The sequence below is a fragment of the Cavia porcellus genome, unplaced genomic scaffold, assembly GCF_034190915.1.
Source record: "Cavia porcellus strain 051 isolate PalLab524CR breed Dunkin Hartley unplaced genomic scaffold, mCavPor4.1 scaffold_3, whole genome shotgun sequence".
In the NCBI taxonomy this organism is placed as follows: Eukaryota; Metazoa; Chordata; class Mammalia; order Rodentia; family Caviidae; genus Cavia; species Cavia porcellus.
In genome coordinates, this window is record NW_026947486.1 from 32,358,704 (window position 1) to 32,502,882 (window position 144,179).

Genomic DNA, 144,179 nt, shown 5'->3' on the forward strand with positions numbered 1-144,179 from the left:
TACGAATAGCTATTTTGAAGAAAACAACACGTCATAAAAGCTAGTGCTGATTTAATATCATCTTGTTTTGAAGTTCCATCAAGTTGTTTTACATCAGTTTCCATTGGTTTTAACATGCTATATCTTACTATATTTTACTATATGCAATAGTATATACAAAAATTTTTATAGACAAAGAGATAATATAGAAACCATTGTTCATTTTCTGTTAACTGGTTCTAAATACCCTGTAATTCTTTAATTCTCTTGAATGGCTTCACGGTGTCTTGATATGCTGGATGCTATAGTATATGAAGTTATACTCAAATAACTCAAGAAAAGAGAAACTATGGTGACCATTATTATGTTAGATTATCTGGGAGTGAAACAAAATGATGCTTAAATTGTGCGGTTCTGAATGGTGTTGTTCTGTTACAATGTCCTCTTTTTCTCAATCTCCACCATTTTAAAAAAAATAATCTATTTTTTCTTATTCTTTTATTCAAATAAGGGAAAACTAAATTTAAAAATAGCAGGATATATTATAGTAACTTTTTTGTTTTCCTATAAACCTGATTTGAACCCCAGTATTCCTCTCCCCATTTTCTTCTGTCTGATTCTACTATATTCTACTTTGTCTCATAATATCAAGTTTGAGGATATAGGCAACCACTTTGAAGGCAATAAAATTTACTATGATGCCCATTATGGTTTGACTATTATCTTCATTTGAAGCCCTGTAAGGTCTCCAGTGTAGGTTTTATTGGTCTTGTATATACTGTTTTGATCAATTCTATTATACCTGATGATATAGGCAACTCTTTTTAAAAATAACAAGAGGCACAATGGTAACCATTTTTGATCACGTGGTATTCTACTTTTATATCATGTACTATGCCCTCCTTCTGTTCTAACCGACTCTGTTCTGCTTAGTCACGTTAGGTTTTATTCTCTTCAAAAAAAAGTAATAAGAACTGTGGGAGTAAAAAAAAAAAACCCAAAAGTGTAATTCTTATTGTAAAAAAGAGAGGAAAGGAGGGTGGTCTAAGGGATATAACTGCATGTATGTTTGAGTGTGTAGAATGGAAAACCATACTACTGAGCTTTTGTTGGATCATTGCATGGAACTGTCTGTAATCTCACTGTATGAATGTCCACTTTATATGTTTTAATTTTATAATCTGGACAACTGTTTCTAAGATGACAATGTGTAACCTATAAACTAGTGATTTCTTACTGTATATTTTTTCTTGAAATTCTGTATCATTTGTACCCTGTTACTGCTTTGGTTTTTTTATTTCCTTTCTTATTTCTCTTTAAATAAATAAAAAATAAATATAACTCACCATGTCAATAAAAACAAAAGTAAAAATCACGTGATCATTTCTATAGATGCAGAAAAAGTGTTTGATAAGTTCCAACATTTATTTATTATAAGAATCTTACAGAAAATTTTAATAAATGGTCTTTACCTCAATATAATAAAGGCCATCTATGACAAACCAACAGCCAGCATGATACTAAATGGCTAAAACTTGAAGACCTTTACTTTAAAATCAGGCACAAGGCAAGGATGTTCCTTATCACTGCTCCTTTTTAATAGTACTGGAAATACTAGCCAGAGCAAGTAGACAAGAGAGAGAAATAAAAGGGGTAAAGATAGGAAAGGAAGAAGTTAAATTATCATTATTTGCAGATGACATGATACTGTACATAGAAGACCCCCAAAACTCCATTGAAAGACTCCTAGATATAATAAATAAATTCAGCAGTGTAGCTGGATACAAAGTCAACATTCAAAAATCAATTGTATTCCTGTATACTAACAAGAAAATCACAGAGAGAGAGAAATAAGAGAAGCCACACCCTTCACACTAGCAACCAAAAAAATGAATTATTTAAGAATTATTCTCACAAAAGAAGTGAAAGACCTATATTGGGAAAATTACTATACAGTGAAAAATGAAATTGAAGATCTCAGAAAATGGAAAGACATCCCTTGCTCATGGATAGGAAGAATAAATATTGTGAAAAGGGCCATTCTCCCAAAACTGTTATTCAGATTTAATGCAATCCCCCCCCCAAAAAAATACCATCAACATACCTCATACGTACAAACCAATCCTAATATTCATTTGGAGTGAGAAGAGCCCTAGAATAGCAAAGACAGTTCTAAGCAGCAAAGGCAAGGCAGGAGGCATCACAATCCCTGACTTGAAGTTATAATATAAAGCAGCTATAGTAAAATCAACATGGTACTGGAATCAAAGCATAGTTGAAAATCAGTGGAATAGTTAGAAGATTCAACCACAAATACAAACACACTCAACCACCTTATCATTTCTAAAGGGGACAAGCATGTTCACTGGAGTAAGGACAGTCTCTTTAATAAATGGTATTGGAAAAACTGGCTCTCCACATGCCAAAAACTAAAATGAGACCCATGCTTATCATTATTTACTAAACAAATATCTAAATGGATCAAAGATCTGATTATTAAAACAGAACACTATGTCTTTTGGAATACAAATTGGGTAAAAACCTTGAAGACATACGAGTAGGTAGAGAATTCATGACCAGGTCTCATACCGCACAGAAAATACTTCACAGAATCAACAACTGGGATCACATCTTATTAAAAAGTTTATGCATGTCAAAAGAAATCTCCAGCATAGTGAAAAGAAAACCCACAAACAGGGAAAAAAAATCTTAGTGAACTGTCCCTCAGCCAAAGGACTTCTGTCTAAAACATATAAAGAATTTTTAAAAATCAGAGTCCCAAAATTCAAAGATCCAATCCAAAAATGGGCATCTGTGATGAATACACACTTCTCAGATGAAGAAATACAAATACAATTTTTCATGTAAATAGATACATGAAAAAATGTTCATCATCATTACTCATTAGAGAAATGCAAATTAAAACCATGCTGAGATTCCATCTCACTCCTGAAAGAACGGCCAGGATTAAGAAAACCACCACCAACAAATGCTGCAGAGGCTGTGGGGGAAAAGGAACTCTTCTGCACTGTTGGTGGGAGTGTAGACTGGTGCAACAATTGTGGAAGTCAGTCTGGAGATTTCTCAAAAAGCTGGGATTGGAAGTCCCATTTGTTCCAGCTATTCCACTTCTAGGCATATTCCCAGAAGAACTGAAAGCATTATACCACAGACATATATGTACACACATGTTTGTAGTAGCACAATTTGTAATAGCCAGATCTTGGAAACAACCTAAGTGTCCATCAACTGAGGAAAGGGTAAAATATTTGTGGTGTTTTTATACAATGGAGTACTACTCACCTATAAAGAATGATAACATTGAGATATTTATAAATAAATGGGCGCAGCTTGAGACCCTACTCATAAATGAAATAAATCAAACCCATATGTATAAATACTAAATAGTTTCCCTAGTGTAAATAATGATTCAAATATATAAAAGTATGTGGTAATCACGATTCCCCATTATATTGCTTTGAAACCTTAAAATGTTTTAATTCATTAATTGTAATGGTTTTATTCTGGGCTGTTTTATTTTATTGTCTGTGGTGGTGTGAACAGCTATTTTGGAGAATTGAAGAAATCATAATAGCTGATGCTGATTTAATATCATCTTGTTTTGAAGTCTCATCTAGTTTCTGTTCTTATGTCTCCATCATTCTTAATATGCTATATCTTAGTGAATTTTATTATATGTGATAATATAAACAAAAGCTTTAGACAAGGAGATAATATAGAAATCATTGTTCGTTTTCTGTTAGTTGGTTCTAAATATCCTGTAATACTGTCATTCCCTTGAATGGTTTTACATTGTCTTGATATGTTTGATTCTATAGGGTACGAAGTTATACTCAAATATTTCAAGAAAAGAGGCACTATGGTAACTACTTTTATGTCGGGATATCTTGTGGTAAAACACTATGTTGCTTAAATGATTATGTGCTGACCTGTGCTGTGTTGTTGTTATGTCCTCTTTTACCTTAATCTCCTTTTTTGTTATGTATTTTTTTATTTTTATCTTTTTAACTAAGGGAAAAATAAATAAAAAAATAGGATATATTATAGTAACCCAATTTAATTTCCTATTAACTTGATTTGAAACCCTGTATTGCTCTCACCATCTTGTTTTGACTGATTTTACTCTATTCTGTTTTGCTTTATAGTACCAAGTTTGAGAGTATAGGCAACAGCTTTGAAGACAGTAAGATTCACTATGATGCCCATTCTGGTTTGACTATTATCTTGTTTTGAAGTCCTGTGAAGTCTCCAATGTTTTGGTTTTATTGGTTTTGTTCTGTACTGTTGTGTTCAATTTTATTATAACTGATGATATAGACAAAATTATTTTTAAGATAGCAAGAGACATTATGGCGACCATTTTTGATCACTTTGTATTCTGTTTTTACATCATGTACTATGCCCATCGTTTTGATTTGACTGACTCTGTCTTGTTATGGCATGTTTGGTTTTATTCTCTTCAAAAAAAAAAAAAAGTAATAAGAACTGTGTGAGTAATAAAACCAAAAATGTGTAATCGTCATTGTAAAAAAGAGAGGAAAAGAAAGTCCTCTAAAGGATATAACTGCATGTATATTTAAGCGTATAAAATAGATAAGCATATTACTGAGTTTTTGTTGGATCATTGAACAGAACTGTTTGCAGTCTCACTGTTTGAATGTCCACTTTATATGCTTTAATTTTGTAACTGGAGCAACTATTTCTAAGACGACATTATATAATCTATTAACTAGTGATTTTCTACTGTTTTTTTTTTAATCTGTATTACTTGTATCCTTTTTGTTTTTTTTTCTCCGTAAATAAAATTTTTAAAAAATGAAAATACAGCTTCTCAGATCCTATAGGATTCAATGAAAGCAGTCTTCAGAGGGAAATGTATAACAGTGAATTATCATATTGGGAAAATAGATCAAGCACAAATGAACAACCCAAAGATTCACCTCAAACTTCTTGGAAAAGAAGAACAAGTTAATGCCAAAGCTCAAAGTAGAGAGTAAATCACAAAATTTACAGCAGAAATTAGTACAACTTCGATTAAGGAAACAATACAAAGAATTGTCTAATTCAAAAGTTGGTCTTTGAAAGAATAAATAAAATTGATAAACCTCTAGCCAACCTTATCAAATAAAGGAAAGAAAACACTAAAATTCATTCAAGTAATTAAAAGAATAAAATCACTACAGATTCTGTGGAAACACAGAAGATCATCAATACCTACTTTGAAACCTTACTCTCTTAGGATAAAAAACACAGAAGAAATGGACAGATTCCTAAAAACATATGAATTATCAAAGCTGAATCAAGATGATATAAAACTTCTGAATAACTTCATAATAGGTAAGGAAATTGAAAATGTATATTAAGTTTATCAACAACAACAAAAGAAAAGGTCCTGATGGAAGCACAGCTGAATTCTATAAGAAATTTAGAGATGTTTTAATACCAATGCTCCTCAAACTAAAAGGGAAGCAATTCTTAATTCATTCTGGGAGATAAATATTACCTTGTTACTGAAACCAGAGAAAGACCCAACCAAAAAAAAATTACAGACAAATTTTCCAATGAACATAGAAGTAAATATCCTCAATAAAACACTATCAAAACAGAATGCAGCAAATGATGAAGATTATACACCTCAACCAAGTGTGACTCATCGAGGAATTAAGGGATGGTTCAACATAGGCAAATCAATAAACATAATATACCATATTAACAGTGACATAATAAAATCACATGATTATCTCAATAGATGTAGAAAAAGCTTTTGATAATGTCCAATAGTCATTCATAGTAAAAAAGCTGGAGAATATTGGAATAGACGGTCTTTATCTCAATTTGCTAAAAGCCACCTATGACAAATCAATAGCAAACATCATATTATATGGTAAAAAACCTAAAATCAGGAACAAGACAAAGTTGCCCACTATCATTAATCCTATTCAACATATTTCTGGAAGCATTAGCCAGAGCAATTATAAAAGAGAGAGAAGTAAAAGGAATAAAAATAGAAAAGGAATGTTAAATTATCATTATTCACAGATGATATGATACTCTGTATAGAAGATCCTAACAACTCCATCAACAGGATTCTAGACCTAATAAGTAAATTCAGCAGCACAGCCATGTACTAAGTCAATATCAAACATTAATAGCATTCCTGTACCCAAACAAACTCACTGAGAGAGCAATTAGGAAAACCACACTCTTCACTACAATTTTTTTTATTTAAGGAGAAAAGAAAAAAAAACAGTGAAAGGGTACAAGTTATACAGATTTACAGAAGAAAAAAATGAACAGTAGGAATATGTAATCCATTAACTACAAATTTAAAAAATGAAATACTTAGGAATAAATCTCACAAAAAAGTAAAAGATTTATACATTGAAAATCACAGTACTCTGAAAAAAGAAAATGAGGATTTCAGAAAAATGCAAGATACTTTTGCTCATGGATAGGAAGAAACAATATTGTGAAAACGGCAACACTCCCAAAACTATTGTATAGGTTTTATGCAATCCCAATCAAAATGCATTAGTGAACCTCACAAATCTAGATTCCTAAAATTCATATGCAATCATAAGAAACTTAGAAATGCAAAGACTATCCTGGGCAATGAAAGCAAGGCAGGAGGCATCACAATCCCTGACTTGAAATTATACTGCGAAGATACTGTGGTAAAATTATCAGGGTACTGGCAAAATAAATAATAAAAAATTTGATTTGAGGATCACTGGAAAAGAACAGAAGATACAGATGCAACTACAAACACTGTCAGTCACCTATGTTTAACAACAGGGCATGTTCTCTGGAAGAAAGACAGACATCGTCTTTAATATGTGGTGTTGTAAAAACTGGCTTTCTACATATCCACTTCAGCTAGACCCATGCTTATCACCATGTGCTAACCTAAACTCAGAATGGACCAAAACGAGAACATAGGTATGAGCAGAAAACAAACTGCACAACAAATGGGATCTCATCTTACTAGAAAAACTTTGCACATTGATAGAAATCTCCAACAGAGTGAAGAGAAAACCTACAAATTTGGAAAAGGATTTTGCAAACTATCCCATAGACAATGGACTTTTATCTAGAATGTCCAAAGAACTGAAAAAAAAAAAAAATCAGGTCCTGGAAATTTAAAAAACCAACCCAAAAATGGGCATCTCAGAAGAAATACAAATGGAAAATAAATATATTAAAGAAGCTCAACATCATTCATTATTAAAACAAATTAAGATATCATCTCATTCCAGAAAAAAAAGGCTAACATCAAGAAAGTAACCAATAGGGCCAAGGATTTAGCTCGGCGGCATATGCACCCATCTGGTGTGTGCAAGGTTGTGAGTTTGATGCCCAGTACCAAAAAAACAAAACAACATAGCCATCTGTGTGCAGAGGAGGAGCTGGGTGGATCCGGAGTGCCTGCAGAAGCCGCTTCCTTTGTCTGAAGGACTGAATATTTCTGCAAGCAGGGAGGGATCGCAGGTTCCTGAGGCACCTCAGCCTGTGGTGAGGGCCCAGCACAGTCTGCCCAAATCTCAGACTGTTCCAGACCCCCCAGGCTTCTGGGTGTAGTGAAGTGGAGCAGTGGGTTAGAGGCCACTACAGCCGCCTCCCCAACCCTCCCGGCTACACTTGGAAGTCTGCTGAGCTCCTGACAGATGGGCGGGCCTACACTAACCCCCGAGCCCAGCCGCGCCTAGCCATCTGCCTGCAGAGGAGGAGCAGGGAAAATCTGGAGTGCCTGCAGAAGTCCCTTCCTTTGTCTGGAGGACTGTGGATATCTCTGCAAGCAGGGAGGGATCACAGGCTCCTGAGGCACTGCGGCCTGTGGTGAGCACCCTAACCCGGCTGCGATTGAAGAACTGTGGATCTTCCAAGGGGCAGGTGGGCGCACATTGTCCCTGAGGCCCAGCTTGTCTGGAACTGCGGAGTTCTGAGCAGGCAGAGGAGGGCCACTGGTTCTGTAGGCCCAATGGCTTGGGGTAGCGCGGTGTCAGAGTCTCAGTAGCTCCAAACATAGAAGGGATTTTCAACAGATCCGGAGGAAGCTCTCAAATAACACTTGAAACACAGAAATATAGAAAATGACAAAACGAAACACCAAATTACAACCTCAAACCTCCAGTCCATCTCAGGAAACCCTAGGGGCGATGTATATAGAAGAAAATATATCCCATCCACCTCATATATCGGACATAATAGCTACTGAAGGTGACAAGCAACTCCAGGAAGCTTTAAAGAAATTCAAACTCGAAATAATCTCCCAGATAAAAGAAGAAATGATAAAAGAAATGAAAGAGATTCTAAATATATCTAAAGAAAACAAAGATAAAAAATTGGAGGAACTAAACAAAAAGATAGAATCCCTAGACGAGCAATATAAGAAACAAACAGAATACATAATGCAGATGCACAGAGATATACAGGAAATAAAAAACTCCACTGAAAGTTGTAAAAACCGCCTTAATGAAAGTGAAGATAGAATTTCAGACCTTGAAGACATGATTGCAGCTAGTGAACAGGAAAGGAAAGATCTTTTGAAAATAACAAGGAATCAGGAAACAACAATTCAACAACTGCAAGACGATGCAAAGAAGAATAACATAAGAATGATAGGGATTAATGAAAGAGAGGGAGACAACATAAAGGATGTCAAGAGGATATTTAGAGAAGTAATAGCTGAAAATTTCCCAAGCATGAGATCAGAAACTGACATTAGGATCAGTGAAGCATATAGAACTCCAAACACTCATAACCAAAATAAAACTACACCCAGACGTATAATAATCACCATCCCAGAAATCCAACATAAGAATAGATTATTAAAAGCTGTCAGAGAGAAAAGACAGATCACTTATAAAGGGAAAACTATCAGAATCACAGCAGACTTCTCAGCACAAACGATAAAGTCAAGAAGAGCATGGAGTGAAATATTCCAGATCCTAGAGCAAAATGATTTCCAGCCAAGACTGATATATCCTGCAAAACTGTCATTCAAAATAGATGGTGCAATACGATACTTCCATGACAAAGAACGGCTGAAGAACTTCATGAACACCAAACCGACCCTGCAAAAAATATTGAAAGACAGTTTAGATACACAAAGGAAAAAACCACTAAGCAAAGCAAATAATTAAACAGAACAGAAAGATAAAGACACAACAGCAGAGAGATAACATTCCTACAATTAACCAGCATTTAACAGTAATAACCATTAATGTAAATGGTCTCAATGCACCAATCAAAAGAAACAGACTAGCAGAATGGATCAAGAAACAAAATCCAACCATATGCTGTTTACAGGAAACCCATCTAACCCAGAAGGATACTCACAGACTGAAAGTCAAAGGATGGAAAACAATTCTTCATGCAACAGGAATACAACAAAAGGCAGGAGTAGCCATTATGTTTGCAGACAACGTGAACTTTAAACCAACAATGACCATAAAGGACAAAGAAGGTCACTACATACTCGTAAGGGGAAAACTCCAAGAGGAAGAGATAACTATCTTAAATATATATGCACCAAACTCCAGAGCACCCGGTTATATAAAACATTTATTAACAGAAATGAAAACTCAAATTATCAGTAACACAATTGTAACAGGAGACCTTAATACACCACTGACACCAAGGGACAGATCAACCAGACAGAAAATGAGCAAAGAAATAACAGAACTGAATCACACCTGTGAACAAATGGGTTTGATAGACATATACAGAATGTTCCACCCAACAACATCAGAATACACATTCTTCTCAGCAGTACATGGATCATTTTCTAAAGTAGACCATATATTAGCTCACAGAACATATTTAAACAAGTGCAAAAGAGCTGAAATCATCCCTTGCATGTTATCGGATCATAGCGCTCTGAAATTAGAAATTAATGATAAAAGATACTGCAAAAATCCCACAAACACATGGAAACTGAATAACACACTCTTGAGTAATCAGTGGGTCACAGAAGAAATTAAAGAAGAAATCAAACAATACCTAAAAGAAAATGAAAATACAGATACAACTTACCGGAACCTGTGGGATGCAATGAAAGCCATCCTGAGAGGAAAATTTATTGCACTGAGTTCCCACATCAGGAAAACAGAACGAATACAAATAAATAACTTGTTGCTACACCTCAAACAGCTAGAAAAAGAGCAAGTCAAGCCCAAAGCCAAAAGAAGAGAGGAAATTATAAAAATCAGAGCAGAAATCAATGCAATAGAGACTAAGAAAACAATCCAAAGAATCAACGAATCAAAGAGTTGGTTCTTTGAAAGAATAAATAAAATCCATAAGCCCCTAGCCAACCTTATTTTAAAAAAAGGAAGAAAAAGCTCAAATTCATGCAATAAGAAATGAAAAAGGAGAAATCACTACAGACCCCATAGAAATACAGAAGATCATCAACACCTATTTCGAAAACCTCTACTCTCAAAAGTTTGATAACACAGAAGAAATAGACAGATTCTTAGAAGCATATGAAGTGCCAAAGCTAGATCAAGAGGATGTAAAACTGTTGAATAACCCAATCTCTGTTACTGAAATTGAAAATGTAATTAAGTCCTTACCCAGCAAGAAGAGCCCAGGCCCAGATGGATTCACTGCAGAATTCTACAAGAAATACAAAGAAGACCTAATGCCAACACTCCTCAAACTATTCAATGAAATTGAAAGGGAAGCAATCCTTCCTAAGTCATTCCTGGAAGCAAATATTACTCTAGTACCAAAACCTGAGAAAGACCCAACTAAAAAAGAGAACTATAGACCGATCTCCCTAATGAACACAGATGCAAAAATCCTCAATAAAATATTGGCAAATAGGATCCAGCAAATCATCAAGAAGATTATACACCATGACCAAGTGGGATTCATCCCAGGAATGCAAGGATGGTTCAACATACGCAAATCAATAAATGTAATCCACCATATCAATAAAGCCAAAAATAAGAATCACATGATCATTTCTATAGATGCAGAAAAAGCCTTCGATAAGGTCCAACATTTATTCATGATAAAAACTCTACAGAAAATTGGAATAGATGGTCTTTACCTCAATATAATAAAGGCCATTTATGACAAACCAACAGCCAGCATCATACTAAATGGCCAAAAATTGAAAGCCTTTACTTTAAAATCAGGCACAAGACAAGGATGTCCTTTATCACCACTCCTATTTAATATAGTACTGGAAGTACTAGCCAGAGCAATTAGGCAAGAAAGAGAAATAAAAGGGGTAAAGATAGGAAAAGAAGAAGTTAAATTATCATTGTTTGCAGATGACATGATACTCTACATAGAAGACCCCCTAAACTCCATTGAAAGACTCTTAGATACAATAAATAAATTCAGTAATGTGGCTGGATACAAAATCAATACTCAGAAATCAATAGCATTCCTATTCACGAACAACAAAATCACAGAGAGGGAAATAAGAGAAACTGGACTATTCCCATTAGCAAGCAAAAAAATGAAATATTTAGGAATTACTCTTACAAAAGAAGTGAAAGACTTATACAGTGAAAAATATAATACACTGAAAAAGGAAATTGAAGATGATCTCAGAAAATGGAAAGACATCCCTTGCTCATGGATAGGAAGAACAAACATTGTGAAGATGGCCATTCTCCCAAAACTCTTATACAAATTCAATGAAATCCCAAAAGAAATACAATCAACATACCTTATAGATCTAGAGAAATCACTCCTAAATTTCATCTGGAACCAGAAGAGACCTAGAATCGCAAAGGCAATTCTAAGCAGCAAAGGCAAAGCAGGAGGCATCACAATCTTTGACTTGAAATTATACTACAAAGCAACAGTAGTAAAATCAACATGGTATTGGAATCAAAACAGAGGCAAAGATCAATGGAATAGATTAGAAGATACAACCACAACTACAAACACACTCAACCACCTTATCTTTGATAAAGGAGCCAAGCAGGTTCACTGGAAGAACGACAGTCTCTTTAATAAATGGTGCTGGAAAAACTGGCTCTCCATTTGCCGAAAACTAAAGCTAGACCCATATCTATCACCATGTACTAAATTAAAATCTAAATGGGTCAAAGATCTGAATATTAAAACAGAAACACTAAATCTATTGGAAGACAAATTGGGTAGAAACCTTGGAGACATAGGAGTAGGTAGAGAATTCATGAACAAGACTCAAACCGCACGGGAAATACTTCCCAGAATCAATAACTGGGACCACTTCTTATTAAAAAGTTTCTGCATGTCAAAAGAAATCTCCAGCATAGTGAAAAGAAAACCCACAAACTGGGAAAAGATTTTAGTGAACTCTCTCTCAGACAAGGGACTCTTGTCTAAAACATATAAAGAATTAAAGAAACTCAGACCTCCAAAATTCAAAGATCCAATCCAAAAATGGGCATCTGAGATGAATACACAATTCTCAGATGAAGAAATGCAAATGGCAAATAAATACATGAAAAAATGCTCATCATCATTGGTCATTAGAGAAATGCAAATTAAAACCACACTGAGATACCATCTCACTCCTGAAAGAATGGCCAGGATCAAGAAAACCAACAACAACAAATGCTGGAGAGGCTGTGGGGAAAAAGGAACTCTCCTGCACTGTTGGTGGGAGTGTAGACTGGTACAGCCTTTGTGGAGGTCTGTCTGGAGGTTTCTCAAAAAGTTGGGATTGGAAATCCCATTTATTCCAGCTATTCCACTTCTAGGCATATTCCCAGAAGAACTGAAAGCATCATACCACAGTGATATATGGGCACCTATGTTTATAGCAGCTCAATTTGTAATCGCCAGATCTTGGAAACAACCCAAGTGTCCATCAACTGAGGAATGGATAAAAAAGTTGTGGTATTTCTATACAATGGAGTATTATTCAGCTATAAAGAAGGATCACATTGAGATATTTATCAATAAATGGGCGCAGCTTGAGACCATACTCATAAGTGAAATAAATCAATCTCGCATGTATGAATACCGAATAGTTTCCCTAATGTAAGTAATGATTCAAATATATGAAAATATGTGGCAATCATGATTCCCCATTATGTGGCCTTGAAGCCTTATAAAAATTTCACTTATTAATTAGAAAGGCTTTATTCTGGGCTTCTTGATATGGAAATATTTGAAGCTATAGTATATGAAGTTTTATCCAAATATTTCAAGGAAAAAGACAGACACTATGGTAACTATTATTCTTTAAAAAATTATTTAGTTATTTCTTATGTTTATTTTAATTAAGGGAAAAATTTAAAAAAATTAGGATATATAATAGTAACTCTTTTCAATTTCCTATTAACTGGTTTTGAAGTCCTGTAATACTCCCACGATCTTGTTTTGACTGATTAGACTCTGTTCCATTCTGTGGGATAGTATCAAGTCTGAGGGTATAGGCAACTACTTTGAAGGCAATAAGATTCACTAAGATGCCCATTCTGGTTTGACTATTGTCTCCTTTGGAAGTCCTGTAATGTTTACAATGTCTAAGTTTTATTGGTCTTGTTCTCTACTGTTTTGTCCAACTTTATAATATCTAATGAGATAGACAAATCTTTTTAAGGAAACAAGAGACAACATTGATAACCATTGTTAATAACCGTGTACTCTGTTCTACATCATGTGCTATGTCTATCCTTGGTTTTGACTGACAGCTTTGTTCTGCCATATTTGACTTTATTCTCCCCCCCCAAAAAAAGTAATAAGAACTAAGGAGTAATAAAATCCAAAATGTGTAAATTTTGTTGTAAAAAGAGAGGAAGGGAAAAAAAAGAGCTCTAATATAACAGCAAGTGTGTATAGGGGTATTGAATAGCTGACTATATTAATGTTTTTGGATCATTGAACACAGCTGTTTGCAGTCTCTCTGTTTGAATGTCTACTTTGTATTCTTTGATACTGTGATTTGAGCAACTATTTCCAAGATGATAATATGTAATCTATTAACAGGTGATTTCTTACTGTTATTTTTTTTTTGTAGTTCTGTATTATATGTAACCTTACACTGCTTTGTTTTGTTTTGTGTTTTTCTCTTTTTCCTCTTAAATAAAAAAAAAAGAAAGTTACCAATAATAACTCCTGACATGACTGTTGGGAAAAAGGAACCCTTCTCCATATTGGTGAGAGTAGTCTGGTACAGCCACTGTGGAAGACATTATGAAGTTTCCTCAAAAAACTAAGACTACTGGTTCCATTTCACCAAGATATTCCCTTTCTGTGTATTTTCCCCAGGAGAATTTTAAAAGTCATACCTCAGTGATATATATGCACAGTTTGTAATTGCTGAATCTTGGAAACAACTCAAAAGCCCATCAACTGAGAAATGGATAAAAAAGATGTGGTGTTTTTATATAACAGAGTAGCACTCAACCATAAAGGATGATAAACTCGAGGCTTTTATAGGTAAATGGATGCAACTAGAAACCACACTCAAGTGAAATGACTTCCACCTGTCAACACAATATTGTCTCACTAGAGTAAAAGCTGAAAGATTAAATGAGATTCAAAAGTTACAATAGATACAGTAAAGGGGATAGAAACTGCTCAAAAGGAAATTCTATTGTTTAATCAATCTTACACATCTGGATCTGGTAGCCTGAACAATTACTTTGAGAATAACAATATGCAATATAACAACCATTGTATAATTACTATCATCTTGTATTGAAATCCTACATTGCCATTGATTTGGTGTTGTTGTTGTTGCTGTCATTTTGGTTTTGTTGTTGTTTTTTAACTGCTTTTTTTTTGCTTATTGATTTTTCTGTCTTTTTTCTTTAAAATTAAAAAATAAAAGTACAGAGTTCCCATGTATTCTTTTCCTCAGGCACAAATAATCTCCTTTATTATCAGTATTCTACAGTTTGAGTCTTCATTTATACATTGTATTCCAAATCCATAATTTTGTTAAAGTTTATTCTTGATACTTTATAAATCATGGGTTTTGACAAATGTATCAAATTTACAGAATCGTATTCTTTCCTTTCAAATTTGTGTGTGTGTGTGTGTGTGTGTGTGTGTGTGTGTGTGTGTATGTGTGTGTTTTACTGGAGATTGTATCCAGGGTACTAAGACTGATTTATAATCCCGGTTGTTTTTTATCTTTTTTTAAATTTTGAGACAGAATCTCACTTAAGTTTTTAGCCTGGGATGGAACTTGCAGTCCTGCTGCCTATGACTTCCAGAGCTCAGGAATTAGAAAGTCTGCCTCCTACAGAATAGTTCTAATAACTTAAAATTACTTTGTGTTCTGCCCATTTATCTCTGCTTTTCCCAAAACACTGATAACCACTATCCCTTTCCTTGACCAATACTTTTGAGCTTCATAGAGCGTAATAGGATCAGGTAAGTAAGTAATCTTTCAAATTGACTTCACACAGTAATATGCATTTATGTTTCTTCCATGTCTTTTTATGACAGTTCCTTTCTTTAGCGCTAAATAACATTTCACTTTTCTGGATGTACCAGAGTTCACTTACCCATGTACCTACTGTACCAACTGAAGTAATTTTTGTTGCTTCCAAGTTTTACCAATTACAATTGAAGCTCCTGTAAATATCTTTTTGCAAGTTTTTGTTTGGAAATGTATTATCAACTCATGGGTAAATACCAAGCAACATAACTGCTGGATAACATTGTTTAAGTGCATTTTTAGTTTTGTAAGAAACTAAGTTTTCTCAAATGGTTGTACCACATTACATTCTCACCTGCTATGAATGAGAATTATTCTTACTCCACATTCTCATCAGATCTTGCTGTTGTTGTTTTGGGTGTTTACTCAAAAGGGTGTACAATGGTATCAAAGTGTTGTTTTAATTTACAATTTCCTTAAATAATATGAAATTGAGCATCTTTTTTCATACTTATTTATCTTCTGTTCATCTTCTTTTATTAGATGATTATGTCTTGCTTGTTTTTAATATTTCTTCTATTGTTGAGTTTTAAGAGCTCTTGCCACTTATCATTTAGATGATTTCTTCTAATCAATAGTTCAATTTCTTAATTTTGTCTTTTTAAATTGTGGAGAGCAAATATTTGTTCGAACACCAAATGCTACTCTTGAAAATATTAAAATCTCATTTTCTATTGCCAGAGAATTTGCAGTTTTGATTTTCTTATTAGTCACTCAATCCTCTTTCATAAAAGAAATTTTGTATGTGAATGGGGAGTAAGATATTCTATTTTATGAGGAAATATGTATCACTATCATTAACCTGGGCAAGTTGCTAAAACAACCCCTGAGAAGTTCCAGAGTTGGGCCAGGGATTTAGCTGAGTGGTGTAAGTGCCTGCCTGGCAGGTGCAAACTCATGAGTTTGATGCCTGGTACCAAAAGGAGAAAAAAAGGGAACTTTCAGGACTGAGAGACTGAAGATGTGTTCACGAGCAAAACCTCTGATGTTTGGATATCTGTAAATACAACATTTGCAAGGGTTGTTTTGTGATCCAGGGCATAGCTATCTTTTTACAATTGTAAAAGTAGGGAAATATTTTCCATTTATTTTGATTGAGGTTTCTCCTCCCCACCAGTAAATAACCTGCTCATTTCATTTCTTTTTTTTTTTAACTATCTTTTTTAGACAATATCTTGCTATATAATTTAGACTGGCCTTGAACTCACCATCTAGTCCAAGATGGCCTCAAACCCATGGCAATCTTCACACCTCAGCCTCCCAAATGCATCACATATCTGGAAAAAGCCTGTATATTTCAAGTTCAAGCTGTGTAATTCTGTCAGTACATAGTGGAGAAAAATTGTGAACATCAAAATATTTAATGTGGAAGGACCGGGGAAAAATTATTAAATAGGTCATAGACTAGGAGGGAGAACTTTACTTCCTCAGTCTCCTTGTAATAAGTCTGTGGCTAATGTTGTGCATTAGATATGAATCCTTTCACTCTAAAAGCCTTGTCCCTAATTTCAGAATTCCTTCCTTTTCTTTTTCTCTTCACTAAACGCTCCTCGAAGAATTTAAGACTACAGTTAGAATGCATTACATTTGCATTGCTGCTGCCTAGGATTTCCAGCATTCCTCTGCACAAATGATTTAAACCAGAAATGCCCTAGAAGTTTCCTAACCTCCTTGTCAGACAAAGCATGGGTACTCCTTGGCTGAAGGCTTACGAATTCTGGATGATCTCTGTTTTGCCAGGTCAAGGGTACTACTTATCATCACTCTCCCTTACTGGCAAACCTCAAGTTAATGTGGTCCTTTCACTTGTTTAAATGCATTCTAGAAATTCTTGAGAGACAGGTCTGATAGCAAGAAACTGCCTTAGAATTTCTATTCTATTGTTTATAGAACTTGAGATTCATTGTCCTTTTATTTCCACTGCTTCCTTCTGACCCCAGGGTTTCAGACACTGTGATTCAGTTAATGTTCCCATGTTGATAATGTATTGTTTCTCTTGCTGTCTTCAAGATTTTATTTCTAATTTCTACAATGTAAATATGCTGGTACTTGGTTCATTCAGATGAAAGTTTCTAAAATGTCAAGTTACCATTGTACTTTTTCAGTCATCGCATCCTTATCTAGGCTGCTTCCTTTCTTTTTAGTACTTCTGTTGTTGCATTCATCATTATTTCCAGGGTTTGTGTACCTTCAGAAATAGAAAAATCTTTGATATCTTTTTCAAACTAGAAGGTTAATTTATATCTGGATCATCACATTCTCATGCTTGAATTGTAAGGGGCTAGAAAGTATTTGAGAAAAACAAGCAGGAGGCTACTATAGTTTTCCATATAAACTGGGGTGGTAGCAATGGAGATAGAAACAATGATATTTCAGAGATAACACAGACAAGACTCACTGATGCACTGATGCCGGGAATTTCTGGCTTTAGTCATTCAATGAATGGCAGTGTCACTTAAATTTAGAAAACATCTCCTTGTATTCATACTTGGAATAAACTCAGCAAAAAAACACATCCCTGTCTGAAACACATGGGCTCTGAGCTTCCATTCCTTCATCTGAAGCAGGACTACACACTCAGAAAAAGTGTATTCCATTCTACCTACTGGTCCTAGACACTCAGATTCATAATTGCGGCAAGGCTAAGCCCCTCACAGTTGCATGTAAATTAAAGCTACTAATTGACTTGAGTCTTCAACGTACACTTGGTTTTCATTAACTTTCACATTAACAAGAGACCAAAAGGATTCTGCAGTTAATAGCTGCATTGATTACATAATGACCTTAAAAAGCTAGCAGTTGAAACCCTATTTTACTGCCACTATGTTTCTGAGGTTCCCGGTAAAACTGTCCAGAAACTCACCGACCATGATAACACAAGATGAATCTTAGTTTCTGGACAGTTTAATTCTGAGATCTCCAATATAGTGAAACTGAACATCAACTCTGTAGGTTTTTACAGTTAATCTTCAGTGGGGTGCTATACACACCAGAAGTTGCTGAACAGACAAGACTCAATACTGGTAAGAAGGAAAGAGATTTTTGGAGATTAACAGGCTAAATAAAGGTAAAGATATGTAATCTCCATGAACATTTGTTTTCTCACATGTAAAATGGGAGAACAATATAACAAATTGAGATAACGCAAATTTAATCAGCAGTTAAAATGCTCTATATTGTATAAAGTATTACATATTTCTGTTATCATCATTAGTCTCCCTCATGCTGTTTCTTCTGTTCTTGTACAGTACTATGCATACTGAGCTAGGAGGGCATCTTATCCCTTGCCTATTCTCTCATCTTTGTGCTCTCTGATCTAGGTTTCAAAGATGCTCAAACTTGCGGATGACAAAGAAATACTGCTAGAAGGTAACAGAATGAATGATTCTGTTCTACAAAGAGATACCATGGTAGCAAGTAAACTTCCCATATATTTCCAAAGAAAAAAAGGATCAGCAGGTATGTTCCCAACTCTCCTCCCCAGTGGACAGGTGTGAGTCTGTTCTAAAGCTTATATCTCTCTCTGATAATTTTTCTTGACAAGCTACTGCCTGGTAAGTGTGAGGTCATGAGTTCAATCCCTGACCCTGGTAAAAAAAATTAAAAATAAAAAAAAAAATTCTTCACATTGAGAAAATTTCTGCCACCTAAGAGATTGGTCCATTTTTAGGATATTATCTACCGCAATATTTATGCTTTCCTCTGTGATAACTTTCACAACACAAATTTGCAGGTTTCACAATGGAAAGATAGACCCATAATTCATGTCCTCTCTAGCTTTGAGAGGTTTGTTTGAAATGGAGTCTCCCAGAAGCCACAAGTATAGTCAAAATGACCAAATTCAGTCTCTGAGCATTTTAGCAAGTATTTTAATGGGCAGAATTTCCTGACTCAAGCATAGAGAGGCCATCTAACATCCCCTTCAGTAACACTGTGTAAGAATCCAAATCATTGATTTTCTGAAGTGTTTCTGACTCCAGAAATTGTGGGTACACACAGCAGAAACAACCCATCCACTCACTTTTCCAAAATAGTTCAAAATATAATTTGAAATCCCAATTCCCACCCTGCCTTCAATTTACCACTATGTTCAGATTCTTAGTCCTAGTTTAGTTATAGGCTATATTAATGGCTTACTAGGCCTCTTGAACATGCCTAGATCGTGGAAAATAACAGAAACCTAAATAATGAGCGTTTTTCTTGGATTCTACTTTGTGAGAATGACCCATTTCTGGAAATTTTCAAATCTTCTATGAGTTGAGTGTGAAATAATTCAGATGTTGACATTTGTGGTGTAAGTGGACAGCACTCTCAGTTCTAGATCTCAAAGTGTAGTAAACAAACTGCAGAAAGAATGAGAGCATATAATTTCCATATAAATAAATAAATGAAGAAAAATCCAGATAATTTTAATTCTGGTCTTTGCCTCTTCACTACCCATGACCCTTTGATAATAGCATTAGCTACTGAGTTTCACATTAGAGTTGATACACAGGGAGCATTTGAGTACATTCCATTTGTGCTTCTTGAGGATAATGCCAGGTTCCAATTATTACTTCTTGAGAGACAGAAGTTTGAAGCTATCATCCAGGATAGACCTTCTATTGCGCCGTAGCTTTCTTTGCCGACGCTGGTACCAGATCACACCACCAAGAGCCAGAACAACAAGTATGAGGATAATGCCCACGGCAATTAAAACAGAAGTTAGTATCTCAACATGTCTTATGGGGATCTGCATGCCCAGCATCTTCACATTACCCTCTGCAATGTCTCTTAGGATTGCTGCTGAAATGGAAGGGAGAGAAAAAATGGGGAGAGAAAAATAAGGAGTACTCTAAAGTGTCATTTTTTGTAGCTTTATCCTGGAGAAACAAGTCCATCCAAATAGAGTGAGTTCACATTCTATCACTTACTATTCTTATGACAATTCACTTTTCATTTCTTAGCTTCTCATACAGAAAATTACTAGACCAACAATTTTGAGGGTTGTTCTGCCATTGTAAAACCTTTTTAACACATGAAAGATTCTGAGTAATGTGTGTATGTACACTATATATATATGCACATAAAAATATACACATAGAAAGTGTATGTATACACAAGCATATGTAGACACAAACACACATCATATATAAAATAATGACCTATTACAAATTGTGCTACCATAAACTTGGGTGCACATATGTCACTGTGGTATATTATCAATTCTTCTGAGAATATACCCAGAAGCAGCATAGCTAGGTCAAATAGGAACTTTTGTTAAGTAACTATCACCTTGTTTTGAAAGCCTATATCATTACTGTTTTGGTTTTTTTTCTGTTATTGTTCTTTATTTGTCTTTTTTGTTTCTTATTTTTCTCGTATTTTCATTATTATTTTGTTTTTCCCTCTTTAAAATAAAAAATAAAATAATGAGATTCTAAGGTTGAAGGAAATGAAGTCTGAATCCTATCATTACAAGTTTATTTTATCTCTTGCTAACTTCTTTAGGTTATGCCCTAGGATCTGGTTAATAGTTCATAAGATATATAGGCAAATCATTAAGACTTCTGCAAACACTCAAAACCTCCCATAGTAAACAGATGTTCTGTAATTGCTTGTTCACTAGCATACATTTTTTTTTAATCTCCTACTCAAGTTACAAATGAGATAGACACTGCAATTTGGACCTATGTTACAAAGAACAAACATCTCTGTTTTCTCAAACGGCTAAAATGTTAGTTCCAAAGATTTAAGTGTTTGGCATTCCATGGAAGAAGGGGAAAGATGCCATAATAAAAGTAACCGTTGAAAGCCATCTGGTCTTTGTTAACATTATCTCGGTGGGAATCCATGTCTGTGCCACAGATTTTTCATGCCTAACCGAGAAGTTCTTAGTTTTTGTTTCCTCTCACACATTAGGTAAGAGGCTAAGATACCATCCTCCAACTGGGTATGAGGCTGTTCTCCCTGACTCCAGAGTCTGGGAGTGGAAACCAGAGAGAATAAATGTGCTGAGCAAAGCCAAATCTGGTCCCCTGACATCTGAAGTTTTAGAAAAATCTCAGGACACTAGTATCATTGTGCCCAGCTTTTATTCATATGAGTCCCGCTTGCTAGGAGCACCATACACAAGCATATATAAATACATACTCCACATGCAACTTCTCAGTTGGTACCTACCTTTTCCAGTCTCTTTGGTGGTGGTAGTGACAGTGGTTAAGTATTCTGGTGAAAAAAAACAAGATGTTATTTCCTTTAATTTTTCTGTCATCCTATAGGATTCCCATGGGAGGTTGGTATTGGTTGTGGAAATCTTTTGGCATATAGAAAGCAAAAATGAAAATGAAATTACCTACTTTACACTCAAAGTCCACACCAATATGTTGACCTAATTTTGATTAGGGACACAGAATATGAGCAAAAGTTCAGCATCAGGAGGCTAAAATGTAACTGACTTCTCTGCCACTATTTACATGTTTCTTGGTACCTTCTCTATCACCATTATTGCTTTTTTTCCTACTGCCTCCAATCTTCCTTCAAGAAGCCTCTGGTCCTATTCAAATTCATTCTACACAAACTCTTAGAACACTATTTTTCTCCCTTGTTTGATGAGACTGACCCCTGTCTCAGGTCTGCATCTCAATTACCCTCTCACAATACCTTGTTCCATTCTTTTTAGTACAGTTCTATCTCTTTTACATCTCATATTGTTTGACTAACAAAGCCAAAACAATTTTTACTACTATTATGTACTTGTTCCCCTCACTTTTTTTCTTTATTCTCTTTAATGCCTAGCTTGGTCTTGCTCAGTGTCCACCAGGTATACTGAACCATCCAACACTCAAGCCTCATAGTATCTGGACCTTTTAACTCTAGTGCTTTCAAATTCACTCCAATTCTACCACTCACTTCCAAGATTATACTATACCTGTTATCCAGTATTGCTCCATCTCACAAATAAGATATCTAACAATAACTTCCTATTTTTGTGTTATCACTCTATTAGCATTTGTTCACTCCTCATTGTTAATGAGGTTTTTTTTTTTTTTTTTTCAGATGGGCCCTCAAGCTTCATGCAGTAATGGAGCAACTGAATGTAGAGTTTGTGACTGTAGCTTGTTGTCTAGCACTGGAATTGGCAGTGTGAGTGCTGCACCCTCCCTGGAGTAGGTAACTGGCATACATTTTAAGGGAGGCAATGAGGTGTGTTTTTTCCCTCTTCTGCCCTTTTTGTTCTTGCTTTCTGTGGCTGCCTTGAATGGCTTCCCCTTAGCCAAGCCACCCTGCTGAGTATGGACTGAAACCTCCAAAACCTTAAGATAAATAAACTTTTCCTTGCCTCACTTTGAGCATCCGGTATTTTGTCTCAACAATGAGAGAAATGTAATCAAGACATAATTGGATACCAGTGGGGTGAGGTCAAAGCTAACTGTACCTGATCATGTGGTTCAAGAGCCTTTGGGAATACCTTGGGGGAAGAGTTTGGAAGTTTGGAGACCTGAAAGAGTGGTGCTGGAACAGCTTTGGCTGTTTTGCATGTCTATTCTGGTCATAACTCAGGAGACCAAAAGACTGATGGAAAGCCTGCTGATAACGACCAGACTCTGGTGGTTTCTGCTGGAAAGTAGGACTGTATTGGTTATTAGAGTCCAGATGATGTGTTATGGCTTAGTAGAAAGTGTGTCTGCATTTTGCTCATGTCCAGAGACTTTGCCTGAGACCAAGATTAGGGACAGTAAACTAACTAATCTGTCAGAAGAAATTTCAAGGCAGTGGAATGCTGAGGTTGTGGCATGGCTACGGTGGGGGTGTTTATGCAGATTTATGTTGTGAATGAAGAACAAAGAGCCCAGCAGGGTGATTCAAAATGCTGTAAGTTTGACCAGAAAGCTGTGGACTACAAAGATAGAGCTGAGACCTTTCTTGATAGTTGAGAAAGAACAGAGGAATAAAAAAATATGGCCTGAGGGCATCCTGGAAATCAGTGGGTCTCCACCCTTTGCAGCCTCAAAACTGCAAAAGTAAAAGCATTTTCTCAGAAGACAAAGCTGCAGAATATTAAAATAAATAAGACAGATGCAAGCTTCAGCGCAGCAGTAGAAAATGAGAAATATTGTTAGGGGGAATTCCTGGAGCAAGGAATGGTCTATACTAATACCTACTTGGTCAAGCATGGTCTATACTAATACCTACTTCTTCTTAGATCAGAAGTGGTGTAAGTAGCTTCTTGGTAGTACCTGATTTGTATAGGCTAGATAAAGATGACCCATCTCAGGGAGCTAGATCTTACCTTTTCTCGATAAGACAGTAAAGAGGGTCTCCATTCCAGCATGAACGTGGTCAGTTACATGGCAGTGTATTAGCCATGTCCCAGAGTTGCTGGTCACCATCTCCACAATCTCAAAAGTCCCTGGAAACAGATCCACCACATCTGCACGGTAGCTTTGTCCACTCTGTGTGATCGATTGGAAGTAGGGTAGAGGAAGTGAAGCACATAGCAAACACCTTACAGCTTTATAGGAACTGAAAGTCTATCATGTTCACACCAGGGACATGAGATTCCTAGACCAGAGAGTAGGTTTAAACATCTACTTTTTCATTTCTCCTAAAACTTATTAACATTAATTAAATTAATGAATGACATTTTCCTAATTTTTCTTAGTTTTCTGAAGTAAAAGACACTCTACATTTCCTTTAGGGGACTCAAGATTAATATCTCTTTATCTTTTCTTCTTTTTTTGCTGAAATTTGGAGAATTTGGCTTAAGCTTCTACCTGTATTAAAGGGCACATATTTCCTTTAAAAATAAACTCAATTTAATTTTTTTATCTTTGTCAATATTTTTATTACCACTTCTATATCTTTAAGTCTCTATCAATACCTTCAACTCTGTGCTCTTTTCCTAAGGTGAAACGTTCTTTAAAACCTACCTATCATTCCATTGACGTTCTTCTTATAATTGATTATATTTTCAGAGATTCTGGTATATAAAATTTCTTGCTTTTATGATAATCTGTCAATGAGTCTCAAGTCCTTGACTGACACCCAAAGATGTTTATTGCTTCAATCCCATTACCTGGTAAATGAGCCTTTCTCAACCATGTTAGGAGAGAAAGCTAAACAGAGAAATGATGGACCTTGGTATATATAGCCAGGCAAGAATTTCCAGGTCAATTCTCTGTCTACTAGAAAACTTATCTTATTATTTGCTTTTCCTTCCTTACTCAATGATTACAGGCACTCCTTTAACCAATCCTAAGGAGTTTAAAACTATTTCCAGCTTACCTGATAGAGGAAGCTTTCTGCATGGAAATGGACGGTGTGTAGATCAACAGTTTGGCCCATGGCCAGCATGTACCAAGCAACTCTTTCTCCTTGGTACATGGTAAGACCCTTGAGGTTGGCATAGAGCTTCCCATTGATGGCTGTGAAAGAAAAAAAAATGGTCTTGTGTCTCTCCCTTTGACTTTGCCACATCTCTAGGTCTAGCTCCCAATACCTCTGATGACAGCAAAAGGCTCCTAATTTGGTTCATGCCTATTTCATTTATCTTCCTCCAATTTTTCATTATTGTTAGTAAGAGGTATCTCTTTACATAACTAATTTGACCTTGTCATTCTGTTGCTTAAAATATTTCAATAACTCCCTTCTTTCCTAAGGAGCAAGTCCACGATTTCATAGCTCAGCCAATAAAGTCCTTCAAACCACCTGCCCAGACCTATCTTCCACTACCCAACACATTTATTCCAATTAGAATGATTTCACCACTGTATTCCAAATAATTCATACATATTATTTGTGTCCTTTTATATTTAAACTTCTTCCCAGAAATCCTGCTTCTTTTTGTCCATTTTTGCAAAACTCAATCAAAACCTCCCCTTCTGCAAGAAAACTTTCCTGGTCTCCTGCTTCTTCTCCATATCTGTAATTCCTTACACCTACTTGCACCTCTAAAGTCCTCCAGTACTAGTGGAACACAAATTACTAGAACATACCAAAAACTGCCTTCTAAATTTCATTATCTTTAAGATGTGGAAATTCATATACCCAACCAAGCAGAAAATAAATGTTTGTACTACAGTAGTATAGCTTCCTTGTGTGTTTTCAGAGTAATGAACAGATATCTTACCCTTCAATAAATGTTTTGCAAAACTATAACAGTCATTTAATTAATATTATTAATGCATGAGCTTCCTCATTTTTCTTTTCCAAAAATGCATCCTGTGTTTCAAAGACACCAAAGTAATTATTAATGTTTTAGTTCACACTGGCACTGGACTTGAGCCAGAACAATTTTCTCCCACTGTTTATCTTCTTACTAAGGAAAGGTAATGTCTACTTTATTTCTCAAGAACAGAAATAAGATAAGGTAAAATTATAGTCTTCTCTTTGATTATCGTCACTTAATTGTGAATTTGGCAGAAGAACCAACATGCTCAACTCAGACTCTTCTGGATCTTTTCCCTTTCTTATAAGTCTATTCAAAGAATGAAGTGCAAATTGACTCTCTACTTCACTGAGTAAGACTGCTTCTGGCAAGGATCAAGATATTGTCCATCTAAGTCAGTGATAAAGTAGAAAATCTATCTATTACAAAGGAGTATGAGCAAGCACACTTAGTTGTAAAATTAATTCAGTTTTTCAGTTAGCCTTCCCAGTGATAAAACATACATTTGATCATAAGCATCTCTCAGTTTAATAATCAGGAAGAAAAGAGGAGAAGGTTATTTATTTGCCTCCTTATACTCCTTAATTATTTATTTTTATATATCAAGAGCCAGCACTCAGAAAGTAGTCAAAATTATCTTTTGTGTAGATATAGTAGGCAGATTAAAATCTGTAAAGTTAGGATGAATGGATTCATAAACAAAAAGATGAATGTGAACATTACTCTAACTCCTGCATTAGGACCTCACTGTGCCCTCATTCCGTTTTTTCCATTTATTTCTCTCATTTGACAGAAACTACAAAGCGCAATTTGTGAGCTGTCTGTTCAAATGTTAACCACTCATTTCTCCATCAAGTTGAAATAGATTTTACTATGAGACAATGAGATACTACTTCTGGGTTCCATCAGAGTCCTCGTTAAATCTGCACCTCATTCTCAGATCAAAGAAATGTTGAACTAGAAGGGGTTATGAGAGATCACTTCATAAATTCCACGGCATTTAAGCTTTCCCTATTATTTGATACTTTCTCTTCTTTTTGAAAAGCTACCCAGACAGGTAGAGCAAAGAGAAGATTCAATGCACAATTTCCCTCTAAACCTACTTAAGAATCAAGATATTCTTCCTTTTATGTGGCATAAAGCCAGTACGTTGCTTCATGAATCTCTCTTCTCCAATAATTCATTTATATGTTTTTTTTCTTGGTGCTAGGGATTTAACACAAGACCTTGCATATGCTCATCAATTGCTTGAACACTGTGCTATGGTTCAGCCATAATTATTCCACCTGTAAATTGAAATTTTATTTTAAAAACAGACAACCTGTTGAAAAACCAGATCCCATACTCAGGATGGTAATGAAATAACGTAAGAGACTAAATTTAAATTTTGAAACAAAGATATAAATAACAACATAAATGTCCATTTGTCTTCTCCAATATATTAAAAATTTGTTTGTGTCACCATCACAACACTACAGAATTAGTATACTGTTGAATACCAAATCTAATCTGGAGCAGCTATATGCTCTGAATTTATAAATAAATATAAATATAAATAACAAGGATATTTCCAATTCATCCTCATTCTACTTCCAACCATTCCATAGTTTCCAGAATTATGTTCCCTTAGGTAGTAATGGATTTATCAGATATCCACATGCAACCAAGCAGAGAAGACATTTTTGAAAAATGGCTAGTTTATTTTTTTTACGTACCATGCATTTTATTGCTCTCCAAGAAAGTCTCATTCTGTAGCTTAGCATGGCCTGGCTCTTGGAGCCCATAGGTTGCCAAATTCTCCTCTAGATACCAAGACTGGTTTTCATCAAAGATCAAAAACAACAAAGCAAATTCCCGATCCATGTCACTTCGTGCTCCATGGGGCCCCAAGATGCCTTTTCGGCAGATAGTCAAGGGCCCTACTAAGCCACTATACAGGTCCTGAAAAAAGAAGGAAGAGGGAAAGAAAGATGGGATTGTTCCTGAGTGGCACTGCTCTGCAAGGAACCACTATGCCCCTCAGCATCTCATCAAAATGTCTTACAGCACCTCATCATTATGTCTTACATTTATGATCATGCTACTATCATATGTTATTTGAAAAAATTCTTGTAATTGTTTGTAACATAGATAAGATGTCCTATATAACTATACTTTAACTATTCACTGCTAACTTCAATGTTAACTATTCATTGATCTTTAAATTAACCATGAACTTCCACAACTCAATGTTTTTCCAAGCTGTTCCCTCTGCCTACAAAGCCCTCTTTTCCTCTACATCACATATCTAATGACTTTTAAGGTTCAAAGATATGTAGCTTCCATTGTGATAACGTCTTAACTTTTCTCTTACTCAACTAGTTTATCTTTTTTGAAAGTGGAAATGTATCTCAACATGTGTATCCTTCAAAGCACCAAGTAAAATGTCCAAAATGTATTAGACAATAAATGATTGCTGAGGGAATTGGGGTAAAAAGACGAATCAACATATACTGTGTATTGGAAAGAATTCTTTATAATGAATGTGATCATTATCTATATCAAAATTGAATCAAAATTAATTAAAATAAAATAAATATTATTAATTAATCTCCTCTTGGAAAAAAATTGATTATAGGCTAGACAGATTTTCCAGAAGAAGCAGCAGAGGCACATTGAATTTTTAAAAGTCATTCTAAAAGGAAGTTAGAGGCAAATCAGAACTAGAGCTCTAATTCTTATAGCAATCATTTCCAACTTTTTGAATGATAGTATATTATCCTGTGGAACACAAAAAGAAGAGACGAGGAAGAAAATATACAGAAGAAAATTACTCTTTCTTTTATTCCTCTTCCCAACTACTGAAATGAGCTTAGCATTTCATATAGTATCCCCAAATTGTAGGCTATAGTATCTTGCCCCTGGACTTCATGCTACACATTTTTGCTAGGTTATCTTTTGCCAGGCAGACCCCCCTCCAGACAACCAATCTTGTATTTACCTTGATGGGATCCACTGCAGAATAATAGATCCAGGAAACACATGCAGAGTCATTTGGTCCAGGGCCAGAGCTCTCTGGGATGTTCCACTGGTAAGTGAGCACTTCACCTAGGAATGGCAATAAGGAATATCAAGTTGAACCAGATAAGAAATTTAGGTCAGAACCCAGTTATCCTTAAAATTCTGTGGTAGGGAAATGCCAACAACTTTACAACTTTTAACTTCCATCATTTCCACATCAGGCTCCGTTTTATTTTTATGAAATTTTGAAAAGAAAATTCCTCTAGGGACATTCTCAACAATTCTGTCCTCACATTTAAAGGTTCAGGTTCAAACCTTTAGTAATGTAGCTCTGCTACTAATGTCCTCCCTTTTTTAACTGTTCTGATCTATTTTCCTCCTCTTGTAAAAACAAGATAAGATTTTTCTGACTCTCTATGGAATCTTTCAGGTACTTTCCTGATGTAACTTGTGATCTAAACATTGACATATCTAAAACAGGTAATTCTAGCCAAACCTCCATTTTTTACTAAACTCTAATCCTAATTTTTCAATTTGATCGTAGACATCATTTGAAAGTTTTATTGATGGCATCATAAAACTGAAATTTTTGAGTTAGAGATGTAGCTCAGTGGCTTAACATTTGATTAGCAGGTATGAAGCCCTGGGTTTAATCTCTAGCAACAACAAAAACAAAACAATTTAAATTGTTAGGAACTCATCTCCATCAGAAAACATTTTTCCTAAAACTACACATCTATTATATATCGATAACATCATCACTGTCCTAGTTACTCAGATTCAAAACTTCAGTCTTCTTTGCCTCCTTAACTTCATCCATTCAACATGGAACAAAATAGCGGGTCTTATTGATTCTACCTCTATAATGTGTTTTATAACCATCCTCAACTTATTCGAATTGCCACTATTATTGTCTTAATTTAGACTATTTTCTCACCTAAACTATTGCAAAATCTCCTAAGAAGTCTGTTTCCCACCAGTCTTGGTCGCTCTAATCAAGTTTCCAATTGCTGGCATATTAATCTTTTAGTAAATTTTGTTGATATATGTATCAAATTGTCACATCGTAACATATATATGTAAATAAAATAATACACAAGTAAAAATATTACCTATAAATAAATGATGTTTATAATTCAGTGCTTTTTACTTCATTTGCTGAATTTTATAGCCACCAACATGATCCATTTTTTCATCCCAACACCACCAAAACAAACCTCTATAACTCTGTCACGCTATAATCTATCCATCATCTTAAAGAAATAATTCAAATGTTTTCTGTCTCATCCTGAACATTTCATGTCAATGGAATTATACAGTGGATTAGTTTCTATTAATAGAATATTTCATTTTGACTAATGTGTTCATGGTCCACTCATGTTGTACCATATATCAGTAATCAATTGTATTTTATTGCCAAATATCCCATTTTGTGAGACTACTGTATTTTTATTCATCCATTCACCATTGGATGAACATCTAGGTCATTTCTACTATTTGTTTATTATGAGTAACACTGTTACAAGGGCTACAAATGTACCTCAGTGGTATGTACAGTGCTTCTCCACTATATGCAGTGCCCTATGTATAATCCTCAGCACAGAAAAAATGACTAGTGTCAATATTTGTGTGCAAGTATTGGTGCTAATGTTACAACTTTATTTTTTTAAGTGTATACATTGAGGTGGAATTTACTGGCTTATATAGTAACTCAGTTTAACCATTTGAGGAATACCCAAAATACTTTCCAAATTAGCTGCAGAAGGACTGAGCACTATGAGGGTTTCAATGCCGCAATTCTTTTATCAAAACTATTTTTCCAGTTCATAGGTGTGTCGCAGCTAACCTAACAGGTTCTGGAAGTTCTGAACTCTACCCAGTCAGGAGCAAGGACTCCAGTGTCATACTCTGGAGGTGCATACCAGCTACCTTCATGGTCTAGAGGCTCTGAAATCCTTCTATCCAGGTGTAAGGCCCTGGCACCATATGCAGGAGTGCATCCTTGCTAGTTGCATGGAGGATCCAAGCTCTGTGCAGCCCAGAATTTCATCACAATCCATTGGGGGAATACCTGGCCAGCCTCAAAGGTCACAGAGGTACCAAGCCCTGCTTCACACAGAGCCCCAGAGCAATCCATCAGGGAGAAACCAGCCTAACCAACAGGTCCTGGAGATTTTGAGCTCCACATATAACAGCACAAGGTCACAATGCCATACTTCAGGGATGCACTCCAGCTAGCACACATGTCCTGGAAGATCTAAATTCCACACAGCCAGAAGCAAGGCCCCAGCACCACATTCAGAGGGCTCATGTTGGCTAGCCACTTGGGCCCAAGAGATGCTGAACTCTACTTAGCTAGGTTCAAGGCCTCTGCACCACACTCTAGGGCCACATGGGTCCTGGAGGTTCTGAACTCCACCCAGCCTGGAACAAGGCCATAGTGCCACAATCTGTGGATGGATCCTTGCAAGCTGCATGGAGGATCCAAGCTCTGTGTCAACGATAGGTGTCAATGAAAAACCAGGGGTCAGGGCTGGGGATTTAGCTCAGCAGCATAAGTGCTTGCCTTGCAAGCAGGTGGTCATGAGTTCGATTCCCAGTACTGATAAAAAGGAAATAGGCAAAAAAAAAAAAAAAAAAAGAAAGAAAGAAAAGAAAAGAAAAGAAAAAGAAAAACCAGGGGTCAATATAAATGACATAAGATGACTACAGAAATGAGAGCAGAAATTTTTCCAAAGATAGGAAATGAATCTGACATACAGATAAGTGAAGCATATTAAAATCCCAATAAGTCAAAAGGAAAATAAATCTTCACTCATACATATAACAATTAGGTTCTCCAAAATTCAGCACAAGAACAGAATAGCAAAATCCATCAGTGAAAAGAAATAGATCATCTATGAAGGAAAGCCTATCAGAATCACAGCAGACTTCTCAACACGAACATTCAAGTCAACAAGAGCTTGGAGTAAAATATTTCAAGTCCTGAAAGAAAACAACTTCCAACTCAGACTGATGTACTTTCAAAAAAGTATTTTTCAAAATCGAGGGAGAAATAAGATACTTCCATGACAAAGAGCAATAGAAGAAATTCAGGACCACCACACCAACACAAAAAGAGTACTAAAAGATATTCAAGAAAGAGATAAAGGTACCTACAATTTCAAGAACAGTAGAAGGAAACCACTAATCAGGGAAAACAAACAGAAAAAGTAGAAAGCCAACAATAGAAAGATAACATGACAAGGATAAGTCAGTACATATCAGTTATAACCACGAATGTAAATGGCCTCAACTCACCAATAAAAGGAAATAGATTGGCAGAGTGGATAAAGAAACAAAATCCAACAATATGCTATGTATAAGAAACACAGTTAACTCAAAAGAAAATTCATAGACTAAAAGTCAAAAGATGTAAAACAATACTCCTTGTGACAGGAACCCAGAAAAAAGCAAGAGTAGCTATTCTGAATGTAGACAATGTGAACTTCAAACCAACAACAATCAAAAGAGATAAAGAAGGTCACTACACACTTATTATGGGAAAACTTGAAGAGGAAGAGATTAAACTCATAACTATATATGTACCAAATATAGGAGAACCCAACTATATAAGACAGATCTTCATAGACATAAAAAATCAAATAAGTAAAAATACAGTTATAATGGGGACTTTAACACCCCATTGACAAGAAGAGACAGATCAATAAAACAAAAATAAGCGAGAAATAATAGAACTGAATCAGACTTGTGAATAAATGCACCTAGTAGATGTGTATCAAGTGTTCCAACCTAGAACATCAGAATATGCATTCTGTACAGCTGCAAACGAATTATTCTCTAAAATAGACTGTACATTAACACACAGAACATGCTAAAGAAGAACTGCAATAATCCCATTCATATTACCTGACCATAGCATAATAAAATTGGAAATTAAAGACAAAAAATCCACAAGAACCCCATAAACACATGGAAATTAAGAAACACCCTCCTAAGTAACCAACGGGTCACAGAAGAAACTGAAGAAGAAATTAAGCAATATCTACAAGCAAACAAAAATGCAAATAAAATTTACCAGAATCTGTGGGACAAAATGAAAGCAGTCTTGAGGGAAACTTATAGCAGTAAATTCCCACATTAAGAAATGGGATGAGCAAAAATAAATTACCTAGTGCAGCACTTCAAACTTCTAGAAAAAGAAGACCAAGTCAAGCCAAAGTCCAAAGAAGAGAGGAAATTATAAAGATCAGAACAGAAATCAATGCAATTGAAACTAAGAAAGAATTAATGAATTGAGGAATTGTTTCATTGATAGAATAAATAAAATTGATAAACCACTTGCTAACTTCATCAAAAAGAGGAAAGAAAAACTCAAAAAACACACGACTAAGAAATAAAAAGGATAAAATCACTGCAGACCATGTAAAAACACAAGATCATTAATACTCACTTCAAAAACCTTTATATATTTATAAGATACTCATGGTGACTATACTACTAATTCTATTAGTTCTTAGAAATGAACAGTTAATTCTCATATGACTATCTCAATTTTACATGTCTATGTCTGGTAATCTAATCAACCCTTTTGAAGGTAATAATACTTAGTAGAACAACCATTGTTAAATTCCTATCATCTTGTTTTGAAAACCTATAGTGTTACTGTTTTGCATTTGTTGTTGTCTCTTTGCTTTTTGTTTTTCTTCTTTGTGTCTTTTTTCTTAAATAAATTTTTAAAAAACTATTTTTCCTTAGTTTTACCTTTACCATCTTAGCAAATAAGGAGTATCATCTCATTGCAATTTTTATTTTCTTTTTTTTAATGGCTTATAGGTCACCTTCTCTTGCATTTACAGACCATTTAAAATACTTTCTCTGGGAAAATATCTGTTCAAATTCTTGGTTAGTTTGATTTTGTTTAATACAATACTTATTTTAAATTGACCTTTGATAACCAACAGAAAAGTATAACCAAAATTTATATAAAAACAATACCATGATAGTAAAAGTAGATTTAGAAATGGGGATCCAATCACTAATTCCTGCCTGCAGTTTCTAGCTACACCTGTGGGTGATCTTTGTTATGGTTTAGTGAGGCTAGAAAGCTAGAGTGAAAGCTATAAAAACTCAGCAAGAGTCTTAAAATTCATTACCTAAAATGTCCTTCAAAACTACCAAACTCTGAATCTTATAGCTAAAGCTAGAGGGAATTGTGACCAAAAATCAGACTTATAGATAACCTCTATCAGTAAAGGAGTCTAACAGCTAGCTGGTTGCAAACACCATTCCAGTCCTTTGAAAGGATTGTCTAGACACAGCTTTTTCCCCCAAGCTACCTTTCCATTCTAGTGCTCATGATTTGATTATACGTGCTTTAATTTCTTGGAATTTTTTTTTATTCTCACCTGGAGGCTGCCAAACTCCAAATGATCATGCAAATGGAACTAATGACAAATCTGCCAAACTTCTCTTTCTAGTATCCCCTGGACAGATGTTGTAAAGGTAGTTAACAACTGGTAAAGTACAATGTGACTTCTATCCAAGGCCCATTAGATTGGTCCTCTGAAGAAAGACTCTGACTACAGTTTCCCCTACACCCACTCTTCTCAGCTCAAAGCAGCTGCATTGAAACTTCACCACAGTTATGGACAGCTCTTCAGTGGGTGCACATTATAGGCAGTTAAGTTAGATAGGAATTAATATACAGTCAAGAGGGACTGAACTGTCAAGGAAGTCAACATAAAAAGACATCAGAATTGTGTTTGGTGGTGCATATGAAGAGCACTAGCCCTCAAGATAAAGATGCAATAGCCACATCTACATACCTCCCTAAGGGGTAAACTGTAACTTGAAACTGTACTATAATTAGTACCACCTGGTCCAGGAAGTCTAGACAGATATCAATCAACAAGGTTCAGAACTAGATTATCTGGACCCATACCTTTCCCCAAAAAATGCCTTTTTTCTTTCTGTGTACCTTTGCTGACCTGCTTCCCTATTGTATCAATTTTAGTTGAGCGTTTCTATTTGTTATCTATTTTATGTATATATAAGTCCAATGAAGTCTCATTGGTTCATTATAGCTTGACCCACACTGTGCTCATCTCATTATTTTACTCTATAAAACATTCTTAGAGAAATTACCTTGGTAGTAACCTACTTTTAGAACCCCCTCAATCTCTCCACAGCTACCTCTCAATACATCTTTCCTATAGTTACCTCCATTGTTCCTTAGAATTCATTCTGTGATTTTTGGGGAACACAAATTAAGCACATCTTACATCTAGTAGGCTGGGAGTTATATTTCTCCTATATTATTAATACCACTACAAGAAACCAGAATTTATAAAACACAATGAAGGCTGTTTCCAAAAGTCATTTGAAGAAGAAAATTATAAAGATCAGAGCAGAAATTAAAGGATTCAGTACAACAGTTATCAAGAATTAATAAGTCTAAGACCTGCTTATTTGAAAGGGAAAACAAAATTGACAAACCCCTAGCCAAATTTCCCAAAAAAGGAAGTAAAAGACACCTATCAATGTAACTACATATGAAAACAATAAAATCACAATGAACACCATGAAAATCCAGAAGATTGTAATTAACAATTTTGAAAACATGTACTCAAATAAAATGGAGAATCTGGAAGGAAACAACAAATTTAAGAACACATATGATTGACAGAAACTACACAAAGAAAATATAAAAAACTTTAGTCCAATAGCAAATAATAAAATTGAGGCGTAATAAGCAACTTATCAAAAAAGGAGTCTCAGAACCCAATGAATTCACACTTGAATGCTGTAAGAGCTACAGGAGGAACTTATGCATGTACTTCTCAAACTCTTGATAAAATTGTAAAAGAAGGAGTACTGCCAAATTCATTCATGGAAGCTAGCATTGTCCTGATGCTAAAACTAGACAATGACTTAAACAAAACAAAACTTCAGGCCAGTATTTGTAATAAACATAGAGGTAATACTTAAATAGACATTTATAACAGCACAACGCAGAATAGCTAAATCTTGAAAGTGGCATATATATATATCCATCAGCAGATAAATGATAAAGAAAATGTGGCATGCACACACAATACAGAATTAGTTCTCTAAAAACCAGGATAAATTTGAGTCATTTACAGGAAATTTGATTTATCTTGGGAGTAAAAAGCTAAGTGAAATCATCAGACACATAGGTTAAATACTGAATGGTTTCTCTTAATGAAACCCAAAATATAAATAATGTAAAGAACAAAATAAGGTTAGATAACAGGAAAGTAAGAGGTAGTCCTTTTGCATATGGGAAGATGATCTAGAGACAGAGGGAGTGCTGAGATAGGAGAGGAGAAAGAAGATAAGAGGAAAAAGTATGATTTGTGAATGTGCTAACTCCCCACAATGAATGAATTAATGATGTATTTCAAACATGTACTAATAAAAAGAAGTCACTAGAGGTCCAGTGTGATGGTGCATGCTTGTAATCACATCTACTCAGGAACTGATGAAGGCAGATTGTAAATTTGAGGCCAAGTTGTAAGTCTATCTGCAAATAAAATGTTAGAAAAGGCTGGTGATATAGCTTACTAGTAGAACTTGCAAGGCATCTGTGATTGCAAGGCATCTGGGTTCAATAATACTCAGTATGAAAAGGATAACAGGCCAAGGGATAATTATGTGTCTATCCTGCCTTCAAGCCTCATTCCTCAGAGCTTAAGCCAAACTAGTATGCTACCATACAACCAGCCCAAAACATGCAAATGTTTGATATCCTTATGTTATCACCATAAACTTCTTTTAATTCATGATACACTTTGATCCTTAACCTGGCCTCTTTCTCCATTTTATTTCTGCCTCTTTTATCTTTCTCCCACTTCAGGGTGGCCCTTGAACCTTGGAATCTAGCTTTGACAAATGAATGAACAGAAATAACAATGTTTGGCCCCGTCTTCACCGAAAGTCCCACACCACCTCATTCCTATTTTTGTACGTTATTTTTTAATTTCTGGTGCTATGAGCTAAGAAATTAACAGTATAAGGTTTATGAGCCAACTGTTGTAATGTCAAGCACCCATCCCTTCATCAAGCAAAAGTAGCTAAGTCTTGTGAACCAATGAGACCCTAGGTGGCTAACTCTACGAAAGTAATTTACAGTTGTGGTTAGATTACAGATAGAGATCATGTTGTCAGTATTTTGAGAGTTTAGAACATTAAAACACATGAGTTCCAACACAGTACCCTTCTGGAACTTCCACACTGAATACCTTCCAGTCTACAAGACCTTCTAATTTTCTTATCTCAAAACAACTTCTGAAACCAACCTGTCCAACTGGCCAATAGGACTAGATTACCTGGCTTCACAAAGGTAAGAGATAAGGGATGTGGATGGGATTCAAACATTATTTTTTATTTTTTGCTATGTCTCACAACTTAGACCAGCTCTTTCTTAAAACTGCTTTCGATATTTACATGCCATTCCCTTCTGGTTCATCCATTAATCTGAGGTACTCCTTTGGTCACTTTAGTTTATTCTTCACTCCAACTTTTCCAAAAAGAATAACTAATAATCGTTGTTTATAGTAATATATGTACATAAAATATGAGTAAATACAGAAGATGTACTCTAGAAGAAAACGCACCAAACTAGTAATGTAAGTTACCCTGGGATGACAGCTAGGGTTGAGAGAACCAAAGCAAATTCTGCTTATCTGTATCATCTAAATATTTTATAGTGAGAATATATTCATGTATTGCTTCTATGTTTTAAAATAAATTTTAAAAATATATACAAATAAAACGTGCCTAATGCTGATTACTTCAGAATCTATGGAAAATACAAAAATCAATATGAAAGACACTATAATCCTTCAAAGTAGAAATCAGAACTCTCAGATTTAACTGTATTTACTTTCACTGTATTAAATATATAGAGACATGTATCATATATATTTTTTCTTAATTTTATAACATTAAAATCATATTTTAATGTAGTTTTGAAATCTGACTTTTATTTCATTTCATCATTAGCACTTTGCAATATTACTAAAATATTTCAAAAACATGATTTAATAGCTATAAAACTATCTTAAGCATTTACTGTAATTAAGTTTTTTCTTTGTTGGGCATTTGTGATACATCCACATTTTCTGTTACTTATAATGCTATAACACACAGCCTTACATATATTTCAGTAAATATCTTGATTTACAATTAGTGAGTCAAAGAGAACAGAAAACTCTAGTAATCTTGATAAACATTCCCATTTCTCTTCTGAAAGTTTTCACCTATTTAAAATCCCATAACTAACACGTCACACTCCTACAGGACACTGAGTGTTATAATTTTTAAAAATTCTTTCAAATTTAACAAAAAAAATACAAAAATACAAAAAACTAACAAGATGATTGGTTTTCCTTGGAATTCACTGTATGAAAACTCAAATGGATCCTGTACACTATTTGGCATCCTTAATCTGTTTCATAGCAAAAAGAAAAGGAAGGAAGGAAGGAAGGAAGGAAGGAAGGAAGGAAGGAAGGAAGGAAGGAAGAAAGGGAAGGAGGAAGGGAGGAAGAGGGAGAGGGAGGAAAGAAGAAAGGAAGGAAGGAGAAAAAGAAAGAAAGAAAGAAAGAAAGAAAGAAAGAAAGAAAGAAAGAAAGGAAGAAAGAAAGAAAGAAAGAAAAAGAAAGAAAGAAAGAAGAGATATGAGGAGGAAGGTGGGGAAAAGGTGGTGTACAAAGGAATTAAAATATGTTAGCACATGTACCAACTTTCCACAAAGAATGTAAACATTATGCACTACATAATATATTAATGAAATAAAATGAAAAATGAAAAGGAAGAAAATTGAAAGAACACTCAAAAGAGATTATTTTAATTATTGTTACTCTACTGTGTAATAGAATATCAGAATTTATTTCTAACAATAACTTTGTATAGTAATATACTATATATTTCCAAATAGCTACAGGAGACAATTTTGAATGATTTCAAAAAATTATAAATACTAAAAGTGATAGATTAACTAATTACTCTGACTTGACAATTTCATAACATATACACATATCAAAGTAGCTCACTGTACGTATATAAATATGTATAAATTGAATATCAAAATACTTTGCTTTTCTATACTCCAAATCAGTACTTTCATACATATTTTTTTGCTTCAGAATTCCTACCCTACCACAAATATCTCCACAACAATGATGATCCTGCCTCAAAGATTAATCATAAAACTGAAGCCACCTGAAAAAAACCTTCACCATTCTACTATAAAATGTGCAGACTTCTCTCACTGTACTAGACAATGGCCTTATGTTAATGGCATGGATATAGCAGAGAAACAGAAATTGACTACTGGGGCAGGGGAGAGAAGCCAAGGCAGAGAGACAGAGACAATGGATAATCAAAGGGTTAAGGTAACTAAAAATGGAAAAATGATACAATCCGGAGCATGAATATAGGAAACTAATACTTGATTTTCCATTTGTAATCAAAGAAAACAAATAGAAGATCAGTGCCTAATTTAGAGGTATATAGGCCTACAGAGTACTACTTCTGTGGTTAGCACACTTAAGGGCCTAAAATATTAATTTAGCTTAATTTAACTAATTTAAATTTAAATAGTCACATATGACTAATGGCTATGATATTAAAAAACTCAAGCCTAGAATATTCCATTGTAAAATATTCATTGCAGTGAAGCACAATACTTTGTAAGATTAATAAACATTAATAATAAAAAGCAAAAAGAAAATTAAAAACCCAAAAGAAATGAAAATAAAACTCACATTCAAGAAACACATTTAATTCAAAAGGAAATTCATAGAAGACCAAAAGTCAAAGGAGGGAAAACGATGCTTTATGAGACAGGGAATCAGAAAAAAAGTAGGGACAAGAAAGACTGAAGACTGGACAAGAAAGATATGGCATTTCTATACAATGGAAAGCTAGTCAGTTGTAAAGAAAATAACCTTGAGGCTCTTGTATGTAAATGGATACAACTTGATATCATATTCATGGATGAAATGCTTCAGTCATGTGGGTGAACATTGTGTTGTCTCCATAGTATAAAAAAATAAAGGAGTCAGTGGGCTCCAAAATGCACAATAGACATTGTGAAGGTGAAAGTGGAAGAGATGTCTAGAGGGGCAAGGAAGCGGCCATTGTTAATCTATATCCTATTTTAAAACCCTGCATTGTTTTTATTGTTCTGTTTAGTTTGGTTTTATTCTGTCTTGTTTGGTTTGACTTTATCATATGTGATGGTATGGACTGCTATTTCAAAAATAACAAAATATATTACAGTAGCCATTACTGATTTTTTATTATCTTATTTTAAAGTCCTATATTGATTTACTTGTTTTCTTTTGATAGATTTTATTCTATTTTATTTTGTTTTATATTATGTCTAATGGCATAAGCAACTACTTTGAAGATAACAAGATGCATTATGGTAGCAACTGCTATATTCCTATTGTCTTGTTTTGAAGTCTTGTATTACTTTCATTGTTTTGTTTTGATTGATTTTATTTTGTTCTATTTTGTTTGATTTTAGTATGCCTGATGGTACAGGCAGTTATCTTGAAGATAACAAGAGGCATTATGGTAGCCATTTTGAAGACATGTATCATGTTCATTGGTTTGCTTTGATTGACTATTTCTATTTTATTTTGTTTGATTTTATTGTTTGATGTTATAAACCACTAATTTGAAGATAACAATATGCATTTTGCACTGTTGTATTCCTATTGTCTTGTTTTGAAGTCCTGTATTGCTTTCATTGTTTTGTATTGATTGGTTTTATTCTATTCTGTTTTATTTGATTTTATTCACCTGATGGTATAGGAAGTTATTTTGAAAGATAGCAAGAGGTATCATGGTAGCCACTGTTGGTTTCCTTTTATCTTGTTTTGAAGTCTTGTGTCATGTTCAATGTTTTGTTTTGATTGTCTCTATTCTGTTTCATTTCTTTTGGTTTTATTCTCTTCAAAATAAAAAGAAAAAATAATCATAAAAATACATAAAAATTAAAATCTACACTAGATCCCAGATTCCTCTCCAGTTATAAACTCCTATATTTTTCTTGGCCTTCACAGACAGACAAGCTTTCAAAGAATATGTCCTTTGCACTCTTAGAGCCATCCAATCTTTCTCTTATTCTCATAACTCTACCAAAATAAGTGGTTTATCAAAACTGTTCATGCATACTCAAATAGTTCAAAGAAAACATGGACAAACGCTAAAGAAAATATTTTAAATAAACTATATATGAACAAAATTAAAAGATCACTACCAGGAATTAAAAAGAACCAAGTCAAAGTTCTGGGATTGAAAAATACACCTAAAATTAAAAGTTCAGCATAGAAGTTCAGGGGAACACTTGGAGTAACAGGAAAAAAATATCTGTGAATTTGATAGTAGAAGAGTGGAAAATGTTCAGTCTGAGAATCAGAAAGAAAATGAAAAGTAAATGGAGAAAAATTTGTTATAGTACCACAGCAAATTTAACACACACACATTATATAGTCAAAGAGAGAAGGGAGACAAACAATATCTGAAGAAATAATGGATAAAAATTTCTTAAGTGTGGTAAAAAATATAAATCTATACCCCTGAGAGGCTCAGCTAACCCCAAGTCAGATAAAACTCAATAATATCCACATCAATGTACACTGTTATGAAACTGTAGTTAACAAGAACAAAGAGAAAACTTAAAAACTACATGAAGCTTGTCACATAAGAAATCCTCAATAAAATTAATGATAGTGTTTGTTTGTTTGTTTGTTTTGTTGTAATGGGAATTGAACCCATGGATTCACATGCTAGATAAATGCAACCACCAATTTTTCAACCAAGACCATAATAGAACTTAGAGGGAGTGAAAATAAATACATTATAATTAAACAAAAGTTGAGGGAGTTCTACACCACTAGATCTGTCCTGTAAATGTCAAAGAAAGACCTTCAAGATGAAATGAAACAATATTGGATAACAAACTGAAGTGATACGGAGAAACACACTTTTGTTAAAAGTATATTTAGGTATAAATATAAAAATTGGTATACTACACATTTGGCTTATAGCCCTGCATTTTATTTCCTATTTTATATAAGGAGAAAATGCCTATTTTATATAAGGAGAAATAAGGAGAAAAGTAACTATAGCTTTGCATTATTGGATAATATATACAAGTATAAATTTATAAAAATGTAACATTTATGTGAGGGAAAATATATGTAAAGCAAAGTTTGAATATGCTATAGGAATTAAATTGGCATCAGTTTGCCATAGACTGATATAAATTCGGGATCTTAAATATAGTCTTAATGGAACACCAAAAAGATTTTGAGAACTATGCACAAAAATGAATGAGAAGGGAATCAAAATAGTGTACTACAAAATATCAACTATACACAAAAAGTTAGTAGTAAAAGAATTATGGGGCAAAAATGGCCTAAGACAAACAGAAAACAAATAACAGAACAACAGAAATAAATCTTTCAATACCAATGGTCATGTTAAGTGTAAATGGATTAAACACACTAAACAAAAAATTTGGCTAAACATATATCTTAAAAAATTGACATAAATGACAGCAACCATATATTTTCTATAAACACTCACTTTAAATACAAAGACACAATTATGTTAAAAGTGAATACATAAAAATGGATGCACCAGGAAAAGAAAAAAAAAAAAAAAAAAAACAGTTGTACACTCTGTGACCCTGAAGCAGGAGGAACATGCATTTTGGATCATCCTGGAAAAAATAGCAACTCAATGAAACCTTGCCTCAAAATAAGATTAAACAAAGGAATGCATATGTAGCTCAGCGCAGATAAACACTCCTGAGTTCTATCCCTGATATAGGAGAGAGTAATGGGGATAGAAAGAGAGAATAAATAGATTTTTAAGTCAAAAAATGTTACAGGAGACAATTTATGGTATGCACATATACAAGAATTAACAAGCAGATGTAATAATTAAATATATATGATCTAAAAAATAGAAATCCAAAATACATGAGGTAAAACTGATGACTATGAAGGAGAAATAATTCTACAATAATAGTTGGAAACTGTGCCATGCCAGGACCTGGAACATCGAGAAACCAAGCAACCCCTCATGCCCTGGTGAGTGGCTGTGAACGTGGCAGGTTCTGGCGGCCCAGGATGGGAGCCTCCGGCATTTAGTGGGACCTGTGCCATGCTGGGATCTGGAACATTGAGAAACCAAGCAACCCTGCCCCTTGGCTAGTGGCTGTGAGCCTGGCAAGCTACAGAGCCCCAGGATGGGAGCCACCAGCATTTACTGGAACCCACGCCATGCTGGGACCTGGATCATCAGGAAACCAAGCAATCTCTCCGCCCCCCCCCCTGTTATGTTTTGTTGAACTTCAGTATATATGAAAGTATGGACAGCTATTTTGAAGACAACGAGAGATTCTACAACAGCCATTGGTGACTTCCCTATTGTCTGGTTTTGAAGACCTAAATCACCTTCCTCATTCTGTTTGGATCAGTTTTATACTATGTTGTTTTGTATGAATTCTCTTTATGTGAAGACATAGACAACTATTTGGAAGAAAACAAGAGACATTGTGATAGAGTGGAGATCTCAGGTCGTCTAGCTTTGAAATTTATATCTCTTACATTGCTTTCTTATGTCCCATTTTGGTCTGCTTTGTTGTGTTTAATTTTACCCCTTTAAAATAAAAAGTTTTTAAAAATAATAGTTGGAAACTTCAACACATCATGTGGACTTATTCTAATGAACAGAACACCTAAACAGAGTATCTATAAGAAAATAGAAGATATGAACAGTACTCTAAACTAACTAGACTTAATAAATACATTTAGAACACTCTACCCAACAATACAGTGCATATTAAACATTGTCTAGAACAGTTTGTGAATGATAGGCTATCAAATATTTCTTTATACAAAACTAAAACTGTACAAAATATTTTCTCTGAACAGAACACAGAAATAAATAACAAAATCTGAAAAACATACAAGTGTTTTGAATTGAAACAAGTGCTTCCAAAAATCACAAAGAATGTTATAAAATGCTTAGAGATTAATGAAAATGAACATAACACAGTCAAGCATGGTGACACACGCCTGTAATCCTAACACACTAGGAGGCTAAAGCAGGAGATGGCAAATTCAGGCCCAGCTTGGGATGCTTAGCAACTTAGCAAGAACTTGTTTCAAAATTAAAGAAAGAAACTTAAGAGAGTTTGGATGTATATCAGTGTGAAAGTATTGGTTTCAATCCCCAGTGAGGTGGCAGAGACACACCAAAACTGATGGTCTGCAGTACAGTAAATGTAGTGGTTAGAGACTAATTGTATCTGTAAATACCTACAGTAAGATAAAAGAAATGTATTAAATGTGATTGAATATATTTTAAGCACCCCAATACTTCATGTGTTGAAATTTAATCTCCATTGTGAAGTAGTAAGAGGGTGGAAAGTGAATCTACAATGGTGTTTAAAAGTGCCATCCTTGGAAAGTAATTTGGATTAGATAAAGTCATTACGCATGGAGACTTTGAAAGTGAATCTTGGTGGTTTCATAAGAAGAAGGAAAACAGAAAAGACACATATATACACATGTCTTGCTGCCTTTTGTCATGTAATGCTTTGTGCTGCTTCAAGACTCTGCCAGCACAGTCATCACTGGATGAGGATCCTAGATTTTGCACCTTTGGCACTGTAAACCAACATAAATGTCTTTTCTTTATAAAGTGGTGTGAAACAGATATTTCCTAATTGCAATCAAAAGTGAACTAATCCATACATCAATAACCTTACTTTAAATTTAAATAATTATAAAAAGAACAAAATAAACACAAAGCTAGCAGAAGGAAAGAATACTGAAAAATAAGATAGAGATAAGTAAAATAGAGAAGAGAATAAGAATAAAATAAATGAAACCAAAACTGATTCTTTGTAAAAATGAAAAATTAAAACTCATAACTAGTATGACAGAGAGAAAAAGAAGACATGGTAATTAAATTTCAAATGAAAAATGGGGAAATTACTCTTCATTTTGCAGCAATACAGATAATTAAAAGAAAACAATAACAACAATTGCATGTCAATGAATCATGTAACATACATAAAATGGACATATTCATAGAAATATACAGATTATCTTTAGTTCTATAAATTTTTGCTTCTGATATGCTGGAGATGTTGTTCAGTGAATATATATTATGATCATGTAGGGATATTTTATTGTCTCTGAGAAATGTTCTGCTTATTGCAGTGGTGTAACTTTTTACGTGGCAATTTCCTTAATCTGAAGGCTGCTTGTCTGATAGCAGTATAGCCAAGTTAGTGATTGCATGGCTTATCTTTACCCATTCTTTTACTTTTATTCTATTTATTCCACTATGTTTAAGATGGATTTCTTTTGGGCAGCATATAATTGGGTCTTTTCTTCCAATCAAACATCATGATGCATGTCTTTTCAGTGGTATATTTAGGCTATTTAAATTTAGTACAATGACTTGTGTATTAGAATAAAATCTATTATGCTCTAGTTTTTAATCTATTTCTTCATTTGTTCTTTTTTTGATACATGTTGTACTACATTATGATTACATTAATTGTGGGGAATTGGTATAGGTACATGACATTGCTCAATTATTTTTTAACCCCTTTCTCCTACCCTCGCTCTCTGTTCCTGCATTTCTTGAACTATATGAAATTTCCTCATAGGGACTTGGCGCATGTCCACAACTTCACTTGACAGCTTCAAAATTCCCCCACTTCAAATCTCAATTCCCTATTCTCCCTTGCCCTCCACCATCTCTAAGTTTCCTTCCTATATGCCAAAGTTCCATCTCATTATTTACTATTATCTATCTTTTACTTTTACCAGCGTTTTCTACCTCATTTTCAACTGAGTATTTTAGATTATTCAGTTTTAGTTCTACTGTGAATTTATGCTTTATACATCTTTCTTAAAAATTATTTATGGGTTCTCCTGAAGTTTACAACCACACACTTTATTAGCAGGACTGTATCTTCAATCCATTCTCCTGTTTAGTGCCCAGTGTAAGGATCTTGCAATTGTAATTTTTTCATCTGTTGTGAATTTTTTGTCATACATTTTACTTTTATATTCATAGAAACCTCAGTGTATTGTTAGTCCTTTTCTGTCAGTTTTCTTTTAGAAGAACCAAAGGAGGAAATTAATTTCTTAAAATAGAAACCCAACTTCATTTACTCTATTACAGATCTCATATTAAGTCTGGTGACATGTCAATTCCTCCTGAAATACTTTAACATCCTTGAAATATAAGGCTGGGGATAACAAATTCTTACAATTTCTTCCTGAAATTTTTTATTATAATCCCTCTATATAGAATTCTATGTACAGAATTGAATAATTTTATTTCAACAATTTAACAATGAATTGTTGTCTTCTAGCTTCTATGTCTTCTGACAAGAAATCTGCATCTAAGTTTCCCTATTCACACACTGGGAATTCAATGCAGTACCTTGTGCATACTACCAAAGGGTCTACCACTGAGCAACACCCATATCACTTTATTAAATTTTAGTTTGAGACACAATTTTACTGAGTTGCCTGAGATAGCATGGAACTTGCAATCCTCATCCCTAATCTTCTTTATCTTCTTATCTCCTTAACAGCTCTTCTCATCTCTTCTCTCCCAATGAAGTCAATGCAAAAAAAAAAAGATGTTAAAGTATATCAATTCATTTTTCTGCTCAAAATCTTTCAAGAGTTTCCCAATGCACTTGAAGTTCCTAGAACTGCCTATAAAACCCAAGTACTCTCTCCATATTCTTCTCATATTTAACTTCTGAGCTTTTCCTTTACACTTCACTCTGCTCAGCCATACCAATTGCCTCCAGGGCATTCGCCCTTGTTTTTCTCTTTCCTTGAAATGGTTACTCCTTCTTTGGATACTCCTATCAGATATACTATACTAGTTCCTTCTGATCCCTCAAGTCATAAAATACCACTGCCATCAGATCTATTACTTTACTTTTTTTCTCTTCTCCTTTCATTTGAAAAATCTTTATTTTAAAAACAAAAAAAGAACAAAAATGATACAGAATTTCAAAACAAAACAATAAGAGATTAAGAATGGTTAATAAGGTCCCTGCCATCCTGCCACCCACCATGGGACACAAGACCATCAGCAGTGCACAACGTTGGGCCCGTGGGTGCATCCCTTCCATGCCCCTGCCATCCTGGTGCCCACCACTGGAGACAGGGTCATCAGCGGTGTACAAGGCCAGGCCCTTGAGCCCAGCCCTTCTATGCCCCCACCATTCCACTGCTCACCACTGGACACAGACTCCAGTTGGCAAAGGGGCAAACCAAGCCAGCCTCTTCAGTGCCCCTGCTGTCACACTACTGCCTTCTGGGACCCCACCACCATCTGGACCTCGTATTGCTATTGATCTTCGGCTCCCACTCCTCGCCCCCTGAAACTTGGACTACAATGGATTAACCATGCTCAGTAACCCGTCATCTAAATAGAATACCTCAGCATGCTTGCATCAATGTGCTGAGTTTGCCCCTAAAATAGGAATACAGTTTGTCACCCTCAGTGGGTAAACAGGAGCAATAGCCAAGCACCCTGCAGAAGAAGAACACTGACAAGTTTGGCAAGCTTGCAGGTGAGTCCTTCCTCCACACAGAGAACATCAGCTAGGTTGAAGAGTGTGCCAATAATGCCTCCCCCAACCGGGAGAAAATTAAATGGGCTTATGAGACACCCAGTGACTCAGTGGGGTCCCAGATGAGACAAACAGTATGAACAGGGATATCTGGTAACTCAGAACAACCTGAAGACATAATAACATCAGGAATTAAGGGTTGAATTACATCAATACTCTTAGGCTTGCCAGCATAGGAAGAATAGAGGACTCACCCAACAGGCCCTCAGGAAGAATTCAGCTGACTGGCCCAGCTTTTCACTGTGGCACTCAGCAGTTGGACAAATATCAATCACACAGTAGGAACCTAAGATACACTACTGATAGGTGAGACAAGTGGGATTGAAAGACCAAATGTTAGCCTGACAGGGGAAAAATGACAAAATGAAAAAGCAAATCCAATCTCAAACATTTGTCCATCAAGAGCAAATAAAGGAGACATTGAAAAAGAGAACTTTAAAAGTCACACACCATAAATCTCTGAAAATATAGCAAATGAAATAAAAAGACAAATCCATGAGGCTATAGAGGAAATCAAATTAGAAGTAATGTCTCATGTAAATACAGAAATAATAACCTTAGTAAATGAGTTGCTCAGTGCAGCTAGAGAAGAAATAGATAAAAAGATTAGGAGCATGAGAAACAGATTGAAACTTGGATGAACAATATAGAAAACAAGCAGAATCCATGAAATAAACAAAAAGATGTCTAAGAAACAAAAAATGCTATTGAAAGCTGGCAAAACCATTTAGGATAGAATATTGGACCTTGAGGACAGGAACACAATTAGTGATCATGAAAGGCTAGAACTTTAAAAAAAATAGCATGAAATGACAATCAAGGAGCTTCAAGATGATTCCAAGAGAAACAATATAAGACTAATAGGCATCAGTGAAGATGCAGGAGTCAAGGCAAAAGACATAGGTAAACTATTCATAGAAGTAATAGCAGAAAATTTCCCAAACATGGGGAAAAATCTGATACACAGACAAGTGGGGCATATAGAATGCCAAACAGTCACAACCAACTTAAATCTACACCCAAATATGTAACAAATAAGATCCCAGACATGCAACATTAAAACAGAATACTATAAGATGTTAGAGAAAAGAATAAACTCAGCTACCAAGGAAAGCCCATTAGAATCATGGCAGACTTTTCAGCACAAACCCTCAAGTCAAGACAAGCTTAGAGTGAGGTGTTTCAAGCTCTAAAACAAAACAACTTTTAACCCAGATTGATGTACCCAGAAAAACTTGCTTTCAAATTTAATGGAAAAACAAGATACTTGCATGACAAAGGACAACTGAGGAAATTCATGTCCACCAAAGCAACCCTAGAAAGATAACTGAAAGACATACTAGACAGAGACAAAAATGACCACAATCTCCAGAACAACAACAGAAAGAAACCACCATGCAGGCCAAGCAATTAAATAAGGAAGGAAAAGCAGAAAAAAAACCAACTGGAACATAACATGGCAAAGATGAGCCAGTACATATCAGTTATATCCGTAAATGTAAATGGCCTCAATTCACCTATCAAAAGTAATAGGTTGACAAAATGCATCAAGAAACAGGATCCCACAATATGCTGTATACAAGAAAACATCTGACTGAAAGTAAATATAGATTAAAATTCAAAAGGTGGAAAACAGTATTCCATGCAACACAAACCCAGAAAAGAACACAGGTAACTATCTGTTTGCAGACAATGTGAACTTCGACCCTAAAATGATTAAAAGAGATAAGAAAGGTCACCACATACTTGTTAGTGGAAAAATTCAAGAGAAAGAACTAAGAATTTTAAATATACGTGCACCACATACAGGAGCACCCAACTATTTAAGATGAATACTAATAGACATAAAAAACCAAATACACAAGAGCACAATTATAACAGGGGACATTAATACACCATTGACACAAAGAGATTAATCAACTAGACAAAATGCCAGGCAAGAAATATAGAACTTAATCATACCTGTGAGCAAGTGGACTTAGTAGATGTTTACAAATTATTCCACTCAACCACATCAGAATACACATTCGTCTCAGCTGCACATAGAACATTCTCCAAAATAAACCATATTATACCCTATAAAATATGCTTAAGGAAAACGCAAAGGGATTGAAATTATCCCATGCATATTATCTGACCATAGTGCCCTGAAATTGGAACATGATGACAAAAGAAATTGCAAAACATGCATAGATACATGGAAATTAATAACAACTTTGTGAATAACCAGTGGGTTATGGATGAAATTAAACAAGAAATAAAACAGTACTTGTGATTCTTTGAAAATACAGAAACAACATACCATAATCTGTGGGATGCAATGGAAGTGGTCTTAAGATGGAAATATATACCAATAAATTTTCATATGAAGAAAACAGAACGAGCACAAATAAACAACCTAATGCTACATCTAAAGCTTCTAGAAAAAGAAGAGCAAGTTAAACCCAAAGCTCATAGAATAGAGGAAATTGTAAAGGTCAGAGCAGAAATTGATGCAATTGCAACTAAAAAATAATACAAAAAATTAATGAATCAAAAAGTTGTTTTTTGTGAGAGAAAAAAAAATACAAATTGATATACCTCTGGTTCATCTAATCTAGAAAAATAAAGAAAAAACCCACATTCATGCAATAAGGACTGAAAAGGGGGAAATTATGACAGATTCTATGGAAATTCAAACTATCATAAATACCTACTTAGAAAACCTCTACTCACATAGGGTGGAAAACACAGAGGAAATAAACAGACTTCTAGAAACATAAGAACTACCAAAGCTCAATCCAGAAGAGGCAATTTTGAACAACCCAATATCAGCTATTGAAATTGAAAATGTGATTAAACACTTATCACTAAAGAAAAGTCCAGATCCTGTTGGATTCTTGGCTGAATTCTACAAGAAATTTAGAGAAGATTTGATACCAACATTCCTTAAAATCTTCAATGAAATTGAAAGGGAAGCCATCCTCCCTAAATCATTCCTGGAGGCAAGTGTTACTCTGATACCAAAACTAGAGAAAGACCCAATCAAAAAGGAGATCTATAGGCTAATCTTATGAATGAACATTGATGCAAAGATTCTCAATAAAATACTGACAAATAGAATGCAACAAATCATCAAGAAGGTATATATCACGACCAAGTGGGATTCATTCCAGGCATGCAGGGATGGTTTAACATATACAAATCAATAAATGTAATACGACACACCAACAGAGCGAAAAACAAAAACCCCATGGTCATCTCAATAGATGCAGTAAAACTTTTGGTAAAGTCCAACACTTGTTCATGATAAAAACACTACATAAACTTGGAATACATGGTATCTACCTCAATCTCATGATAGCCATCTATGACAAATCAACAGCCAACATTATACTAAATGGACAAAAACTGAAAGCTTTTCACTCTAAAATCAAGAACAAAAAAAGGAGGTTCACTATCACCACTCTTATTCAATATACTTCTGGAAATATTAGCCAGAGCAATCAGACAAGAGAGAAATAAGAGAAATAAAGATATGAAAGGAAGAAGTTAAATTATCACTATTTTTAATTTTTGCCATTTTTCCTTACATCCTTAATCTGAAAATTAGTGTTAATCTGTTCTTAATTTATTTTATTTAGTATGTGGTAATTGACAGAAACCTAGTTTTATTTTTACCCAAAGGATAATGGCTTCTAAAATGATATGTTTATCAACTTTTCCTTTCTTCCATTTTTAGAGGCAAGAGTAAAGATGTTAATGCCTTTATGATAGCATTAATCCAGGAACATAGAAAAATCTAGCTCTCATTACTTGCTTCTTCCCTTAGGGTTGCTGACTAAGGAAATTGTAAAGAGTGACTCACTGAGAATCAAAGTACCACTTATTTAACAATTGAGCCCGATGTCTACTAACCACTGTTGCAAAATTCTGTTAACAGATGAACTGAACAGCAAAGAAAAAAAAAATTAAAAAATAAAGAAACAAGGGGCTGGGGATTTAGCTCAGTGGCATAAGTGCCTGCCTTGCAAGTGTGTGGTTGTGAGTTCGATCCCCGGTACCGATAAAAAAGAAAAAAGACAAAAAAACTAATAAAAAAAAGGCCTAAGAAAGGTTTCTTCTTTCCAGCCCCATGAATTAGGTAATGCAGGACCTGTCCTAATGCACATATCCTGCCCATCCAGTTACAGACACAAATCAACTCACAACATAGGAGTAAGCAAAGTAATAGGGAGTACTAAGATAAAAGAAATAATAACCCTGTCCACCGCTGGTATGACATTGTCCAGCAAATGTACTGGATTCTGACTAATGAAATTAATAACATTTCCCAGTTAGAGTCTAGTAAGAGATAAAAAGCAAAAGTATATAGCTAATAATGAATTATTCCCACTGCTAATGACAAAAGCAGAAGCTTGCTTTTCTTTCAGAGGTTTTTATTTTGTCCTACTTATTTTGTACAGTATCATGTTTCTTTAATTACTGTACCTTTACAATAATGTTGCACTATTAGGTTGTACTAGCCTTTTCTCATTAATCTTCTCTTTTTAAATCTTAGTTCCTCTTGGTTCTTTTTTTTTTTTTTTTACTAAATTGGTGGTTTATATAATCATTCAAAGCAGCCCAAAAATATGCAAATGTGATTTTGATTAAATAATTTTACCTTATAAACTAGAGTATATTACATTCTCTTAAATAATGATATAATTCAAAAGTTCATTTTCAGTTTAGTGTTACATAACTCTGCACCCTACTCACTGGTTGACCACACATGCAACTGTGATTTAAACTATGGTTTTTGTGGTTTCTGATGACTGTTAAATCTTTGTACCTATCCTAGGTATCTCTTCCAAGCACAAAGCATATTATCCCCAACTGAGTATAATCTGTTCTTATGGCTGTCTTATTATCATTAGCTTATATTACAGGTACCTCATACTCAAAACATTTAAAAATGTAATTAGTATCTCTCCTCATTAAAAGTCAAACAAACAAAAACCATTTTCTCCCTTCTACAATTTTTGTCTTTGTGAGTGGTACCAATATCCAGACACTTAAACCAAAATTTTGCCCATTATTCTTGGCTTCTCCATCACCATTATTCCCCAAATATGGCTCAATCAGCACATCCTACTGATTATACTTTAACGTTTTTCAATTCCATCGAATTCTTTATCCTCAAGTCTCATCTTTTCTTTAGACAGGGTTTCACTGTGTAGTTCACATTGCCTTTGAACTCACTCTATAATTCAGGCTGGCTCAAACTCTCAGCAGTTTACCTCAGCTTCTCTAGTGCTGGGGTTACAGGCATGTACCACCACTCTTGGTCTTCTCCTTTGTTAAAGACATTATCATCACTTGTTTAGATTACTATAACAACCCTCTGTTTTCCTTGCTTGTAATGCATCCCTTCTTTTCTTTCAGTCATTCACTGATGATTTTTGTAAGTTGTTCTCTATTTCCCACATGAATTCCTACCATTCTTCTGAGTGATTTTTACGTTACTGTGGATGATTCTTCCAGTACTCAACCTACCACTCACTTGACTTCCTCAACTCTAATGTCCTTCACTTCCACTTTATCATTTAACCATACCCCTGAAAGTACTTTAACTACATCTTAAAATTAAACCATTTTCACTATTCTCCCTCCCAAATCTCCCAATTACTCTTTGAAATTATCAAAATCACCCGTTTCTCCATTCAGTGGGAAAATCTCTATTCTTGCCATATTTACTAAAACAACTAAAATTGCTGATTGCTTCATAATTAAGATCTTTGAAACATCTTGTAAGTATCTGTGATACCATCATTTCTTGGTGTTTCTCCTATTGTCTTTCTCACTGTTTTCTCAGGCACCTGTTTCAATAAGTAACACATTCCTTAATATTGATGCTCCCACATCTATTCTTACAAAGCATAGAAACATATCATGGTCCTGATCTCTGGATCTTTATGTCTACCAGATACATGTATTTGGTCATATTACAGATAATTCACGTTCAACAAATTCGGAACTAAACCCATCATCAACAAATCCACTCGCCTATCTCAAGGCAGCTCTCTCTCATTTCCCCTATCTTAATGAAGAACATCAGTATTTATCCAGTTGTCCAAGTCAAAAATATGGGTATTATACAAGAATTTCCTATAATGTACAGGTGTTATTCAAGGATTCTTATTTTCTTTTACTTTCAATAAGTATTTCATCACAAATCTTATTTAGTTTACCTCACTAATCTTTCTAGAATCTGTCCTTTCCCCGCTAGTCTAATTTTTATCTCTACCTACTAGAGTTTAAAACTTTACATATTCTATACCTAGAACTATCTTTCCCTTATTTTTTCTTTCATCCTATCCTACCTTTGGTCATAGGTTTATCTCATACTTTAGCTCAGTGGTTTTTCAAAGTGTAGTACCTATTTCCCTTTTGGTATCACCCTGAAAGAATCAAAGGCATCATATTGCAGCAATAGATGCATACCCATGTTTATAGCAGTACAATATGCAAAAGCTAAATCTTGGAAACAGCTCAAATCCCCATCAAAGGATGAACATATAATGAAGTTGTGGGGTTTTCTTTAATACAATGGAGTACTACTCTGATATAACTCAGGAAAAACTTGAGATATTTCTAGGATAATGGATGCTGTTGATACTATACTCTTAAGTGCAATAAATAAGACAGAAATTTTAAAATATCTCACTTGTCTCTTTGGTGTGAGAAATCCAAAGGCAAAGAAGAACCAAAATGCATAATTCGACCTGGGATATAGCTCACTGGCACAGTGCTGGCTGGGCAAGCATGAGGTCCTAAGTTCAATTTCTGGCACAAAATGTCTTTTTAAAAAAAGAATACAGTTAAAATGTAAATAGCTGGGTGTGGTAGCACACACCTGAAATCTCAGCATTCCGGAGGCTAAAGCAGGAGAGTAGTTGGGAGTCTGAGACCATCCTGGACTATAAAATGAATTCAAGGCCAGCCTGAACAGCACAGCGAGAACCTAACTCAAAAAGACCAAAAAAAATGTATAATAGATATTGGGAAGTAGGAAGAAAATGTTCAAAGGGGGAAGGAAACAAGGGAGGAAAGAGAGGAGAAGGGGAAAAAAGAGACGCTAGAAAGAAAAAGATGGAAGCAAAGATTTTTTTTTAAATAAGGAGGGGAAGGGGGGTTGAGTGGAGGGTAGGGAGTTGGGAGAAAAAGAAGAATCAAGATGTATCAAGCACAGGTATAAATTTCTTATGATAAATGTTATGGTTTGTGTCTGGATGTCTTCCCAAAGCCTCATGCAGTTATGGAAGTGAACTTTCAGAGGAGGCTGAATCGAGGGTCAGTGACTGGTCCCATTATATTGGTATTGAGGGTGTGAATGTTACACCCACCAGAGGATAGGTAACCTGCATATCATCCAAGAAAAATAAAGAGGCTTACTACGTTTGCCCTTTTGCTCTTAGTGCTTTTACTGTCTTCTGCCGCTATAAACTGTTGCCCCTCTTCCATGCTAACTTGCCTTGAGGCCAGCAGATTATGGACCAAAACAACCACAAACTTTGAGCTAAATAAACCTTTCTTTAATTTGAGCATCAGATATTTTGTCTCAGCAACAAGAAAAGTAACCAAGACAATGAATGCAAATATTATGTACATCTAAAGTGTACCAATAAATTTAAATTTTTAAAAAAGTGTAGCACCTGAACTAGAATTATGAGTATCACTTGGAAATCTGCTTAACGTAGCAAACTCCTAAGTCCTATCACAGCCACACTGAATCAAAGATTTTTTTTTGAGATTGAGCCTGGAAATCTATGTTTTAACAAGCATATGATTTTTGAAGCATGACAATATTTGAAAATTGCTGATTTAAGTCTCAACTAAGTCATCACACACTCTGGAAAACTATTCTTAACCACACAAACATTAGACTAGGTACCCAATGTTCAATCTATCACTTTGTAAAACTTCTCTTTAACCTTCATTATACTGCATTATACTTATCATCTCACTTGCATGTATCATAACAGTCCAAGTTTTCTAATGGTAGAAACAAATACTACTAGCTACTGTATTCACACTTAGTTGTTCTTATCACCCACTGATCTCACTTCACTCAAAGAATGCATTAATGGAAAATAATGTGGTGAAAATTGTGGTCATTCTACAATCAATATTAGGATTTTAGTGTTTGACTGGGGTTGCAATTTAATCTGTAGTAAGATGACAAGAAACTTAGTTATAACTAGTGTTAAATACTAATCTGTAGTCTGGGCCAGGACACACTCTGTCCAAGATCAATTCAGACTGAGCAAAGCATATACTTTTAGGGATTTAAAATAGGGATATTAGCCAATACTAAGTCATGGCCTATTTGGGGATTAGCTTTCATACAAATTTAGCATGTGGCTTTGTCTTGACTAATATTACTGTTTCAGATATTTAAGAGCTTTTTTTAAATTGTGTTTTGTTTTTTGTACTGCTGAAATTTTAACTAAGGGCTCTAAACACTCAAAGTACATATTTTACCACTATGTAATACCAGTCTTTTTTTCTTTATTGTTTTTCTTTGGTTTGGTTTGTTTTGTTTTGCCTTCGTTGGAAGTTGAACCCAGGGCCTTGTACATGCTAAATGAATATTACCTCTGACCTTTATCTGCAACACCCAAAAGTGTAATTTTTTAAAACAGCAAGACAAAAGATTCGAGTAAGGGCACTGTGTATCCTTTACCTCTTCACTAAGTGTACCCACTCACCAGGTTCAGCAGCCCGTGGCCAGCCAGTGCTAGATTCTAGAACTCCATGGGCATGCACAGAGAAGGGATGGCTTGCATTATTCTTGAACACCACAGTGAGGATATCACCAACTTCCCCTCTGATAAGGGGACCTGATATATGTAAAACAAAAGGGTCATTAGTTGAGGAATGAAACTAGGGACATTAAAGAAAGGAACATACCTTGGAGATTCACTGAATTAAAATTTTCCTGAGAAAGTATCCTTTTGAGATAAAATTAAAGCTTATTCCACATTGAGATTGAAAAATCCTTAAACTGATACTGTTACAGCATAAGAATCTTTCTTTCCTTTTCTTTCTTTCTTCCCTTCCTACTTTCCTTGTTTCAAGACAAGGCCATGCCATCTAGTTCAGGCTGAACTCATGATGTAGCACAGGCTGGCCTTGAATTTGCAACAGTTCTCCTGCTTCAGCCTCCCAAATGCTGATATTACAAGCATATGACACCATACTCAATGGTAATATTTCAACAACAGACTTATGCCTCTAATTGCCCCTACATTCAACTCTCTCTGTAACAGCTATAGGATCTAGAACACCAGAGCTCTGTGGAATCATTGAAGATAATGAGTGAGATTTTGCCACAGAATAAAGAATAGCTGTGGTCTCTTCAGACAGAGGTCAGTAGACCCCTTCTGTGACAAGTTGACATGAAGAAATCCACTGGACACACAAAAAAGGTTAAAAAAAGAGATACAGGAGTAATATTGATTTCTTATATTATCATTTCCACTTTTTGATGTTTCTAAATTCTCCTGCCTATAGAACATTTTTAAAATCTACTACCCTGGCCTGCCTATGGGTTGTCCCTGAGGAGATGATGGAAGAAGGAGAAGGAGATTGGAGTGGGTACACAGATTTCTTCACTAGGCCAGGCCTGCCTAAGAGAACTCTATACCTCAAAAAAGTAGATACTTTGGAAAACCTTCATAGAGAGAAAATAATTCATATTTTTTCTTTTCCTTTCAGTAATTATTTTCATTATTCTTTTAGGAAATATAACCATACTTCTAACATATCATAAGAAAAATTGAGAATAGATTGTAGAGAATTTACAATCCCTGATATGATATAGCTGTCCAAGAAGCACACATCATTCTTGTAGACACTAGGTTTAAAGTTGAATTTCCTTACCTAAGATTCCCAAATGTTCTTCTGCTCCAGACCTTGGGAGAGGAATCTTGAAAGTACCATCAGTGTATTCCCTGAATACAGCTTTCTTGTATCTAGAACCTAGGAGTCCATCCTTGTTGCTCAGGAAAATGTGACCATAACTAGAGAAACCCAAAGATTGTTATCAGCACTTGGCTTTCAGTCCTTCATTTTAAGATATAAAGCATCTTAGTCATGATTATTTTCACATCACAGAAGAAAGAAGACATGGATCTCTATTTCCTAATGTTAGATTGCTTCCTCCAACCAAAATGATTCTACAACAGTAATGAATATTCTACTTTAGAATAGAATAGATCTCAAAATCTGTTCATGTTTCTTGTTTTCCCCTGTCCAGATAGAAATTTATAATTCAATTAATATGACAAAAGCACTGGCTAAGAAGGCTTGGGCTCTGTCTTCACACTTAAGGAGGCCTTAGGTGGAATTAGTTTGGCAAAAGGACAAGGTAGGTGCAAAGTGGCAAGAGAATGTTAGTTGCTACTGCTGTTGCTACTACTGGATGTAATAGGCAGGAAGAGACAGGAAAGAAATGATATTTTGCCTGTTTCTTTGTGGGATGTTTACTAGTTTACAAAAAGCTTTCATATTTATTTTAACATTTGGCATTCTCAACAGGCATGAGAGTTAGGTGAATTCAGAGGTGCAGTCACTTGACAAGAGGTGACAGTGTTTACTTACAGAGACACATTCAGTCAGAAAGCAAACAGAGGGACTGAAATTAGATTCAAGTCTACTGCACTTTCCTCCTCCATCTACAGTCATGTTGCTTCAGTATATCATAGATGAGTAAACCAAGGCTCATACAAGGGAATTTGCTTTTTCTGACTCCCAGAAAAGTTAGCAAGTTGACTTTAATGAGAACCCGTATATGAACTGGTTCTCCAAAAGTGTGATTTTTCATCTCCTGAAGCCTTACCTTTCCTCTTCAGATTGGTTATGCCATTCCAGTTCCCAGCTCCTATCAGGGCAATAATCCCACTCGATCTCTTCTGCCATAAGGTAATAGACTCTTGAAGCTTGGTAGCGTTGGTGAGAGTTACCTTGCTGGCGAGAACACTGAGAGACATTATAGATTGCCCTCATTCCTGCTTCTCGGTGGCTCCCTGCTTGGCAGTAAATTTCAAATATCCCTAAACAAAGATTAGAGAACAAAATTTGATTCAGAATAACCTTGGAAGTAGTATGGAGAATTTTTTGTCTCTCTCTAGCCTTTCTGTAAATAAAAGACAATCTAGGGTATGACTCTTCAGTGTACCAACAAAAAGTACGTTACAAGTTAATTGAGGGTAATGAACTAAAAGGTTAAGAGCTGTAGCTCCAAAGCTACACCATCTGGGTAAAAAACTAGTAAGACATTAAAATCAAGTGCTTCCTGTTTTTCATGAGCTTTCCTAATTTTAATACTGAAAGTCCCATATCCCTGGATATCTCTTAGTTTGGGGCAAACTGGAATGGTTGTTAATTCTCACTTATTAACTACACAATTTTCTAAATCTCTAAATATTTCAGTTGCCTCACCATTAAAAAATGAGGACTGTTTTGCTTATGTCACGTGGTTGCTTACCATTAAATACAATCATATATGTATAAACTTTAGCATATATAGTATAGATTAAATGTTCAATAAGAGAAGCTATAAGTAAACACAAATTAAGATTTATTATTCCAAGTAAAGCATTTGCCAGTTATTCCCTTTCTCTAACAAGTACCAAGGAAATAAAAGTGGGTTTAAACTGTCATATTTTTAAAAAGAAACTTCTTGATTTAAGAAATGCCTACATAAGACAGCTTTGGAAACACTTTTCATAGGTTTTTTTTTTTTGATAGAAATATCAGCTATCAATCTTGAATGTCTGTACTGTGATTTCACCTGGACTTGATCTCAGCTTCCAGATTTCTATATTAGAGACACTCAGGCCCAGTAATATTGATCAAAAGCAGATAACTTTCTTAGAACATTATTCTCACTATTCCCTTACCTTGCTGCCCAATGTCTACCCCATTATTACAAACTCTTCTTTCTGGATTTTAAAATCTAGGAGCTGGTCCCTGACTTTTCATTTGGTCCTAGCTCTTCCTTCAAAGTTAACCTCCTTAGCCTGTCATCAGCATCTGTTATCTAGAAACTTGTAACAGCCTCCCAACTGTCCTCTCTGCTTTTTCACCTGCCCTCTTCAATCATTATCCACAACAGTGTCCAGAGTGCTCTTTAATAAACATAAATCACAGCACATTGCATGTTTGTCTTAAACAGCCCACTCTGACTCAGAATAAAACCCAAACTGCCATGAGGCAGTTCTTGTAAGACCATAAATAATATGAATCTTATCAACTGTTATGATGTATCTTCTAAGTATTCCTCTAGCTCACCACATTACAACCATTTTGGCTTGCTTTCTGGTGCCTCACTGTCCTAGTCTTAACAGACTAAATTGTGTAATAACGATGTGTTAATTAAATTAATGTGGGTGCAAAGAAGATTGCTAAGCTACTTCTCTTTTTTGTACTTTTATATCCTTATGCTCTGAGTTTCTTCACACCTTGTTGACCAATATTCTTCTTTTTCTTGCGGCTTTATAATTTTCTCCTATATCTTAAATGATGTTTTCTGAACTAAATGTTTTTCCTAATACTCTCTATATATTTGGAATTGAATTATGAGAATATCTAGATTCACAGTGCAGGATTCTCTTTTAGGATTTAAATTTCTACCAATAGTCACCTAATGTGAAATTCTCACCAACTGGATTTCACCAGGAACTGAAAGTTAATATGCTTCAAAAGAAATGTTTTACCTAAAACTTACCATTTTTAAACCCAACTTTACTTCTCCATTTATTCATCTAACTAATGATGCAATAATCCACACAAGCTAGACTAATTTCTTCTTATTTAAACCCTCAGCAAAGTCTTGTCATTTCTCCCTCTAATACCCTTTAAATCTGACCTTCTCTCTATCTCCAGTATCCTTACATATTAGCAAGTTCTGATCAACTCTTTCAAGAGCCTTCTGCTGTGCCTCACTGTCTCTGGTTCCTTCTGATTCAGAGCCATTGTCCATAGTATTCTATAGTAAAGTTATATAAATAAAATCACATGCTACCACTCATCATTTGATAAATGAAACAAAACTTGAGATATTTTTCCATAACCTATAAGATAAAGTCATAGCTCCTTAGCAAAAAAATCTCTCTATCTCTTTCTAACTAGGTCCTTATCATTTCCTATATCCCTGAAGCCCTGCATTTTATTGTTCTTCAATAAGGGAGCTGTTAACATTTTGAGTGAGATTACTTATTATATGGAGACTGTCCATTACAATGCATAAAGCTTTTCCCCAACACAGTTAAATATTTTTATTAGCATGTATAAATAATGCCTATTAATAAGGTTCTATGTTAAATTTTATTTTTTATTATTTAAAAAGAAAGAAAAAATGGAGAAAAAAGGATAGAAATAATACAGAATTACAGAAAACTAAACAAATTTTTATGATTTAAAGAGAAACAAAAAATGGAGAAAAAAAGTTAGAAATAATACAGAATTACAGAAAACTAAACAATAAAAAATCACTAGTTGAAAAGTTACATATTGTCATCCTAGAAATAGTTGTTCAGGTTACAAAATTAAAACATATAAAGTGACATTCAAATAGTGACACTGCAACAGTTCTGCACAATGATCCAACAAAAACTTAGTAATATGGTTAACAGTCCTACACACTTGCTTTTTATCTTAAAGAGGGTAAGATTAAACATGTTATCATGGTTTATGTGTGTGTCCTCCAGGCCTCATGAGTTTGCATTGTTCATTTGTGATGGTTCATTGTATAGTGCTTGGATTGATGGTGTCAGTGCTCCACCCACACAGGGGTGGAGCCAGGTTGTGATGTAATGGCAGGAAGAAGGTGTGTCTTGCTCTTTGCTAGTTCCTGTTTGCTGTTTGTAGCCTCCATGAAAGGCAGTCCAGCCATGCCTGCCTGCCTGGGAACCAACTGAATGTGGATTGAAACCTCCAAAAACTGTAAGAAATAAACCTTTCTTTTCCCAAATTGGGCATCAGGTATTTTGTCTCAGCGACGAGCATAAAGTAACTAAGACACATATCAAAACAGAACAAAACAGTTCATAAAGAAACAATTTAAAGAAATACAGATTTCAAAGCAAGTACCCTGGAGATTTTCACTATTTTGTGTCTTTAGTTTTCTTCCAAATAGTTGTTCCCATCTTCACACATACTGAATACATACTGCATATTATAGAATAAATCAAATCATTACAGGATGATGAAGGCTTTCTAGGTCTTCAAGATCTGACACTGGGGAAGTCAATAATGACTACCATATTGTCTCTCATTCTCTTCATAGTAGCTATCCTTATCTTTACGTATGCTGAAATTGAATTTAAGAGACTAGACTAATATCACTCTGAATAGTGAACAATAGTATTGCTAGATTTTATATCATAATGTTACAGAATTAGTATTGGGTATCTTAGTGAATCTTCTTCAGAGTATCTGTTCATTACATCTTGCATTATATAATCTGTTCCTGTAAATAGTTTAAAAATTCTTCCCATGTGTGAATTTCTACATATATATCTATTCTCTATGTGTTATAGGGAAAAACAGATCATAACAAGATAACAAAACAAATTCCTAGAAAAACATGCAATGAAAAAGACACATAAGACCACAATATTATGTGATCTACTGTAGTTACTATGCTTTTGCTTGTTATTTTCAATAGACTTGTCCACATCATCAGGCTTAATATAGTTAAGCATAGTATTACATAGCTATTTTTATAAAAGTGTAACTTTGAAAACATTGTAGGACTTGAGAGCGGTTAATAACCAAAACCAGTAGGGATATCTTTTACATCTTGTCATCTTCAGAGTAGTTGCCTCTATTTTAAGACTTGATATTATCAAGCATACCAAATTCAAATAAAATTAGCCAAGGCAAAACCACAGTCTAACAAACCAGATTCAAATAAGATCCATCATACTAAGACAATGTAAGTAATACAGGGTTTCAGTTTAAGTTAATAGGAAATTAAGGTTAGTTACCATGGTATAACCTGCTATTTTTGGGATAGATGTCTGTGCCCTCAAATCTGATATGGGTGGACAGACCAGAACAAAATAAAATCAAACTAAACGGAGTGATAAGACTATTGTGACTTTTAAATGCTGATACACTATTAACAGTGACCTCTGCCTTACTTTTTTAGGCTATTTTTCACCTTTCCCCTTCTCAGGATGTTTTGTATGTTTCACTAGCTCCTTTAGTTTTTAGATCTCACTAGCCCCTTTAGTTTTTAGATTAGGGGGCCACCTGTTTTCTATCTGAGTGTTTCTGAACCTTTCTACCCCTGAGCTTGATCTTGAGCAGTACTCCTTTACTCACTAAAGTCATAGGGTTTTCCTCCCTTCCAGCTGTGTAGTTATACACTGCCCAAAAGTGTCATAGCTTTCCAATCTATCTGCAGCTGCTGGATGAGTTGTCCCTATTTCTCTCTGGTTTCTTGTCACATACAGCTTTGCTTTCTCATCTTTGACTTTCAGTTTATTAACCCTCCTTCAGGTTGAGTGTATTTCCCATTTAGAGTATCTCAATGGAGCCTGCCTCCTAATCTACTCTGCATGTTTTTTTTTTATTTTAGTGTATCAAGGCTATCTATATTAAAGATTATAGCTTACTGTCTCTGCCTCATGTCTGCGACTCCACTTTACTGCTATAATTTGTCCACCTTACTCCCTCATTCCACTGTCTGCCCTGTTCATTGAGGCCTCTCTGCCACTGTTGCTGGAATCCTGGTATCCCTTCTTCTCTCTCTCCGGAAAGTCCTTCAGCATTCTGTGTAGGGTTGGGTTGGTGGCCATGAACTCCCACAGTTCCTCCTTGTCTTGGAAACATCATATTTCTCCATTAATTTTGAGAGAAAGTTTTTCTGGGTACATAAGTCTTGGTTGCAAATTATTTTCTTTCATGGCTTGGAATATTTCCCCCTAGGCTCTTCTCGATTTGAGAGTTTGTGTTGATAAGTCTGTTGCTGTTTTGATAACTTTTCCATTGTAGGTAATCTGCTTCTTTTCACTGGATGCTTTTAGTATTCTGTTCTTTTGGTGGATTTCTGGAATCTTGATTATTATATGTCTTGGTGTAGATCTGTTTAGGTTGTAGATGGCTGGAGTTCTGTATGCCTCATTTATCTGGATATCATGTCTTTTTCCTATGCTTGGGAAGTTTTCCTTTAATATATCTGTGAATATTCTTTGTAGTTCATTTTTGGTTACTCCTGCTTCCTTACTCAGGTGCTTTATTCTTAAGTTATGTATCCTTTTGTCATCTTCTAGCCTTTGAATTGTTTCTTTCTTGTACTTCATTATTTTTAAGAGGTCTTTTCTTTCACAATCATATATCATAAATCTCTCTTCAAGTTTCAAAAGTCTAACTTTAGTTTCTGTCAAAGCATTTTGCCCATTTTCAATGGAGTTTTTAGTTTCCTGGTAATCTCTTTGGATCTGTTTCATGGATTCCTGGTTATTTTTAAATTCTTCATTAGAGGTTTCTGTTTGTTTTCTGATTTCCTCCATTCTTCCATCTTTGTTCTCTTGGGAGGGGCTTATCATTTCTTTAATTAATCTTTTTATATCTTGCCTCACTTGTATCAGAAGTACAGTTTTAAATTTGTCTATGAGGTCAGGAAGGTATTTCTTTATTTCCACTGATGCTGTGTCTAGTATTGGATGGTTACTGCACTTGTTCTCTTCTGTATTTACTTCTCCTAGGCTTATTTTCCCAGGTTCAGCAGCTGGAGATTTTTTTAATTTCTCTTTCTTGTCATGTTTCTAGTTTCTTTCAGCCTAGTGTGTCCTGGGGAATCTCTGACCATCTCTGTGTTTCTTAGGGTCTTTCTGAAGCATGATGACTGGAGTTTTTGCTACCCTCCTCAATTTGCTGTTTTCTGAGGTACATTCAGGGTTGTAGGGATGGTGCAGGCTAGCCTCGACCCTCTGTGCCAGTCAATCTGCGAGTTATGCTGTACCTTGTGGATGTTACAGAGTTGCGCCAATTTTGTATCTGCTTATTACATCCCAACCAGAGTCATAGCTCAGTCCCAGCAGATCCCACCAGTTTTCTCTGCACCAGGGGCAGGTGATTGATGTCTCTGAAGTGCCAGGCTCTGCCTAACTCCAAGATGTCCTCCACCAGTCCTCTCTGTGTCACTGATGCCACCATGGTGACACGCTCTGCCCAATTCCAAGATGTCCTCCACCAGACCTCTCTGCACCAGGGGCGATTATCTGACATCACTGCGGTGCCAGGCTCTGCCCAGCTCAAAGATGTCCTCCACCAGTCCTCTCTGTGTCACTGACACCTCCGTGGCATCAGGCTCTGCCCAGTTCCAATATGTCCTCTAGCCAGTGACAGCAGCCATGGGACCTAGTCCTTAGCACTGACCGGGAATTAATGCAGATCTGCTTCTTGGGTCCACTGCATACTGCACCACGTGTCTTCATTGAGTTCCCAGCACAGCACACATCAGTCAGAAAACTGCATGGTGTCTGGCTTTGGAGCCCAGAAGCTTCTTGCAGTCTCCTTTGGCGCAGCCAGGTTGCTCTGGCTGCTTTGCGGTGCCCCCAGTCAATTTCCAGCAGTCACTGAGAGCCAATATAGCTCTTCCCCTTGGATCCACTGCTCACTGCACCATATCCTCCTGTTAAGGGCCCAGAATTCACTGACTCCCATTATTGACATCTGCGGTCTCAGTGCAACTTTGGATCCTCTGGGTAACACCTAATACAGCACTGAATGGGTCTTAGTGAGCACATTGAACTTCAGCTCTCTACCCACACTTTTCCTTCCTCTTCCTAGTTTTATTTTCCCTTTGGTTACCACTTTGATTTATAAGAATTGCTATCCATTCATCTGGCCCTTTCCATGTTGTCATATTCTAGCATCTGATCTGATTTCTCCACAGAGATTCTGCATCCAGCCTCCTAGCAAGCCACCATTTTTTTCTCTCTCTGTTCTATGTTATATTTTAATACTGAGTGCACTTATCAAATCCTGGCTCCTTTACCCACCCTTTCCCAAACCTGTGCCAATCACTATTCTACATTCTGGTCAACTTTTTAACTATATCTTCAAATGTTAATATCACTTCCTACATACCCTTAATCACTTTAACAACTAAAAGCACCTCCACATTTACAAACACATTTTAACATAATACCTTACATTTAGATAAACTGAATCTTCCTTAATCAGCTGTTGCTTCTAAACCAATGCCTTTATGGCTGCTAGTGCCAATATAATGCCTTCCTTACCACTCTCCCCTTTCTCTGGTATGCTTATTCATTCTTCAAAGCTCAGTGTGATGCTGGGGTATACCTTAGTAGCAGAGTACCTACCTAGCATTACCAAGACACTGAGTTTCTTACCCAGGACAAGAAAAAGAAAAAAAGAAGATAAAGGCTCAATCTGGATGTCTGTTTTTCTAGCAAAGCCTCATTTGCAAGTCAAAAATAATTTGTCACAGTTCACAATATGCTGCCTTAGCTCTTGGGACATCATTACCACCTGGTGAATAGTTTTTGTAGACCTATCTACTTTTTAAATTATTTGTAAGCTGCCTAATCCACCCTCTCATTCCCAGCACATAAACCAACAAACAGAAGGAAACAGAAGTTTACTGTTTTGTTGCGAAAATGTATTAAAAAACAGATAATAAAAGGGAGAAAAAAAGAGATAAAGTAGATGACAACAAAGAGAGAATTAAGAAGAAACATAGAATGAATGAAAAGGAAACAAAATAAGAGAAAGCACATGAGAAATAATTAAAAAAAGAAAAGAAAGAACAGAAGATAAAGAAACAGGAGAAAATGAAGAGAAGGAATGAAAAAAGATGGAAAGAAAATCAAAGAAGAAAATAAAAGAAAAAAGAGTATGGTAAAGAAAGAAGTGGAAGATGAAATGAAAAAGAAGGAAAGATAAAAGATAAGTTAGATAAATGGAAGAAAAAGGATGAAAAAGTCATAAAAAACAAAAATCAACAAAGAATGAAACAAGGCAACTATTAACAGAGGGAAAAGTAAGAGGATAAGAACGGTGAAAAGAAGAGAATAAGGGTAAAGAGCTCTACTTGTAAAAGAGAGGAAAGAAACCCATAAGGACTCTGAGAAGTAGTAAATATTATCTTTCACACTGAGAAATCTAACATACATTTTGTAGCAAATAATGTGTTAAAACCTTTACCATTGTATATCCCACTTTCCATGGCTATTAAAGCTTTATTATCAGTATTTTTATAGGAAGAGCTTTCGCACATTATGCAGAATATTTTTAAGCACACTATGTCATTCACTATTATCCTTAAATGTAAAATTTAGAAAAAAAAAAGTATTAAAGTCACCAACAGACCCTCAAAATTTTGTGAAATATTTTTTTCTGGATATTTGTTTTTCTAGTCTTTCAAACTTAATTATAATACCCACTAAGAAATAAATTGAATTTAAACAATGTTTCCTTTTTCTTAGACATGGTCTTGCTATTCTACCTAAGCTTAAAATCATGGGCTCAAGTGATTCTGCACTTCAGCCCCTAAATAGCTAGCACTGCAAGCAAATGCCAACATACCCAGTTACAGTGATGTTTTCAAAACATCTGCATAGCTGCCTACGTATATATGTATATTCACCATTATCCATCAAGTTCTTTTTCTTTAGAATCTCAAAGCAAACTTCTGGTCTTGGCTGATCCATTAAATTTGGTACCCTGGGCTTATATTTGGAGAGTATGTCACAATGATATCTCTCCATTTTAGTCATACATGAAGCCCTCAGGAACAGAATGAAGTTAGATTCAAGAGATCACCTATCAAACAGGATTTGATACAGGAGGAGCAAAAAAAATAGAGCCAACATTTCTAACTGGAGCAAGTCATTTTCCTCTTCTAAGCCTCTGTCTTGTGCCCCCATTAGTGACATAAGTGAGTTGAAACCATCTAAAGTGTTTTCTACCAGTTCCAATGCTCTATGAATTGAGATTTTTAGAAGAAAGAATTTCTAAGATCTAGAAAAGCAAATATAAAATTTTTAAAAAGAACTTGTACTAGTTACAAAATTCAGGAATCTTAGTTAATAATAACTTCTGTTGAAGCCTTTCCTCTTGTAATCTTGTCAAAACCTTTTCCCTTCAGACTATCCACCATAATTTTTTGTACATTTATTTTTTGTTTTTGTTTTTACTTTAAAAACAAATGAAAAAGGATAAAAATGATACAGAATTTTTTAAAAATAGAAAAGTAACACTAGTCCATATATTGCATATTGTTATCTTGAAAGTAGTTGTTGAAAGTAAAAATGAGGTCTTGTTGTATCGCCAAGGTTCCAAACTTGTTGGCTCAAGGAATCTTACTACTTCAGCCTCCCATGTAGCTGGGACTTCAGCCTCCCATGTAGCTGGGACTACAGGCGCATGTGACTACATTTCTGAGGCAGGGACAAAATGATATCATTCATGTAAAGTTAGAGTGGTTCCTAATAAGATACAAAGGTCTGGCTGTGGCACCTGGCTGATGCTGCAGAAAGGACATTAAATCAGAAATTTGACTTAATAAATAAGACAATAGAGTCTTTCTTATTTAGAAGTTCCCTGTCTCTACCTTAATGAAAGCACTTCTCTTTTCTTTAAGCACTATTAACTGATTTTTCTAATTTGCTAACAACCCACCCTGAACAAGAAATATAACACAAGTAAATGGGAATCATTGTGTACCCAAGAAGACTGTATAGACCAGTTTTATGCTAAGTGTTCATATTAAGGATCAGACTGAAATTATTAAATTGTTCAAAAGAATTATTTTCCTTAGGAACTGTTATTCCAAATAGGAGTGGCATTTATAGGACTAAAAATTTAGTGGGAACTACTGCATTTAACTCTTAACAGATTTCTATTTTGGACATTTTCAGCCATCTACTGGTTAGCAAAAGAATACACTCAAGAAATTGAAGAAAAATATTTCCATATTTGAAATGCCAGAAATAAATAGAATCTGAAGAAACATTTTTGCCAAGTTTATTCATGAAGAAAAGAGGGAAGGAGATATGTATGGAGATCAAGGAAAGGAGGGAGGAAGAAAACAAGGAAGGAAGGAAAGAAACAATCAATCAAGCTAGTTAGTCAGCAACAGACATGGGAAATAGCTAGACAAAACCTACATGGCATGTTAATGAAAGATCATGGACTAGAGTCCCTGAGTTCTGCTTTTTCAGTTCACAGTATTCTAGAACCTCATACAGAGAGATAAGAAGTAACACAGTTTGCAGAAATCTTCACAGAATATCAGATTTGAAAACACTTGCAGGTATATGTAATTAACATTTTTTCCAATGCAGGGATTGTATCTATAAATTTTCTGTGGTCAAAAGAATTTATGATCAAGTCCACACTCTGCCATGAAAGAACATTCTAAGAAGCATCCCAATTTCAATCCTATTGTTCCAGAAAGTCTCCTCAGCCCTCTACCACTCATTCTATTCTGCTTACACCTGAGGAAACAGTCCAGGTAATCAGGACAAGAAGGACACATCAAAAAGAGAGAAATGTCTTGAAAACTTCCCCTGCATGTTCAACATGCTGCTTTTATTCTCTTTACTAGACCTTCCTCCTTGAAGCTCAACTACCAGTGCCCTCCTTAACAAAGTCTTTGAGCCTAAGTCCAGCTGCTAAAGCACTTACCAGGGTTGTTGGGCTGCATGGTGGCCGTGACAGAGGTGTGAGGAAAGAGCATGGCTGCACCTTTCCTCATGCCCTGAAGCTGCACAGTGTTGCCCTGGAACATGACCCCATGCACATCAGTCTCTGTGCCCAGGCCAAGCAGATGCCAAGCCACTGTATCACCCTTGCACATGTCCAGCCTGGGCAGGTTAGAGAATAGAAACCCATTAATGGCTGGAAAACAAAAGCACAAGACAAGATGGAAAGATGAGACGAGACTCCTCAAACTCTAATGGTAACATGATATCAGTTCTATACCATAGTTTTCTACAATCTGAAACTGAGAGATCATTCTCCACTGCTTTCCTTTCCTTCCCATCTCCTTCCTCTTTTCCATTAGTTCCAATTTCATTCTCTCCTCTCTTTATCATTGTGATTTCCAAGAGATTGTTTAACTTGCATAATTATGAAATATAATATCACAGAATCCAATGATCTATTTATGTATCTATCTTCTGCATTAGATTGAACTGGTGGGAATCATATCATTTTTTCTAAATCTTGGATATGTATGACTGCTAAAGCACTTGACATGTTGCTTTTACTAATTAAGCACTCATTAAATTTAACCTGCAATGAACTGAGCTCAAGAGACTGCCTTATTTTTTCTGATAGTAGAACTAACCATGGATAGGAGATGGAATTAAAAGACAGCACACTCATTTTGTTCTCCTCCCACCTTTTACACGCTACCTTGACTGCACCTTACAAAATACAGGGAGACCTGCTTGAAGTTCAGCCTTTTTCAATGGCCTCATCTCCACTAGAATCAGCCTTAATGAGCCATCCTACTTGACAATCCCCTGTGATGGTGATGGGAACTTTGATAACACCTAGATTTTTCTTTTCCTGCCCACAATGTTCTGATTATAAACAGAGTACAGCACTTAATCCCCAGTTTAAGTACAGTACTCATTTCTTCCAGGAATCCTTTAATTTCACTGTTTCTCATCAATGTTCTCCTACTTTGAAATTAAAAACTACTTTATCCAATTTAGCTCTTAATTGTATTGTCTTGGTTTGTTCTATAATTGTTTCATAGGTTCTATTATTCTCATCTCATGACAAATTACTGGGAGCTGCTTGTAAACTGGATCCACATTCCATCCACTATCTATTTGGTAGTTCTCCAATTCAAATAATGTATACTATATAATGAAAAGGATACAGAGATAAGCAACATACATATATTCTAGCAAAAGTCGAAGACTATGTAACAAATAACTGAGTATTGAGAAGTATATGGAACTTGCTACTAAATTATCCAATTCAATGTGATGACAGTTCAGAATAAGGACTCATCACTATGGACTTCCTTGATAAGAAATGGTTACATGTTTGAGGGAATGTTTGAGTAGGGCCTTAGAGAATGAAAGGAATTTCCATAGACTGAAGGCAAAAATGTAGGGAGGGACATTTCAACTGGATGGCACAGCACTGCAAAAGCAAGAAATCAGTGAAGTACAAGGTATGATCACAGTGGTAAAAGTAGCCCTACATTGCTGGAGTATGGGAGCAAGTGTAGTAGGATATAAGAGAGAGGAATAGAAAACTAAAATGAAATTAGTGTGCAATTCAATAGTAGAACTCTTGTCTAGTATGTGCAAGGTCCTAGGTTCAATCTCCAGGACCAAGAGAAAAAAAAAAGACCAAAACAACATCACCCCAGCTCATTCTCCACACTCTCTAGAAGATTCCTTGTACAAAATCCTCATTTCATTACTTTCTTCTGGTGAAAACCTCCCTATTCTGTGAAACACAGGACACAGCACACGATGTCAACTATAAAATCTGTGCCTTTTGGTTAAATCCTTCAATACAGTTTGTCTCTTACAGAGATACAGATGAAAAATGTTCATAGGGATTGTTCATAATAATGATTAGATTAAATTTTACTTAAGACCTCTCAATTATAGCCCAGGACAAAAAAATACTTCCCATACCATGCATCTGATTGGAGTCCTGGAAGTTCTTGACATCCTCTGAGAGCAATCGAGAATCCAACATAGCAGCTGCTTTATTAGCATTGATGTACCAGCTTTCATTCTCATCCAACACAGTGAAGAGGAGAAAAAATTCTTTATCTACTCCTTTCTGGAAACCCAGTTTGAAGAAGCAAAGAGAGAAATGACAATAGTTACAGCAACCGTGAATTGTGTAGCTGAAGATCCAAAACTCCTTGATTCTTTCCCCTCTTTTCTGGATTCAGAGCCAAGTCCACATCATCTGACCAGAACTGCAGTTGTTGCTAGGCAGTTTTTCTTCAGGTAACTTCATATTAAGGATGGAAGAAAGAGATCAAAGTAGAGTAACAAGACTGGAGAAGAAAAATATATGAGAAGTGGAAGGAAAGAAGCATAGGATGAGGATTTCGGAAAGGAGATACAAAGAACAATAGGAAGAGCAGAAAATGAGCAGGAATGATGGAGAGGAGATGACTGGAAAATAAGAGAAAAGTAATAATAATGATTATTATTACAGTTACCATTCACTAATTTCTCACTATGTGCCAAATACTGTGCTAAGCATTTTATATGGAATTTTTTCATTAATCTACACAGAAACACAAAATACCTTCTTCCATTGTTAAATTTTATTTTTACATATGAAGAAAATGAATCAAAGAGAGTTTAAGGAACTTGTATGAAGTTACACAGCTTAAAATGATGGCCTAGATACAAAAGCAGTCAAGTAAATTTAAAGATGTGGATCAATTTTGAGCAGTCATTGAGCTGGGACAGAGAGACACAGTAAAGGAGAAGAAGAGGGAAAGAAAACCGTAAAGGTGGAGGATAAGAAAGAAAAATAGGGAGATGATGATAGGTGAAACTAAAACAGGAAAAAAAAACAGAAGCTAAAGAAGTATGTTTGTTAGGAAGTAACTTTTCGAGATAGCATGGGGAAACAACTTGTTAATTTCTGATGTAATGGTCAGATTATCTTTGTTTCATTCCCTTACCTCTAGAATCTAGTTCCATTCTTAACTACTATATAGCAAACCAGTTTCACCTTCCAATTACCAGACTTCTTAGTCACACTCCTCTGACATTACCTGCTTGCCATTTGTACCCAAGGCACCAGGTTTGCACACCAGCAGGGGGCCCATCAAGCCAGAATTTGTATCCCTTATGGGGTCTACAGCAGAGAAATACATCCAGGTAAGGCAGACAGGATCCTGAGCAGTAGGACCAGCATGCGGAGGGACTGTCCAGTAGTATGTTACTTTCTCAAAGGGCTTGGCCACTAAGCCAGGGTGGAATAAACCTAAAAGAAAAACATGAGGTCATTATTCATATTAGGGAGAGTGAGAATCATCAGCTTTAAACAGCAGGATAAAGAAATAAAACTACACATTTTGGACCAGCAGCAACAACATACATGTAATATTGGACACTGAAAAGAACTGTGGTCTAGAAATCAAGAGATTAGAGTTTAATTTATATTTATACCACTGTTTGTTATATGAACTGGGATAATTTAAGCTTTTTTAGATTTCAATTTTCCAAAAGCATATGACCTCAGGATTAAAAGGGATTCTAAGACTCTTTAATAGAAAACATACATTAATCTGCTCTTATATCCTTTTCATTGCTTGAAACTCTCCAGTGATGGGGGACTCACTGTTGTAACTGTAGCTCATTTCATCTGTGAGTGATTCTGATTATTGACTATTTTTCTTTTTAATATAATTATGTATGTATGTATGGGTGTGTAAATGTTATATAAGTATATGTGTGCATATGTGTAAAACAAGCCTTCAATTTCTTAGATGGTATATAATGCTAAGGATTGAATCCAGAGCATTCCATTTCCTAAGCATATGTTTTACCACTGAGTCTCACCTTCATCCTCAGAATTTTTAAATTTTTGACTTAGAATTCACATATATTAATATTCTCAGAGAAAACAAGAAATAAGTTACACAGTAATGCTACTTCTAGGATTCTCTCCTGCGATAACTCAAGATGAAGCTAGGGCATATATAATTACACTTTGTTACTTAAACTTGTATCTCTAAACAATAGAAGATAAGGTAAACAAATGCAGATTCAAGTGACAGTGTTACATAATCTTTAAAATGTTTATAATATCATAACAGAATGGGAAACACAATACAATGTACTGACAAGAACAGTAGGATGAAAAACTATGTACAATATCATATATATATACAAATATATATATATATATATTTAAGATCACTGTTTAATATAAAGTGTTAAAACTATAGCAATATGTACATGGCAATTTATCTATGAATGTTTATTTTATAATGTTTGTGTTTTTCAAAATTCCATAATGTATCTTTAAAACAACAAAATATTTAAAGATATTTTAAAAGCTCTCTTATTGATTCTAGCTCTGTTTCAGTCTTACATAATCTAGTCAATAGCATTCATACATGAAAACCAATTCTGCCTTGTCTCCTTCCCCATCCTCCATTTATTTGTCCTCTAAAGCCAGCGGCTACCAACTGAAACCCTACAAGCTCACCATCATTGTACACAGTGCCCTCGTAGTCTTTCTCATAAAAGACTCCATGGGGCTGAATACTAAACGACTGAGATGCACGATTATAGAAGACCACCTGAATGGTATCACCCACCTCAGCCCGGATCACTGGCCCTGAAAAATGAAAAGAGAGAATGAGAGTGGAAACAAAGATGAAAAGGAAAGAAGAAAACAGGAGGAAGGGGGAGGAGTAAGTGACAGTAGAAAAGAGAAGTAATGTTTTATAAATATAATGCACTTCACAAGTCAAACATTACTATAAAATTTGTGATTTCATTTTGAACCACAACAATCATTCTAAGGCATACAGGGAAGGGATTATTATTTTCCTTTTACAGATAGAAAAACTTCAACTTGGACAGATAGCACTGACCTACACAAATTCCAATGTCAGATTAGTCAAAATCTGTGGCCTGGACTGTTTTACACTTCACTATCTGGTTGATTCCTACTTCCTCTAACTTTATTATGTAAGCTTTCATAACTACATTTTCTAGTAGATTCCATCTAAGATCCTCTTTCTTGAGTGCCTTTCTTCTCCTGATATCTCCCTGTACAGCTGATATAGGACTCATTTTTCATTTTCAGCTGTAGAAACAATCGCCTTATACCTTGCAACAGAACATGGCTCATTACATTATTTTCATTTCCAAAGTTTTCACCCATCTGATCTGTTTTATTTCCTACTTCCATTGGGTTAATAAACCACAGTTAATGTTACTGTCCTCTTTTAATAATCTCTTTTACAATTTTTGGATATCATCTTAAAGATCAAACTCAAAACATCATTCTACATCCTTCAATTAAGCAAGTATGACTATATATCACACTGATCAGCTCTGGGCCCAGACTGCCAAGAATCTCAACATTTGTACTACCTTATACAGTCCTTCAGGAATGTCCCTAGAGAAGCAATTCTAAAAGTGTGATGTGTATAATAATGGTAGAAGAGGATGCTACCAAAAATGTAGTTCAGTAGAAAAGTAAATATTATCAACTCCATTTCCATCTTGGAGATTCATGATAAACAAAAATAAATCCAAAGCTTTTAGAAGTCCTGCAGCAAATAACACTATTTGCAATTTTACACATTCAAACTTATAACCTTTATTGCAAAACACTGTAAAACCTTGAATTGTGAGTAACTTGTTATATGGGTGTTCCACAAGATGAGTAAATATTTATAATACATTTTAATTGAATAAACAAGTGATGTCTTGTAATATGAGCAGTGTGTGTCATCAACAATCACATGATCACAACTGAGCCAACAAAACAGTACTCTGTCTCTCTGTCTCTGTCTCTGTCTCTGTCTCTGTCTCTGTCTCTCTCTAGAATTGTGGATGATTTTTCTCCCAACAGCAAGAAGTTGCAAAAGAGGTCATGTCTGAAGAGGAGGTACAGATAATATCAAAGAAATCCCTCATCTCACATGAGATTAGGAAGAAATTGTGGGAAACAGTGTGAAATTTTATAGAAAAGCTACCCAAATAAGGCAGTAGAAGTTCTAGTGAACAATGATGAATCTGTTTACAGTACAAAATCACGTTTCCATAAAATCCTCAAAAAGAGGCAAAACAAGTGTCATTGGATAGATTTCTTGTTAAAGCTGCATGAGAGGAAAAAGATTCCACTGAACTATTAGATAGCAAGGATTCCATTAGTGATAGTGAAAGTTGTCCTTAACGATACCCCTTCTCTCTTTTGTCTCCGTCCTATAAGTCACCAAAGTTTTTAAAGATAACTGCAGGTTAATGTTTAGTTTTCTTTATATTTTGTGTTATATTACAGTGTTATAATCATTTTCTGAATGAATATTTTTGGGTTGTATGATGAAACTTCTGAGTTTCCACTGTTTCTTATGGGGAAATTCAGTTTGATATATGAATGCTTTGAGTTACAAGCATGTTTCCAGAACACAGTATGTTTGCAAAATAAACCTTTATTCTACTGAGTTATTGTGATTCCCATTGGGAGATTCTGATCTACAATATGCCCCGCAGCTAATTCCAGATTCCAGTTCCTAAATCTGCTTCTCTGACTAGTCTAATTAGGAAAGTTAAAAGATTAAATTTCAAATTATGAATCTTCTTCAGAAGAAAAATAAAAGATTCATAAGTTAAAAATTTCCTCACCCAGTATTCCAAGATGCTTTTCTTCTTCCAGCTGCACTTTCTCCTGGAATGTCTCATCTTTAAAGGCTTCAAAACGAACTTTCCAGTAAGTACCTCCAATTCGGCTAGAGCTCATCTGGAAGAACTTATCTGAACCACTAGTGTATAAGGAGGTAAATATCATACAATTTCATTGCATGTCAAACAGACCCTCATCTTACCTTTAATCTCATCAAGTTATGGCTCTTTATGATTAGGAAAGGCCTTCCAGATCACACAAGCTCACTCCTATCAGTAAAGATATGCATCACTTATGATAACACCACTAATCAGTAACACAATTTCTATTTGTCTTTTTATTTTTTTTTTTTTTTTTTTTTTTTTTTTTTTTTTTAAGCTTGTGCATATTTTTTTTTTTTTTTTTTTTTTTTTTTTTATTTAAGAGGAAAAAGAGAAAAACACAAAACAAGACAAAGCAGTGTAAGGTTACACATAATACAGAACTACAAAAAAAAAAAAAATAAACATAACAGTAAGAAATCACCTGTTAATAGATTACATAATATCATCTTGGAAATAGTTGCTCAAATCACAGTATCAAAGAATACAAAGTAGACATTCAAACGGAGAGACTGCAAACAGCTGTGTTCAATGATCCAAAAACATTAATATAGTCAGCTATTTAACATCCCTAAACACACTTGTTGTTATATCCGTTAGAGCTCTTTTTTTTTTTTCCCTCCCTCTCTTTTTTATAACAAAATTTACACATTTTGGATTTTATTACTCCTCAGTTCTCATTACTCTCTTGGGGGGGAGATAATAAAGATAATAAAGATAATAAAGATAATAAAGATAATAAAGTCAAATATGGCAAAACAAAAGAACTGAAAGCATCATACCACAGGGATATATGTGCACCTATGTTTATAGCAGCACAATTTGTAATCGCCAGATCTTGGAAACAACCCAAGTGTCCATCAACTGAGGAATGGATAAAAAAGTTGTGGTATTTCTATACAATGGAGTATTATTCAGCTATAAAGAAGGATTGCATTGAGATATTTATCAATAAATGGGCGCAGCTTGAGACCATACTCATAAGTGAAATAAATCAATCTCGCATGTATGAATACCGAATAGTTTCCCTAATGTAAGTAATGATTCAAATATATAAAAATATGTGATAATCATGATTCCCCATTATGTGGCCTTGAAGCCTTATAAAATTTTCACTTATTAATTAGAAAGGCTTTACTCTGGGCTTTTTGATATGGAAATATTTGAAGCTATAGTATATGAAGTTTTATCCAAATATTTTAAGGAAAAAGACAGACACTATGGTAACTACTATTCTTTAAAAAAAATTATTTAGCTATTTCTTATGTTTATTTTAATTAAGGGAAAAACTTAAAAAATTAGGATATATAGTAGTAACTCTTTTTGATCTCCTATTAACTTGTTTTGAAGTCCTGTAATACTCCCAAGATCTTGTTTTGACTGATTAGACTCTGTTCCATTCTGTGCGACAGTAGCAAGTTTGAAGGTATAGGCAACTAATTTGAAGGCAATAAGATTCACAAAGATGCCCATTCTGGTTTGACTATTGTCTCCTTTGGAAGTCCTGCAATGTTCACAATGCCTAAGTTTTATTGGTCTTGTTCTCCACTGTTTTGTCCAACTTTATAATATCTAATGAGATAGACAATTCCTTTTAAGGAAACAAGAGACAATGTTGATAACCATTGTTGATGACCTTGTACTCTGTTCTACATCATGTGCTATGTCTATCCTTGGTTTGGACTTATTTGTCTTTTTAAATAGAGAACTCAAAAGAATAATCCAACTTACTGTTAGATTCTTTTAATAATTGGAGTCATTCTTTATACTAGGCTCGAGTATTCTTGCAAGTACCAGATACTTGGATTTCTGCCTTCTAGAAATACTCAGCCTACCTCTGTACTTAATCATCCTCAGGTACTCCAAACCTTTCTCTCTTCAATCAAAGATATCCTTATCTGTTTGTGGGGGTGCACAGCTGTACTCACACTTACTCAGGAGGCTAGCAGGTTGATCACCTAAACCCATGAGTTTAAGACCTGCCTAGACAACATAGAAGACCCAGTCATAAAAAAAAGGCTTCACTCCTAAATGAGAACTCACTAAGAGTTGGAGATTCTAATACCATTCTGAAACTCAAGCACCACCTCCCTACATTTTCTTCAGATTCACTTAGTTATTTCCTGATGAAATAATAAGCATAATATGCACCCTTGTATCTTCCCAGTGCCCTCTCCTACTTATCTACTAAGATCTACGAAAAAAAACTGGCACCATTAGTTGCCAAGAGAGTTGGTATAATTTAAGGTCTAGAAATTAATAGGGCACTAATCTCCAGCTATGCTTTGTCTGCATTTATGTCACGAAAGAGACAAAAGGTGAAGAAATTCCTCCAAAAGGATGGATATGGAATAGCCACAAAGCAACTTGCTTCTTTTTTGTCACATTTCTCAGAGTGCTTTTAATACTCCTGCTCAAATGGCTCCTTCATATTGTAGAAAAGAAAAGAAGGATCAAAAAGATAATTAATGAGTGAGAAAAAAGGTAGAAATGAGCCATGTCTAACAATGTGGGCACTGGTCCCATTTGGACTTTGTTTTCTCAACATGGTCAGGGATTAGAGGTCCAAGCTCTTACTCATTTTAGTCCCTTGCTTGGATCATAACATTACAAAAAGCTTTGCTTTTTGTAGCTCTCCTAAGAGCATGTTTTCTCAACGGCCACAAGAACTTAGCTAACAGTAACCCCAACAAAGCATTGATTGTTACCTATAAGTAAAGTAAGAGGTTTCTGAAAGGAAGATATGCTTTTAGAGAAGAGTACAAGGAGAGAACCCTCTACTTCTTACCTTCCTGGTTCTGTCAAACTCTTCCCAGTACTCCCATCATATCCCATCGGACCATAGTTCCACTGAATCTCATGTGCCTCGATGAAGTACTGCCGAACTTTGCCTGTGAGCTGTTCCGCAGGAGGGGCCGTAGAGCAAGCCTTGATCTTGTAAAGTGCCTGCATTCCATCTGGAGAAAGAACATCATGATGTTTCCCATTCTACCAGAATTGCTCACACAGAATATTCACCTTACTCTATCTTCCAGTGTTTTCTCCTTTGATTCTTCACTAGTCTCTTTATTGTCATACCTATTGAGCTATTTTTCCTTATTCCTGAAGATCCTGGCTAAGAAAGAGAACCCAGGTAGGAATTCAAATACTATCAAAGATTCTCACCTTTGCTTCTGCAAGAGATTCACATAGAGCCAACATAGCAAAGACTGATCTCAGGAGTACTGATTTCAAACATAATCTTTACTACTATCTGAAAGACAAGTCACTCCCTCAGTCTGAGCTTCTCTTTTTGTTAGAGAAATCCACCTGACAGGGCTAGTGAGAGCATCAAATTAAGAAGAGAGACTAAGTTATTTATAAATAGGGAAATCCCAAAAATAATGGAACAACTTCAATGATGGATAATAAGCTTTAAACTTGGATCTCTCATGAAAATGTAGATTTTAAGCAATGTCTCCAAATGTGAGAGATACTACAAGGAGGAATAATGGTCATAACTATCACAGCCATTTTCCCTTTTCTTTTTTAAAAAATTTTGTTTAAAGAGAATAAAAGCAAAACAGAAAAAAGGGTAACAACAATACAGAATTCAAAAAAAAAAAACACTAAGAAATCACTAGTTGATAATTACATACTGTCATTTTAGAAATAGTTGTTCAAGTTACAAAATTAAAGCATACAAAGTGGACATTCAAACAGAATCTCACAACATTTTAAGAGTAAAATTATGTGTGTTCGAGAAGACAGAAAATAGTGAAGTAGCAATCATCAGCAAAATACAGCTTCATTGAGAACAGGAAACACCTGGAAAGTAAGACTTTGGTGAAGAGGAAAAAAAAGAAGCAGATCTATGATAATTTGGAAAGAACATACAGAAAAATGAGCAACTGTGTAGAAGCTGGAGAAACAGAGAAAGAACAAAGCAGTCTAGAAAGTTCACCCTGTTTCCCTGACAAAAAACCTGTCTAGCAAACAAAAGATAATACCCTCAGGCTAAGGAATTATAGGGAAAAACAATTGATCTTTAAGCACTAGTCCCAAGAAAAGGTAGCTATTATAAACTGTAAAACAGTGACTCCTTCCCTACAACAGACTTGAGTTGGAGAAGAAATCCACTGCAATATCCACAATATGGCCAGATAGTATATCATCAAGAACTATTCTGGGGAAAGGCCCACTGTTTAATACCAAGCCTCAGAAGAACTACAAAAACAGTTTCATTTTAGGGTTTCCAGTGACTTTCCAACAATGACTAGGTGAAAAGCAGTCCCAATAAACATTCATGGATAGGGTATGAGCTAGGCATAGATCCCTAAGAATTTTAAATTCAGGCTGAATAGAGTTTAGGGCCCTGACCTCCTTGGTGAGAAGCCAGAACCAGTGTGTGGCACTCTCAGAGGTAACCAGGTCTAAAAGTGCTAACATTAAGTCCAGAAGTCAGCTGCAACAACTATTGTGCTGCCTAGATCTACTGCAAATCAGTGGTCTGATTGTTTTTAATGTCTACCAGTATGAACAAGGGCAAGCCTCAGCCTGAATGGTTCCCACAGCCTGGGTTGCATCAAGAGTAAGGCATTTGTAGCAGGGGAGCCATCTTACAAAGACTTTAGATCCTAGAAGTAAATCATTCATTAAAAATATTTTTTAAAACTAATGTTTTTACTTTTCTTCATTGATTTTTTTAGAATCTAGATTTTTTCCTATTTTCTTTTAATTTTTATTTTTCTTCATATTTTTCTTTTTCATTTTTTTTCTTTTGTGCTCCCTTTTGTTTTAATATGAACTTTCATCTCATTTTCTCTTCTCATTATAATTTTTTGCTGCTAAATTTTTCCTAATTGTCTACTTTCATTCTTTTGTTCTTCACCTTCTCTGTCTTTGCTAGTTCTATCCATCAAACATTAGTAATCTTCAGGTACTCAGTTAACTCTATTCTATCACTTTTGAACTCTTCCTTATTTTTACTAAAAATATAATCTTTGAATTTAGTTATGTCAATACTTGTTTGATTTTTGCATTTGTACTCTTATTATATTAGGTTTTATGATATATCAATATCCACTTTATCTATGATGCTATTATTGTTGCTGATTTAGTTGTTATTGCTGGGATGGCATAGTTATTGCTATGAATTAGTTTTCTCTGTTTATCAATAACTATATTGCCATTGTTTCATTAATAATCCTGCACACTATTACCCAGAAAACTGGGAACTAAACTAATTACACTGCCTTATCCCTCCAAATTAATAGACGTGATCGTATCTTGGGACAGAGGCAAAGGCTTAGAGTTAGTCGTGCCCAGGGTGCATCACTGAAAAGCATAAAAATGACTAAAGAAATCTCTATACTCTCAAGATAATTTTTCCACTGTAAGTGCGAACAAACCTCAAAAGATACCTACACAAAAGAAAGGGAAATAGAAACATAAAAAGACAGGGTAACAAAATGCCAGAAAATATTCTCAAATCCCTCAAAGCTGATCTTTGGGGAATTAATGGGGAGTAATTTAAAAGCTACATAGCTGAATTATATGGAAAGATAAATGGTGAGATTAAATGTCAGATAAATAATGTATTCGAGTTCAAAAAGAATATAACTAAACAGCTAACGGACTTAAACAAAATGATTAGCAAGTTTATAGAAAATACTAATAAAAACTAGCTGAGCTAAACAAAATGATACAAAACATGAGTGACTAATTTAGCAAAGAATTATAGTTCATGCAAAGGTACCAAACAAAAATCCAGAAGATTAAAAGTTTTATTGTAAGAATGGGAAGCAGAAGTGACCAACATGAGGGCAAAGCATTAGAACTACAATATAAATCTGATGTTGTTTGACCAAGTATTCAAATCCATCTTGAAAACAAAAACAGAGCTTAACAGCTCACCAAATTTATAACTGCAAAAACCAACACCAGAAAAATAGAGTGAACCCAAATAAAAATGTAATGATGCAACACAAGGTCCTAGAAAAAAAAATAATCTAAATCCAAGGAAATACATTATAAAGATTAGAGCACAACTTAATGATATCAAGACTACAAATATTACAAAGAAGTAATGAATTGAAGAACTGGTTTTACTATATAATAAACAAAATAGACACACTGTTTGCAAATTTTACCACAAAAAAAAAAAAAACAAGAAAAGACCTTATTTAAGGCAATTTGAAAAACACAAACTCACAAAACCAAAAAGACAGAAGCATAAAAAACATACACTTCTGAGATCCAGATTATTAGTAACGACTTTGGAAACCTGTACTCTAATAAAGTAGAGAATTCAAAATAAATAGATAGATTCTAAATATGTATGAATTACCAAAATTAAGCCAAGAAGACATTTTAAAAAGAGGCAAATAAACTCACAATTGGCAACGTTATGGAAACAATAATAAAAAACTATCAACATAGAAAAGCTCAGGACCAGATGGTTTTACTGCTGAATTTCAGAAGATCCCCCAGAAAAATGTAATGTCAATTTTCCTCAAACTCTTTAATAAAATTGAAAGGGAAGGAATATTCCCAAAGTCATTCTTGGAAGCTAGATAGTTGACTCCAAAATCTAGTAAGGCTCTAGACAAAAAAGACAACTACAGGCCAATCACTTTAGAAACAAAGATACAAAAATCCTTAACAAGTTTCAGTAAAGGGAATGCATGATCCTCACAATGATCACACTTTATGACCAACTTGGCTTCAGTGCAGAGATTCAAATATAGTTTAACACATGTATATCAGTAAATGTAATACATCAAATAAACAGAAGCAGGGACCAAAGACACACAGTCATGTCAATAAATGTAGACAACACTTTTGACAAAATCCAAAATCCATTCATGATAAAATTCCTGAGGAAAATATAGTTAGAAAGGCATTATCTAAATTGAAAAAGAGCCATTTATGACAAACCTACTGCTAGCATAATATGAAATAGAGAAAAAAAAGTTCCTCTAAAATCTGGAACAAGATATCCACTATCACCATTCCTGTTTGTCTTAGTTACCTTTTACTCATCGCTGAGACAAAATACCTGAAGCCCAAGTTGGGAAAGGAAAGATTTATTTCTTAGAGTTTTTGGAGGTTTCAGTCCACACTCAGTTGGCTCCAAGGCAGGCGGGCATGGCTGCACTGCAGTTCATGGGGGCTGCAAACAGCAAGCAGGAACCAGCAAAGAGCCAGACATACCTTCTTTCTGATACTACATTATATCCTGGCTCCACCTCTAGGCCAGTGTAGCACTCACACCCCCAATCCAAGCACTAGACAATGAACCAATCACAAATGCACAATGCAAATGCATGAGACCTGGGGGCCACAGACATAAACCATGACATTCCACCCCTGGCCCCCAGGGGTGGAATTTTATAAATGTCTTTATAAAAAAGACATTTAGTCCACCTCCAAGAGTTGCCAAAGTCCTAACAGTTTCAGCATTGCTGAAAAGTCCAAGTCTCAAGTCCCCTCCAAGATCTGTGGTAAACTCTTAACTGTAACCCCCTGTACAAATAAAACAAGGTTAAACATTACTGAAATGCAAAGGTACAAGATAAACATTATCATTCCAAAAGTTACACACAGGGGAATAGAAAGCATTGGAAACAAAGCAAGTCCAACATCCAGCAGGACAAACATTAAGTCTTAGAGTTCCATTTTCAGCATCTGAAACAATCTGGTTACAAGCTCTAAAACACTTGGGTGATTTTAACCCCATGGCACTTCCAGGGATTTTACCTCCCACAGCTTTTCTCTTAAATCCTCTCTGCTTGTTTTTTGCAGCTTTCCTTGAATCATCCACATTTTTGGCTTTTTTAAACTTTTGGGGTCTCTAGTGCACCTTTGGTTTTACCTTTATATCTTTATAAATTGCCCTCTCAGGGGCATACTGCTTGACCTTCCAGGCCCTTTGCAATCAAGGTGGAAGCCGTCTTACCCTCAGAATTTGTGCATTTTCGTTGCACCTAAAATCAGCACCTTGTGGATGCCACCAAGGTCTGCTGCCAGCTGAAGTGGTAGCCAGGCTTTTCTCTCTCTTGGCTGTAGGGGTCAGTTGCCTGGATAACAGGGTTTTGTTTACCTGATTATGAGGAAAAGCTTCTCTGTGTTGCTACCATTTTAGAACCTCACGTGGCCTCTGTTGCCATTCTGGAGCAAGGCACTCTGCAGCTTTTCCCTCTGAGCAAATTCATTTACCTTTACAGTGAAGCTGCAATCTACAGCCATCCTGGAATTTTCCTTTTGGTCAAACTCACAGCATTGTAAATTATCCTGCTGGGCTCTCTGCTCTTGATTTGCAAGGTAAAGCTGGCTAAAAGCCCCCAACAATAGCCATGCCACAGCCTGTACATTTGATTGCTCTTTAATTTCCTTTTAAAGATTAATCAGTCTATTGCCCTTTGTCTCAGTCTCAGGCAAAGTCTCTGGGCAGGAGCAAACTGCAGACAAACTTTCTGCCAAGCCAAAACACACATCATGGGGAGTCTAACAACCATTGCAGTCCATCCTCCCAGCAGAAACCTCCCAAGCCTGGTCTTTATCATCAGGCTTTCTATCAGCCTTTTGGTCTCCTGAGCTCTGACCAGAATCTCCTCTACAGAACAGCCTAAGCTGCTCCAGCTCTATGCATCCAGGCGACATGTTTGAACCTTTCCAAACTCTGCCCACAAGCCATTTCCAAAGCCTCTCCAAAAACATGATCAGGTATAGTCACAGCAAATGACCCCACTCTTGGTACCAAATTCTGTCTTAGTTACTTTTTACTCGTTGCTGAGACAAAATACCTGAAGCCCAAGTTGGGAAAGGAAAGATTTCTTTCTTACAGTTTTTCGAGGTTTCAGTCCACACTCTGTTGGCTCCAACGCAGGTGGGCATGGCTGGGCTGCAGTTCATGGTGACTGCAAACAGCAAGCAGGAACCAGCAAAGAGCCAGACATACCTTCTTTCTGCCATTACATTACATCCTGGCTCCACCTCTAGGCCAGTGCAGCTCTCACACCCCAAATCCAAGCACTAGACAATGAACCAATCACAAATGCACAATGCAAATGCATGAGACCTGGGGGCCACAGACATAAACCATGACACTGTTCAATACAGTACTTAAAATATTATCCAGACCAATCAGACAAGAGAAAGAAATGAACAGGGTATGTATAGGAAAGGAGGAAGAAGTCAAACTGTCATTATTTGTAGATGACATGTTCCATTAGGGAGAAGACCCAAAAGATTCTACCAACAGACTTTTAGAAGTAATAAGCAAAATCAGCAATATTAAAGGATAAATCCAACATGAGAAATCAATAACATTCATCTTCACTAAAAATAAACTCATCAAAGAAGAAAATAGGAAGCAATACTATTCACAATAGCATCAAGGAAAACAGTATAGTACTCCAGAATTAACCTAACCAAAGAAGTGAGATCACTACAACAAAACCGAGTGTTTTGAAGATCAAAGCAGACTCAGAAAATGAAAAGATATCCCCTCTTTCTGCACAGGGAAAACAGATATTGACAAAATGGCTATATTACCAAAGCTGATAGAATAATGGAATTTCAAATAAAATACCAATAAGATGCCTCAAAGAACGAGAGAAAACAATTCTAATATTCTTATGAATTTGAAGAGCCCACAGTAGCAGAAATAATCTAGGGCAAAAAGAGCAAGCAGGAAGCACCATAATCCCAAAGTTTCCATTATACTATGATACTATAGCAATTAAAAAATCAGCATGGTATTGGCAGAAAACCAGACATGTGGCTCACTGGAACAGAATAGAACATGCAGAAACAATCCAAGGCACATTCAAGTATCTGATTAGAGATGCCAAAAACATAACCTGGAGGAAATATGGCCTTATTAACAAATAGTATTGGGAAAGCTGACTATATACACACAGATTCAATCTAGTTTAATACATCTTACAATGTATAATGCAGACTAAAATCAAAATACATCAATGATCTAAATATTACAACTGAAACAAACTACTGCAAGGCAAAATAGGTAAAACACTTAAAGTTATAGGCATAAGCAAAATCTTTCTGAATGAAACATCAATTACAAGAGAAATGACCAAGAATCAACAAATCACAAATCAAATTAAAAAATCAAATCAACAAATCAAATTTAAAATTTTTACACAGCAAAATAAACAACCAATAGAGTAAAGAGGCAACCTACAGAATGCAAAAAGTTTTTTAACTACCCTCCTTAGACACAGGACACATATCTGAAATACATAAATATCTCACAAGAGTAGACCCCCCAAAATGAAAGACTCAATTAAAAATTGGCAACTGAAATTAATACACACTTCTCAGAAGTACAATGGGCAATAACCACATTCAAATATTCAATATCTCTGGCAATTAGAGAAATGCAAAATAAAAATGCTGAGACACCACCTCACTCCAAAAAGTATTAAATAATACCAAAAAATTAAATAAAAAACAACTGGTTGTGAGGTTGAAATGAAAAAATAACTTCTACATTGTTGATGAAAATATAAACTAGTATAAACACAAAGGAAATCAGTATAGAGATTACCCAAAAAACTAAAAATAACCATTCCACTGGACCCAGCTCTCTCCCGTCTAGTTATCTTTCTAAAAGAGTAAAACAAACACCATATTACAGTAATATATTCATACTCAGATTTATAGCAGCCCAATTCATAACAACTAAATCTTGGGAACCACCCACACATCTATCAACAGATGAATGGGTAAAGAAAATGTAGTATATATACATGATGGAGAACCACAGTGCCATAAAGAAGGATACATTTGAGCAATTTGTAGGAAAATGGATGCAACTTACAACCATAATATTTAGTGACATAAGTCAGAAACACAAGCTTCAATATTGCATGGTTTCTTCTATTTAAGAAACTCAAAATATAAACAAATAGAAAAGTAAAAATCAATAGGAAAAAAGGAGCTACATCTTTGTCAGAGGGAAAGAGGTCCAAGAAATGGAGGGAGAAGAAGTAGTAAATGAATTAAGATGTGTTATATGCATGTACCACTCTCCATATGCAATGCAATCATTTCATACTGCAAACGTACCAATAAAAGTAAAAAGGTCTTCTGTGAATCTAAGACATGTATGAAGAAGGAATATTACTTTTTGGTAAAAGTGTATTATATGTCAGGGCCTGGGTTAGGTGCTTTGAAATTTATTGCCATTCAATCTTCCTAACTACAGTGTGAAATACACTTTTAATATAGCAAACTAGGTATCAGAAAGGAATAAATAACGTGTTCAAGATTGTACAGCTAGGCAGTGGTAGGGTTGAGACTTAAGCTCCCACCTTTTAACAATAGATCCTGAGTATGTATTTTCCATTCTTATATCCTCTATCTTGGGTCACATGCTTTCTCTATTCTCCAGAATTTAAAATTACATTATGTCTCTGAAATCTCACTACTATTTTATAATGTAATCATCATTGTTTTCATTCTCTGGACTTACCAAAGGTGGGCAAACAATTGTGGAACCAGTATTTGAATCCAGGCTTGTCAGTTTCAAGGTCCTTATATATGTTCCACTACCATGCTGAATCCCTAATCCTATTCCATTTTGTACTTTCTTACCCAGGCATCCTTGGATCCAAAGATAGACTTTTGATGATGCAAAACACAGAAATGGTCTCTGTTAACTGAAACTTGCCATCCTAAACTCATTTTCTAACCTGCCTGTAACACTTCACCTACTCAAACTCATTGTCACATATTCACATAACACTTTCTGACAACCCTCCTAATTCAACACACATCAACTTACTAGAAAGTAAGAGCCAAAGAGGATTTTACAGACCAATTTATACCAGCTCTTCCATTTTGAATATGGGGAAGTAAAGTCTAGAAATGGGAATAGACTCTTACCAAATGATACAATGAAATTTTCAGAATTTAAACTACAATTAAAACCCTCTAGTCTTTTATGTACTACTCTTTCTATTGCCTTTTGAGTTCTGTCACCCTTCTTTCTGATGCTTCATAATGCATTCTCTCATTATCTCAAGCATTTTTCCACCCTACCTAAAACCACCTCCCTCTAATGCTGTTGGGTCCCAAGTAGAGAGTCACTATATACCTGTAGTACTCCATGATTAGCTATATAAAACTTAGTTATCTTTAACTAATCTCTTCTTCACTCCCCATTTAATCAAGATAAAATACTTCTATGTTGTAAATCCTTAGACTTTTTAACAAATAAAAAAAAGATCTTAGAAGTCTACCTATCCATCCCTAGGACACCTTATGTTTGAGATGAAAAAGAGAACATCCAAGGAGATATGTTCAACATTACTTAAAAAGTTAATGACAGAACCAAATAAGAATGTGAGGGTCTTGACTTCTAGTTTAGTGTTTAACCATGCACTAAATGTTTAGTGTTTAACCATGCACTTATTGTCTCACCTAGAAAACCTATCTTATGGCTCCAAGCCAAAACTTCAGGTTTATATTGACTATTATTGAAATCCCCCTCCAACACCCTAAAAGTCAGAAATTTTGCATCTTACTTCGCAAGTGACTGTTCACTTGACAGCTAATTAACCAGATGCCAGGCTTCTGAGGTATCATCTCAGCTGTAACAAAAGTGGCAGGAAAGATGTTAGCCACATCAGTGCGGTGTCCACGGGTGGTCAACATCTGCCCATGAAAGAAAGCTGTGTGGACATCCACTTCATTGCCCATGCCAAATAAGTGCCAGGCCACATGCTTATGTGCACACATGCTCAGCTCTGGTAAGTTTCCAAAGACAAAGCCATTGATTGCTACAAAAGAAAATATCAAAGTTAGAAAAGCACAGACCAATGGGATGCCTTATCATCTGATAATAATAATAGATAATACCTCAATGAAATTTTAAAGAACACACTCTGCTGACCATATGTATTATTTCATTTCAATACTGTAAACAGCTGTCAGAAACAGGCCAACAACAGTAAATCTTACTCAAAAATGTGAAAAACAGTTGGCTCAGAGAAGTAAAATTCTGCTTTCTGAACTCCACAGAGCTGGTTTGTGGTAAAGTCAATATTTTGCATAAGCAATACAAAGAAGATTTCTGAGGCATAGCGTTTTTTTGCTGGCTATTTATTCCTTTCAGACTGGTTTCCTTCTGATATTTCCACAGAATAACAGCTACAATAGCAATTATTATTGCTATTACAATCAACTTTTATAAAACCCAAGAGAAATTTGAACTGTCTGAACTATCCTTTATATATTCCGTCTAAATTCTCAACTCATTTTAGGGGTGTTTGGTTTTGAGCCAATCACTGTTACCAAAAATTAATAAAACCACTTCTTTGATTAACAAAAAAATTAACTTGCCTCTCTTCTTCTGTTTTTTTTTTTTTTTTTTTTTTTCGTCTTTTTCCTTTTCATCAGTACCAGAGATCGAACTCACGACTAACTGCTTGCAAGGCAGGCGCTTATACCGCTGAGCTAAACCCCCAGCCCCAATTTGCTTCTCTTCTTAAATCAGTTTTGTGCTCTCATTTTGTTTTATATTTAATGAATATGACTAGTTCCCTTACAAATATTAACCCAGAGTAAGGTAGAAGATATAAGCAAAGTGCCTTGAAACCAAATATTTTTCCTCCACAAAGTAGGTAATTTTTCCAGCTTGCATGCTTTTGTAAGAACTCATATTCATTAATTACACCAGTGGGCAATCAACTCATAGTATGTAACTTACGAATCAATAGCCTTAGCTATTCCTCATTATGAGGCAGGGTAGCATAGCCTACAGTCATATACAAAAGGAATATATGTCTAGTTGTGCCATTTAATTGGTCTCTAATTCTGGAAGCCTCAGGGTACTTACAGTCAAAATGGAAAAACCACTATTACTGGTTCTTATGAGAATTAAAAAGAACCAGATATGTGTAAGCACCCATCAAATTTTAGGTCCTGTAGCAACTCTTCATCAATGTCCACTGACAAAATGTTTTCCCTTTCTCCCAGCTCACCGTGCATCCTATTGCTCTCTTGAAAGTCCTCATCTTCCTTGTCCACTGAGGCAGGGTCTAAACAGTAAGTGGCAATGTTCTCATCAAGGTGCCAGCTAAGGTTCTCATCCACCACACTGAAGAGCAGAAAGAAATTATGGTTCACGTCCTGCCTCTGAGGAGGAGAATTCCCATCCAGGGTTCCTAGAGCAAGTATAAAAGATGCACTTGAGAACCTCCTTTCTTAGCAACAGTAAGCTGCAGAAGGTACTCATAAGAAAGGGAAAAATGAGAAGGAACCTTAAGGATCTGTTGGAAACAGAAAAGGAAGTATAGCCTTCTGATACTAGCTTTCATTTCTAAACTTTCCAGATAAAACCACTAATACAGTTGAACTTGAATATGGGTCATATAGGATCTAGAATAATTCCTTCCCATCATCTTTAACTGTGTCTTCAACCCAGGGCCTAAATCTGAACACATTTCCGCCAGACCCTTGCCTTCAGGTTTGACTATTCCTTTAATGTGTATTATTCCAACCAACTTGTCAATCTGAATTTGAAAAATACAATAAGAAATAAACAAAAAGTAATATATATATATATATATATATATATATATATATATATATAGAGAGAGAGAGAGAGAGAGATTTTAGGGTTATTTTTTAAAGAAAAAAGGCAATGATATAGAAAAAATAGTGGACAGGAAGTTTGGCAGGAATGCTCCTGTTAATAAACAAAGGTGCCTGATTAACATTCTTTAGGCTACTGCCCAGGATGAAGGTTCTTCAAAAATATTGTTGGTTTCCCCAAATATTCCAAACTACAGCCTTTAGATCATTCTTCAGGGGGCTGTACCTCTTTTACAGGTGATGAGGGGTCCAATGAGGCCGGTAGCAATGTCTCTCGGTGCATCTACATGAGAATGGTAGATCCAAGTGAGACATGCTGGGTCAGCATTGGTGGGAGCATGGCTTTCTGGAATGGTCCAGTTGTATATATGACTGCCCCCCGGAGGAACAGAGTCATCAGCTTTCAGTGGCCCAGAAGAGCCATCTGGGTATAAGGAGCCTAGAAAATAAAATTGTACATGTCTTGTACCAGGGTGAGTGAGAGGAAAAATGGCAGATACAGAAGCCAAGAGAGGACAAGTATACAGGACATATGGGTCTAGTCTTGAAAAACATGAGATCCTAAGGTCCTATACAGTGTTCCTCATCTGAGTCTTCACATAAACAATGGGTGAAGAGATTCCTGCCATTTGGGAAGGAGCTAACCAGACAAAGTGCTGCAAACCTAGCTAGTACTGCCATAGTACAAAGCTGGGAGCATGGAAGCAAAGGAAAAGACAAAATTTCCTTCTTTGAATGACTCACGTTGGAAAACTAAGAGCAGAAAAATCATACAACTTCAGCATAAAGGCAATTTAAGGATAAGTTGGTTCAATTCCCTGTTAAACGAAAAATAAACAGGGGAAGTAACTTGTTAAAGGTCATGTAGGAAGTTAAAAGCCAAATTAAAAATCTCTTTACTTTGTTCTATATTCATCGCCATAACCTTTTCTCATGTCTTTTTTATTTTTCATTTTTAATCAATTTACCACCATAAGTTGTTTGTTTTTGTGTTACTGGGGATTGAACTCAAGATGCTTACCCTGAGCTAAAGCCCTAACCCTTTTCTTATTCTTGTATATTTAGACAATTTCTCTTAAGTCACTAAATTGTTCAGGTCGAGTTCTCTTTATAATCTTCCTGCCTTAACATTTTAGGGTCCTAGGATTACAAGCATTTGTCACCACATCCAGCTCATCCCTGCAATATTTAACAGAGATTTGTTTAAAATTGTAAAAAAAAAAAATAAATGAAAATGTGGTGGCAGAACTTTATCAGTGAAATGGTTAAACAAATTGAAAAAATCCACAAACATAACAATATTAAAGCATGTATTTTTGTAATCCTGATTATAACAGAAGAAATAAATCTATTCTCAAAAGAATACACACAACTCATTCTTATCACATGTAACTATATATATTGAGCAAGTTACTTTTTTCACTTATTCACAACTTGCTCAAACCTGAATAAAGCAACATTTACAAATATGAAAATTCATTTGTGAGGGAAACCAATATTTAAATTTCACCAATAGAAAAGAATTTCAAAAGCTAACCATATACTCTAGAAACCAAATTTAACTGAGTACTCCAGGGACGAGGATTATCTGGTATATCAATATTTCAATATATAAACAGTAAGACAAAACAAAACTGCTACTTATAGTATCAGGTTTTGGATTTAGTTCATCCAAATAGTTCTTAGTGCAAAATTGGAAATAATTTCTTCACAACATCTATAATTATCAATATATTTCCTAATTTTCAATACACTGTCATATAAAGATACACATTTTATATACATTTATATATAAATGCTTTCATAAAAAAAGGATTCTACAGACCTGGGTATAGTAGTATATACCTGTAGTACTAGCACTCTGGGAGGCTGAGGCGGGAAGATCACAAGTTTAAGACCAACCTGGGAAACTTAATAACAGTGCTGAGGATGAAGCTCTGTGCAAAGGCCCTGGATTCATTCCTCAGTGCTGCAAAAATTTTTATGTGCAACAGTGTGCATTCTTCAATTTGCTCTGGGGTAAAATGAAGGTTACCTAAGTTTGCTGTGAAAAATTAATGGTACATAAATAACATCTAAAACCTGCATAGAAAATGAGTTTAAGATGATGCATTACTTAATTGGTGGAATATAGGGGATGTTATAATAATTTTCACTAAATATTTTAATTCAGAAAAGAAAATGGGAGAGTGATTTTAATTTCTATCACCTCTAGCTTTTTTTATTCCATTCAGACCAAAGCAGAGATCTCTGATCAACCAGGTATGGTCTGAAATATAGCCAATGGCAGCATTACTTGGGCTGGTGGCCAATGTGGAAGCCAGGTATTCTATCTGTGAAGGGTTGGAAACTAGGGAAGAAGACACAAATGAGGTATGAAGACAATTTTTGCAAATTTTGATCACATGTGCTAATAAAAATTTAACTCTTACCATGCCCACTTTTTAAAAATGAACAAGGAAGAGAAAAGAAAAAAGAGAAACAAAGGAATAAATGGAAGCAAAACTTTTATAAATAGGGAGAATAGGAATTGAAAAGAGTGGAGGAAACTGTACAAAAAAGACGAATCAAGATATATCATGTACAGGTATAAATTCTCTATCATGAATGTGATCATTACATATATCTAAATTTATCAATAAAATTAATTTTAAATAAAAACAGAAGAATGACATTTGACTGCTCGAAGGCTCTATATTTTGCCCTCAATGGTTGTCTGATTTCATTCCCACAAGTAAAGTTGAAGGAATTCTAAAAAAAAAAGGAGCCACATTTCTCTACTTTATCTTTCTAAAGAAATGTTCTTTAAAAATCTCTTACATGGTTAGAGTTTTAATGTTATGAATTCACTCAAAATTGTTCCATTTTGAGAGATACATAGTGCATTACTGTTAGAGAGATTCACTTTGCTGTACTACAGCACAGTAGATGTTTGTCCTGCTAACTGTAACATTATCTGTAGGCCAGCCTCTCCTTAAGGTCCTTCACCCCTACTATCCAGTCTCAGGTAACCATTGTTCTATTCTCAACTTTTGTAAGTTCAATTTTTTTTTCAGCACATGGAGTAGAAGCTAAATATACTCTACCACTGAGCTATACCCTTGGTGATTTTTATTTTTTATTTTGAAACAGGTGAAGTTGCTCAGGCTGACTGACAAACTTGTGATCTTTGTGCCTTACCCTCCCCAGTGCTCCGATTATAATGGTAAATTTGGATAAGATCAACACGTTTTAGACTTCACATGAGTAAAATGAAGTGATGCATGTCTTTCTGTATCTGCATTATTTCACTTAACATAATGTCCTTTAGGTACATCTAAGTTCTCATAAGACAAGATTTCCTCCTTTTTAAGGGAGAAGAGTATCCCATTATGTACATATCACGGTTTATTTCAGTGCTGAGAATGGATCCACGCTTCATACATGCTAAGCAAGTGCTCCCCCAGTGATTTACATCCCAGCCCCACATCACATTTTCTTTTTTCATCGTTGATATTCATTTAGGTTGGTTTCAAATCCTAGCTATTATGAATAGTATTGCAATAAATATGGAATGCAGGTTTCTCCTCAACATGCTGATTTAATTTCCTTCCTTTTCCAGAAGTGTGATTACTGAATAATACAGTAGTTTGATTTTTATTTTTTATGCATTTCTATACTTTCACATAATAGCTATCTTAATTTACATGCCCATCAACTGTATATAAGAGTTCTGCTTTCTTTGCATCCTGTTCTACGAGCTAGCATCTTCCGAATTTGATCTGTATTCCTCTCACTCACTGTAAGTATTACAGGTCACTGGGAAAACCAAAAACGTAAGTTGAATTCCCTCTTATGAAAAAAATTGGACATTTTGGACAACATTGCAGTAATATATTTACAGCACAGTTCGCTTTTCAGCACATTTTAAAGAAGTGTCATTCAAATAACTCCTTTTGATAAAGTGGAAAAGGTTGTATCTTTGAATTCTTCATAAGAATTCTGAAGCCCCCCAAAAAAGAAGGGACATGACCAAGTCACTCAATGTCTGAATAACAAAACTGATTCCTGCTGGGGGTTTACTTCAGCCTGCACAAGCGCCTGCTTGGCAAGATTGAGGTTGTGTGAGTTCGATCCTCGGCACCAAAAAACAAAGCAAACAACAAAAAAAAGATTCCCATGTTTTCTCTGGGCAAAATCTTTGCCACTTCAGATAGATAAATAAGAAAAGACTTGTCCTTGTTCCCAGCTCTTCTTTCTCAGTAAAGGAAACATGATACTTGTTGAGACTGAAAGAAGTAAACTGGTTTACCTTCTGAGTCCTTCTCATAGAAGACACCGTGAGGGTGGATGGTATAGGGACGAGAGGCAAAATTCTTCAGGTGGATAAGGATTACATCCCCCACCTCAGCTTGTAACACTGGCCCTAGGAAGCCCAACCAGGAAGGCTGGGTCACTTCATCTACATAAGTGCTGTCCTTGTATTCCTTATAGATGGTCTTCTTATAGCTGCTCCCTATCCTGTTCTTGCCAGTCTTTAGAAATCTGGAAGCCATTCTGAGAAAGAAGAAAATAGTTACAATCTTCCCACCATCTGCAAATCACTGGAAGTCTCTTTTTTACAGAATACTGACAAAAGAATTTTCATTGGCTTAGCTTGGTGGTGCATACCTGAAATCCCAAGCACTCTGGGAGGCTGAGGCAAGAGGATGGAAAGTTCAAATATTCTAATCAGGCATTTTAGTAAGATCCAGTCTCAGAAAAGGGGATGGGGGTAGCTTATTGGGAAAGCAAAATAAAAAGTTTCCATCTTTAGAGCGAAGCAAGAGTAAATTTAATTATAAATACAAAAAACATAAAAGCTTTAAGTTTAACATTTAGAAAATGGTAAGTAGTAAGTTGAAGCACCTGAAATCACTGAGTCTTGCTGATTTCATTACTTCTAAAAAGGCAATTTCGCATGATTCAGCATGACTCAATACAATATATAGTAATAAGGATACAACCAAGTATGCACTAATTCTTTTTAAATGTTCAAATCTGCATTGATGTGCCCTTGGCATTACCCTGCTACATAAGGAGAGCATTAAAGCACAGGGGTTATGACTACAAGATGTGGATTCAGACAACTTGAATTGAATGCCTATTTTACTACTTCCAAATTTGTGAGGTATTGAGAAATTTACTTAAATACTTTGTACACAATTTTTCCACTTGTAAAATGAAGATAATCATAGTACCTAACTCAGACACTTGTTATTGGTGATTAACAGAATTAAAATTTAGGTCTAGGGGTGTTGTAGCTCAGTGATAGAGTGCATACTTAACATGTATGAGGTCCTGGGTTGTTTCTAAGCACAAGAACATAAAAAATAAATTGAAAATTAAAATATGCAAGTAATTTAGAACAACAGTACCTGGCATACTTCAAAAACACAGAAAATGCTATTGTTTTAAAGCATTGGGGATGTGAGGTAATAAAATTGTTCTCTCAAGGATAAGTTTAATAGAAGTACTCTCTGATTCAAATACCATGTTTATAGTTTTTCTTAAAATGGCTTGTGATAGACATAGCTCTTGTATGGAATGTCTGAGGCCCTAGGCTTAATCCTCAGCACTCAAAAAGGAAAACTAACTTCCCACTTTTTTTTTTTAAATTCTGTATCATTTCTATCATCTTTTTTGTTTTGTTTTTTAAAAGAAAAAAGAAAATGAAAGTAGAGCTGCTAATCTTACTATAATTCTTCCTAGAGAGCTCAGAGATGCAAAAGTTTTAGAGTCAAAAAAGGCCTATACTAAAATGTTCTCTGAAGGAAAAATTTCATTATTTTCTACCACTAAGTAATAGTATTTTTTGAACTATTGAAATGCATCAACTTTGAAAGCCCTTCTTGCATTGGGGAAATAAAATAGTTCATGGTCACAAAATATTTTTAAAAATTTATTCACTCATATTTTTAACAAATGTATGTGCAGCCCCTGAAAGTTTCTAAAATCAAGAAAGTTTATTTCGAAAGATGGTGGAATAGTAAGCAACAGAGTAAATAGCCTCTCTTAGACAAACAGTCCAGATGCTGGAATGTAGCATTCTGGAGAAGACAAGAAGGAAAGAAGCAAGTCCCCTCAACCCAGGAAGAAACTAAAAAGTGAGAACTGAAGCCCATAGATAGAATAAAATAAAAGAAGAAAAGAAACTTAAACAGAAGAAGGTAGTAGTTGGTGGCGCTTTCACTGGACCTGGAACCACAGTGCCAGAAGCACTGTTGGAACCCAGAAACGTATGGGCACAGGGAAGCTGGTGGCTAGCAAGCCCAAAAGCCTTGGCAGAGAAACACAGTGGCAGAGGGCAGCAGCAGACCAGAGAACTGCATTGGTGAGCAGTGAGTGTGGGGAACTCAGTCCTCCTGAGGGAGTGGGCAATTGGTCGGGCACCATTTTGGAGTTGGGCAGGATAACCATGGAGACAAGAACTGCATCTGGCTTCATTCAGCCACTCCTAGATCAGAGCAGAAGGTGGAAATTGCTTGGACTGAGTCCCGCCACTCTGCACAGTCCAATAGCCACTGCTGAGGTTTCCCTAAGCTATCTTTAACCAACCCCACCTGCCCTGTGCACACTAACATGGTAAAGACTCCTTGTGGTTAACCAGCTCAGAAGGGAGGGGCCAGCCTGCCCTGCCCCTGCTTACACTCCAGTAGCCACCAGCAGACTGGGGAAAGAAGGAAACAGCAGAAATACCTAGCCAACGCACTTCAGAGTAATTATAAACAATACAGGAAGTGCTGCGGACCCTGTTACCCACTTGTCCAGAAGAAACCAGGAATATGACAAGAGGAAGAAGCAAAAGGCAGTCTCTGGTCTCCAGCCCAAGCAGTACTGGCCCAGGAGAGGTAAACATGGAAGAGATATGGAGTTGCACACCTGCAGTTTTTGGAGCAACAACAACTGAAATAAGGAAACAACTCCACAAAGCTATAAAAGAACTTACAACAGAAATACAATAGTATTTCACCAGGTAAAAGAAGATACGCGAAACATAATAAAAGAATTGCTAAGCACCTCTAAAGAAGACACAGATGGAAGAATATAGGAGCATAAATAAAGGAGGGAAGCCTTCAATGAAAAATATTTTTAAACAGTAAAACACATTCAAAGAGAATACCAGGAAATTAAAAACTCCATTGAAAGCTGGCAAAAATGCTTGAAAGAAACTACAGATAGACTATCAAACCTTGAAGACAGGTTTGCAGCTTGTGATTGCAAAAGGAAAGATCTTTTAAAAATAACAAGGAATGAGGAAGTAACAGTACAAATGCCAGAAGATGATAAGAGGATATATAACTTAAGAATAAAAGATCTAAGTGAAGAAGCAGGGGTAAATACAAATGAAGTACAAAAGCTATTTACAGAAATAATTAAAGAGAACTTTCCAAACATAGGAAAAGGAAATGACATTCAGATATATAAGGCATACAGAACGCCAGCCAGCTATAACCAAAATAGATCTACCTCCAGACATACAATAATCAAGATCCCAGAAATTATACACAAGAACAGAATATTAAAAGCTGTCATAGAAAAGAAACAGATCACCAATAAAGGAAAACCCATCAGAATCACAGCAGATTTCTTCACACAAACCGTCAAATCAAGAAGAGCTTGAAGTGAAGTATTCCAAGTCCTGAAAGAAAATGACTTCCAATCCAGATTGATGTATCCTGAAAAACTCTCTCTCAAAACTAATGGAGAAACAAAGTACTTCCATGACAAAGAGGAACTGGGTGAGTTCATGACCACCAAACCAACCCTACAAAAAATACTGAAGGATGAGAGAGAGAGAGAGAGAGAGAGAGATAGAGAGACAAAGAGAAAGAGAGAGAGAGAGAGAGAGAGAGAGAGAGAGAGAGAGAGAGAGAGAGAGCAAAAATTATGGTTTCAGGAACAGTGGCAGAGGGGGCTCACAGAATGGGGACCTTGTCCATCAGCTGCAAATTGCTAGAAAGCAACACTTTTATACAATGGAAAATGACTCAGTTATAAAGAAAGAAAACCTCGAGGCTCTTGTAGGTAAATGGATACAACTCAAGGTCATGCTCAGGGGTAAAAAGATTCAGAATCACTTAGGTGAATAGTGAACTGCCTCTAAAGCCTAAAGGAGTTAGTGGGATGTAAAATATACAATGCACTCTGTGAAGATAAAAGGAAAGGAATTGTCTAAAAAGGGAAGGCAGTGACCATTGTTAATCTTGTATCATGATTTGAAACTCATATTGTGTTCATCGTTCTGTTTAGTATGGTTTTATTCTATTCCAGTTTTTCTACTTGTATTAGATTTGATGGCATGGACAGCTATTCCAAAGATAGCAGGATATATTATGGTAACCATTTTTGATTTGCTATTAACTTGATTTGAATCCTGTATTGCTTTCACTATATTGTGTTATTCTACTCTATTTTGTTTGACTTATTATACCTGATGATACGGACCATTCTTTTGAAGGTAGAAGGAGACATGGTAACCATTGTTGATCATCTTGTATTTTGTTTCTACATCATGTACTATGTCCATCCTTTTGTTTTGACTGATTCTATTTTGTTTTGTCACATTTGGTTTATTCTCTTCAAAATATAAACAATTATTAAAAAAAAGTTTATTCCAATCAGGCAAGGTAGTTCACTTCTGTAATCCCAGTAGTATTGGAGGCTGAGGCAAAAGGGTTGCAAACTCAACCTGGGTAACTTAGTGACTGTGTGAAACTCTATCTCAAAATAAAAGACTGGGGATCTAGGTCAGTGAAAATGCCTGGTTTCAATTCCAAGTACCAAAAGACAGAGAGAGAAGGGAGGGGAGAGGGGAGGAGGGGAGAAGAAGGAAGGAAGAAAAAAGAGAAAGAGTGAGAGGCAAAGAGAAAGAAAGAAAGAAAGAGAGAGAGAAAAAAAGAAAGAGTTGTATTTCATAGTTTTTGTCAGAATTAGGTGAGACAAAGTTTGTAAATACCTAGTATGGTAACTGTCACAGAGTGCTACATTTGTGATAGTCATTAGTATCATTTCCTTGCTTCTAAGGCTTACCTTATTTCTTTTTTAAATTTTCACATATATATCTAAAATCACATTAGTTTCACCACCCTATGGAAGCAATAGTTTCACTACAAATTTACAAATATTTTATATATATATATATATATATATATATATATATTTAATTTGTGTACAATTTATTAGTACATATTTGGCATAAATAATGTTTACATTCCTTGTGTAGTTGATATTTATACATAGTATATCTTAATTCCATTTTTCATCCCTTTCTTGTTTTCTCTTCTCTTCCCTCATTGCTTAATCTCCTTTCCACTTGAGAAAGATCTTTCTCCCTACTTCTTATTTTCCATCTTTTCTTTCCCCCCTAATTTATATTTTAAAATAAACTAAACAAATGTTAGAATCAAAGAAACTGAATTATCTTTAAGACTCTAAAAATGCTGAGGCACACCAGTTTGGAAAATCAGACTCTAGATGGGATGTTCACTGGATCAGTTTGCTCTCTCCCCAGAAGCATTTCCTGTATGCAGTTCCTGATCTCTCTGAGAGAGACTGCATCCTTGGAAAGCACCCTCAAAAGGCTAACTTTTCACCTCAGGGATACCCCCTTTAAACTCCAGACATAAAACCATGAGAAATTAAACCTACTTGTCACTGTCCAGAGACTGGTTTGTGATGATATTCCTTCCCATGGGAGCATAGTTCCACTGCACGTCCTGAATGCCCAGGTAGTAGACTCGAGTGGCCCCATTAGTCAGGAGTGGCCAGAAGGATTGCATGAATAGTAGACCCCAGAGAAGGTGACCTGGCTCCATGGCCCACATTACTCTGGGAAACAGACAAATGAAAACTGCTGATATGAATGAAGGAGAACAAATGGGCTTTGGATATATCTGGAAAACCAAGAGGCAAAGATCAGGTGAAATGGTTGAAAAGCAAAACTAAAATCAGCCCAGTTCTTTAACCTTACTTGATCACTCTCAGTTTACCAAGTGTTCAGTGATTTCTACACATCAGACTTCAGAGGACAAAGTTAAAAATTCACCTATACTGATAATTTCACATCACTTCTGAAGAAGGAAGATCTCAATCCTGTTTCTTCAGTACTAAGAGAAGGAAGAATTGTACTCTGTCCCAAGAATCAGTAATAAGGCATAAGAAGCCTGATTAATCCACACTGACTCATTTGGTACCTAGATCAAGTCATGATTTCTTCCTTTGCCTGTTTTCCCATAAGCAAATGAAAATTCATTGCTGTTCACTTTCTATCATCTATAAATTATGTTTATAAACAAATAAGAATTCATCAAGAAACATCTACTGGAATATTCATGAATCAAAAACTGAAACAGCCAAAATGTTTGTGCATACTAATATGGATGAATGAGCTTCATTTTATTCCTACAATGGATTTCTAAATGGCTCTAATAGTAAAGAAACTACAACCACACACAATCATATTGACAAATCTCACAAATGTAATGTTGCAGAAAGAAACTGTACACAAAGAGCACACATAATTTATGACTTCATTATGAGTCAGTACGGCCTAACGGGAAAAAAAAAAAAAAAAACAGAGAAGCAACATACGCTATTAGAAGTAAGAATAGAGGCTAACTCAGTGTATAGCAATTGTGAAGCAGCCATGAAGCTCTACATTCCATCCTAAACGTCAAAAAAACTTAAAGGAAGAAAAGGATAAGAAAGAGAAAAAGAAGTAGAAACCATAGTGTTTTCCTTGAGGTATATATCACTGAAGACAACAAAGGCTCCCAATGTTCTTACCTCTTAATATGCATCAATTATATGGGTGTGTCTCAGTTGTGAAAATATGCTGAGCTATCAGCTTAAAATCTGTGCATTTTTTGCATGCATGGTATAACTCAAAAAAATTAAAATTGAAATAAAAATAAATGTATATGTGTGGGAAATATACCAAACTTCCCAGAAGGACATATTCCCTGTTGCTTCTTAAGGCTAGGTACAAATCCATTTTACAGGTCCAATCCTGAAACAGATTCAAACCCAAACTTCTACCCTCTTATTTTAGTAACATAAATCAGGAGGTTAAAGTTCTTGGAGTAGGATAAAATGCTCAGTTATATCATACACTTCTAGTGAAACACAGAAACACAAACACATCAATACACACACATATTTGCATATATTGGCTCATGCAATCTTAGTTAAAGGCAAAGATGCACACATTTACAATCATACGTAAAGCCCACTGTCATGGAGTCACCTTCAGAATCATAATAATAGCAGCAACAATAATCAGTACTTAGAGTTTGACCGTGATGCACCTACATATTTTGCATAAATTACATCATTTAATCCTCACAAACTCCCAATTAAGTAGATGTCATTATTATTACCATGTTATAGTAGAGGAATTAACAGAGTGTAAAGTAATTTGCTCAAGGCATCTAGTTAACAATAGGTAAAAAACTTATTTGAGGAAGTATGAATTTAATGCTTATGATCTTAATCATATGCTATCTTCCACAAATACATACTTGACTACCCACATGTATATGCACAGAAAACATGCATATGACCATAACTATAGGTATATCTAGGAAAAACATATACTCTAAAATAATGCAATTACTTGTGACTATTATTACTTTAGAAACACACATCCACACATAGACAATAATGATAATGATAAAGATAGCTGCCAGTCATTGAGAGATTACTAAACACAGAACATCATATTCATTTCTTTACATAAACTATTTCACAAATTTAAACCCAATATATGAAATATGGATAATTTAATCAAAAATAAAAAATATAATCCCCAGTGACACAAACAAAAAGGATATACACAAAGATAGGTGTGATGAGGAACACTTATCATTCCACTCTTTTAGGAGACTGAGGCAGAGGATCACAAAGTCAAGTCCTGCCTAGGCAAATTAATGAGATACTACCTCAAAATAAAATGAGGTTGGATACATAGCTCAGTGATAGAATGTTGCTGAGTTTGTTACCCAAGTACTACACACACACACACACACACACACACACACACACACACACACACATATAGATTCACATATAGATAGAAAAGTTTCAGATACTTACCTTAATTTTAAAAAGAAACCCATAGAATTCCTTACAAATTCTTGGGTATTTCAAATGTGGCAGTAAATTTCTAGTCTCCAAATTATATTTGACAGAAAGCCCTTAATTAAGCAATGACCTGTTTGCGGGTTCTTTCCAAAGTTTGGCTCTCCCATTGAAAAGTTATGTAGCCTTGGGTATTACTTTACAATTATGAAACTGTTTTCTTCTCTGTAACACAGCTGTAATAACAGCTTTGAAGAAACAAATCAGAAAACATACACGAAAGGGCCCCTGTAATATCAGTGTTTGGAAAATATTAGGCAATCACTACCGATTTCCTCTCTGTTCTTTCCCCCACTTGACTATAACTTACTATTGTTTGCTTGTTTATTTACTGTAGTAAGGATTGAATTCAGGACTTTTGTACTGAGCTACATCCCCAATACTTTTTTTTTTTTTTTTTTTTTTTTTTACAAAACAAGATCTCACTAAGTCATTAAATTACCCAGGCTGGGTTCAAACTTGTGAACTTTCTGCCTCAGCTTTGCAGAGTGTAAGAATTACAAGTTTGTCTCCCATACTCAGTTATTCTTCCATACAGTGTACATTTCTATACCAAGGGTTAATTTAAATCTCCAACTACTCCAGAAGAACACTGCTAGCCTCTCTGTGTCACTTAGGGCTGCTCTCTACAGCACTCAACTGGATTAAGTCAGACTTCGTGTTACTGTTGGTTTTCTGAGCTGCCTAGTGAATTACACTTATTTCTGAAAATGTACTATAAACTCCTTGAGAGTGAATACTATCCAACACAGTGGCAGCCCAGTAGGTGGAAGCTAGTTATCTATTGCTAAAGTAACACAAAGAAGCATATGCAGGCAGTCCTATAAATTCAATACTCTGGCAGGCTAGGGACTGAAGATAACAAATCTGAACTCAGCCTGGGAAACTTAGCAAGACCTTGTCTTAAATAAATAAAAAAATTATAAATTTTTTTTAAAAGGGTATAGTTTACAGCTCTGTGTGAAAATCCGGGGTTCAGGCACACAAAACAAAGTTTTAAGTTCGTATTAGCTCACCATTTGCCTCTAGTTCGAGTTCTGTCCCTAGTTCAAAGAGTATTTTCACTGTATAGAAAGACCACATCTTTTTCATCTATTCCTCAATTGATGGGCACTTTGGTTTTCTATAAGATTTAGGTATTACAAATTGTTCCACTATAACCATGAGTACACACATAACTGAGGTATGATGTTTTTAATTATTTTAGGAAGATACCGAGAAGGGGAATATCTGTGTGAAATGGGACCTCTAGATACAATGGAGTATAAAGAAGGATAAATGAGCCATAAAGAAGGATAAATGAGACTTTTATAGGTAAATAGATGTAACCCGTGACTATACTTATAAGAGAAATAAATCACTCACTGTGTAAACATCATATTGTTTCCCTGGTATGAGAAATTAAGAGTAAATAAGGTCCAAAATGTACAATACATATTGTGAAATGAGAATGAATTGTTCAAAAAGAAAAAGGAACTAGGGTAGGGAAAAAGGTAAGGAAGAAAGGGAAAAGGAAAAAAATACAAGATATTTTTACTACTAGTTACTCTTAGTGCATTGAAAAGAAAGTTTAGTGCTAATATCATTTGGAGAAATTTTTATGTCCATATCATATACTCTGAGAAATGACTTTAAAGATAACAATACTCAATGTATTAACTATTGTTATTCTACTATTATTTTGTTAAGACATTTTGTTTTAATTTTTCCCATAAGATAAAAAAGTGACTTTAGTCAAGTTTATTCACCTCATTAGAGATCAGTTTTCTATTTTTAAAATAATGTAGCATATAGAGCTGGACTGTATAATTTTTACCTTTTGGGAGTAATGGAAGTATTATAATCTAATAAAATAAACAAAAGTATCAAAAATGTAGCATTTAGAGTTCATAAAGAATCATTACAAAATTAATTTAAAAATAAAAAGAAATGTAAAGTATTAAAAAAAGAATCATTACAGCTCTCACACAATGTCAATACACACAATCACTGATGAAACACAGGTATACTCATATGTACGTACACGTAGTACTATTTATGGTGGCAGAAGCAGCCACTCATTGGAAATCTCAAAGGAAAAGGAGTGTTCTTTGCTCATTGTAAGTCTGAATGCAACATGGACCTGCACCAACTTTCCTTCTCTGAGTGGTATTAGCAAGGCAGCAATCACAGCTACTGAGGAGACTGAGATAGGAGGACTTGCCAGCTTAAGGTCACCCTAGGGAACTGACAGATCCTGTCTCAAAATAAAAAATGTAAAGATCTGAGGATGTAGCACAGTGTGAAATCTTTATGTTCAGTCTCCTATACCACAAAAAAATGCTTGAGCACATGGCTATTGTTAATACAAATAAGAAAATTGATTTATAAATGAAAACTGCTATAATTAAAGTGTTAACTTTTTAAAAAATAATTGTTTTAAAGCTAAGAATAGAACCCAGGCCTTTATGCCCCCTAGGCAAGCATGTTACCACTGAGCTATACCCTACTCCAAAGCTTTACCATTACATAGATAGGAACATGTACAACTCTGAAGTTCTGATGTATAGAAACATATGCATCAAATCATAGAAATGAGTTTTAAATACATAGACATTTCAAGTTGACATTGTTCTGTCCTTAGAAGCAACATAGTATATGTAAAAGAACCAGAACTTTTAAGTGAGATAAACTTAGGTTTGAGTACTGTTTTAAGTTGTATTTGAATGAGATGATCTTACAAGGCATCTGGGACTTGCTAGTACTAGTTTTTCTTCCTTTTAATTACTGACTTTCTTTCCTCCACAAGGATTTGTCATTGCTATTGTTATGGTTCTTATTGTTTAATTTGGTGTTATCATATACTTTAAGAGCGGAAGAGGACAGCCCATCAGATTCCTTTAGAAATGCTTAGAAATTTCATAGAATTTAGAAAGAGTTCAGACAATGTAAAAAAAAGCAAGTTCCATTTCTAGATTCATATGTATTTATGATACGACCTAGAACAAATCATTCAACCTCCAGAGCTCATGTTTCCTTATTGCTTAAATGGGGATGATCTCTGCCTTGAGTTGTTCATTAATTTGGTATGAAGATCAAGTGAGATGAAAGAACTGAAATCTTAGTGTACGTTTTTCATTTGAGACAGGATTTTTTTTCTCTACTGAGCCCACAGAAAAGAGCCAGAATTATGAGGAAAAAGGAAAGCAGAAAATGAAAGTTTACATAGGGAAGCTGAGCAAGACTCTTGAGAAAAAGTAAAAAGGGGGTACTTAAAAAAAAAAAGTAAAAGGGATCTGTTGTAGAAGTGTATGGCTGTAATTTCAGCATTCTGGGAAACTGAGACAGAAGGATCATAAATTCATGCCCAGCCTTGGTAACTTATCAGCTTAGCAAGACTTGTCTCAAAATAAGAATTTAATAATGTAATTTTAACTTAATAATTTAATAAAAGAACTGGAGTTCTAACTCACAGCATAAGCCTTGGTTCAATCCACAGACGGCAAAGTATAAAATAAAATAAAATAAAATGGAAGGCAGAAAGAAGAGGCATTCAAAGGAAGGAAAAGTTCAAAATACTTTTTTGGCTGCTTGTAATAAGAATTAAAACATAGTTACTATGTAGAACCTTTGTTTCACCCTGGGGAGAAGGTTTGCCACCATTAAGGCAAACTCCCCTATCTTTTACCTTACTTTTCTATTATCCCAATGTCACCTGGACCTGGTTATCATCATCAATGACAGTTTGCATCAGTGTTTTCCACAGAATTTTTGAATTGTTCCCTTCATGTGGCAATGCTCTTTTCTCTCCCTCTCCCTTCCTTTTCTAAATTGGGCTAGCCTGTATTGAACAGGCTTATCCCAGACAAGACATCACTCAATCAAAAATGAATGCTAAAGTATTCCTGGGGCTCTATCCCTAACCTCTTAGCAACCTTCCAAACAAAATGAACATTAAGATTCATTAGGATTAACATTGAATGAACCATTAAGAGTCACCTTTTGGTTCTCTGCTTTCTTAACTAGTTATTTTTTCTTCACCCTGTAATACAAAATATCCCAAAGTTAAAAACTTTAATTCAAATCCCGTATCTTACTTGTAACAGCTATATGACTTCTAAAATTATTTCACCTTAGCCAAAAATGTGGATGATATTTATTTCACAGGATTCTTTTGAAGCCTAAACAAAACAATGGATATTTAACCCCCTGACAAAGAGCTTGTTTGTCATATAATACATGTTCAGTAATGAGAATCTGAAGACAGTGCAGATATCCACACCAATAAAACCTTTGTACATCGCAGATTTATTATATATAAGAAACTGAGATAAGGGTGGTGAAGGGGTTTTCTGCAGATTATGCATCCAGCTACTGGGAAAACCAAATTTGAACTCATGTTTATTGAAAGATTCCTGTCATTTAGATACTAAAAATTAAAAGATACTTCAGATTTTAGCTTTGCTCGGCTATCATATATTGGCTTACTCTGTCTCAATCTGACCTGGAAATATGAAAACAAGCATAGATTTTGAGGATTTGAGCCTCTTCATTTATGTAGTCTTCATGTTCATCACCACAATAAGCTTCCCCAATCTGAGAGACAGAAAATGAGCCAGTTGTTTCCACAGGACAATGAACTAGTCTCTGTGACACTAGAACTGCTCCAGAAAAAGAAAAGCCAGTGTGGTCCTGGCCATTTTGCAAAGAGAAACAAAAGGACCCTATTTTTTTTTTCTCTAACTTCCCTGGGACCCCAGCCAAACTTCCTCCAACTTCTCAGCCACTAACTCTGCCAGTAGCTCCCCGTAAACCCAGCCGGATAAGGGTTTTTGCATAGTAAGGCAGGTGAGATCATTCAGAAAGTGAAGAGAAAGAAAGCTTACCTTGATAGAGAAAATACTTTCATATTCATTCCAGCGGCCCATTGATGCTGAACTGCAGACCCTAGCCTGAGCCTGCCAGTTCTGTTCAGTATCCTGGCTTACAGGCTTTTCTCAAAAATTAAATCTTGGACTTGTTTGTAGCAGAGGGTGAGAGAGTGGGCTGTGGAAATAGGGATTTGGGGGTGGGGGATGGCCTAGAGTGAGTGAAAGGAGGAGGGGATAGTGCTAAGTGAGCTCTTTTCTAAAAATCAATATGGGAATGTCTTTTTCCGGGCAGACCGGTTTGGTACAAAACCTGGGCTGGTTCTTTGACCATATCCGGGTGTTTTGCAAATCCTGGTTAGGATCTAAAGAGGATTACAAGAGGGTGGGTTGCACCCCTGATACAACAGCGTTCTGAACTGGGAGGAAAATGCACTGTCAATGTGGCTATTCAAAATTTGCAGGTTAAGTCTTAAGAAATAGGCTAGGCTGGGAATGTAGCACAGTGGTAGAATATTTGCCTAGGTTGTAGGAGACCTGGGTCCAATATCTAGAAAAGAAAGAAAGAAAGAAAGAAAGAAAGAAAGAAAGAAAGAAAGAAAGAAAGAAAGAAAGAAAGAGGTCCTGTACAGGGTTACTGGATAAAGAAACTATTGAACTTTTCTTCTTCTTGTTCAGAAACACAATTATCATCCCCGTCTTTATCTGAGGTCATGGTTGCTTAAAAATAGACAGAAGTAAAGCAATAGTAAAACAAATAGCTGTCTTCCTTTATGCCTCTCAACATGTTAACTATTATAAATGTATTCTCTCATTTGCTTCTCAAAATTATCTTGTGAAATAGGTACTCTAGGTCTCTATGTTATACAATGGAGGAAAAACTAGATTCCAAGGGAGAAAGTGACTTACTCAAGATCACACAGTTAGGAATTAAAAGAAGGGTAAATTGCCCTGGGTCTCTATAGTCTTTTTCTGATGACACTATTACATTATGCAGTTTAATGGAGGAACACAGATATTTCTTTGGAAGTAAGGTACGGAATTTAATTACTGACTACCTGTTAGATATTTTTTTAAACATACATTAACTCTGTCTTTGTCATTTGTAGCAGATCCTAGAGCAAAACTCCAGGGATATGTTAACAACATTCTACATCAAATTAAATCACATATAATTAGAAGATAGCCTGGATTTGCAAAGGCAAGTGATAGCCTGAAAAACTAAGATTCAGGAGTATTTGAAACAATTTTAAAAAAGTAACATAGGTCCTAACAATTTACAGTGAAACTGAAGCCTGGCTTTGTTTAAAGTCAAAGGCCATCCCTCTTGCCCCTTGATAGGAAATAGGGAGGTAGATTTTGTGCCAATGGGAATGGGCTCTGGGAATGGGGCGGAGATGGGAGAGCCAAGAGGAGAAGTAAAATTGTTAAGTTGTGATATTTAAAATGTAGTATTTTTATGCATCATAAACTACACTAAGAAAAAAAGAAAAAAGTAGTGAAAATCATTGACCTGAGTTAAGTGACCTAGGCCCCAACTCCCCTCTCATGGTCAGTAATCACCTGCTGTATGTGCTTTGGTTCAAATCTTTCTCTTCCCTGAGTCTCTTTCCATTTGTAAAATGAAGATTTTCAATTAGATGTGGACTCTCACAGCTCTGTAAAATTATATGTCTAGGACTCCATGAGAAAAGCACATTCTAGGCATTAAGAGTGGAAGACAAAAAAGTGACAAAGACATGAAGTAATAAAGGAAAGAGTAGGTAGTGCATAATTCTTGGCGATAAAGCTGAATATTTCATGCCTTTTTGGGAAAGACAGTACACCTACCAAATCCCGGTAGAGGAAGGGAGGCAGGTACATTGGCAGTTCTACTGCCTGATATCCTTACTTTGTGATGAGGCGATCTTGGTTAGGAGCAGGTGCTGTTCTTCAGGCAGTCAAAGCACATTTTCCTTTCCTGGAATTAAAGCATTTGTTACAGGCCAAGCAAGAGGACTTCCAGAAGACTGAGCTGGTGGGGCAAAGTCTGGGTCATAAACCAATACAGATTCTAAAAAGTGATCAGACACTTAGAAACTGTCCCACTGACTCAAGCCTAGACTAAGCAAAGTGGAAGCACCAGTAAAGGGAAGGGAGGAGCTACAGGCCTCAGCTCTCACAGAAATGCTCAGTGGTCAAAGGAACCAGGATCAGGCCACAACAGCACCTAGGATTATCTACCTGGTACAGATGTGAACCTTGAAGCTAAAGGGGGAAGGTGGGGACCAAACCCATTAGCTTGAGGTCCAAGTCCAGGCTCTAAGGCATTTATGATAGGGAGGGGAAGGGATAAGGCCTCTGCTGTGACTCATGGAAGACAACAAGGAAAGGTTCATTATTGAAGTTCTTGAGTCAACACAGTGGAGACTGCAAGAGACCAACTAGGTCAAATCACCAGGCTTGTATTATTTGTTCAGAATTTTCACTAGAAGATACTCTGTGCCTGCTTCTCCTGCAAATCCTTGGTACATATCTGCTGCCTTCTCTCAGGGGGCAATTGAAAAAAAAATTTAAGTGGATACCTGTAGAACAGGAGTTGACAAACATTTTCTGTAAAGTATTGCTCTATAAATATTTTATTTGCAGAACATACCATTTGTATATATAATAGCTATTCAAATACACAATTGTAGCTCATGAGGCATGTCTATATTCCAATAAAAATTTATTTACAATAAACAAGTGCTAGGCAAGATTTGACCCAGGACCTATATAAGACTTTTTTTGCAAAATACATGTTGGAAATATGGCATCATTATTAAGGGCATAAAAATTTCAATATGGTATCCTAGATTGAAATCACAAATTTTAGTCTTTACTGCATCTGCAATCTTAAAAATGTAACTTAGTCTTTATAAACCTTGATTTTCACTCTGGTAAAATGAAGATAATAATACTACTTCATAGGGCTGCTAAGGGAAATGAAATAAAATTATAAATACAAACTAATACAGTGCCTAGTACAGAGGAAAGGGGAATGAAGGTTATTGTTTTAGTTATTAATAAGGCAGTAAATCTAAGTTATTATTTTCTCATTAATACAAGTGGTGTTAATTCATGACAGAGAGAAAGAGTGTTTCAAAATCCTAACTTTGCATTCTGGTTTTGCCACCAAAGGATCTATGGTGATCCTGAAGAAGTCATTTTGCCTCTCTTGGACCCACTTTATCTGTAACACGGAGAAGATAGTCTAGATTTGATATTTTCAAAATTAATTTTCTCAAGACAACCATTTTTCCAAATAGAACAAAATACCCACCATCTATGGAACATGAAAGCAGAGCTAACTGTGCTATAAAACTCTGGGCAAGAGGCAATGGGTATGACTGAGAGGAATAAGGGCTATACCTAGTTGGGTTGCTGAACTGACTACTATGTGATGTATTTTGAAGAAAGTTCTGCTGCTGAAATATGTACTCTGTTGTTGTGGGACCCTGCAAATATGTATATAACTAGATATTAGAAAACTGTGAATAGTTATCTAACGTGATTTGTAATTGATAGTGCATTTAGAAATGGCTCACTCATTAAACATATTCCAGGTCTTTCTTGTATTAGACAAATAACTGGTTAAGACAAAGCCAAAAACGGTTCTTTTAACAATGCAATTGAACCTCTTGAATGCCCAACTTGTATTTATTCTAAGCCACATGCTGGCTTTACTGGTATTTCTAGTCCCTTGATGATTCTGCCTGAAGTAACCAGAGTGAAACCATATAGTAAAATCATCTCTTGTACTTATTTTGTTGGGAAAATGTCTCTGTTTTATACACTCAGTTATTTTAATTAGGTTTCAAATGTTTTTAAAAGCTTTTTTGCTGAGGCATCAGACATAGGTCTTTAACTTATCTGTATTTAAACAGGGAAGTCCAAAAGCATGTTGATAATAGCCTCAGGCAGGTTCTTGGACTGGCAGAGAGCAGTGTTGGTAAGCTGTAAGCACCAGTAGTGACTTAAGTGCACAGTGGGCATTAGTGCCTTTTGTAGCACCAGCATCGATTTGTGTTCTTTGCTGTCACCTGGGAGAGTGCAGTGTAGCATCTGAGCATTTGCTTCTGCAGGGTTGCTGTCATGCCTGCTGCTTTCAGCTCAGGACAGGCCTGACTAGACACACAGCACCATGGTGCCTTTGGCCGTTAAGTAGGCTAAGCTTAGTAGCCTGGTGTGCCTGTGCATGAGTGGCTTTGGCCCATTAGTGCTGTTTTACTTGTGTGGCTCAACCCAGTTTTCTGGGCCATGGGAGTGGGGAGAGTGCAAGAAGGTCATGAGTTCCAGTGCAACCAACAAGAAGAGTGGGGTAGCTCTCTTATGTGGCAGCCTGGCAGGCTTCTTGTTTTATGCCCAAAGCCACAGTGAGATGATCATGCCTCACCAAGAAAGGCTTCTAGTGTTGCCTGTGGACCCATATCTGCCCCATCATATGTGCTCACATTGGCTCAGCCCCTCAAAGGTTTTGCATTGGCAAAGGCTACTTGGGTTTTTAAAGGTATGGTACACAGATTTTCTTTTATGTGGGAAGAAACAAAAAGGTTCCACATATCCATAAGCTCTTTAAAACCAGAGGCAGCTTGGTGTGATGGTGCATGCCTATAATTCCAGCATTTAGGAGGCTAAGGCAAGAGAATTGCCAGTAGTTTGACGCCAATCTGGACTACATAGTGATTTCAAGGCCAGCCTGCACTACAAAGTAAAACTTTCAGTAAATAAATAAATAAATAAATGTTAAAAATCAGAAGTTTCACTTATAAAGCTAGTCATTAATAAACAAACAAAAGCAAAAGATAGAGGAAAAAATGTTCATGGCCAGTGATACACGCCCATGCAAATAGTCACGTGAGAAGACAAGATGGTGCCTGGCCATGTGATAAGGCATTATGGCTGCTGGCCTTGTGGAAAGGTAACACAGGAGTGCTTCCAACCAAATCACAAAGTGAGAAAAGGTCATTTACAAACTAGAGTAAACAGAGACCAGACTAATTTCAAAATTGTAGCAAAATACAAAACAAACAAAAGTGTGAGACACACAGTGAATGCAAGCAGCTAGAAAGAAAACAAAAGCCTTCATTTCTTTATCCCATTCATGATGGCTAGAAAAGAATCAATAGTTCCCTGAGTGCCATCAGAGGAGCCTTTGTGTTGCTGATGTAGAAGATAGAGTGAGGGAGAGGAGAAAAGAAGCCTTGTAGCATTTTAGAGAGAAACAAAAAGTGTGCCCACATGGGTATTACACTGAGCTTACTCTCCTCACTGGCTATGCCAAAAATGTTATCAAGTAGTTCCTTCAGAATGACTTGCCAATTAAACATATTCTAAGTCCTTCTTGCCTCAAGCAAAGAATTGGAAATTACTTGACAATGTTCTGGTCTTATAATTGACTAGTCACACTTATTTTTCCCCACCAGTTTTGCCACGCCCTTTCTTCTAACTTTACATTGGTTCAAAGATTTTATTCAACTCTGATATATCCTTGCTGAGTTTTTGTCTACTTAGAATTTTGAAAAGCATAACCTTTAGTGCCACGATCACAAGAATATTTTAATTCTGATTTTCTGGTGTCACAAAATAGTACTCAGATATCTCTGATTTTCTCAATTTTTATATTTGAATCATTAAACCAAATTCAAATAAAGGTACATTTGTATGTGGTTGATATGCACTTTGAATCTTAAATCCATAGTCTGCCTTCTAGGATTTTGCTTTCTCATTATTTATTTATTTCTTCAGAGGAGATCTTACTCTATTGCACACATTGGTTTACCTCCTAAGTAACTGAGACTACAAGCATGTGCAGCACAACTACAACTGGCTTTTCTCATTAATTTTTTAAATAATCTAAGTCTTTTGTAGAATTTAGCACATTCCATATTATATAGATTATTCTTTTGTTTAGTGATGCTGGAAATAGACCTTAGGGCCTCATGCATGCTAAGCAAGTACTGGCTTCTGCAGTTGACATTTTATGTATTCATTTTTCTTCTGCTTTGCCTCTGAACTTAGACCTATAAGTTTGATTATATTTAAGTTTCATATTTGACGTAGTTTAGGGCATGATAGTATGAAACATACAACATCTAGTTCTTTTCTTTGTTTATTTGAGGATTCAAGAGTTTTGGCTGACTCATATATTTTGTCAGACTGATAATGAAATAGAATCTCACTATTTTGTATGGGATTAAACCTAGTGTCCTGCACATGCTTTACTACTGTGCTACATTCCCAAATTCCCTCATTGTAGTTTTAAGTGCAAAAGTTCTTTAATCCCTTTATTTCCTTTCCATTACTTTTCCCCCATCACATTTATCATCTTACTATTAGTCCATGGCTTGGCATTATAACTGGTTGTAGGGTATCCAATGTATCTGCTTAAAATTATAGCTTTAATGACACTAATATAAAAAATATATAGTTACTGAATAGCTTTTAAATACAGTTAGACTTTTATCATATTTCTTTTCTGCCATAGAATACATATCTAATTATTTACCCATTGTTAACCAACTGAGAAAATTGAAATGTCCTAGGTTGGTCTTCAAAACCCTCAAATGTGTTCCCATCCCATATATCAAAGTCACAATGTTTTCCCTCTTTCACATTTCTAGGGTCTTTGAAATTCTATGGTCCTATGAGTGTCATCTGCAAATACCTTCTTTTACTTTTAGTTATCTCTAAACCTTTGTCTCAAATTTAGCCTTATTACCTTTCTTAAACATTTTCTAACAGTGACATTTCACAATTCTCTGATTGCAAGATATATTTCTTGATTGCAAGACATATTCCTTGAGTTATGTACCAAAAGATGGGGGTGATAATCTATTTAGTCTGCCTAGAGGATCTTATATTATTTTATTTATTCATAAAGGTGATACAAAATAAACACTCATTGTTTAACAATATGCTTACATCTTGGTTTCAGTTTAAAATATAATATAGTTTAACAGGTCATTATAAAAGTTTGGAGAATTTTGGTAGAAGATATCAAGCTTAACCATTAATGGAACATCAGAAAGGCATAGTAATATTTTCTACAAAGATGAAATTATTTCAGAAATCCTTATGTTAGACTTATTTAATATGAGAAATATAAGGTTTGAAATTAGAACAGAAATTGTATCCGGCTGGCTCCTTCTAAGCTATGTGACCGTGGGAAAATCACTTAACATTTCTGAGTTTCTATTTCTTCAACTCTATAAAGAAAACAATAATAATTTCTCCGTTGGAAAACTGTGAGGCTACGTAAACCAGCAATAGCATGTGTGAGATTCATTCCAGCACTGCACTGCAAGATAAGAAAGAGAGGCATAATAAAAGAAGGATGAGGATCAGGAGAAGCAGATGAAAAAGATAGCCGTGGAATGGTGTGAATTCTTAACACAGTGTTTAGCTTGTTGTGGAAACTTCAAAAATATTATTCTCCTTATCTTCCCTACAGTATCAGGTGTATGGATACTCACATATAGACATGAAGTGTGAAGCTGACTTTGGTGGTGTACATCGCTAATGCTAGCACATGAGATGCTAAAGGGCAAAATCATTTGTTGGAAGGGATCCTAGACTATGTAGTGAGTTCAAGGCTAGCCTGGGCTACATAACAACATGCTGTCCCAAAATAAACAAGCAAACAAAATATTTATATGTAATATTTTTTTCTTCTGAAAATAGTGCAAAATATTTTTAGCAGTTTCTTCCCATGGATAGGGTACAGTAAAATGGTTGGTAGGGAGAGTGAGATTCAATATTTCATTTTGAATTATTTGGATTTTTAGAACTCACACATTTACTATAATTATTACTTTCAAAAATGATACCTAGAAAGTGAATGTAAAACTAGTTTTGCTTCCTTCTTGGTATTTCTAGTCATAAGAAAAAAACTCACCACAGTTGTATTAAGCAAATTAGAGTTGGTTGTAGTGGAGTACACCTGTTATCCCAGCACCTGGGACTAAAGCAGGAGAATTAAAAATTCAAGGTCAACCTAAGGTACAAAGTGATTCAAAACTAACCTGCACTAAACACAGAAACTTTTTCTCATATACTAAGCTATAATAAAATTTTAAGCTTGGTGTAATGGTACATGCCTGTAATATCAGCAGTGGAAAGGGTGAAACAGAAAGTTTACTATGAGTTTGAGACCAGTTTTGACTATGTAGTGAGCTCAAGGCCAGCCTGAACTATGTACTAACAAACCCCATTTCAAAGAAAAGGAGATGAAAAGAAAAAAATAATAATTTTGTCCTGTGAGTCAATAGCAGAGCATTTGCCCAGTATATACAAGGCCTTTAGTTATAGTGCCCTAGAGGCACCAAAAAAGAAGTGTACAGGAGGTTAATGGCTTGTATTTTTATTGTTTTTATATTTATTTATTTATTTATTTGCTTTACTGGAACACAAAAGGAACTCTTTAACATGGCCCCTAGTGTGTCCTAGGCCCTCCTACAATTTCTAGCTGGCTGCTTGCCCTCCCTTACCTCATATTCTATGCTGCACACATTCCAGAGTTCCATCAGTCTGTCAATTTTCAATGTGCTATTTGTTCTCTCTTCTCTTATTACCTTATTATATGATTTATCTTAGTCAAACACTTTTTTATGCTTTTAATTCAGCTTTTGTGTCTTAGCTTAGAAACTTATTACTCCAAAGCATTCCCTGAATATTGTGCTGCTGAGTTAGATGTTTCTGCCATATGCTATCACGTCATTCTGGATAATCATTATGGAAAACTATATGGGGATTCCTCAAAAAAACTAAAAGTAGGCATTCCATTTGATCCAATTGTTTCTGTCTTCCCAAAAGATTTAAAGAGAGTATATTGTATTGGTACATCCATTCCCATGGTAACAGCTACACAATTCATAATAGCTAAATCTTGGAAATAGCCTTTATGTTCATCAGCAGATAAATGTGAAAGAACATGTGTACTCCAGAGTTGCATCCTGGCTAGTTGCTTGGTCCCAGAGGTTCTGAACTTGGCTCAGCCAAGCACAAGACCCTGTTGCAATACTCTTGGGGGTGCATTCCTGCTAGCTGCATAAGTCCCAGATGATCCAAACTCTGCCTAGCACAAGGTCCCAGAGCAATCCATTGAGGGAACACTCAGCCAGCATCACAGATTCCAGAGGTATCAAGCCCTGTCCAGCTCAGAGCTCCAGAGCTGTCAAACTGAAAGCAACCAGCCTAGACAACAGGTCTTGGAGGGTTTGAGCTCTGCCCATTACAATGCAAGGCCTTGGTGCCATAGTTCAGGGATGCACCTCAGCTAGCTAAGAGTGAATAGGAGGACTATAGCACTGCCCAGCCTATCATACCAGTGCAATACATCAAGAAGGTGCTTGGCCAACCACACAGGTACCAGAGGAAAATGAAAAAATGAAAGAACATCATGCAGTCTCAGTCCTCCAGCCTATGAAGAACAAACACAAGAGACACTGAAGTAGAAGATACTGGAAATCACATAACTAAACTTTCTTTTTTTTTTTTTTTTTTTTTTTTTTTTTGGCTTTTTGCTTTTTATCAGTACCAGGGATCGAACTCATGACTGCCTGCTTGCAAGGCAGGTGCTTATGCCGCTGAGCTAAATCCCCAGCCCCCTAGCTAAACTTTCTTAAGTGATATCAACTGAGGTAAAGAAACAGCTTCATGAAGCTATAGAGGAAATCAGCTCAAAAATAATCTCTCAGATAAAAAAGAAATGACAAAAATTATGAAAGAAATGTGGAGCGTATCTCAAGATGTACATTAAATGAAAACTAAGAATGCAAGAAAATGATGGAAAACCTTGAATGAATATTATTAGACAGAATTAGAATGCATAAATCAGATTCTAAGGGATATTCAGGAAATAAAATTGGTAAACCCCTGGCGAACTTTATTAAAAAGAGGGAAAAAAACCTCAAATCCATGCAATAAGAAATGAAAGGGGTGAAATCACAACAGATCCTGTGGAAATAGAGAAGATCAAAAATGTGTACTTCAAAATCTTTTACTCTCATAGGTTCAATAACGTAAGATAAATGGACAGATTCCTAGAAACAAATGAATTACTAAAGCTGGATCAAGATGTAAAACTGCTGAATAACCCAATTTCAGTTAATGAAACTGAAAAATGTAATTAGAACTTACCGATAAAGAAAAGCCCAAATCCTAATGGATTTACTGCTGAATTCTACAAGAAATTTAGGGAAGACGTAGTGCCAATAGTTTTTAGACTCTTCAGTGAAATTGAAAGGGAAGCAAGTATCCTTAAGTCATTCCTGGAAGTGAATTTTATCCTAATACCAAAACCAGAGAAAGACCAAACCAAAAAAAAGAACAACAGGCCAATCTCCCTAATGCACATAGATTCAAAGATCCTCAATAAAATACTTGCAAATATAATTCAGCAAATCATCATAAGATTATACACCATAATCAAGTAGAATTCATCCCAGTAGTGCAGGGGTGATTCAACATATGCAAATCAATAAATGTAACACAATATCAACAGAGTGAAAGTCAAGAATCACACTAACATCTCAATAGATGAAGAAAAAGCTTTTGACACAAACCAACACTGATTTGTGATTTTAAAAACCCTTATGGAAAATCAGAATATATGGTCTTTACTTTAGTCTGATAAGTCATATATGATAAATCATCAACCTACATCTTACTAAATGAACAAAAACTGAAAACTTTCAACCTAAAATCAGGAATATGACAAGAATGCCCATTATCACCATTCATATTCAATATAGTTCTGAAAATATTAGCTAGAACAACTAAAGAGAGATAAATAAAAAGAATAAGGATAGAAAAGGAAAAAGTTATATTATTATTATTATTATTCAAAGATGATTTGATACTTTACATAGAAGAGCCCCCCAAAACTCCACTGAAAGATTTCTAGGTGTAATAAACCATGTAGGGGTGTAGCTGTATATAAAGTCAGCACTCAGAAATGAATACCATTCCTGTACACAAACAACAAATTCACTGAAAGAAAAATAAGGGAAACCAAACCCGTCACAATAGCACACCCTAAAAACAAAATAATTAGAAATCACTCTAATAAGGTAAATAAAAGATCTATACATAGAAAATTATATTACTCTGAAAAAAGTAATTAAACACTACCTCAGAAAACGGAAAGACATTATTTGTTCATGGATAAGAAGAACATATATTGTTAAAATTTTCATTCTTGCAAAATTATTATATAGATTTAATGCAATTCCAATCAAAATACCATTAGCATACCTCACAGATTCTGAGAAATAATTCATAAATTCATCTGGAAGCAGAAGAGACTTAGAATAGCAAAGGCAATTGTGGGCAACAAAGGCAAGGCAGGATGCATCACAATTTCTGACGTGAAATTATACTACAAAGCTACTGTGTTAAAATCAGCATGGTACTGGAATAAAAACAGACCTGAAGATCAATATAATAGGCTAAAAGATACAGCCACAACTACAAACACTCAGCCATCTTGTCTTTGACAGAGAGACCAAACATGTTCATTGGAAGAAAGACAGTCTCTTTAGTAATTGGTGCTGGAAAAACCTACTCTCCCTATGCCAAAAACTAAAACAGGATCCATGTCTATCATCATGCACTAAAATTAAAATGTACTAAAGATCTAAATACTAAAACAGAAACAGCAAATCTGCTGGAAGACAAAGCAGGTGGAAATACTGAAGATATATGTGTAGGCAGAGTACTGATGAACAAAACTCAAACCGCACAAGAAATATTTCCCAGAATTAATAACTGGGATCTCATCTTATTAAAAAGTTTTTGTAGGCCTGGGATTTAGCTCAGTGGGTCAAACATTTGCCTGGTAAATGTGAGGTCATGAGTTCAACACTTGGTATCAAAAGAAATTTTTTTTTTGCATGTCAAAAGAATTGACCAACAGAGTGAAAAGAAAACACACAAATTGAGAAAAAATCTTAGCCAACAGTCCTTCAGACAAACGACTTCTATCTAGAAAATACAAAGAATTAAAAATATCAGACCCCTAAGATTGAAAGACCCAATCCAAAAATGGGCATCCAGTATGATTACACACTTCTCAGATGAGGAAATGCAAATGGAAAATAAATATTTGAAAAAATGTTCAGCGTCACTGGTCAGTAGATAAAGGCAAATTAAAACAACACTGAAATTTCATCTCACTCTAGAAAGAATGGCTGCCATCAACAAATCAAACAATAATAAATGCTGGAGGAGCTGTGGGAGAAAAGGCACTCTTTTCCACTGTTAATAGGAGTGTAGACTGATGTGGAAATGAATTTTGAGGTTTCTCAAAAAGCTAGAATTAGAGGTCCCTTTTGACACAGCTATCCTGCTTCTGAGTATTTTCCCAGAAGAATTGAAAGCATCATTCCACAGTGATATATGTGCACCCATATTTATAGCAACACAATTTGTAACATTTGTATAACAACGACATGCATATATATGTATATTTAAGGATATTATATTCCATATATATTTATTAAAGACTGGAGCATGCACAAAATGGTATATAATTTATGTTAAAAACAAGCTAATATAACAATATCAATCATTTTCCAAGTAAAGCATATAAGTACTGTGCAGGTAAAAAATTCTATATAGCTATATAATTCCATATTACTTCACAGAAGATATGTCATTTATGTAAAACACATAAAAGCACACACATACACAGAGGCAATCTAATAAAATTCTAAGATGAACCTACAGGTAAAAGATAATGTAGATTTAACAGATTTGAGATTACAGTCAAAGAAGTTTTGTCTAATCTGCAATGCTTTAATATTTTACAAAATAGTGTTTTTAGAAATTACTTTAAAAAAGCATATTAAATGATATTTAAAATTGGCTGGGTGTAGTGGCACATTCCTAGATCTTAGGTACTTGGTAGCCTGAGCAGAAGGATAGCAAGTTTGTGGCCATACCAGGCAAAATAGCAAAACATTTTGTTATAAAAATAAAATTTTAAATTTAAATTTTAATTTTAAAAAGGGGATGGGGTTCTAGGTCAGTAAACCCTGGCTTTAATCTCTATCAGAACAAAAATATCTTAAAATTGTATATTATATATTTAAAATAATATTTGTAAAATTATATGTTTTTATTAAGGACTCAAGTTATCTGTGGAAGGCAAGATCTATGAATAATTACTGAATCTTATCATCAAGCCTTCCCAGAAGGATCTCACTTCTCTTTTGGCTTAACACTTGGTTTATAGCCCTCAAAATACAAAATATACCTACTGTTCACTCTTAGTCAAGCATGTGATGTGATTAAACTTAAGATTCCAGAGACAGTCAACCTGAAATAGAATTTTTCAATTCCACTTCGGTTCTTTGCCACTTCCTAGATGTGGGCTTTAGACAAGTTACTGAAAACTCATTATGCTTCAGTTTTCTCATGTGTAAAATGAAGATAACAGTAATGTATACCTAAGATGATTGTTAAAGCTACATTTAAAAATACTTGGTAAGTGCCCAGAGTATCTTGTATCATATAGAAACTTACTAAATATTAAGTATCATTGTATATCAAATCTATGTAATTTTTATTAATAACTTTGACTGCTATGTTTTAATAAAAAGAAGCCTTTATTCTTGATTCTCTGATTAACTGACTTTATGAGAAAAATTATAGGATATTTTCTTTCTCAGTTAATGATCATAGATAAAAATAGTGTCAAGCTGGGAGGGAGTATGGTTCAATAGTAGAGCATCTGCCTATCACCAGCAAAATAAACACACACACACACACACACACACACACACACACACACACACAAGGAGGAAAATTACAGATGCAAGGCAACATCAATTTATATCCTTATGGTTTAGTTTAGTGATATAAACATATTTTCCCCACTACTCTAATACCAATTAAAATATTCTTCCCCTGTCTTAGTTGCTTTTCTCTCATTGTTGAGACAAAATACCTGACTCCCAACATGAAGGAAGGAAAGATTTATTTCTTACAGTTTTTGGAGATTTCAGTCTATGCTCAGCTGGCTCCAAGGCAGGGTGGCATGGCACAGGGGCAACATTTCAAGGCAGAAGCCAGAGCAGAAAAAAGGGGAAAAACAAGCCTATTCTCTTACCTTATAGTGTATGCAGGCCAATCCCCACCCCACCCCCCAAGGCAGATGTAGAACTCACAAAATCTCCTTGTCCTACTTTCTACAGGATGAGAATATTTACAAAGAACCTGGCTTCTTTTTGAGTCTTTCAGTTAAACTTCTAAACTTCTCAAGTTGATACAAATGTATCAACCATAGCAATCCAGCCCTTGTCCATTTAGAAACTAGGTGTGTTTCTTTAAGGCGTGCTTACTCTTAATCTTTTGTAACTTGAACATTATAACACAGCATAACAATCCTTAAGAATTACTGTATTTTTATGTCCTTTTTTTTCTTTCATTCTCTCTTTAAATAGAAAGAAAGAAAGAAAGAAAGAAAGAAAGAAAGAAAGGAAAGAAAGAAAGAAAGAAAGAAAGAAAGAAAGAAAGAAAGAAAGAAAGAAAGAAAGAAAAAAGAATCAGCAATAAGTCTGTCAACATTTTCTCCTTGGGCCCCTAAAGACTCAGGCACATTCCTTTGTGTAAAAGGCATTTAAGCCCTTCTGCAAGAGCTGCCAAAGTCCTAAGAATTTCAACATTGCTAAAAGTTCAAGTCCCAAGTCTTCTCCAAGATGGAAGGCAAACTCTTAGCTGCATCGCTCTGTACAAATGAAAACAAAGTTAAACACTTCCAACATGCAAAGTCACAAGATAAGCATTCCCATTCCAAAAGTTATTCCAAATTCCAAAACAGGAGAGTACAAAGGATTGGGATCAAAATTAATCCAAAATCCATCAGTGCAAACCTTAAGTCCTGTAGTTACATGTGTATGATTTGAGGTAAAGTGTGAGCTCCCAAGAGCTTGTGTGACTCCACTCCATGACACTTCTAGTGCTTACCAATCCCACAGCTTTTCTCTTAGGCTGTCTTTGCTTCCCCATTGCAGGTTTTCTTAGACAATCCACACTCCTGATTTCTCTAAACTTCTGGGTTCTCCATTGCACTTTTGGCTTCACACAACTTCACACACTCACCTCTCAGAGGCATACTGCTTAGCCTCCCAGGCCTTCTGAAATCAGGGAGGAAGCCCTTTTAACCTCAGAACCCTTGCATGCTGTATGCACCTAAAACCAGCATCACATGGGTGATGTCAATATATGTTGCTAGCTGGAACATCAGCCAGGCTTTCCTCTTTCTTGGCTAAAGCTTTTGAGTGCCTGGATTGCTGGGCATTGTGAACCTGATTGTGAGGAAAATATTCTCTATTCTGCTGCCATTCTGGAACCTCATGTGGCCTCCACCACCATTCTGGAACATGATGCTCTGAGGCTTTCTCCTTAAAGTGAAGTGTTTCACTTTTGCAGTTTTGGGGCTACTGAGTGTGGGGACCATCTGCTCCTCCCATGACACCCTCAAGCTGTCTTTTCTATTTTTCATTTCCTTCTGAACAATTGAGATCTCAGCTCTGTCTTTACAACATATAGTTTTTTGGCAAAGCTCACAACATTTAAATCATTCTGCTTGGTTCTTTGCTCTTGATTCACAACATAAATTTGGCTAAAAGTTCCCCGCCCAATATAGCCATGACATTGCTTCAACATTAGGATGCCTTAAATTCTCTTGCCAGATTGATCAGTCTATCGCCCTTAATCTCAGTCTCAGACAAAGTCTATGAACGCAAGCAAATGCAGACAAACTTTCTGCCAAGCCATAACACATGTCATGTGGAGTTAAACAACCAATGCAATCATTTTTCACAACAGAACCCTCCTGAGCCTGGTTTTTACCAACAAGTATTCTATCAGCCTTCTGATCTCCTGAACTCTGACCAGAATCTCCCCTATAAAACAGCCTAAGCTGTTTTAGCTCTTGGCATTCAGGCGACATCTCTGAACCTTTCCAAACTCTTCCAACAAGCCATTCCCAAAGGCTCTGGAACCACGTGCTCAGCTACAGTCACAGCAATGAACCCATTCCTCTGGTACCAGATTCTGTCTTGGTTACTTTCCTCTCATTGTTGAGACAAAATACCTGACTCCCAACATGAAGGAAAGAAATGTTTATTTCTTACAGTTTTTCGAGGTTTCAGTCCCTACTCAGCTGGCTCCAAGGCAGGATGGCATGGCACAGTAGCAACACTTCAAGGTAGCAGCCAGAGCAAAAAAAGGGGAAAAACAAGCCTCTTCTCCTACCTTACAGAGTATGCAGGCCCCCACACCCCCCTACAACAAATAAGTACTCACAAAATCTCCTAGCACTCTTTTGCACAGGATGAAAATATTTACAAAGTAAGAATCCTGGCTCCTTGTTGAGTCTCTCAGTTAAACTTCTAAATGTCTCAAGTTGGCACATGATAATGTATAAAAATAATGTAAGGCTGGGAGTATAGTTCAATAGTAGAGCACTTGCCTATTACACACAGACACGAACATAAAAAGGATTATTTATGCAAATCCAACATTAATTTATTGCTTATAGCTTAGCTTAGTGATATAAACATATTTTCCCCACTACACTTATACCACTTAAAATATTCTTCCCCCAAAGTTTTACTAATCCAAATTGTTTTCTTCCTATCAAAAAAAAAAAAAAACCCTATTTGTCTAGAAAGTCTTCTCTGGCTTGAATTTTCACCAATTATTCTTTGTCCAATTTCTTAAAGCAATTTTATTTTGAGACTGGATTTCCTATGTTGGCCAGACTGATCTTAAATCCTGCCTCAGCTTCCCACATAGCTTTCACTGCAGATGCACACAACACTGACTGAATTCCTAGAGCATTGTCATTTATGTTTTTGGTTCTGTGGGTGTAACCCAAGATCTTGCACATGAAAGGCAAATCTTCTACCACTGATCTCTACCCTAAGCCCTCTAGAACATTTTTTTAGTATTAAACAAAATAGCTTTTAGTCCAATGAAGTTTCATACCACTTTCTAATAATTCATGGTAGAAATCTTGTCTTTGGTGTGAGGGTATCCGAGGCAGAGCTATTTATCATCTCCCTCTCCACCCAAACTAAGCCACAGGACTCACATAGCAGGTATTATGCCTTAAACCTAGAACTTCCCCCAAAGTCTCATGTGCTTTTAGGTGGACTTTAGAAATGTGACTGGATCATGGATGTGGGACACTGGATTAGCTTCCTAATTAGCTTAGAGTAGTTCTGGATGTTGGTGATGGACTTATTGAAGAGAAAAGACACACCTTGGGTATGGGTGGCACCAAAAAATAGGCTGGGTAGAATACAAAGGAAAAAAAAAGAAAGATCACTTCCTGACTTCTGCATGCCATACCGTATGCAATTTAACATCTATCATACCCCTCTACCCCTCTACTCTGTCTTATATACAGCCAACTATAGACTAAAACCTCTATAAACTATGAACTAAAATAAACATTTCAATTTTTAACTTGTGGGAATGGGTAGCTTGTCACAGCAATGAGAAAGTAACTAAGACAGCAGGTTTTCTTTCCTTTCTTCCATTGACAGAAAAAATAATAGTGGTCACTGTAGGCACACTAAGTTCTGATTTCCAAGGGCAATGTGAGTGAAAGTATGAACATTTATAGGGTTTGTTACTGAGATCTCATATGCCATGTTTTCCTGATAATACTTACCTTTGGCATGAATGTTTTAAAGAATAGTAATGCAGTTACATGCAACAAAAGATATGAAGTAGACCTATTAAAATATAATGGGCTAGTGATTTCATGAATTAAAATGGTCATCCAAAGTAAAAGGAGTGATTTCTGAGTCAACAGAGCAAATACTTCATATTTTCAGCAAAAATATTTTCATTGAATAAATCTTTTACTGAATAAATTTTGAGGTTTTGATCAAGAGAATAAAATTTTCCAGAAGTAAGAGTATTATGTGACATGTTTAATCAATAAAGGAAACTTCCGTGAAGTCTGAATTGGGAAGCATCATCAGTGTAAAATACAGAATACAGATTCCCGTCATACATGGAAATAATGTTTTACTAAACAGAGCATTTGTTTAGCAGACTGGAAAGAAAAACAATGGCATAATGTTTAAATACATATAACCATAATTTTTATGTCCATAGTAGTTTTTCAAAGCCCATGTAAAATCATTTTTAATTTCAGAACATCTTACTAGAAAATAATAAAAGGAAAAGCTTATAAATTCTGGGCAAATGACACAAATCATTCCTCTGAAATAATGCATTTGAAGCGCTTTGGTAATTTAAAAGTGATAAGCAAAAATTATATACTCAAGGGGTGTTTGTAAGTATTGTTTCATTGTCCGTCACACTTAGTTTTTCAACATGCCATTATATAATGTGGTTACTAGCATAGTGATTCAGTGTCTCATTACATAGTTCTGGGTATGACATTTTAGATACGCATAATGGTAACATTTGTCATAGGAGTTTGCATTTTACATCATATATCATTTCATTTTTTCATTTCCCTTTCCTCCCTTCGATTCTTCTTCCCCCTTTATTTACAAAAGATTTATTTTCATTTTCCCCCTTTTTGCACTGTTTTCTTTTTCTTTCTTCCTTTCCTCCTGTCCCCTTCCTTGTTCCCCTCCTCAATTGAAAATTTTCTTTCCATTTCTCAATATCTATTATAGATTTTGGACCTTATTTACACTTTCAGTTTCTCACATAAGAGAAACCATGTGATATTTTAACATGTGTGTCCATTATTTAACTTAAGAATAAGGTCTCAGGTTACATCCACTTAGCTTGAAATGTTTCAAGCCTATCATTTTTTAGGGCAGAGTAATATTAATTACATGAAAAAACAAAACTCTATCCATTGATCAGTTGACAGTCATTTGGTCTGTTTTCAAGATTTGGCTATTACAATCTGTGCCACTATAGACATGGGGGTGAGTATATCACTGTGGTATGATGCTTTTAATTCTTTTGGGAGGATATCAAATAGGGGAACAAATGCAAACTCCAGTTTCAATTTTATGAGAAATTTCTACACTGACTTACATAGTAGTTACATCAGTCTACACTTACACGGACAGTGGAGAAGGTTCCTTTATCTCCACAGCCTTGCCAACATTTTTATTGTTTAATTTCTTGGTAATTACCATTATTTTCAGGGTGAGAAGAAATCCCAGCATTGTTTTAATTTCCGTCTAAAATGACCAGCAATGTAGAACATTTTCTCATATATTTATTTGCCATTTATACTTCTTTATCTGAGAAGTGTCTGTTCATTTCAGATGCCAATTTTTGGTTTAGATCTTTAAGTTTGGGGCCTCTAATTTTTGGAGATCTTTACACATTCTAGATGTTAGCTCACTGTATCAGATACAGCTGACAATTTTTTTCTTACTCCATGTGTGGTCTCTTCAATATGTTGATAGTTTCTTTTACTATGCAAAAGATTTTTAACGAGATGAGATCCAAGTTGTTGATTCTTTGTGAACACTTGTGTGATCAGGTTTTGTTCACAAAGTCTTTGCTCGCACCAGTATCTTCAAGAGTGTATCTATTCTATTTTCCAACAGGTTTAGTGTTTCTATTTTAATATTTAGATCTGTGATCCTTTTAGATTTTATTTTAGATCATGGTGAAAGATATAGGTCTATTTTTAATGTTAAGAGTGGGGAAAATCAAGGTTTTCAGCACCATTTATAAACAGGATATCTCTCTTCCAGACAAGGTGTTTGGTTCCTTCATCAAAGAAAAGTTGGCTGAGTATGTTTGGAACTGCTTTTGTATCTTCTAGTCTGTTCTGGTGAGTCTTGGGTCTGGTTTTTTGCTCGTAATATGCTAGTTAAACACAGTAGCTTAGAGTCAAAATTCAATTGTGATACCTCCTGACTTGCCTTTGTTGCTCAAAATTGCTTTAGGTAGTCTAGGTCCCTTCTGATTCCAAATAAATTTTAGAATTATTTTCTCTGATAAGGTGAATTATACTGTTGGAATTCTTATCAGGATTGTATTAAATCTATATAACAATTTTGTAAGTATGGCCATTTTCAGTATACTGCTTCTTCCTACCCAAGAGTAATGGATACCTTTCAAATTTGATATATTCATTGATCTCCTTTTTCAGAGTACTATAGTTTTCAATGTAAAGTTCTTTTATTTCCTTTGTTAGATTGATTACTAAGTACTTCATTTTTCTGGATGATGTTGTTAATGGTCTTGTTTCCCTAATTTCTCTCTCAATGAGTTTGTTATTTGGGTACAAGAATGCTACTAACTTTTTAGTATTGACTTTGTATTCAGCTCTGCTATTGAACTTGGTTATTAAATCTATAAATCTTAATATTACATGCCTCTATCTTGCACTCTGAGTAACTACTTTGAAAATAACAACATGTAATGCATTAATTATTGTTACTGTCCTATTATTTGGCCTTGCAATTTTGTTTTATTCTTTTCTCTTTAACATACAAAGTCTATCTACAAGTCTTTTGGTGGAGTTTCCTCTATGTACAGTACCATGCCATCCACAAATAATGATAATTTAAATTTTCCCTTTCCTATCCTTATTCATTTTCTTTCTTTCTCTTATCTGATGGCTATGTCCAATGTTTCCAGAACTATGTTGAATAAGTACGGTAATAGTGGCCACCTTGTATTGTTCATGATAATAAAGGGAAAGCTTTCATTTTTGTCCATTTAGTATCATGTTGGCTGTTGGTTTGTCATAGGCGACTTTTATCAGATTGAAATTTTAAAAAATCTATTCCAGTTTTCTATAGGGTTTTATCATGAAAGAAGATGGATTGATCACTTTTTGCCATCTATTGTGATGATGATATAGTTTTTGTGCTTGACTCTATTAATATGTTTATTACATTAATTGATTTGCATATATTGAACCATTCTGCTTCTCTAGGATGAATCCTAATTGGTCATACTCTGTAATGTTCTTGATGATTTGCTGCATTTTCTTTGCTGGTGTCTTTGAGGCTATTGAGGACTTTAGCATCTATGTCCATTAGGGAGATTGGCCTGTAGTTCTCTTTGCTGAGTTGGATTCTTTTCCGGTTTTGGAATCAGGTAATGCTTATTTCCAACAAGGACTGTAGGAGTATGGCTTTCCTTTCAGTCTCATTAAAGAATTTGAGAAGTAGCAACATTAAGTGTCTCCTAGATTTTTTTTTTTTTTTTTTTTTTTGTACTGGGGATGGGACTCATGACCTCATGCTTGCCAGACAGGCACTTATGCCACTGAGCTAAATCCCTGGCACACATTTTTTTGTTTCTTTTGTTTTTTACTCCTAAATTTCTTGTAGAACTCTGAAGTGAATCCATCAGAGCCTGGGATTTTCTTTATTGATAACTTTTTAATTACATCTTAAAATACTTTGATTGCTATTGATTTAGTTCAAATTTTGGTATCTTCTTGCTTCACCTTTGACAATTCACTTGTATCTAGGAATCTGTCTATCTCTTCTTTTTTCCCTTTTATTAGAATACAAGTTCTCAATTCAGGTACTGATAATCTGGATTTCTGCAGGATGTGTTGTAATTTCATACTTTTCATTCTTAACTGCATGGTTTTGAGGCTTTACTATTATTGGTAAGGTTAGATAAGGGCTGTCAATTTTATTTAAACTTCCAAAGAACGAGCACTTAATTCATTGAGTGTTTTTATATTGTTGTCTTAGTCTCTGTTGCATTAATTTCTACTCTTATCTTTAGGACTTCCTCTTTATTATGAACTTTGTGCTTGACTTGTTATTTTTTATTCTAGGTGAGTGAAGTTCAACATTATGTTGTTTATTTGAGTTCACTCTTTTTCTGATATGGGAATTCACAGTGATAAATTTTTCTCATAAAATTACTTTCAGTTTTTTAAAATTTAATTCTTGGATTGCTGCTTGTAAATTGCTTATGGTCAGTAGCTTTATTGCTAGTATTTATAATCCTTAGTAAATGCCTACTTCTCTAGAATATCTTCCAGATATAGCTGGATTTTGGATTTTGAGTCTGTTGTAAGATTCTACCTCTTCTATTTATTAAGGATGAGAATTCACTGCATACTTGGCCCAGCCCTTGGTTTTTGGCATTGGCCTATCATATTGTTTATGAACCTTAAGCAAGCTCAGTCTTGGTATATCAGGAACTATAACTGACTGGAACAATTATATCATCCTGGCTAAAACAGTCCAATCAGCAATAACAACAGCATCAAACACAGCCTAGAAAATGACAAACTGTAGAATCTATTACTTTGTCACCTTTAAACTATGAAATGGTTTTGTGGACATATAAAAATATAAAATGATCCATAATATTGTATACAGTAAATAAACCACATTATGGTGATTCTTCCCTCATTGGAAAAAATTAAAATAGCATGGGAGAGAAATAGAGACATAGAAGAAGAGGGAGACATTTGAAGCTGGAGGGGCAAAGAAATATACACAAACTTTGCAAAACTGATGAAGATGACAGAAGGGAAAGAGAAAAGAGAGAAATAAAAAGAATAACTAGAATATCAACAAAAAGGCCACAAACTGTTTTTACACACATAAAAACAAGAAAAACTAAAACAGAATAGAAGCAAAAAAGTATAAGAAAAGCAAAAAGTCCATTCCAAGCCATATCTCTTCGACTGCCAGTGGACAACATGGGAAAATTTCAGATCTGAGTTGATTAATCCTGGCAAGCTATCTGTAGCTTTGTAGCAGAGTGTACAGCTTTAGTTACACTGAATTTCTGGCTTGTTTCTGGCTGTGAGACTGGAACCTAATTTGTTGAGCTTGTATCACTCTGTATGCCTCTTGCTGGTTTGAACTTGAATCTCTGACTTTTTACCAACTTGAACACAGCAATCTCACCCTCAAACTGGAAACTGGTAGATAGAGCCAGCCCATAGCCCTTCTCAGCTTAGTTGGTCCCTCTCCAATATGGTTACTGGCCAGTCACCTTTTTGTGGGGAACATCTGAACCTGAACAAGTCACCAGGTATTGCAGTTCCTTGTGTCCACACTTATTTCACTTGTGTATTTCTCTATGGAGCTCTCTGAGATTGCCAGTAGTCACCATACATCTGTAGGTTTGAGCCTCCCTTCCCACAATACAACCTGAGGCTCAGGGAGAAAGTGCCAGCTCTCACATCCTATTTCTGCATTGAAGTTTCTTTTCTTTCTCTGCTGGTTTCAACTCTAGCTTCAGTTCGTTCCTGGGTTCCAGGAACCCACTTCTCTCTTTCTTTTCTACCTCAAGTTGCTATATTCCAATGTCTGGACTCCAAATCTCAGAAAGGTACTCCCCCATCTTTGGCTCTGGATCACAACTCTTTTTTTTTTTTTAGTTTTTTTGAGACAGCCTGCTGTCTGTATAGTCTGGTGAGTTGGTATTACAAGTATGCACCTGATGAAGATGACATTTTTTAATGTCTCTTACTTTCAAAAAATTGTAGTTTTCCTCCTTATAAATTTTGTCTCTTCTGTATCTTTTTCTCACCCATTCTTTTCTCCCACTAATTTCATGTAACAATTTCCACTCATTTTCTTTTCTTTTTATCTTTTTCCTTACTCTTTAATTCTTGTTTTCTCCTCTTCAATCTCATTTTTTATCTCATTCTTTCATTTTTCTGTCATTTCATAATTCTCTCTCTTTTTTCCTGGATTTTGTATATCTGCTTATATTTTCTGTATATCTGTTGATCTCTTTGCCTTGGTCTTTCCTTATCTGTCATTGACTCTCTCTAACACAATGCCAACCAACATTAAAATCTTCCAAAACTTAACAATTCACTATGAACTATACTCTATTCAACTGTTTAAATTGGAACTTTTAATACAATTTTAATTTTTGTTAATCTCTACCATTTACAGAACTAATTTCTTTTATTTAAGGCAATTTGAAAGCAATTCTGTCTTTATAGAATAGATTTATATTTTTTCAAAGTTTATTATACTTACTTCATTTGATATCATAACAATAGAGATGAAAATAGCTGCTTAGCCTGGACCAAAATGTTTCAGAAGGCTGCTAAAGCAGATTGAGGAAACACTAAAAAAAGTACATTTGTAGGCATTTCTGCCTCATTTTCTCATTTTATGTAACATAATATTGTAGTAGAAAGTCAGGTGGCCTGAATTTAGTCTTGGCTTTAGCATTTTCTTTTTTTTCATGATTTCAGAACTTTCACTTAATACCAAAAGTTTTGTAGTAATCATCTGCTAAATAATGAAAAGCAAATCCTGGCCAACAGATACACATCCTTGAATCTCTTAAATTACAGTGAGATAATAGATATGAAATTGTTCTAACAAAACATAAAAATGTTTATATAGAAATTATGGATTCCATTTAGTTTTGATAACCTAGAACTGGCAATGAGTCTAGGATCTTTAACTAAAAATGTAATGTTCACTGTCATTGAGACTGAATTAAAGAATTTCAAAATAGAGCCAAAAATGAACTCTGAGCTCAATATATGTTTAATCTTGAATCCACACCCAAAGATACAATGCCAGAAGTCTCCCAGATAAATTTCACTTTGATGAATTAGCTGATGGTCAGCAAATAGCTTCCTTAAACTGATACTGAAAAGTAAATAACTTTTTGTTCTTTTTTATTTCTTTCTCCTGCATGTGTCATCATCATCATCATTAAAAAGCAACAACCATATACTTTGTTCTTCCTTATTCCATATCAAACTTGGTACAAATGTAAGTGTTCTCTGATCACTCATAATGTAAGAAAAATGAGTTTAAAAATTATATTGACCTTTCAAGATAATAAGGAACACATATGAAAGAGGAAAACAAATTAGTTTTTAATCTCTAGTCTGGTTTAGTGTTTAATGTAGAACAAGTTCAGTCATCTTTTTGAGCTTTGGTTTCCCCACCACAGAAGGAAGATGTGAGACTAGACTTTTAAAAGCCCCTTCATCCCTAGAGTTCTATGAGTTAAGGGACAAATGGAGCATTTTAGTTAAACTGGTTTGTAGTTTCCCTTTTAATTCTTTGTGTCTACCAATGGTCACAATATAATGCGATGATTTTCTTTTCCTAGAAAATAATATAAATAATTTCCAGGATGAAGCAACCTTCTTTCTCTTAAATCCATACGCTTGCAACTAAAATGTACTAGATAAAGCAAACAAGTACAGTAAGGCTCTGGATAGTGGAAAGAGGAAAGTCTGCCTATGGAAGACAAGGTTATGAATATCTAGATATATTTCAATGTTTCTGTAATGTCCCTTTAGGAGTCTTTTCTCTGGGCCCAATTGTCAAACCAGTATAGGAGTAAAAGAATGAAGTCATGAAGATAGTGCAGAGCGCAATAGTTTAATGCAAGGAAATTCTTATAAAACTGTTCACAAGGAAGAGGGGGTCCCAGAAGTGAGAGTTCACAGGTGAATAGTACTCTTTCTACTTTATTGCTTTAAAAAACCTCTTTTTTCTCCCCTGTTTTGTTATTGGTCTGCTGTTGCTCACTGAGCACTGGACCCCTTTTGTTCATTTGCTTCAGGCTATGTCATGATTGCTGTTGGTTGCTATGGTGATATTCCATTTCATCTTTTAGCAGGACCCTGTTTCTTGCTCAGCCAGCCTGCTTAGTTCTAGTAGTCTATTTCATCTTTTATCAGGCTTTCAGCTTTTGTATTTTTCTTGAATTTTCCTCCAGGGGTAGACTTCTGTTTATTTCCTGTCTATGAAGTTCCCCATTTCTACATTTTTCTCCCTTTCAGTGGATCCTCTAACTGTTGTGAATAGGGACAATTACTACTCTGGCTGCTTCTGGTTGAACACATTCAGAGTAAGAATGTTAGGAGGGACCTTCTCTGTAGGTCTTTTGTGTGGCCCCAGACAGAAGGTTGAATTTTGGAGGTAAAGGCAGTAGTCATTTAAGGCTCAATCTTTTGGACTACCTGTAGCATACTGGTTTCAATTGTGTCCTAGCTAAAACAAGAGAGGTAGTTAAGGGTACAATGTTCAAGCAGGCACCATAAGAGCATGGCTACTAATAGACCTAAAAGAGGAGGCAGTCAAGTGCAAATAGTTGGAAATCATCCCTTAATTTGTTCAAATACTTGGAGGTTAAAGAATTTATTGCCCCCTTTTCATGTAGCCATTTAACATTTTGTAAAATCATCTGAGTTGTTGTTTCTACCTCTGGAAACATGCTAACATATGTGCAGCGGTTATCATTAAGAACTGCACAAATGCCCCCTTTTTAAATCAACACCCAGTCTAGGACTGCAGATAAAGAATGTTTGGAGATCATGTGGTAGTGTCATCACAGGTGTGCTGGCAAGGACATGGAATGACATCGTCTGACTCACATGGAATCTTCTCTTCCTTAATAGAGGGCATCTTCTTGTCATCCCCAAGAAACAGAAAATCATTGGACTCTGGTGCAAGAAAAGACTTCCATGTTGCCGAAGCTAGATCTAACCCATTTCCTTTATAATAACATAATATTAAGATTGATTGATGTTTTAAATTGTCCACTGTAATTCCAGCCAAGAGTCAATGAATCTACGATAGATAAAAGTAGAAAGCCTTCAGTTTATGTGGACCCTCCATATATATCAGAACTGTGCAACATGGAAGACTACACCACACATCCAACTAGAACTCTCTACTCTCCCACTGGAATAAAGCTGTCTACAATTTCTGTTTTCAGAGCACTTGTACTTATGGCCATTTTTGCCAAGATAGTATATGATAAGGTTTCCAGAACAAGTTACAGACCCCTCAGTAAACATTAACAACAGGAATGGATTAAGGTTTATTTTTTAATGAATAATATTTAAATTTATTTTCTATTTTTATTCTCTAAATTTATAAGTAGTACTCAAGTACAACTCATTCTAACAAAGACTGTTAAAAATAAATTTTTCCTATATCACAAAAAGGAGAGTGAAACCACGTGAAATTTAAGCTTCTATGGAGGGAAGAGAAAGGAGAAGAGAGAAAAAGGAATGAAAACAAGGAATTAAAATGTATTATGTATGTGTATCAATTATCCACAAGGTATGTAAACACGTTTTGGAAATATTTACTAAATTGCTTTTTAAACTGATTGAAGAAAATTTTAAAAAGCCAAATGAAGACAGCAAAGAGCTGTTAGATTGGTTATTAGGATGATATTATTGACATTGAAGCAGTATTTCCCTGAAAGGTTGGGGATTAATTCTAGAGGTTTAAACTGTCAGAGCGGATTGAAAGAGTAAGTGAGAGCAAGTAGAACACTCAGCATCTGAGATATGGGCAAAAGAGAAAGTGACAAGTACAGTTTGGAAAGAAAAGAAAAATATTCTCAGGACACATTCAAGGCAGGAGATGAGGGCTAGTGCAAACCAATTGAACTGTTCGGTAGAATGTGTCAAAGTCATGAAGTCTCAGAGTCCAGGATGACTGCAGTTCTTGAGCATTGTGTAAGAAACCAAACAAAAAAATGTTATTTCCAAATCTTCATTAACATCTGATAGGAGTCCAAGCAAGACTTGTGATAAGGCAGTTTAAATCTGGTACCAGACCAAGTGAGTTTTTCATAGAATGACTGTCGCAGTGCCTTATTTGCATGAGGCAGAAAACACTTCATCAATTCCAGATAAAAAGATTTCCTCTTTTTATTCTCACTATCACTGTGAATCTGTTCACCAGCTCATTGCCACTCTGTAGAGCACACTTTTTCCCACTTTTGGTAAAGGTACATCCCTGATTCCTCTACAGTGTGCCTTGTCCTTGTTCAGGACACTAAGAAATTGGAAATAAAAGTTCCCTGGGAACTTATCATCTAATAACAGATTAAAGTACAATTTCAAATAATGCAAAATCTTTACAAATTTCTGGAAAACGACAACTTCGGAAAGTAAAGCTATCTGTGAAGTAAATCTAATTTATAAGAATTCTTGGGATTGGTATAATATGTGTTATGTCTTATATCTAGATGCCCCTCACAAAGCTTTATTCATTCATAAGTGGAACTTTTCAGAACTGGCTAAAGTGTGTGTGTGATCTATGATTAAGTATTTTTGGAACTGAATCCATCTATTGATTGGAATTAGCATAGCTCTGCATGTGGGTAGCACCATCTGAGAGGTTTACAGCTTGTTTGAGATTAAAAGGTAAGGCAGGCTTACTTCTGCTGCTGTTGCTGATGTTGGTACTGTTCTTGCTACTGCTGCTGCTGCTGTTTTGTTGCTTGTTGTATTCAGCATGCTAAGCCATGGAGGGTTTCTCCTATATCCTCTGTGATGCCCCTCTGTCATGCTGCTCTACACTGGAGCCAGCCAACTATAGACTGAAATCTCCACAAACTGTGAGCCAAAGAAAACTTTTTTCTCCTTTAACTTGTGGGTGTATGATATATTTGTATTAGAAATGAGAAAATAACTGAGACAAGGTATTTGCTTGTCTGATTCATTTATCTATATTAATGTATATGGTCTTCACAGTATTCTTAGATATGAAGCACAGCACCTCATGGGTAGGAAGCAAGAGTCCAGAGAAAGTGATTTTTTCCAAAGCTCTGTGTTTAAAAAGCACTTTATCCATGTATCATTCTAGGAATGGGGCAAGTCTATATACATGTGGATATACATCAGAATATGAAACTAAAAAGCATATGAATAAATGATACCCGCCTCCTCAAATAGTGGTAACTGAAACCAAAAGGGAATTCTATGTATATGTAACATAGAAAGAATTTCTTACTGAACACTCATTATTTACTCCAACAACACAAAGATTGTATTTTTATCAGCTGCTTGGGTTCATATGCTCAGATTTGTTTGTTCAAACTGACAAAATAAAGGAGGTCATTTTTTGGCATAAAGGAAAAAGGATTTGTTCAGTGTTACCTCTCAGAAGGTATATAACTCATTTTTTTTCAAACCACCATCTCACCATCCATAAGTAAATGCATCTTTTTAGTAGGAACTGGATGGGGAGGAGCACAGAGAGAGAGAATACAGATCTCCAAATTTGTTTTTTCTCTTACAATCATCTTCATCTCATTGAAGAAAAAGGAATTAGGCTCCAGATACCTGGGGTCAGCATCTTTATATTCTGCCACCTCTTTGATAAGGAGTTCAGAGTTTGTTGATCATGTAGGAGAAAGCTTAAAAAAGGTGACTATCCCTAAAGATATCAAATATTTAAAATACCATCATGCACTAAGTGTTGCAACTATTTATTGTTACAGGCAACATATGACAGGTATGTCTGGATCAGATAATAATAATGAAAGGTTTCAGTATCTGAGCCTTTCTGCAAGTCTTTTTCTATTATACATAAAGATAAGCATATGTGTAAAGAAAAGTTTCAAGAAGAAAAAAGGAATTTTCAATGAAGACTTCAAACTTGAAAAGGCATAACTTTCCCTTCCTTCTATTCCTTTATTCCTTTTGAGTAGTTTCCCTTTCACAGTATTTATTGTAGATTTTGGATCTTACTTGCTCTTTTAAATTCTTACACTAAGGACAGAGTATAATGTTTATATATATATATATGAGTTTGACTTATTTCACTTACTAGAATAGTATCTAGTTGCATCCAGTGACCTATAAAAACCTCGAGTACATACTTCTTTATAGCTGAATAGTTCCCCATTATAGAAACATAATACATGTTTTTATTCATTCCTCAGTTGATGAGCATTTGCATTGTTTCCAAGATTTAGTTATTACAAAATCTACTGCTATAATTATAAGTGCACATATATCATGGTACTATGGTATTTTTAATTCTTCAGGGTAAATATTCAATAAAGGAATAGCTGGGTCAAATAGGACTTCTAATATTAGTTATTTGATGAATTTCCACAGTGATTGTACCAGTTTACACTACCAATGAAAATGAAATGTTCTTTTCCCCCGAGAATTTCTCTAGCATTTGTCATTGTTTGATTTCATGATGTTAGTCATTTTTTCCTGGAAGGAAATTGAATCTCAGTGTTGTTTTAATTTGCATTTCCCAAATGACCAATGATGTTAAGCATTTTTTTCATATATTTATTTGCTATCTGTATTTCTTCATCTGAGAATTGAGTATTCAACTCAGATGTCCATTTGTGAATTGGATCTTTCAATCTGGGAAGCCTGGTTTTTTTTCAGTTTTCATATATTCTAGATAGAAGTACTTTATCTGTGGGACAGTTGGCAAACTTTTCTTCTCAATCATGGAGGTTTTTTTGCACTCTTTTTTTTGTTGTGCAAAAACTTTTTAATAATATGAGAACCTAGGTGACGATTCTTTGAAGTACTTCTGTGCAGTTTGGTTTTTGTTCACAAACTCTGTTTATCTCTGTATCTTCAGTGTTTCTACTTGCTTTCTCATACAGTAAATTTAGTGTTTCTCCTTTAATGTTTAGATCTTTGATATATTTTTTTACTTTAATTTAGTGTATGGTGATAGGCGTAGTTCTAGATTTAGTCTTCAGCATATGGAAAGTCAGTTTTTCCAGCAACATTTATTTAAGAGGCTGTATTTAAGGTCAACGATATAGCTCAATGGCACAAGACCCTGCCTGGCAAGCATGAAGTTGTGAATTTGATCTCAGGTATGAAAAAAGAGGCTATATTTCTTCCAGCAGACATACTGGTCCTTTGTCAAAGATAAGGTGACTGAGTGTCTTTGTAGTTGTCTGTGCAACTTCTAATCTGTACCATTGAATCTCAGGTCTGTTTTTATGACATTATCCTGCTGATATTATTACAATAGCTTTGTAGTATAATTTCAAATCATGGATTGTGATATCTCTTGCCTTGACTTTGTTGCCCCAGATTGCCTTTGCAATTTTAGGTCTCTTCTGCTGCCAGATGAATTTTAGGAATTTTTCCCTAGATTTGGGAAGTATGCTAAAGATATTTTGATAAAGATTGCATTAAATCTGTGTAACAATTTTGGTAGGGAATGTGGCTATTTTCACAATGTTGGCCCATCCTCTCCATGAGCAACGGCTATCTTTCCATTTTGTGAGATTCTTTGCATTCTCCTTTTGCAGAAAACTATAATTTTTAATGTATAGATCTTTTACTTTTTTGTTAGATTGATTGTTAAATATTTGATTTTTTGTTTGCTGCTTTAAAGGTTATGATTTCTCTAATTTGTTTCTCAGTGAGCTTGTTATGTGTGTATAGGAATACTGCTGATTTTTGAGAGTTGCCTTTGTCTCTAGCTACAATGTTGAATTTGCTTGTTAATTCTAGTAGACTTTTGGTGGAGTTTTAAGGGTCTTCTTTTGTTTAGAGTATCAAATCATCCGTGAATAATGATAGTTTCAATTTTTTCTTTCCTATTCTTACTCCTGTTTTTTCTCTATTTGTTAGTGTTTCCAGAAATATTTTTCATAGGAAATGCTTATATATATATATATATATATATATATATATATATATAGAGAGAGAGAGAGAGAGAGAGAGAGACAGACAGACAGACAGACAGAGTACATATCATAGCTATGATAATTATACTGCTAGTTTATTATAATTTATTGAAAAGAATGTCTTGTGCTTTTATTGTTAATCAATTTATCATGCCTGTATCATAATCTTAGCAGCTGCCTTGAAGATAAAAATGCACAATATACTTACCATGCTAATTTCTCATTATTTTTAATTTTTCTATCATTTTATTGTATTTTTCCTTTTAAAATAAAAAATGGATTAGGAAGTAAAACAAAAAGATGTAGCATCAAGCCACAAAATGTATTTTTCTCTCCTAACTCATGTGAATATTGAATGGTATCATCATGTAAAAAGATTTTTTAAAGAAAAAGACAAAATAATAAGTAAAATTCTCTTGAAATGTGAAATATGCAAGAACGGTCAAAAAATTTCTGGGTTTACAAGAGGGAAGCTGACTGGCTTGGTGCCTTTAACTTGAAGAGAAGGTCTCTTCCCCGAAGCAATATGGGATATTCAGCTATATACAGGACTTATGTTTGTTGAGATGTCCTCCCAGGCTCTAAATCTCTTCCTGACAAGGATTGTGCAGAGAGTTTTGTTTTATTGTCTACCAGGAAGAAAGGAAACACATCTTGTCTAGTCTGATCCTTTCTGAATCATGAAAAGGTTGTCATCTTATCCAGGTTGAAGTTTTTAAGAGTCCTTTTAATCTGTAAGGACATTTATTTTTTAATGTCCAAAGCCTTTGTAACATGTTGATGGGCTTTTGCCCCCCTTTCTGATGCTGTTGAGTAGTGTTTTAGTGGATAGCTTTGTTTCTTTTTTCTGAAGTTTGTGTTCCTAGACAAGGCAATATTTGGGAACAGCCATGGCAACCCATTCATCTGGGTTGACAGTCTAGTTTTCCTCAGTCAAAATGTGGACACTTTTGTGTTGAACAGACTGAGACAGAATTGCAGACAATCATCTTGGGTGGGTATTAGATGGCAACATCTGACCAGGATAGAAAAAGTCTCCAAGGGGAGCATCTTTGTGGCCAAATTCAGTCAATGACTGATTGCACTGGACTGGACTTAATTGGTGACAACTGCAGTGGCTGATAAGGGGTTAAACTCATCAGCCAAAGCAGAGTTCTCAGGAAGAATAGAACTCTTTTTTTTTTTTTTTTTTTTTTTCTTTTAGAGTCAGGGAGCAGCCATTTTAGGGCTTACAGCAACTAGATTTCATTTTAACTCTGTAATCACCAGAAAAGCCCTTTTTAAAAATTTTGGGGCATGGACCATGTGTTTTAACTAATTAATTCCCATTATTGGCTCCCTCTGTGTGTGGTACACTCTTGAAGAGTGGTGCAACATAAAAATGGATGGTGCCTCTGAGAGAGAGAGAGAGAGAGAGAGAGAGAGAGAGAGAGAGAGAGAGATCATTCAGATGCCTGCCTAGCTATTTCCCTCACTTATTTAAGTAAGGCACAAGTCCTATGTTAGGCTGTATTGTATTATAGTTTGCCACAGAACCCCACATGAGAGCCAATCAGCTACTGTAATCTGTGCTTCCCAGTCGTGGTGCACAGATGTAGCAGCCTATGGCTAAAAACGTTCATCCTACTCACTCATACCTTCAATTAGCCATCATTCACAGGTTAAATATTCCAATCCTTTTCCCTTGAAGGTATCCCTGACTAATGAGAGTTGCTCAGACTCTTCTACTTGAACTGGGCAAGACAGAAAGACAGACTAACTGGAGTGCCCATGATGTCTTGCTGTTTCGGTCACTTTTCTCTCATTGTTGACACAAAATACCTGATGCCCAAAGTTAGAGAAAGAAAGGTTTATGTATCTTACAGTTTTAGAGGTTTCAGTCCATACTCAGCTGGTTGCAAGGCAGGGTTGTGTGACTGAAGGGAAACTGTTCATGACCGCCACAAGCAGCAAGAGTAAAAGTGCAAAAGAGGAAAAAACATGCCTTTTCCCTCCCTTGTATTGTATGCTGGCTCCATTCCTGGCCAGGGATTCATACTACCAATCCCAGCACTAGACAATGAACCAATCACTGATACTAGATTCAGCCACCTTCATGACTGCTTGAGGCTTGGGGATCCACTTATATACAAACATAACACTTAGCTTATCTGATGACCAGACCATACTGCACAGCCCTCCATTTTGACTCTGATGTAAGCTGCTCAGTGGGGAGCTAAGAATCCTTCTCCACACCTCTAAGTAGATTCAAAAGATCTTGAGGTCTTGACTTTCTGTCGAGACCTAGAAAGGTCCCTGATCCTTCTGTGATGGCCATGACTGATGACCAGAGAGTTCAGCCTGATCAATCTTCCCGGTCAATGCACAAGTTTCAACAGCAAATAAAAACACTGAAATGACACCCGGGATTTGGAGGCAGATTTATTTAATGTTGAATGGACACTGACAAGGAATTGATCCTTATAAAAATGTCAGCCTCAAATTCCCACGGATGGAGGTTTTTATGGGGTTGCAAAAGGGAGGTATAGAGGTAGAATATTAGGCTGCGTTTGATTGCTTGTTACAATATGCATCATAGTGACCATCTATGCATTACAGTGACAAGTCATTTCTGAGTAATAGGAACTGCAACAGAAATCGTTACTTGTCTTTGATCTTAACATAGGTCTCAACCACTGGATATGACAACTGGTGCCAAGGGAGATTCAGTGAGAGACACCAAAAGCAGAGATGTCTGGTTTTAGATTCTGAAAGCCTGAGTTATCAATCTCTATTTCCCCTTTTTTTCTGTTGCTGTGCTATCTTTGACTTGTGTGCACTGCACTTCTGTCACCCTGGCACCTTTGTTGGCATGGAGTGGCCCTGGGCATGACTTTCTATGAACTTTAATAAATATAACTACTTATTCCTTACTACTGTTTTTATACCTGGCAGTTCTCTCCTTGCCGTACACAAGAACCTGGACTATTATTGCCCCATTAAGCTGTAACACTAAACAAACAAAATTTTATTATTAGTTTGAGAATGCAGAGGCCAAATATGAGAAGAAGCAAGTGAGAATATTTTCTGGTCATCTTAATGCTATAAGGGAATGAAACTCCCAACCTACTGGATACCCAGTATAAGTTCGTATTCTCTAAAATAAAGAATGAATTTTAGGAACAATGGAGGTTAACAGTGGAATATATTTATTGAAAAAAGGAAGCTTCTTTCTGAGAGCGAGAGATAGAAGGGGTCCAAGTAGGCTGCCAAAGACTGTCTTTTCTAGAAACTCTTATAAAGCAGACACAAAAGGTGAGGCAGATCTAAGGTGGAAAAAACATACGAACTTGCAAGTTGGACATGAGGTAGGACAGAACTATAGTCAACTAATAAGATTATTTGCTCAATTAAATTTATTAAATTGGAGACAAATGGGGAAGTGAGTCACATAGCAAGAGGGTATGCTTAAAGAACAGTGACTCTATCTTTAGGGGGTTGGAATGCTGACTCCTGGCTTCCTCAGGGTGATGGACACCTCTTTAGAATATTAATCCTTAGAATGTGGGTGTATTTGTTTGATCTTTCCTCTTGAAGTCTGACCCACAGTGGGCGGTGTCTGTCTATCTCACAGATGCAAGATATCTGGTCTGCTATCCTTTGAGGGACTCGCCCTGACAGCCTATATTTCCACTGAGCTCAGCTGTGTATAATATTAACATGTGAGCTATGACAAATTTGTTAATTTAAAACATTACTTTCCCATGCTATTATTTGCAAGAAGTTTTCTTCTTTTCTTTTCTTTTTTCCTTTCTTCTTCTTTTTTTTTTTTTTTTTTGAGACAGTTTCTCATACAGTTCGGGCTGACATGAGCTCTCTTTGCACCTCACGCTGATCTCAAACTGGCAATGACCCTCCAGGCTCAGCCTCCCAAGTGCTGGGATTACAGGCAGGCACCACCACACCTGGCTTGCAAAAAGTTTTCTAAAGAGTTTTATTTCTATGTTTCCTGTGAAAAGGAAAACAAAGCCAAAAGCAATTTTTGACATACTACCAAGAGCTTAAAAGACACCTAGAAGGATCATTCACATGTATCCGATTTAAAATAGGAACCCTAATACAAATACCCATTTAATACATTTTCTTCTGAAGTGACAACCTATTTAAACAGTGGCAGATCAGCGTCATGAATGATTCTACTTATCTGCTCTTAGTAGTCTTGCTTGTTGAAGAGAAATTTTAGATCTTACAGAGATTCACAGGAATTGTTTTTCTCTTTTGGGTGGTCTTTTGCCCCAGACATTTTAGGAGTTGGTTTTATCCTAGAAAGATGAATCTATTCATATATTTCCACCATTTTTATTATAGAGAGTACATCAAGGATCACTGAAAAGGGGTCCCTTCCCCTTTTAACTGGTCTCCAGGATTCCTCTCTTTCCAAGTTTTAATGAGCAGTTAGTCTCCAGGGCACATACTACTTGGTCCTCTAGGCCAGTAACTTGTAGGAGATTGTTTTTATATAGTTTGATTGCTTGTCGTACTTGGCTCAGATTAGTAAGATACTGGAAGAGTCTTGTGTCTTCAGGGCTCACTGCCCTATCAGAGGATAGTAAAGACCGAAAAAATTTCCTATGGAGTATTTCAAATGCACTCACATTTAGATATAGATGGGAAAAGGGAGGTATATATGTTCCCTGAATGTGGAGATCATAGCTCTTATCTATAAGATAAAGGTGAGATTTCCTGTTGTGCATGAGGACAATTGGGAAATATGATGGAAAATTCAACTGGAATAGCTCCTTAGGGTGTTAGCAACTGGAGTCCTGAAACAAGTGACTCACTAAGGACAGTTAAAGATAAAAGGCCATCTAAGATAAAAGCCCAAGTAAAACTTTTATGATGAGCATAAAAATGGGTAGGCTGGGCTAGGTGGTTACTCAAATAGAAAATCAGTTTCCAAAAAAATTTCCTCCATAAGGAATGAGAAAGCTGAACACATTATTAGGAAGAACAAAGTGTGTGCACAAAAAGAGCCATAATAAACTTTAGGGTGCACAAGAATGGGGAAAAGTAATATATATATATATATATATATATATATATATATATATATATATACCAAATCACTGTATATTTTATAATCATCAGAAATTTGTAACAACCAATTAAAATCGTCTTAAAATTGTATAAATAAAAATATCTATATTACCAATACCTGTATATCAGTATCTATGTTGGTGATGTCAAAAATCAGACCCAAGGTTTTGTCCTTCACTTGCTAGGCAATCACTCTACTACTGACTTATGCTCCTCTGTTCTAGCAAGTTTTGTAAATTTTAATGTAGAAAGTAATTTACAAAGCGTACTTTCAGTATGGTCCTGTTTTTGTAAAATAATCTTCAGAGGTATACCTAAATACATA

The 144,179-nt window shown here is 35.4% G+C and overlaps 1 protein-coding gene across 6 annotated transcripts; it reads right to left on the minus strand.

Moving 5' to 3' along the window:
- Positions 1-19,261: 19,261 nt before the first annotated feature.
- Heph (hephaestin) lies at positions 19,262-109,401 on the minus strand. 6 transcript variants are annotated; one of them, XM_013144528.3, is made up of 22 exons: positions 107,402-107,664; positions 106,515-106,557; positions 100,047-100,226; positions 94,669-94,913; positions 90,604-90,816; positions 89,765-89,947; positions 88,307-88,561; positions 78,559-78,727; positions 75,672-75,808; positions 73,519-73,650; positions 72,077-72,288; positions 70,968-71,118; positions 68,986-69,198; positions 58,154-58,367; positions 57,196-57,335; positions 56,022-56,153; positions 28,540-28,646; positions 27,275-27,500; positions 24,677-24,816; positions 23,682-23,844; positions 21,572-21,616; positions 19,262-20,194 (listed from the first exon to the last, which is right to left on the minus strand). In XM_013144528.3, the coding sequence occupies exons 3-22, from the start codon at positions 100,220-100,222 to the stop codon at positions 19,962-19,964; spliced, it is 3,486 nt and encodes a 1,161-aa protein (XP_012999982.1). In that variant the 5' UTR covers positions 100,223-100,226; positions 106,515-106,557; positions 107,402-107,664; the 3' UTR covers positions 19,262-19,961. The 6 variants fall into 6 exon arrangements, with proteins under 6 accessions (XP_012999982.1, XP_063102062.1, XP_012999981.1 ...); XM_063245992.1 differs by lacking the exons at positions 106,515-106,557; positions 107,402-107,664 and adding an exon at positions 109,275-109,401; XM_013144527.3 differs by lacking the exon at positions 106,515-106,557 and having other exon boundaries at positions 19,262-20,191; positions 107,402-107,665.
- Between the last annotated feature and the right edge of the window lie 34,778 nt (positions 109,402-144,179).

What these genes read in the sequence shown, in the direction of transcription:
- Heph (XM_013144526.3), bottom strand. Translation starts at nt 107,430, where the DNA reads ATGAATATGAAAGTATTTTCTCTATCAAG. An exon ending in AGAGAGCAATAGGATGCACG is followed by an intron (nt 88,562 to 89,764) that starts GTGAGCTGGGAG and finishes TTTCTTTTGTAG; the next exon opens with CAATCAATGGCTTTGTCTTT. An exon ending in AGTTTGACAGAACCAGGAAG is followed by an intron (nt 75,809 to 78,558) that starts GTAAGAAGTAGA and finishes CTTATACACTAG; the next exon opens with TGGTTCAGATAAGTTCTTCC.